Genomic DNA, 127,631 nt, shown 5'->3' with positions numbered 1-127,631 from the left:
CAGACTCTTCTGCACTAGTAGGACAGTCGTAGAGCCATCAGTGCTCAGTGTGACCTCCGTGGTCATTGGGAATCTTGATACTGACCGTGATGCCTTGAGAGAATTGGGTTTACAAAGGGGGAGATTGTACTGCTCTTTGCTGTCTAGCATCTTGTCCTAAGAAAAGGCAGAACGAATTTTAAAAATAGCTGGCAACGCCAAGAATTATAATAAGAACTTAGAATTCCTAAGCATGTCACCTAGATGAAAATATTTTCAGAAATAAAAATGAAATTAGGGTCAGTGAGTGTACCAAGTACCCCCCAGAATCAGTAGGTGGGGATTGAAGTAAGGAAGAACCTCACGGCCAGGGAGGGAACCCAGCACACAGATCCGCAGCTACACACCTCTGTCCTGCCTGAGTCCTTTTACCCAGAATCCTTAGCTAATCTGAGGGAGGGCAGAGATGATGTATGCAAGGTAGGATGGGGAGAATACTTGCACTGCTAAATCATTTGTACATCAGTTCAAAAATTGATATTAAATATGCCAGGCATTGCTGGGCACTGAAAGCCAAAGGGTCAAAGCGAAACCTGAAACCATCCCCGTCCTCCCTGAGGCTTAAAGTCTCCCGAATGGCTGTGGAGATGTCAAGGGCTGCTGGGAGAGGCGTGGTCACTGGGATGGCTTGGAACAAGGAGCTTGAACGAGAACTAGTTAGGGAAGACTGGGAAAGCGGTGAGGGAATTGAAGTCAGTACCGAAAGGCTAACCAGGCAGAGGGAAATGCCTTTCTGCGTCCTGCTTCCATTAGCGGTCACTTCACCCAACCTCCCCTGGAGACAAACTCAGCAGGCATGCATCCTCTGGGGTAAAGCTGAGTGAGGGCTGCATTTCAGAGATCAGAGTGGGCGGGCCACCTGGTGGATGTGTGTGTTTGTTATCCAAGACAGCCAAGGTGTTTATCCCTTGACAACATCCCAGAGGACAGAGGCGATAATCTGTGGCTCTCTTGTCTTACCTGTAACACCAGAGACAAAACTTACCTCATGACACTGTACCTTGTTGATGTTGATGCTTCACTGCTCACAGCTCAAGGGTGATTTCTGAAGCACTTTGCGACGCTGGGAACAATTCCTAAATCTTCAGATTTCTCTCTCTCTCTTTTTTTTTTTTTTTTCCCTCACCTCAGGAATCTCTGCAGATCACTCTTAACTTTGCCAGGTCTGTCAGCTGGTAGGACAGTAGAATTGAATTTGGACCCCACTGTACGGCAGGCTAATGAGCAAGCCATCCACCTCCTCCCACACAAACTATCTTAGTGTTTGTAAAGGAATTGCTACCATGAATACTGCTTCAAGGATAGGGCATTTGCCAGAACGTGGATGTCTGACAGAAATTTTCTTTTGCACAGAGCTTCATCTACAGTAGAGTTCTACAATTACCAAAACCCTTTTCCAACTGAAATACATGAAAAGCTTTTTATCCTTGGTTCTGAAACATGATTTGTTAAAAGACACATGGGGAAAATGATGTAATACAATAAGCTTCTCCACGGCAAAGCAATTCCCTGGATGTCTGAGGTAATTGGAAAATTCAAGGCTGGTCCCTAAAGTGTGTACAATTTATCCAGTAGGTTTGAGAGAAAGGCTGATATTTTTTTTCCCCAAGTGGTATTTGGTTAAATGACAAATCTGGCGTTTGGGGGAAGCAAAGTCTTGCATATAGAAACAGATACCAAGGACAGCCAAACTGAAACTTGTGCCAAATGAGATCTTTTTTTTTTATTCAACAAAATATTGATTAAGCCTCTACTATGTGCCAGGAACAATGTGGTCAATAAATGCCAAATCCTTGTCTTCATGGAGCTGACAGAGAACAAACATTGAACAAATAGAAATGTATGTGAGGTGGGGATGAAGCCGAGTGAGGGGGATATGGAGCCCTGAGGTGACGAGTTGCTATTTTATACAGGGTAGTTAGGGACCTCTCTGATAAGATGATGTTTGACAGATGATGTTTGATGTAGGAGTGGAAACCTGAGGAGAAAGAGAGACAATCATTAAATATCTGTGAGAAGAGCATTCCAGATGGTGAGGCAGTGATTGTAAAGGCTGCTACACAGAGCCGTGGAGGGTTTGTGGAGCCCAGGGAGGCAGGTTGGGCTGGAACAGAGTGACTAGGGGTGAGGGGGGAGGAAATGAGAGAACAGGGAGCCAGGGTGCAGCCTCTTACATGCTAATGCAAACGCTGGCTTCTTTCTGAGTACAATGGGAAGATGTTGGGTGTGGAGTGGGAGAGTGACGTGATCTGAGGTATTTCAGAAGGATCTCTCTAACTCCTGATTGAAGAAGAGGACACAGGAGGGGAAGGGTGGAAGCAGGGAGACCAGGTAGGAGGCGGGGGAGAGATCTGGGTGTCTTATACCAGAACAGTGGCCGTGAAGGTGGAGAGCAGTGTTCAGCAGATGTATTTCGAAGGGAAAGCCAAATGGACTCACCCGTGGATTGGATGTGTACGTGAGGGGGGGAGTCAAACATGTTTGCCAGGCCATTGACTCTACCTACCACCTTTAAGAATGGATTTGGACTTTCCTCTGAAAGAGGTGGAGCCAACTGCGGGAGAAGCAGTTTGCTAGTGTAGGCAGGTGGGAAGTGGGAATGGGAAACTGGGAGTTATGTTGTGGACGTCTGAAATTTGAGGCGCCTGGGATGACTCCAAGTGGAGGTGTTAAGCTATCGGATATAATCCTTTGGAATTTGGAGTGGGAGATAAACGTAAGAGTTTTCATGTCTAAATGGTAGTTAGCGTCGGGAGAGGAGGAGATCATCTAGGGAGGGGGAGGACATAGAAATGCAGGAATGGTTCCTTAGGGCAGCCCAACATGTTGGATCGGGAGAAAGGAAGAGGAACTAGCAAAGATGAAGAGTCAGGAAAAGTCAGAGACAGAATGAAGGAGAGTGATGCCATGCGAACCAAGCGAAGGGAATGTTTCAAGGAAGGGAAAGTGATCAGTTGTGTTAAATACAGTTGATGAAACATTGGGAACTGATCACTGGGTTCCATAATGTGGGCATTACTGGGGACCTTGACGAGAGGTGGAGGGGGGAGGAAGCGGTGGAGGGGTGAGGAAGAAAGCCTGATGGGGTTAGACCTAAGAGGATGCAAGGAGACGTAGAGCTAGTAAACGATTATTTTTGAAGTTTTTTTAAAGGGAAGCAGAAAATGGAGCATTGAAACAGGTTATGGATTGAATTTTGTTCCTCCCAAATTCATAGACTGAAGCCCTAATCCCCAGTGTGACAGTATTTGGAAACAGGGCCTATAAGGAGGTAACTGAAGTCAAATGAGGTCATGGGTGTGGGCCCTAACTCAGTAGGACTGGTGTCCTTATGAGAAGAGCTACCAGGGAAGTGTCTGCACGGAGGAAAGGCCACATGAGGGCACAGGAGGCAGCAGCTGCCTGTAAACTGAGAGAGAGGCCTCAAGAGAAACATTCATCTTGGGCTTCCAGCCTCTAGAACTGAGCGAAATCAATTTCTGTGGTGTTTGGTCATGGTAGCCCTAGCAGACTAGTACAAAAGTCAAGGGAAATCTGTTTTTTTAAGAGGGGGAAATATTGTAGCATGTTCCTGAGGGAATTCCTGGAGCAATGTTCCTGGGTTGTGGAGATGCAATGAGATCTAGCATACAAGTATAGAGGTTTGTTTTTCGTTTCATTGTTTTGTTTTTTGGGATTTTATTTATTTGAGAGAGAGAAAGAGAGAACATGTGTGCACAGGCAGTGGGAGGAATAGGCAGAGGGAGAAGCAGATACCCTGCTGAGCAGGGAGCTCGACGAGGGACTCAATCCCAGGACCCCAGGATCATGACCTGAGCCGAAGGTAGACCCTTAACCCACTGAGCCACCCAGGTGCCCCAGAGTTTTGCTTTTGATAAGGATATAGGCAGATCTGTAGATGTGGTGGGAAGGTAGGAGAATTCTCTTCTGAATCCTTTTATTTTCTAGGTGAAATAGGAGGCAAGGTCATAAGTGGGGAGGAGAAATGGGGTAGAAAGTGGAGTTTGTGAGGGGAGTATGAACTAATTGTCTAGCAGAGGGGGGAGCCAACTGACAAGGGAGACGTCAGACAACTAGGTGCCCACTGAAATCTGTGGTCGTAGATTTAAAGCAAGGCTAAGTCCTCGTGCTCGTGTTTTTCTCCAGGATCATCCAGTTGGGTTAGATAGAGTGTTGGATCTAACCGGGGGTTTTACCAAAAATGATAGGGAGACCACATGCAAGAGAGTGATTATAATGCTGGGTCTGTAGAATCTGAGAGAGAATGAAGGAAAGCACATGCAGGCGTGAGGGGAACCACGAGGTGGTTGTGTTCCAGAAGAGGGTTGGGTTATTCTTGTGGGTGAGCCGTAAAGATGGGGGAGCTTGTGGTCATGGGATGCTTGAAATGGAATCGATAAAGAGGGTGCAGTTGGAACGCAGCCAGGTGGAGGGGATGACTGACTGTATGGCTAAGGTAGGGGAAAAGGAACACGGAATTAAGAAGCCTATGTGAATAATGAATTAATCTGAGACTATGAGGCATGGTTCTGCTGTGGCAGCAAGCTCAGGCTAGAATCGTCAAGGGATGAGGGGGGACCATGGAGGGGCAGCAAGTTGTAGAAAGGCATGAGGCTCAAGGCTGGCCATATTTTGAAAAAAGAGAGGTAATGATCTGGAACAGAGCAGCTCAACAGAGGCACGGTGAACCTTTTGGACTGGTTCATTCCTTGCTGCAGAAGGCTGCCTTGAGCTGAGCAGTGTTCCAGACTTCTACACAACAGATGCTAGCGGCACCAGCCTCCAGCTAGACAAGGAAAAATGTCTCTAAGTCTTGACTAAATATCCCTTGTGGGGAAAGATACCTCCTGGCTAAGCAGCACTGATCCTAAAGCAGCAATGATCAGCTCACAGGCCACCCTCCTGATGTGGGGCCCAGCGGTTATAAGAAGCGAGGAAAAGCAAGTAGCTAACACTTTGAGAGGGTCACAGGGCTATCACGGTCTTGTGGGAAGATCAGATTTGGGTTAGAGAGCACCGAAAAGAATCTTCCTGGACAAGGGTGGGAATACCGTGACTATTTTAGGATGACGGCTGTGACGTAGCTATCTCGCAGCCCTAAGGAGGAAAGAAATGCATCCCGTGATGACTGACAGTCCGTGTGTTTCGTCTGCTTGCTTCACTTCCTTTGCCTGACCCAACTCACTGCTCAAATGAGTCACCTGCTTTTTAATGGCTCCTGAAATGCAGATTTCAGTACTTATACCTAATACATACTGAAATCCAGAGTCCCAGAAGGTCACACCAAGTATATACAGTGAAGCCGTTGGCAGGCCTGACGCACCAACACTGTGTGCTTCCTCTTCCCACAGTTCTCTGTGGCCTCTAACAGCTAAGCAGGCTCGCTCCAGGACTCGGGGTTTCAACCGAACTTCCTAGCTTTACAGACCAGAGTAAAGACTCCTCTGTAAATAACAGCAGGTGGGGAGATGTGAGGAGGATGAAAGTAGCTAGACTGCCTGACAAGAGTAGAACCGTAACCAATTTCTGAGGTGGTATTTCACACTGTTTCCCTTTATTTACTTTCTGCTTGTTTGCCCTTGATTAAATACTAACCTAGCCTGAAGAGTATGAGATGGACGTGGCCTGGGGTGAAGCCAGGAACCTCCACCCCAATGGCAAGATCCCATTATGAATCATTTAAAGTGTGCTAGGAAAAAGTAGATACAATGAAAGGCAGTCTTAATTCTTTGAGGGAAACAGGAAACATGTGGCTCTGGGAGAAATAAACGAGTTACATATCTAAAAGTTAGGAACTAGACGCCCTGCATGATCGCAAAATTCCAACAGGATAGAGTGCTCCATTCCTGCGCGAGAGAAGGGGCCTCGGTGTAGAATGAACACTGCCGACCATCACGAACAGAGAAGCGTGGTCTCTGGTGCTCAACCGTCCGTACATACCATCAGCGAGTGACTCACAAGAAAGGACTGGAACTCGAGAGTGTAAGATAAGGCACTTTGTTTTTAATTCTATCCGTTTCTTCAGAATTAATCAAGGTCTGGGGTCCTCTGGTAATTGTAAGTTGTGCTGACTGCAGCTAACGGGTCGACCATGTGCTCAGGAAGGCGTCAGAGTGCCACGGTCCTGAGTAGACTCCTCGGTGCGTTCTGCCCACCCATCCACGTGCATTCTGACTTCTCGGCAAACTTCCCACAGCATGACCAGTGCGGGCGCCCTGGGTGGCCTTTGTGTCCGTGGCCGCAGCCTAGGTACCCACCTGTGCCGTACCAAGAGGAGACAGAAGACAACCATTAAGAATAAAGTCCAGCAGTTTTCCGTGGAAACTTAACGTTTCTGGCAACACATGGACTCATGGGTGTGAAAACATGTAATAAAAACTCGGCAAGAGAAACAAGCTGTCTGGCGCCTTGTCTAGGAGGAGGCCTTCTGAGGACTGAAGATAGCGCATCAATTAAGGTTTGCTGAAGTTCTGAGAGCATAGTTTTAACATTCTGCTAACTCGAGATGAACCGGTTTAGCTGTAAAGTAATTGAAATGAAAGACATGGGAAGAGTGGCTGAAATAAAGAAGATAGTTCCTAAAGTGTTTATGCAAAAGGGTGCATGAGCCTATCTTAAGGCCCACAACAAAAGTAAGGACACAATAGGATACTATTTAAAAAATAATTAGGGGGGCGCCTCAGTGGCTCAGTCGGTTAAGCATCCAACTCTTGATCTTAGCTCAGGTCTTGATCTCAGGGTCCTGAGTTCAAGCCCTGTGTTGGGCTACACAAAAAATTAGAGGGGCGCCTGGGTGGCTCAGTCATTAAGGGTCTGCCTTCAGCTCAGGTCATGATCTCAGGGTCCTGGGATCGAGCCTCAAGTTGGGCTCCCTCTCAGCGGGAAGCTTGCTTCTCCCTCTCCCACTCCCCCTGCTTGTGTTCCCTCTCTCACTGTGTTTGTCAAATAAACAAATAAAATCATTAAAAAAAAAAAATTAAAAAAAAAAAAAAAGGTCTCTTGCCTGAGTTGACCCTCCTTCCCCTAAGAAAAGAGCCAGACCTGGTCAAATGATGTAATCACCCACTTTCCCATCCTTGACTTGCTTGGCATTTCTAAGCAGAGTGGGTTTAGATTTTTTTTTACACTGCCAGGCTGTTGGAAAGGGTATAGATGGAAATCGAACATCCCGGGGAGAAGCACAGGGCTCCTAAGACTGGTGAACTAGATCAGAACCGCAAGAACTCAGAACTTTAAAGCTTATTATTTCACTTTTCAGAACAGAGAAGCTTTAAGCGAACTTTTAGAACTGTGGTGTATTGATATGCATGGATTATATTCCTAGCAAGAGAGCCTAAGTTTGAGTCTCCTAAACCCAGTGGCTGTGTGGTAGTTGACCCCGCACCGCCGTGAGACTTTCGAGAGTGTTCCTCCTCACCTGGCATGGTGCCTCCACAGGCACAGCGAGCTGTCTTCTGGCCTCCGCTGGAGCAGAACGTGCAGCAATGAAACACACCCGGGTGTGGACGGTGCCTTTTCCTCACGGTCACGGTGAACGGTGAGCCCTTCAAAGTTGAGGCCAAGAGCAAAGAACAGCACGAGTCAACAGGGATGTGCTGAGCATCCATTTGCTTAAATGCAGGGTCAGTCACAGGGCCTGGCCCTGGAGAGTTGAGGACAGCAGGAGGGAAACCGATGAGGGACCAGTGACTGGCTGGGTGCTTAAGCTGTGTGACGCCATGTACAAAGGCATGAGAGCCAAGGGCTCTGTGCGGCCCCTCTAGCATGGAGCCCACCTGATACATGAATAAGCCCATACAAATAAATATAATTTATAAATTTTTAAAAAAGCTATGTTTTTTTTTTTTTTAAAGATTTTATTTATTTATTTGAGAGTGGAGTGAGAGAGAGCAGGAGAGAGGAGAAGGTCGGAGGGAGAAGCAGACTCTCCAAGGAGCTGGGAGCCCGATGCAGGACTTGCTCCTGGATGTCCGGGATCATGACCTGAGCCGAAGGCAGTCGCTCAACCACCTGAGCCACCCAGGTGCCCAAAAAGCTGTGTTTTGTGTCACTGGTGTCACCATCTTCTCCATTCTAGGGGAGTCTTGGGGCTCGTTAGTAGAATGCCACAACCACAAGGCTACGCCGTTCCCATGATCCTCTCTCCAATGCCTTGTCACACACCTGCTCCTCTCACACACTGAGCCTCACTCCCTTCCTCCCTCCCGTCCATCCTGGACATTTGTTCCCCATCCACCTAGTCTCATTCTGTGAGGACACAGGCAGAAAGGTGAAGAGCTCAATAATCCTCAAACTCAAAACTCTCCCACCTGCCCCTCTCCTTCCAGGACAACTTCCATTCTCCACTTTCTGTCCTGTGTTAGACAATCAGTAGCTAAGAAGGGAGCTCATAGGCCTTTCCCTGGCTGAAAAGCATGCTGTCTGCAGAAGCACAAAACTCAGAATCTGGTACCTCAGAAGCCTTTCAAGTGTTCCATCTCTCCTCCTTTCAAGAATTTACGATCCATTTTAAAAACACCTTGGAGTTCAAGGAAATGGGTTCAAGTTCTGGTTTTGCTCTATAGGGACTGTGTACCTCAGCACGTTTGTTCCTTAGTCCAACTGCATAATGATCCCTAGGCCTGAACAGCCTGGAACAAAGGCTTAAGAATGTAGGCAGAGGCAAGTAGCCCACTCCGGCCAATGTAGTTAGATGGGCGGCAATGGCTGCTGCACAGGAGTCTTCCCCGCCCTTCCTGCACACACCACAAGCCCAACACGTCATGACACTATGATATTTCATCGTCCCTGTCAGTGCTGCTTTCCGGTTGGGGAAAACCTATGAGTACTAGGGATTCTGTTGGACCTGCTGAGTATGGCCCAATTTTAAAAAATTCACAATCTCTAGACCAGAAAGTGTCATCCTTGTCTGAGGAGGTGGTAAGAGCCGAGCACATACGGAAATAGGCGAAAGAGTTACGAGGGTAGATGGTCATGCAGAGAGACGACTGGTCAGTTGAGGGAAGAGGGCACAAGTTTCCACAGTTGTGTTCCAGTACGTTCCAGTCTGTCTGGTTACAGTCTGAACAATCCTGAGCTAAAGGATATCACTTGAATGTGTATGCTTGTCCCCTGGCAGAATGCCCCCTGGGATGAAGGTATCTCCCAAATTAAGAATTTTCCAACCGGGGGGGCCTGGGTGGCTCAGTGGGTTAAGCCTCTGCCTTCGGCTCAGGTCATGATCTCAGGGTCCTGGGATCGAGTCCCACATCGGGCTCTCTGCTCAGCAGGGAGCCTGCTTCCCTTCCTCTCTCTCTGCCTGCCTCTCTGCCTACTTGTAATCTCTCTGTCAAATAAATAAATAAAATCTTAAAAAAAAAATTGTTAAAAAAAAAAAAAAGAATTTTCCAACGGGAAGAATGACAAAATACAAGCTCAACAGCCAGGAGGAGGAATAGGCACAGAGTTCTTACGGTCACCAGCAAAATCTGCGTCATTTCTCAAGTGAAGAGAAGGAAGAAAGAGGATCCCATGCAATCTCTCCACACAGCTGATCCCCCAAGTCATGTCTCCACAACCTGAGATGACAGAAGCCAGAGGAAGCAGGGAGAAAGGAGGCCAGGGCCAGGCATAGGTCCTACTCACCTGCACATGCTGCTCCTTGATGCAGACCACCACGGTATAGACACCGGGCTCCTTGGGGGTATAGGAGACGTAGTATGTCCCGTCCTTGTTATCTCGCACCAGCGCTCTGACCGGACTGAATGCAGATGGGGTTCAAAAAACCACTCACTCTCACAGGCCTGCTGCAGCCGCCTGCCACTTGAGGTGCGAGCCCTACACCATTCTGCCCCACATTCATCTGAAATGTCCCCCAAACAGGACGCCCCTTCCACTGGTCTCAAAAACTAGTTTCACAACAGGAAGGAAGCAATATAAATGCTGCTTTAATCTGATGTACAGAGGAATTCCATGAAAGCATCACTGTGTTCTCTTTAATGGACTTGCTGGACTCCCTCCTGCTTTCCTCCCTCCTCTGATTCCAGGAGACACACGCATATACTCCCAGCCCAATGGAGTAGCAGAGAGGGGCTGAACTTTGAGAAGGGGCCCGTTGGGTCCAACATAAGAGTATTTTTCAGGGAGCAGACTTTTGGGAGAGAGTGGAGCACTGGCATAAAACCCGCAGAAGAAAACACGTCTGCTCCACCTGATCATATCACATATTTTAATAGCATCTGGGGGGCACGGAAGGGGGAGTTGGATGTAACTACTGCAGGCACACCTCCCCAACTACAAAGGGGCCTTAAGTGTCCAGTTTCGTCACTGCTTATTACCCTTGACACCTGGCTGTGTAATACACACCTTTCTTTCTTATCTTTAGGGATGACCGCGACTTGCACGCTGTCTCCTCCCCGACCCATGCTCTCTCCAGCTGCATCCTTACACAGCAGAGTGAAAGAGGCTGTCTGTTTCTCCCGGGCTCGGTGGAGATCTGCGGAAGATCAAACACTCAGTCCTCACCTGAAAGGCCAGACGGGGTGCCTGCCTCTGCGGAGCAGACACCATCTTCCTTCTTCTCTTTAGAACAAAAGGTCCTGCTTCCTGTTTATCGTAATCACCCTGCTCCCTTTCTTTTCCCTTCCCGCTCCGGCCCCCAGAGCATACCTCTTGGGAGTCCCTCCTGGCAAGCCTGGTTGTCTCTCAGCCAGTTGCTGCTCTTGGATCACCCAGGATCCTGAACCTTAACTGCAGCCCTAAGGGAGCTTTGAAAAGACTTGGGATGGTCCTCTGTAGTCAGAGCAGAAAACCTCTAGACCCTGTGAGGGAAGCTTGTAAGCCCAAAGCTATCCCGTCCGAGCTGCAGATCATGCTTGAATTGGTCGGGGGGTACAGCTGATCGGCTTGGCCTCTTCAGCACTTGGGCCAAGCTGCTGGGAAAATAGTCACTAGGTGCAGCTTCCGGCCCAGCAGTTGCAACAGAGCTTCTTAACGAGGGGCTCATAAACTACCATGTGGTCTCTGCAGAGGCTTATAAGGGGTCAAAGAATCTCCTGAAGCGGGGTGCCCAAATTAGTGGATGATCTTAGAGAATGATCTCTCCCAGGGACCTAAGACCTCCAAAAGGTTAAGAATTCCCGTGCCAGAGTCAGGCTGCATCCATGGTCCAGTCTGCCCATCAGGACTGATCTCCGTCATATCTGTGTTTGAATAACTGCTTTTAGGAACAGAAGGGTTCTTTCGGGACAGGAGAGTCAAAGGAAATTATTTCTCCCTCTACCAAATGAAATGCCTACCATAATCTTTCAAATGTCAAGATGTGGCTTACATAAACCAAGAAGGGCACAGATGAAAGTATGCTCCAACCTTGTCTTCCTCATTCCTCTGAAACTCTTTGGAATGATCTAAGCCCCCTGCGGCCCTGCCATGCTCCTCTGTAGGCAGGCAGGACTTCACCCCGGCCTATCCTGTTACCGTCTTTGGGCACTGTCTCTGTTCTACCATCTGATAGAAACAGCATGCTCGGGGTGCCTGGGTGGCTCAGTGGGTTGAGCCTCTGCCTTCGGCTCAGGTCACGGTCTGGGGGTCCTGGGATCGAGCCCTGCATCAGGCGCTCTGCACTGCGGGGAGCCTGCTTCCCCCTCTCTGCCTGCCTCTCTGCCTACTTGTGATCCTTGTCTCTTGAATAAAGAAAAATCTTTAAAAAAAAAAAGAAAAGAAAGAAAGAAAGAAAGAAAAGAAACAGCATGCTCCTGGAGGTCCTTGCTAGTAACTGCTTCGCTCAACTGGAAAAGGGTCACGCCTCACTGCTGTATGGGATACTAACTGTACCCTGGCCCGAACGAAACAGAAAGAAAGGGCGAGGAAGGGGGGGGGGTCACTGTCCTTTCAATTACTATGGTCTCGCCCTCTGTAAACTGGCTGGTAGGAAACTCTTCCTAGCTGGATGAGGGCCCCAGCTGAAAAAGCCACACCTCCTTAAACACCATGTCCTCGCCCACCGCCCTCTCCAGGCCAGCGGGAAATGCCTTCCTACCTTCTCCTTGAAGGACACATTTGCTCGGATCGACCTCTTTGGTATTGATGGCCCCATAAACTTCGTAGCCACGGCACCGGCCTGCTTTCTGCTGAGGAGAGAAGCATATCTTATCGTTTACTCCAGGATGGACACTGTATTCGACTTTGTTCAGCTTTGTGAGCCGTTCGACTACCACCCCCTTGGTGATGAGGATCTCCAAGTCTGAGCCACTGGTCAGCAGGTGCTCCGTGAACTCCACGCCGGTTCGCATGTCTGCCAGCAGCTGCTCCAGCTGGGCTTTCTGCAGCTGCAGGGAGTTCTCCTTCTGGACCCGTATGTCTTCCAGCTGCTTCAGCAGCTTGTCCCGGTGCTCCTCGATGGCCTTGATGTAGCCTTCAGAGAACGTTCGCACGTCGGCAGCCACGGCCTCCACCCGCTCCTGGAGGGCAGTGTTCACCCCTTTGATCTGTAGGAGGGCTTCCTCCAGCGCCTCCACGTGGGGCTGGGTGCCTTTCAGGAGTTCCCGCACAGAGTCCCCATGCTTGTGGATAACATTGCTCGTGAAGTCATAGGGGTGCTCCCGGTGTTCCCCCACCACGCAGTCCCGACACACGGGCCGGTCGCAGAGCTCACAGAACAGCCTCAGCTCCTCTGCGGGGTGCGCAGGACACAAAATGGGCTTTCCGATCCTGCTGTAACCTTTCAAGTCTTTTAGGTCCACCATCGTATGGTAAGTTGTTTTCTTCTGCCGCCTAGGGACAGAGTCAGGGACAGAGTCAGGGACAGGCAATTAGGGGCCAGTTCTGCTGGGCAAGTCTGGCAGTTTTCAGAGCATGGCTTGGAAGTCAAACAGATTAGAGTTCAGTCCCTTGCTCTGACACCTTACTTAACCATGTAATCCTCTGATTCCAGTTCCTCCTCATCTGTGCGGGGAGGAAATAATAACACCTATTCAAAAAAGGCTATTATGTTGAATAAAATGATAGTAGACTATGGCTCTCTGACCTGGGACAGGACTTTGCCAAAGGTTGCAACACTAAAGCCTATGGCCTGGAACTTTCTCCGAAGCATTAATTTGGCAAGCTGAGACAAGAGCCATGGCCTACTCCTTCAGCAAGCTAGAGGTGAGAGCATGGTGGGAACCCAGCACCAAGAGACAGAAACTGTGCCACGTGGCACAGCAAGAAGACCCAGCAATTAAAGTGTCCAGCTGGCCCCGACAGAGTCTCCCTCCACTTTCACTTGAGATTTTGGTAAAGCATTTCCTTTGGCCAGTGCCTGCATCACCCAAAGCAGCTAGAATTTTCCCCAAGTCACTGGCATTATTAGAAAGACTGAAATCAATGGTCAGTCTTCACAGTCTTCACAGTTCTCTTTTAATTCCCCTTTCCGGTGACCCTCTAGAGATTCAGGAGAATCCCCAGGAAACCCGATGACTGTGGGAAGATGCCCCGGTAGCATGATAGCAACTCGAAGCTCGCATGACTATTCTGGCACCAGAAGAGTGGCTATGGAGAAAACAGGGTCAGCCATGTAGCTGGTAGCAAGGCAGTCATAATTACAAGTTAAAAATAGAAAGACTGAAGATTACTAACTTGTTCTGTTGGTGAGACCAGAAAACAAATGGAAGGCAGAATTCAAAAACTATTTTAAGATAATCCTAAAATCTTGGCTATTTTATAATCTGATGTCCTGGAATGGGGGTGGGGGTGGAGAAGGGACAGAGAGTGATTCATGTGACCAGCTGTTCACCAAATGCCATAAAAGACAAAAATCTGCACCCCGATGATAAGTCCACCTCCCAAGCTCCAGAGTCACTCTAGGGTCCAAGGCAAGGCTGTGATGGGGTACAGCCAAATAGCCCTTATACTGGGAAGGCAGCACGGATTACTAGAAAGAGCACAGAATATGGTCAGAAGACCTGGATTTAAAAACTGGATTCTGTTATATGCTACTTACTGGCTGTGGTGCCTTGGCAAATCACATTTTGCTGAGCTTCAGTTTCCCCAAATAATAAATGGGAGGGAAAACAGCGCCTGCTTTTCTATAAGAGTTGCAAGGCATCAAATGTGATCAAGGCCAGGGGCTGTGCATTCTTCTCTGTTTATCCAGCACCCACTACAATTATTCACCATACAAACGATTGATGATCCAAGGAAATTGCAACTGTGCTTTGCAAACTGAAAAGGACTATGCAAACCTTTGCTTCTATTATTCTGAGATGTATTATGTAAGACTGCAGGAGTTAACTACCATTCCAGAGTATTTATGACAGCATATACTGCTCTCTGACCTTACACGGCATTTGAGAGAGCTTTCCATCCCATCTGCTCACCAGGGGATTTCTGGCTTGATACCTTTGTATTCTGCTCTTAAGCCACACCTGGGGGGTGGGGGGGGGGTGGGGAGGGGTATCCCATCTTTACCTATGAGCCTGGCAGCAGAAGTGGCAGAGATTGGCTTTGCAGGTCTGACATCTCTTCTCCACCTCTCTGTCGCTGCACAGGTCACACACCAGGCCCTGGCCTTCCCCATGAAGACTCTCCAGCATCACATCATTCATGGCCAGGTGGTCTATGGTTAAAGCCTTCACTCCACCCATGGGCAGGTCCACCTGAGCATCACATACCGGACAGAGGATGCCGATCTGTGGCTGCAGACTGTGTGGCTTGAGTTCCTGGAATATTGACCCCTCAGAGCTTGTGTCAGAGTCTCCCCCTCTGAGGTCCACTACTGAGAAGGGTTCCAGCTGCTCCAGGCACGTGGTGCAAACTGTGTGCAAACAAGGCAAGAGCCTGGGGGCTTTGAAAAGCCCCATGCACAGAGGGCAGTGAGTCTTGCCTGAGTTCCCCAATGCGGTCCCCCTGGGGAGTTTGCCTAGGAAACCCAGCAGCGGCTTCCTCTTTTCTGACATAATCCCCACGTTTGTGCCCAGTATCAGAAAAGGCGGTGGAGAGCTCTATAATGAAGTAGTAGGTGGTTAAGCCCACCCAAAGAGAAAGTTCCCAGAATTTGAACAGAGACCATGGGGACTCTCTCTTCGGCAATTCACAGGGCAAAATGGTAGAAGAGGAGTCGTCAAAGGAACCACCCGCAGATCTACTTAGGAGGGCCCCCTCCTTTCCATGGCATCCCATACCAGACGCGCCCACGCCCTCCGGTGCCCCCCAAGTCCTCCTCCCCGAAAGCGCTTCCAGGTCTAGTCTTGAGCTGGTCTTGCCGCCGCCAATTCCCGGACCCCCGCGCCTCTCACTCCCTCCACTACCACCCCCCTCCCGCCGCCCGCCCTACTGGCCCCGCGCCCGACACGCGACAAGCGCCTCCCCCGCCTCTGCGTGATGAGGTGGGGGGGGGCGCTACTCCTCCTTCCCTCGACCGGCCCTGCGCGGACCGCACACGGCGGGCATGGGAGCTGCGAGTCCCGCCGGCTTCTCGGTGGCCGCCGCCTCCCCAACACCGCGGCCCAAGGTGCCCGGAGGCTCTGGCCTCTTCGCACCAATCCCAGTCCGGGTCTACATAGGGAAGTCCAATCACCGTCCGAGAAGGGCGGCCCTCGCCGCTGGGGGCCCAGCCCCCCACCAGAGTGACACCAGCAGCATCCAATAAGGCTTGGAAATTCCACATCTTCGCCTATCCACTACGACCGGGAGGGGAGGGACCAAACTGAGGTGGGATGTTGAGAGCTCGGGCGGAGGGGAGGAAAAGAGCAGGGCTGGGAGTGAGCGGCACAGTATAGCCAGCGTCACCCTTTTACGGGGACTCTCTCTATCGCTGTAGCTACCAGAGAGGCCAGAGGACCCCTTAAAAATCCGCTCTGATAAGCCCCCGGGACGACCTCCTTCGCGCCTTCGGATTGGGCCCACGAACCGGCCTGGGCTTTCCCATTGGTGGCTGGCGCCCCGAGCGCAGCGCACAGCTTGCCGGGAGTTGTAGGACCAGGCGTCGTCTTAGTGCCGAAGGCTTCCGACGTGACGACCGACGTTTCTGCTCAGCCGGCGTGAGCCCGGAGCTCCCCTCGGGGCCTGCCCAGTTTATTTTAGTTCAGGAATCCCTCAAGCCTAGAGTGCCGGCTACAAGAGCTTGGTTTCCCGGGGCAAGGGCCCTGAGGCCCTGGTTCTGTGGCCCCGTCTGGTTGACCGTTGAACCGAGGGGTGGCGGTTGGGGAGCTCGGGCTCCTCGGTGTCTGGGCCTGGAGAAGCCGTTGTTTCCCTTCGGGGCCAGGGCCGCGGAAGTTCTGAGGGCGTAAGGGTTTGTCCCCCAGGACGCTCCAGTTCTGTATACCAGAAACGGAGCACGTTTGTCCTGCCGTTTTGATCATGGCGGAGGGCCGGTGACTGGTCACCGTGGGAGGGTGGAGGATGTCGACGAGGGATGGACGCTTTGTGGGCTCACAGACTGATGGCGAAGATGAACGCGTCAGGCGGCCTTGACAGTTTCTCTGTCTCCTTCTCTCAGTGTCCGTACCAGGAGTCTCCTCGTTCGGCCCTGTGGGGGCTTGGCCACACCTGGGATCCGGAACCCGGAACTCCTCAATTTCCAGAAATGGTAACACTCTAGCTCCTTATCCTCCACTGTGCCTATGATTTCCGGTTGCTTCAGCCTGTCTCGTATGCCTGATTCTCTCCCTGCTGGTTTTGTCACCTTCCTTCCTTGGTTTGGACCCGAGGGGTCTCCCATTACTCATCTCCTGCCATAGGCCCACGGCCTGGAGCCTAAGCTTACAAATACAGGGAATTCCCAAATACAAAACAAAGTAGAACAGGACTCTCAAATATGAAAGCTATAAAAAGCTTTCAGGAATTGAAATGTTTGGCCATTTCCAAAATGCACATGTCGATGAAGTCAAATGCCACTTTAAAAAATATTTATTATTTTTAAATTTTTAAAAGACTTTATTTGTGACAGAGAGACAGAGAGGGAACTTAAGCGCCAGGGAGCTGGAGAGGGAGAAGCAGGCTCCTTGCTGAGCAGGGAGCCCATATGGGGCTGGATCCCGGGACCCTGAGTTGGAGGCAGATGCCTAACTAACTGAGCCACCGAGGTGCCCCTAAAATTTATTTTTAAGATTCATTTATTTATGAGAGAGAGAGCGCGCGTGCGCTCGTGTGTGCAGGCATGCACTGGCAAGCTTGAGGGGCAAGGGGCAGAGGGAGAGAGAGAGAGAATCCTTCGGTTGACTCTCCACCAAGCGGCGAGCCCAGTGTAGGGCTCTAATCTGGGACCCCAAGATCACAACCCTAGCGAAGTCATGGAGTTGGCCGCCCAACTGACTGAGCCCCCCAGGTGTCCCCAAATGCCACTTTTATATAAAAATTACATGTGATTCCCCAAAATAAATATGCCTACCAAGGTCTTAAAATACTCCTTACCTAGGTTTCTTCAGTTTCTCCTCCTCCTCCTTTTCCTCACCTACCCCGACTCAGAATCTGCTTTCTACACTCGGGTGTGCCAGAGTAAGTCACAAAAACTGTGCAGACTTTTGTTTGCTATATATTCTTCCTCTCAGCTTCACCTGATGCTGGGTGATGCTTGGCTTCATCTCTTATTCATGCACTGTCACATTTCCCATGGTAGGTGTTCCAAGCTTCTCTTGTTTATGAAGTGCTTTAGAATTTACATGTGCATTATTTCACTTAATCTTTTAACAACTCTGTGAGGAAATGGAGTGGCAGAGAGGTCTGGTGGGCAGCCCAAGGTAACACCTCTGAGACTTGAACTCCTATTTGGGATGCCATGTTTAAGATTTGACCCTGACCTCCCTTTCCTTTCTTCTTGAGCATCTAATCACTTATATACTCAGCAGATAACTGCCTTTAATGGAGTGAGAAAAGCAGGGATATCTGGAGAACTCCCTCACTTTCTACTTAAAAATCTATGGTTTATCAGGGGGCATGAGTGGCTCAGTGGATTAAGCATCTGACTCTTGATTTTGGCTCAGGTCATAATCTCAGGGTTGTGAGATCAAGTCTGGCTGTTGGGGCTCTCCCTCTGTCCCTCCTCTTCCCCCTTCCCCCCAAATCTGTGGTTTGTCACACCTTCTCTCATACCCATCCTGACTGCCTTTCTTCCATTCCTCAACTCTATTCCAGGCCTCTCCTGGCTCTTCAAAACCTTGCTGCTCTTACGTTTTCTTTTTTTCTTTCTTTCTTTTCTTTTTCTTTTTTTTTTAAGATTTTATTTATTTATTTGACAGAGAGAGATCACAAGTAGGCAGGGCAGCAGGCAGAGAGAGAGGGGAAGCAGGCTCCCAATGCGGGGCTCAATGCGGGGCTCAATCCCAGGACCCTGAGATCATGACCTGAGCCGAAGGCAGAGGCTTTAACCTACTGAGCCACCCAGGCGCCCCTGCTCCTACATTTTTAATCAGTCCTTTACTAGCATGTTCTTTATGCCAAGAGTTACGATCAAATCCTAAAGGAGGAAGCAGATCCTCCCTTGACTGAGCTGGCTTTCCAGTTACTGACTTTTGTGACTCTCACCCTTACATTTCTCAGAAGAGTAGTCCTGCTTTCTGTGGTCATCACCATCAATCACCCATTTTTTTCCTCCCTCAAATAAACTAACTTCCAACTCCTCTTTTCTATTGAAACTTTTCTCTTATAGATTACAAGTGACCGAGTCACGCGCCTTTCTCAATATACAGTCTCTAGTAGTCACCATTGTTACATACTTCCTCATCCTTCAGACTTGCTTCCTTCTTGACTTCTGAAATGCTCTACTCTCCTGGCCTTCTGATCTCTTGGGCTGCTTCTCATACTCTCCTTCCTCACTGGTTCCCTTTCATCCTCTTTATACCCTACCTTTTCTCTCTACATGCCCTCTACACAGATGATTCCCAGATCCACACTTTCTCCCCTGAGCTTTGGTCACAACTATCTATTTTAAATCTGCACCCAAGTCTGTCCCCATCATCTTCAGGCCCACCTGCCTTAAACTTCATTGAACTTTTTTGCTCACTAAACTGTGTGCTCTGAATTTTCCTATTTTATTCTCTCAAGGATATCATTTTCCCCACTTCGCTCCAACTTGAAACCTTACAGTGCTCCTGGCTTCCCTTCTCTTTTTCCCATATCCAGGCAGGTGCCAATTTCTTTCCATCCGTACTGCCAACATCTCACTGCATAGAATTTTCAGATGATACAGGACCCTTACCTGTAGTATTACACCCTCACCTCAGGTATTGTAGTAGTCTCCGAATTATCCCTGCCCTCCTTTTTTTTTTCTTTTTTTCCAATCAATCCTACAATTTTGCCCAAATTAATTGGAAAAACGTGCTTACAAGGCAGGCTTCATTCTAAAAGTTTCATTAGCTCCTTATCTCCACAGGATAAAATATTGATTCTAATATATCCCAAAACTGGCCTTTTAGTTGTCCCCTAAGTATTGCCAAACACACTTCTTTTGTTGCCAGTTTTGTCTGCAGAATCCTTCCACCTATATTATTTAAACCTACCCCTCCTTTGATGTCAGGCCTGATTTACACTACCTCTTTGAAACTCCCTGTTACTTCAGGGCTCCAGACTTGAGCTCCAGGAACTCTTTTGCTATATGTTTTTCTTTTCAGTTTGTGTGATAGTGTTAAGCATGTTTATTTAGTTTGTATATATGTATATGAACATATGGGTACATATATGTATGTACATACATGTATATGTATGTTTATGTGGGTGCATATATGTATGTATACACACATGCACAAACACATTGTCTCTGTATGAAGATGAGAAACGCTTAGCGATGAACCTAATGCCCGATCACTAGCCCTGTAATAAAGGCTTATTGTTGATGAGGCAGGGAATGATGATTGCAAATAAAGGAGAATAAACCAGAGTTTTATGGGCTGTGCAGACCATAGGTGAAACGGAGTGAAGTCACAGGAGAGCATTAGTTAAGGATTCTCCTGTCCCAGAATCAGTTCAGTGTTCCCGTGCTCACATACTGCTTCATCTTTCTGGGGACTGCAGGCGGCAAATAGTATAGGGAAGTACTGAAGTCGCAGGATCAGAGGAATGGGACTGATGAATGTGATCAGGTCCATCAGAGTGTCTAAAGAGTTTCAGCCCACCCTCGTAGCCCAAAATAGTGAAAAGCACCAAAGGCAGGAAGGATGGGAAGGCAGGAGGACCTGTGAAGAATGAAGAGTGATCGGGGCACCTGGGTGGCTCAGTGGGTTAAAGCCTCTGCCTTCGGCTCAGGTCATGATCTCAGGGTCCTGGGATTGAGCCCTGCATCGCGCCCTCTGCTCAGCAGGGAGCCTGCTTCCTCCTCTCGCTCTGCCTGCCTCTGCCTACTTGTGATCTGTCTGTCAAATAAATAAATAAAAATATTAAAAAAAAAAAAAGAATGAAGAGTGATCGACTAGCCCCACCAGAGACAGAGTGAGTACATAGAAAGTGAACCAGAGAGCTGTGTCTGACTTACTTTCACCATTGCACTTCTTTCTCACTTAACCATCCCTCTTGCTTCCTTACTTTAAAAATTTTCAGTTGTTATCAAACAGAATTGGCTGTGGTTTTATTTTGTTTTAAGTAAGTTCTGTGCCCAGCGGAGGCTGGAATTCACAACCTGGATATCAAGAGTCACACCAAATGGCCCTACCAACCAAACCAGCCAGTCACCCCTGCTTGTGACCTTGACAGATTTCTTAAAACTTTCTCTTCCCAGGGCGCCTGGAAGGCTCAGAGGATTAAGCCTCTGCCTTCAGCTCAGGTCATGATCTCAGGGTCCTGGGATTGAGTCTCACATCAGACTCTCTGCTCAGTGGGGAGTCTGCTCCACCCCCCACCCCCGCCTGCCTCTCTGCCTACTTGTGATCTCTCTCTCTCTGTCAAATAAATAAATAAAATCTTAAAAACAACAACAACAACCGAACTTTCTCTCCTTGGTTGCCATAACACTATTCTTGATTTTTCCTTCCACTTCCTGTCCCTCTGACGACTCCTTGTCTTTCTCGCTGCAGAGCATGACTTCTTCCACCCAGCTCTGAAATGTTGGTATTTCCCAGGCTCCTCAGCCCTATTTAATAAAAATCTTCATCCTCCCTTGATTGTTGTGAGATTTAAAGGTGGTGTTTCTAGAGCCCGTGTTTGATATAAAGGGCTCTTTTTACTGTTATTATCCACACCATATCTCTGAATTGACTCCTTCCCATCCATCCCCACTATTCCTGCTTTCAAGTCAAGTTTAAGTCCTTATCATATTTTGTTTAGATTACTAACTGGTGTCTCTGTTTCTAGTCCATTCTTGATAATCCTGTCAGAGATCTTTCTGAAACTCCCAATTTGATCATCATCTTCCGTGGCACTTCAGGACCTTCATTTGTTTATCACATATTCTTTAAGCACCTGGAATGTGTTTTCCCAGAATGCCTTCGTGGCTAGCTCCCCCCTAGAATAGTAGTGAGGGCAGGGACTTTTGATTGCCAGGATATATCATTGTGTAGAACAAGCAAAAATCCCTCCTTTTATGGAAGCTGTGTTCTAATAGCGACTTCCCTTAGCTCTACCTCTGCAGGCCTACTCAACCTCCTTTTTTCTACTGCTCCACCCACACTTTTTTTTTTTTTTTTTTTGAAAGAGCCTGATTCCTAAAAGATTCTTTAGTGCCATCTAGTGGAAGTAGCTGCAAAATAGAAGTGTGCACGGTCCAAGCTCTCTAAGTAGTATAGCAGCTACACTACTAAGAGAGCTTGGACCGTGCACACTTCTGTTTTGCTTGTGTTGAACTGAGATGGACAGGAGAAAACTTGGTTATGTTGCATTATGGCTGCTTTGCGTTTTATCTAGGAATTCACTGTACCTTGAGATGTTTCTAATTGTGAGATCTAACAAGTATAAGTAGTTCCTTAGAAGTGGTATTTTATGTTAAGTGGGCAACTCTTCAGCCTTGAGAAGGTGTAGGATGAAATGGCTAGACTGATCTGAGGTTTGGAACTCTCCTTGTGTAACTTCTTTCAGGTCAAACTGGAACTAAATAAGATATAAGTTCCATTATTACTTAACTCCTCACACTTTCAGAAAGAATTCTTTCTTTTAAGATCTTCTAGCTCTTCTCACTTGACTCCTTCTCTGACCAGAGGTTCTGTCCTGACCCCCAACATTCCAGAATTGATAGAGTCAAAAAGCTGCACCCAATATTAGCTAGTTTAGCCTAAATATAAGCTATTCTTAGGCCATACTTTATTACATACTTTATTTATCTTTTTCTGTGAATTCCCTTTTTATGTTTATCAAATAATAAAGCTCATTATTAACCTTTTTTGAAATAGATGTTTCATAAAGCGCCTGATATATTAACATATTTACTAAAAAATTAATGTGGATAAATGCTTTGTGATTACATTATCTTTTATATAAATTTATCTTCCACATAAAATATACATAAGCTGGGTAATATAAAGAAAATGGCACATTCAGAGATTGGATTTTGTATGGCATATGGTGATAATTCTTGTGATTAAAATTAGAGCAGCAGTTGTGGAGTGCTCATACTGGTGTATTAGAGAACAGATATTAAAAGGCATGTTTTAAATGAATAAACAAGCAAAAAGCAGAATCACACTTGTACACACACAGAACAAACTGGTGATTGCCAGTAAAGTGGGGGGTAGGAGATAGGCAAAATAGGGGAAGGGGAGTGGGAGCTACAGGCTTCCAGTCATGGTGGGAATAAGTCTCAGCAATAAAAGGCACAGCATAAGGAATGTAGTCAATGGTATTGTAATAGTGTTGTATGGTGACAGATGGTAGCTACACTTGTGGTGAGCACAGCTTAATAGTTAAATTTATCAAATGGCTATGTTGTACCCCAAACTAACATAACATGTGTCAATTACACTAAAAAAAATTAAAAAACAACAACAAAAACGGGGCTTCTGGGTGACTCAGCCAAGCGTCTGTCTTTAGCTCAGGTTGTAATCCCAGGGTCCTGGAGTAGAGCCCCACTTTGGGCTCCCTGCCCAGTGGGGAGTCTGCTTCTCCCTTTGTCCTTCCCCTCCCACTTGTGCTTGCTCTCTCACTAGCTCTCCTGCCCCCTCTCTCTTGTAAATAAATAAAATCTTAAAAAAAAATTTTTTTTAAAGGTTAATAAAAAGGAAGAAAAAAGACGTTTTGCACTCTTCATAATATTGCATTATAATTTAACTTATGCTATCTTTTTCTGATTTGTGTTTTCTTATTTCTTCTTATTTGTGCTTAATGAACATGTCAACTTGCAAGATTAATCAGGAAAATTTAATTTAGAGGAGACCCTTTGTCTGGAATACATTTGCCTCAGATATCTTAGCTTGTTCCATATGGTAAGTCTCTGAAGGCAAGGCCTATTGTCTCTTGTATACTCTATGTATTCATGGTATCTAGATGCATGCCTAGCCCATAGTTGGAGCCCAATAAATATTTATTACATGGATATATGAGAAAAGCTAGGTAGAGACATGGCCTGAGTTCACATGGAATTTCTGGAAGAACTGGGGCATGAACCCATGTGTTCTGACTGCTGTTCTGTTGAGTGGTTTGGTGTAACACCTGGTCTCTAATCAGTACAGGTTTTAGTCCTGGCCACTGCCCTGAGCTCTTTGTTTTAGAAGGACCTACTTAGGCCCCTCTTCAGTCACATCCTCACCCAGGGACAAGGAATACTAAGTACATTATCCCACTCCACCCCCTTCACTTTGGCCTCAGAAGTGGTCAAAGGGCAGCTGTTGGGGGTGGTGGAGCTTGATGGAGTTTGTTGGGTGGAAAAGAAAAGAAAAACAATATGGGCATATGACTTTTTTTCCTTTTGCTCATGACCCCTCAAACGTTAGGCGTGGCCATATCTCCATAGTAAATCTAGTTCTCCCTATGTGTTAAATGTTGTTTAAACACCTATATTGTACCTGACACTGTGATGGGTATTTTCAAATATATTTTTTTCATTTAAATTTGTTCTTAATAAGTCTCAGAAGTAACTTGCTTAAGGACCCACAACTAATCAGGTGCAAAGCTAAATGCGTAACCAGTTTCTTCAGGAAGTGTAGATTACTCTACACTTAACAAAACACTAATGTGTGTGCGAATATGTGTGTGTGCATATGAGTTTATATAGGTTTTTTAATTGAGAAAATAATGTTTGATAAAAAGGTGACTAATTTAAAAGAACATAAGTAAATAGTAAATCTCCTGTGCCATGCCCTGAGTCAGAAATAACCAGGTAACAATTTCTTTTGTTAAAGGTATCTACATATTTGGGACCCCTGGGTAGTTCAGTCATTAAGCATCTGCCTTCGGCTCAGGTCATGTCTCCAGGGTCCTGGGATCGAGCCCCTCTTTGGGCTCTCCCCACTCAGCAGGAAGCCTGCTTCTACCAGCCCCCATGCTTGTATTCCGCCTCTTGCTGTCTCTCTCTCTCTCTCAAATAAATAAATAAATTCTTTAAAAAAAAAAAAAAAGATATTTACATATTTTAAAACTTACCACCAATAATTTTGAACTTTTTTATTTGGAAAACTTTAGACATAAGCCACACACAGCGCAGAGAGTATAATGAATCTCCACTTATCTCTCATTCAGTATCATTTTTATTTCAGGTATTTCCCCCAACTTTTATTTACTTATTTAAAAGATTTTATTTATTTGTCAGAGAGAGAGCAGAAGCATGGAAAGCTGCAGGCAGAACAGGCAGAGCAGGCAGAGGGAGAAGCAGGCTCCCTGCTAAGCAAGGAGCCCGATGTGGGACTCGATCCCAGGACCCTGAGATCATGACCTGAGCCGAAGGCAGACGCTCAGCTGACTGAGCCACCCAGGCCTCCCTCCCCCAACTTTTATTATCATTTTTCTTTGTTCAAATATTTCCAATTGAATCCCAGATATCCTGTCCTTTTATTAAATTTTATTAAGATTATATTGATACCTATTTGAAAACATTTAGCTGTCACGATAGAAAATATTTTGACTTTTCATATAGAAGTCTTAATTTTAAGAATACCACACACAGGGGCACCTGGGTGGCTCAGTTGGTTAAAGCCTCTGCTTTCGACTTGGGTCATGGTCTTGGGGTCCTGGCATCAAGCCCCACATCCGGCTCTCTGCTCAGCAGAGAGCCTGCTTCTCCCCTCTCTCTCTGCCTGCTTCTCTGCCTACTTGTGATCTCTGTCTGTCAAATAAATAAACAAAATATTTTAAAAAAAGTATACTGTACACAGTGCAATACCGATTTTATTTGTTTTATTTTAAAATTTCCTCTTTCATTTCAAAGAGGACTGAGATGGGGGCTGGGCATTTAATAATGACTTCTGTGACTATAAATAAAACGTATACATATGCAGCTCGTGTTATAGCACTTGGTTTGCTTCTCAGGATTCTGTGGGACCACACGGGCCACTTTTTTTTTTTTTTCTTTTCCCCTCTTTTGGAAGAGCTGTTCAAAATGATAAGCAAATAAATACCTTTTTTTCTCCCTTCTCTGAGTGACAGAACCTGAAAATGATTAATATAAAAGGGCAGACTGTGATTTAATGTAGTGCCTTTTTAATTCAAATGACAGCTAACTTTTCTGAGCTGAAGTGCACCCACATCTTGGTAATAGCATTTAGAGCATGAGCAGTTTATAATATATCATGGCTTATAGAGAAGTCTATACATTAATGCTCCTAGTTGTATAGAAATATATATAATCCCCACCAGATGAGACAAAGCCAAGTTATTTATTTCTACATTGACAGCAACTCATTCTTAAGTACCTATTTTCTAGGTAGCACTTAAATCTGCACTGCATTTTAATAAATTCTTCTTCTTCTTTTTTTTTTTTGCACAGTGTGCAGAACCTGAAAGCTTTTTCTCCTTTTACTAATGAGAGGAGTACATGGTGTTTTCAGGAAACTCTGATGTGATAAATCCTTTATATTCTTCAGTGTTCAGTGCCTCTCTTTTAGACAGAGTCCCATCAGGAAGATCTCTAGAGTGATACTATCTGGAGGGCTGGCCTGGGGAAAGGGCTTGTAGGGAGGGTGCATGTAAATAGCTATAAGAGGGGAGCTGTGAGGGGGCAATCGGGGTGGAAAGAGGATTCAGAGGCTTCATTGGAAGCTGTACTTGCAGAGCAAATCTAAGTATCGTGTAAGTATCCAGTGGGGCTTGGTGCTGCCCCTGCTCTAGACTTGTACTGTTCCACTTGTGGCTTTTGAGCACTTGAGATGCGGTTAATCCAAAGTAGAAATGGTGAAATGTAAAATACATGTGGGTTGTAAAAGATTTGTAATGCGAAAAGGAAGGTAAATCATCTCATTAGTAATATTTTATATTGATTGCATGTTAAAATGATACATATTATAAATATATGTGTGTGTGTATATATATATGTGTGTGTGTGTGTGTATATATATATATATATATATTTTTTTTTTTTTTTTAAATACAGACTTTATTTTTTAGAGTAGTCTTAGGTTCACATCAAACCTGAGTGGAAAGTGCAGAGAGTTCCCATATATCCCGTCTCCACACACATGCATGGCCTCCCCACCATCAACATCCTGCACCAGGGAGTTAGATTTGGTATGCTCTAACCAGTACTGATACATCATTATCACCGAAGTCCACAGTTTTTATTAAGGGTCATTCTTGGTGTTGTTCATTCTGTAGGTTTTGACAAATATATAATGACATGTATCCACCATTTTAGGATAGTTTTACTCTCCTAAAATCCCCCATGCTTTATTTACTCACCTGTTCCTCTCCTCAAACTCCTGGCAATCCCTGATCTTTTTACTGTCTATCATCTTGTCCTTTCCAGAATGTCATATCATGGGAATCATACAGTATGTAGCCTTTTCAGATTGGCTTCTTTCACTTAGAAATAGACATTTAAGCTTCCTTCACATCTTTTCATGGCTTGATAGCCTATTTCTTTTTCACACTGGATGCTATTCCAAAGTGAATCTGCTACAGTTTATTTATCTAAAAGTGATAATATTTTAATAAAAATCTATAAAATAAAATCTACTATTAAAATTATTTTTACTTATTCCTTTTTACTTTTGTAATATGGTTTCTAAAATAAAGTTGTATACAATGTTTACATTAGATTTCTACTGGACAGAGCTGCTGTGACCTTGGTAAAATGATGCTGTTGGTAGTTTATCTTCAAAACAGTCTTCTTATTCCAACATCTGCCTGAGTTTTGCTGCCTCCTACAAAGAGCATTCTCCTTCTCTAGGACTTGTCTGCTTTGGGTTGGTTCCTCCACTGACCCCAAGCTACTTGGGATTGCCATGGTCCTCCCCCTACCTTTCCCAACAGAGACTTACGCTATTTAACTCATTTTGTCAGTAAGGTGACAATTGATGAATTGGGTCCTTTATCACTGCACTAGGTTCTTTGGAGCATATTAATTATGATGTCTGTGGTTTATAATAAAAAAGTTTTTGTAGAAGATCTGACACAAAGCCTTAGGAATTAACTTATTTTTTGTTAGATATCTTTGAATTTATCTTGCTTTACATGTATTTAAGTGACTAATACATTAATATTGTTTACAAAAACTAATTGGAATGGAAATTCATTCTATTATAATCTGATTTATGCCTCTCTATGTTGGATCTGTTTATATCATGCATTCTCAGTAGGAGTGTTAATGCCCACAAGTGGGCAAAAATTGGTTCTTGAGGTATGGAAATATCTTACTCCTTTTTTTTTTTTTTTAAAGACTTATTTTAGAGAGAGAGAGAGCAGGGGTGGGTGGGGCAGGAGAAGAGGGAGAGAGAGAGAATCTCAAGAAAACTCACCATTGAGCAGGGAGCCCAAAGCAGGGCTCGATTTCAAGACCCTGAGATCATGACCTGAGCTGAAACCATGACACTTGCCAGACACTTAACCAACTGAGCACCCAGGTGCCCCCCAAATCTTACTCTTTTAAGTATATAAGCATATATATTACTTAGACATAATATATGTAACGTGTATATAATAAACACACACACACACATTACAAAGCCAAATATACAGTATATCTGCATATATAGTTTCCTAAGAGGCAGTTAGAAAAGAAGTCTGAAAATGTTCCTTAGGGTTTGGTTATGAAACATGTTGAGAAATACTGGTTTATCTGGATAAGAAATTACTGCAGCTTTCACATTACAGCAGAATGTTTTTATGAACAGTTAGTTAACAGTTAAGTTAGTCTTCAAAGTTTCCCAAGTAGGGAAAGAAGGAAAAAAACTGCGGAAAGCTGTAGGAAGATTTACTGTAGGAAGATTAGAAAACTGAGGAAAGCTGTAGGAAGATTTACCTTTACAGATTGGGAGAGAGGGAGCATCTGAAGAGTGTTAGAAATCTCTACCACCAGTTGAACACCAATTATTAACATTTTGCCTCTTCATTTGTTCATTCATTCATTCATTCATTTAATCTCTCCTTCTCCCCACCAACCCTCAACACTCCCTGGATTATTTAGGTGAAAGTATATAGATATTCACTGCACTATTATTATTATTATTATTTTGGTTAAAGATTTTATTTATTTATTTGACAGATGGAGATCCCAAGTAGGCAGAGAGGCAGGCAGAGAGAGAGGGAAGCAGGCTCCCTGCTGAGCAGAGAGCCCGATGTGGGGCTCGATCCCAGGACCCTGGGATCATGACCTAAGCCGAAGGCAGAGGCTTTAACTCACTGAGCCACCCAGGCGCTCCAGGTGTGAAAAATTTTCAAAATAAAAGCCAGGGTAAAATGCCATCCTAATCTTTACCCCCTCCTATACCCTGATTCTACACAAGGGGCCCTGTTGAACCAAAATTTCTTGGTGACATGTTTGTGACCTTTGATCTTGTGCATATATTGCTCCCTCTGCCTGGAAATACTGTGTGGCCTCCGTTTCTTCCTTTACACCCAGCCTTTGCCTGGATAACTCCCAGAAGTCTTTTAAGGTTTTACTTCCTCCAGGAAGCCTTTCGTAACCGCCCAGCCCCACTTGTCTAGGTTGACCATCCTGCATTTCCCTTTATTGTGATTGTCTTTGTTATTGTGCTTGTTGTATAATATACTTGCACATTGAACTTGTCTGCCCTCACTGGATTGTGACGCCCATAAAGGCGAGGGTTCTTTTATTCGTCTTTTTTTCCTTGGCAGTTACCACAGGTCCTCACACAATATTTACTAAATAAAGCAACAATTAATTTTTCTATGAGATGCATATTTGTTTTATAAAATTCCATTTACAAGGGAAAACAAGAAAAATTAGGGAAGACACTGGTGTTTTATTTAGCTTGTAAAGCTTTACTGCTGATAACAGTATAATATCAGGTTAGACTTATATAAATACTAAAAATAACTCCCAGATCCCTATTATTACTCCTGTAAAACTCTTGGTGAGATGTCCCTGAGAATTCTGAGAAAAATTGTTTCTCTGAGCCCCAGTAGAGCTCAGTTTCTGCTACAATAGCATTCAGAGAGGTGGAGAGGGGAGATACACAAAGATAGGAAGTAAGGGTATCATTTCTTAAGGAATTTGGAGTTTAGTGAGAGATACAGACTTAGGAGTGATACTAATAGTTTTTCCTTATATTTGTATCATTTTTTAATAGCTTACAATGTAATTTCACATAATTTATTCTTCACAAAAGCCCTGGAAAATAGGTATTATTATTTTTTAAAAGATTTTATTTATTTGAGAGAGAAAGAGCATGAAGCGGGGGAGGGTCAGAGGGAAAAGTAGACTCCCTGCTTTAGCAGAGAGCCTGATGTGGGACTTGATCCTAGAACTCCAGGATCTTGACTTGAGCTGAAGGTGGTTGTTTAACCAACTGAGCCACCAAAATACCCAGAAAGTAGGTATTAACCCCATTTTAAAGATGCTGCCAGTAAGAGCCAGAATGTGCTATGAAGATAGGAGATTCTCTTGTTTATATCCTAGACATTAGGCATTTTCCCCCATATCTGGGGTCCAGTGATATTAAGTGGCTAGAACTTTACCAAATTCTGCACTATTCCTTTTGAGTAAAATTGTGTAGGTACAACCAGGCTCCAACGTCACCCTTCACAGTTAGGAGTTACTCTCTAATGAGCAATATACACCAAATTGAAAAGTCCTCAAGTGAAATGCATGAAATTAGGTAAGGTCAGGTTTATTTATTTTAGTTATCTCTAAACCCAATGTGGGGCTTGAGCTTACCACCCTGGGATCAAGGGTGGCATGCTCTTCTGACTGAGCCAGCCAGGTGTCCCAGGTCAATTGTTTTTTATAACTTACCACATCTTTAGATACATAATTCTATATATTTACCCAAGATAAAGACTGCGATTATAGCTAGATAAAATATGTATGCAGTGGGAAGAGACTAGAAGGGCATATACAGACATGGTAGTCATTACCAGGGGGTAGATTTAGAAGTAATTTTTTTCTTTAAAAATTAAAATTTGCCTATAATTTTTAGAGTGTGTACATAAACAAGTTCTTTTGCATATTACTTAAGGAAAGCTAAGGGTCTCCTGTCTTGAGTCCTAATAGATTCTTGGCTAATTTAACCCCTCAGTTGAGTAGCCATTTTTCCTCTGTCTTCCCATCTTTCATCAAGAACATCTTCCCGTCTCCTCTCAAGAAAATACCTAGAACTCTGCCAGAATCATTGGGTCAAACCCCAGCAGCATGCGACATTGATCGGGAAAGACTTGTTCCTTTGTTTCTCAGCTCTGTCACTCTTCTGCTTTGAGTTGGATCTAAAGAAGTCTTGCTTTTTCCTTCTTGTTCAGGAGAGGTTAAGCTTTTATTCCCATCTACCATGTCTCAAAGGGTTGGTTCTCAGATCAAAATTCAAAAATCAAAATGAAACTGTAGGCAGAAAGATTAGTTGAGAGGCTGAGCAATTGTTCACTTGAGAAAAGATACTGAACTGAGGAACAATATGGATAAAGAACAGTGGAACAGTAAGGATATAGAAGCATTTGAGCAGTATAATTGATAAAAAGTGAGGACCAATTAAGACTTAAGGGTCAAAGCTTTCAAAGACTGAAATCTCTAACTTGGATGACTTAAGTAGATAGTCTCTCACAAAAATGAGCTTGTTTTGGATATGTTTAGAATGAGGTAGCATCAGCTGGAGGTGGCTGGTCAGTAGTTGGGAACATGTCTGGATTGGGAGAGAGTGATGATAGCTGGAGATACAAATTTGAGAATCATCAGATTTTTGTTTGTTTGGTAACTACCAAAAATGTATGCAATCTTTTGGCTAAAGAGACCCTCTTCTTTTGGTGTGAATTACATCTGATCTACAATATATGTTTGAGACATTTTTACTATTTTCATAGTGTTAATGATAACATTTGGACCACCGTTTCTCCAGGGAGCAAATGAGCACATGAAGCAGAGAGGAAAGTCCAAGAAAAGACTTCATCCCTTGGTGAACTCAGAGGGCTATCTGAGTGTGCTCTGGGGATAAAAGATTTTGATGGCCTTCAAATGACACAAAGGAATTTAGAGATCCCATATTCATGATACTTTCTAGCAGTGTAACTCCAGAGGGTAATTCGTGTGGTTTGTTGTTTTAAAATCACCATTTGGGCCCTAATGCAAAAATAACCCAAGAGTCCTGCAGAGTCCTGGCTCTTAAAAGACCACATCTATGTGTGGCCACACCTACCTAGGAATTCTTAAAAGAAAATCAGTTCCACTTCATGCTGCTATTTCAATGGATCAGTGGTCTGATGACATATGTAGCGAGGATCACCCTCCCTACAATGGCTCATACATATTCCTTTCCCTTGACTGGGCAGATGTGCCTCTGGAGGGTTCTGAAAGCCCTTGGGTGGAGAATGACCGAATACTAGCTCCTGCAGAGGCACCTTGGGAGCGCAGTAGGTTAAACAGCTGACCCTTGTTTTTGGCTCAGGTCGTGATCTCAGGATTCTGCAATTGAGCCCCATGTCGGGCTCTGTACTCTGCTTGGAGTCTGCTTAACACTCTCTTTCCCTTTGCCCCTCCCCTCCATGCTCTCTCTTTCTTTCTCAAAACAAAACAAGTAAATCTTAAAAAGAAATATTAGCTCCTGAGCTTTGGGTGACCCCCTTTTTAACAAGGCCATTTCCTTAATTGGGGGCTCCCATGGCATTAGAGTTACCTACTGCTCTCTTGAGGAGGAGGGTCACTTTGTCACTTTGCACTGTCATGGCCTTGGGTAACGACTCTCAACTTGAACGCTTGGCCCTGCTGGGTCTCGGGCAGCTACGCCCTGCCTAAGCGGGCCACTCTTATAAGGGTGCAGAGGCTCGCTGTGCTCCTTCAAATCTGCTTGGAAGGTTTCTCCCCAAATAAGCCCTCCCCTCTTTTATGTTTACATTAAGTAGCACTAGGGGTAAGTGTATTTGTGTCCCTTTTGCAGGATTTTGGCTAGCACACAGCCCTTTTCCATCTTCAAGGATTGCAAAAAGGATTTTAGTGAAAAGGGAAGAAAAAGGGAAAAGGCTATTTTCTGTCCCGAGAGCCCCAGGACAGAAGAGATGGTGATCTCCCTCTAGCCCCCAGACAGCTTAGTACTCAGCAATTTAGTTTAGTGTCATGCAGCCAAACTGCCCCTATCACTCAGTTCTCCTCCTTTGAAGACTGGACCCACACTGGTTTTCTTTTTCATCTTTTCATGCTCTATGGTCTTTTGTAACATTTAAAATAGTAACCTATGGTTTTGGGGAGGCCATTAGCCAATTCAGTTCCCTTTGCTGCATCCCCCTGCTGAGCCATTGTGCTCTAGCCTTCAAGTATCCTCTGACCTGGTTGGAATCAGTAGCTCTTTGGACAAGGCTTTCTGTTGTTCCCGAGCTGCTCAAGCATTAGACATCTATTTTTGGTCAGAAAGCTCTTCACATGTTTCCTGTTATGGTTGCATCGATGTTTATTTGCCTTGCACAACACATGGACTTACGGATAGCTCGTTTTTATGAGTTCTTTCATACATGCCAGTGTCACTGTGTGAATTTATCCCCCCAAATTCACATATTGCAGTCCAAACCCCCAGTATTCCTTGGAATGTGACTCGTCAGAGATAGGGCCTTTGAAGTGGTAATTAAGGTTAAGTGAAGTCATATGAATAGGCCCTAACCCAATATGACTGGTCCTTATAAGAAGAGGGAGAGACACCGGGGATGCACATGTACTGAGAAAAGGCTTGTAAGGACACAGCGAGAAGGTGCCATCTGCAAGCGAAGAAGACAAACCTTGGGAGAAATGAAACCTGCTGATGCTTTGATCTGGGATTGCCAGCCCTCAGAACTGTGAGGAAACTAGTATCTGTTGTTTAAGCGCCCCCAGTCTATAGTATTTTGTTATGGCAGCAGAGTCCTACAGCCAGGCAATGTAGTAACTGCTTTTCATGAATTATCTCTTTAATAGTTGCACTTACCAAATGGAGTAGGTCCTGTTGAGACAGGGACTCCCAATATAATTTTTGCCCACAGCAGGATCTCTGTTCACAGCAGGCTTGGCCCTGACCCTGAAGGTAGCTAAGTAAGTAGAATACTTTGGCTCATAAATGGGTGAGGTGGGGAGAGCAATTAAATGGAGCCAAGCTTTTTTTCTGACAGGTGTATCTCTACCCTGAGTTTGTTTCCTCCTTGCTCACTCCATTAAGCGAGAGTGGCAACACCTTCCTTTACACCTGGACAGATTCTTACAAGGGTTTAGTTACCGAACTGATAAGTCCCTTCTGATCATTCACTATTCATTTCTAATTTTCCCCTCTGTTTTGGTCTCTTTCTTACCCCTCTCCAGGGAACAGCTGGGAAGACTGTATTTGCATGTAACTATCTATTTGTTCTTTTTTCCTGTATAGACTTATTAAAATGGTAGGTCTCAAAGGTTTTTAAAAGTTTAAGAACAAGGGCGCCTGGGTGGCTCAGTCGTTAAGCATCTGCCTTTGGCTCAGTTCATGATGCCAGGGTCTTGGGATTGGCCCTGCGTTGGACTCTCTGCTCGGCGGGGAGCCTGCTTCTCCCTCCCCAACTCCCCCTGCTTGTGTTCCCTCTCTCGCTGTCTCTTTCTCAAATAAATAAAATATTTTTAAAAAAAGAAAGAAATTTAAAAAAAAGTTCAAGAACAGACACAAATACGTATAGGAACGTAATCTTTTAAAAACTTGGAGGTAAGGATTAATTCATAAATAGTATTGGAGAATTTGAAAAAACAGTGGTTAACTCCCTTACTTCACAGATTATACCAAAAATTAAGTTAAGATGGAGTAAATTTTTTTTTTAAAGATTTTATTTATTTATTTGACAGGCAGAGAGCACAAGGAGGCAGAGAGGCAGGCAAAGAGAGAGAGGGAAGCAGGCTCTCTGCTGAGCAGAGAACCCGATGCGGGACTCGATCCCAGGACCCTGAGATCATGAACTGAGCCGAAGGCAGCGGCTTAACCCACTGAGCCACCCAGGAGCCCAAGATGGAGTAAAGTTTTAAATGTTAAAAATAAAAACCTAGAAGTATTATAAAGATGAATACCTTGACATAATCCAGGGTTGCAGAAGGTTATATTTAAAATATAGAAACAGAAGTACTAAAAGAAGAAATGGAAGTTGTGGTGCCTGGGTGGCTCAGTGGGTTAAAGCCTCTTCTTTTGGCTCAGGTCATGATCCCAGGGTCCTGGGATCGAGCCTTGAATCCGGCTCTCTGCTCAGCAGGGAGCCTGCTTTCCTTCCTCTCTGTCTGCCTGCCTCTCTGCCTACTTGTGATCTCTGTCTGCCAAATAAATTAAAAAATAAAAATAAAAATAAAAATAAAGAAGAAACAGAAGTGGAAAAACTGATAGATTTGATTATGTAAAAGCAGAGGAGAAGGGATCATGCGTGATCCAGTGCTCAACATTAGAGGATTTAAGGGAGAATTTACAGTAATTAAATGTGTTCTTTCCAGGTGTACTTGAGGCTGGACAAGAAAGAACATATAAACTGGTCTCAGAAGACATTTTGTATATGTGCTGCCGAAGCGAGCACTCAGAACACATTTTGGATCAACTGTGAAAGACTTTACCTCAGCAGATTACAGTCCTCTTCTGAAGTCTCAGACGTAGTCCCGGAAGGACTGTTGAGAACACACAAGGTGGTGTCGCCAGAACCGGTTAGGAGAGGCTTGAGATTCCATTGCTAGACCCTCCATGACCCAGGGAGGGGCTGCGGTGGGAAATGGCCCCAAGTGTAACTGAGGCAACATCCCAGTCTCCCTCAGGCAGAAGAGCCGTCGTCACACGTAGCAGCGAATCTGCAGGAGCAAAGAAGCTGAAAGCTTCCAATGCCTCCTCATATTTTAATACATATAATTACATGGTGGCAAATATTTATATAATATTTTAAGCCTCTGATAGCACTTTTACACATGACCAGACTCTTTCAGAAGTAGTATGGGTTGGGATGACAGATTTGAGCTTAAATTCTGGTTCAACTTGCTGGTTGTGTGGTCTTAAGTATGTTACTTAACCTCTCAGGACCTGTTTTCTCCTCTGTAAAATGGTGATGGTGATGGTGATGGGGCAAGGTGATACCCACCACATAGGATAAGGCTTGAATGAGAAAAATATCTAGTATGATGTCTGACACATAGGAGGCACTCAATTTCCTTTCCTTCTCTAAAGGTAGCTATTTGCATCAGTTGACCTCAAACTTCCAGAGTAATCAAATGTGTAGAAAGGTAACATAGTCTCTTCAGATCTGTCTCATGTCACACAGTGATTCTTCACTGCAGTGATGGGGGTGGGGGGAGTGATGTCTGTCTGGTTAAAAAGCCCCTGCATCCCCTGCCCCCAGACTTCCCTGCTGAGAATCACTGGGCTACACTTTGATATCCCAAGTATCTCTCAGTAATTTAATATTGTTGTTTGATATTTTCACTCATGGCTTTATTTCAATAAAGACTTGCCTTCATGGGAGGGTAAGACATGAAGCTAATGAAAAAGGTGGTCCATTATTTTTTTTAATTTTTAATTTTTTTTTAAAGATTTATTTATTTGACAGACAGAAATCACAAGTAGGCAGAGAGGCAGGCACAGAGAGAGGGGAGGCAGGCTCCCTGCCGAGCAGAGAACCTAATTCAGGGCTCGATCCCAGAACCCCGGGATCATGACCTGAGCCGAAAGCAGAGGCTTTAACCCACTGAGCCACCCAGGCGCCCCAAGGTTGTCCATTATTACCTTCTCATGTGTAGCTAGAGGCTGGGAAGCACTTTTTTTTTTCCTCCTTGGGCAGTGGAGGTGAGGCAGTTAATGGAAAGAATGGTGGAAACACAAAGAGTTGATTGGGCCATGTGGGGAAAATGGAAAAAGGGGAGGGAGAGGAAACTGAAGACAATTATTATTTTTCTCCTAGATCCTCATTTAGCAGGCTGTGACTTGGCTCCTTCTGGGGCACCACTCCCTCTCAATAGAAACTCTTACCTGTATGCGATAACACTATCATACTTCTAGTCTTACCTACCCTGGGTATGAGGCCTGGATCCACCACTGGAGTCCTGTATGGCTAACCTGAACCAATTAATTGAAGTCCTATTAAGTACCATAAAGTCCTGGAATTGCGTCCGTCAGAACCTAAATTGTTCTCGCTAGAATGACACATGAGTAGTCATAGTGTTTGGTAACTGCAAATATAGAGGGCAAAGAGAAGGGAAATGGCCTCCGTCTGCTATGAACTGCTCACAGATCATATTAACGGAGCATCACTTTTGGCTTGTTATGAAGAAGGGATATAGGACCAAGGTATTCATAAATTTCCTATTTGAAATGTTGTTTAGAGTTTGGGGTAAGGGACCTTCTAACTGAACCTGCTAAGGATACTCTTTAGGCCAGAAGGTTAGATTTGAACCGAAGCGGTAAGATAACACTGAAGGTCAAGTTATGACTTTTAGAAGACACAGACATACAATTTTCTGGGGGAGCCACATCTTTCAGTACACATAGGGGCTCCTGTAGCGATAAGTGCAGGGCCCCCTTCCAAGCTGCGATCTAACTGCTTTGTCTCAGGAAACAAGGCTTCCTGCGTGTATCTGTTTGACCCTCTTCTAAGAGCAGACTTCCAAGGGCTGCGTGCCTGGACCCCCGTCCTTATTTTGTCATCATCTTCAAGGGAGTCCAAGTACACAGCAGTGAAAACCAATAGACAAAACAGTGTGCGATTTTGTGCTAAATTGCGTGAATAGACCAAAAACCAAGAGTAAAATCATGTTGTATAAAACTGCTCAGAAACAGCTTCACGGGGAAAGAATTTTTGCTGGAGGGGAGGTAGAATGCAAAAAAAAAAAAAAAAAAGACAGTAGAGAGCATTGCTAAGGCTCTGTTTCTGTGACAGTTAATTTCTCACTCATGGCTTTCATACTGAAACTCCTGGAAATGACTGATGTGAAAGAGGAAACAAGACAAAGTCAGAAGAAGCAGGAGCTCAGGCACATTTTAAGACAGTCTGAATTAGAGCAGCTGATGGGATGTGTGGAGACTTCCCCAGCCGGAGGGAGATTGGGAATTCCGTTTCATCAATAGAACCGAAGCATACCACGTATGCTGTGAAGCAGAAGCTTTATTATGCAGTATTGAACTGTGCACACCCTTTCCCTATATTAATAGTGCACAGATTGAGGTCACTGTGCACTTAAAACAAATCTTCAAACAACCTGGGGATAGCTGGGAGCTGATACTTCACCTTGAAGTTTGACTTGTTTGGTCAAATGTGCCTCTGGCATCAGATTTGAGCTTCTCCAGATGTTTGTGGTGTGTCATATTCTGGTTCTTGCACTTTAGCTGATACAATACGGTTGTCTAATGCATCTGCCATGTGCTCGTGGACAAGGCCAAGGAATGAACCTGGGTTGGGAATGTTTATTCTCTCACAGTTTGCTTTTTCAGTTTGATTTAGCACTGGTCCCTTCTTGCAAAAGGCTGATTGGGACCAAGCTGGAAATACAGCAGGGAAGAATTGTTCTGAAAGTCCCCTGAGAATTGGCCCTTTGCCAATTAAATTTTCTATAGATTTTATCCCTCTGCCAACTGTCAGTGCAATTTTTGGCAAGTCACATAATCTGAGGACTGCAAGTTACACACACTTCACCCTGGGCCTCTGGATCATCTGAAAAGTGAAAGGACTAGGAAAGATGATTTTGAGGTCCTTCGCCTCTAAGATTTGAGAATTTCTTAATTCCTGAATAGCAAACATCAGGCTTTTTGACACCAGAGCAATGGGTTTGTTTACCTGTATGTGTTCTCCCAAATGTTACCTGCCTCAAGCCACTGAGATCTTTCTCAGATGGACACACGGCAGGCTGGCAAAGCCTGTGGAGTTTCCTTAAGAAAGTAGGCCCAGCCACTCCTATTTATTATCTTTTCATTCAACAAACATTTATTGAAGGTCTGTTACATGCTAGTTGCTAATCTTTAGAACTTGACCCATGGCTTTTTATCCATCTTATGCTTGCTTTCTTTGACAAACCAGGCAGACAACAGTATAGGAAATGTGCATTTAGTCATTCTCTTGAATGGTCAGAACTCAGAAATCTTAAGTTTTCTATAACAAAATGTAATACAGTCATGGTGGGTCCAAAGTGCCAGGGAGGCAGACCTCAACATGTGAAAAGTATGGAAAGGGGGAGGGGTGTGAGCAATACATTCTTTTTGATCAAAGCTTTATTCCCCGGTCCCATTTCAAAGGTCCACTGTCCCTGCTTTCAGAAGTCTCTGTGTGTTTCAAGGAGGGGACATGTTTTTATTTCCTTCATTGGAATTGTGACTGGGTCCTGAGATCAGAATTTGGAGCGAGAGACATTGAGATAGAACTCAGGCAGCTCTCACAGAACCTAATTTGTACCTTAGAATGAAGGGAAAGGAACCTGCTAGAGATGACTCCATCAGGAATTCCTGGCTTCCTGAGCTCTGGCTCTCTGTGCTGAGACAATAGCCAAAGAGGCAGAGGATAGTGCCTATCTGTAGGAAGCAAACCGGTTTTGTTAGTTCCCTCTTTTCTAGATCCTTTTGGAGGACTGACATTTGGGGCTGGGTAATTCTTTGTTGTGGGTGGATAATGCTGTGTACATTGTAGGATTTTGAGCAGCATCTCTGGGTTCTATCCATAACATTAGCACCCTCCCCTCTCCCCTGAGTTGTGCCAACTAAAATTGTCTCCAAACATTTTCAGATGTCCGCTGTGTGTGGGGAGGAGTGTGAAAAATCACACTGGGTGAGTCCCACCGCTCTAGATGTTGTTGAAAGCTGAGGTTATCGCTGTCCGTGCAAGATAGAAAGTCGGAGCCTGACACTTCGTGTTCACATAATGCCGTATACAGCGATGACGAGAGGTCCTTTCCCGGACCATTCAAGGATGCACGTCATCTGAGAAATCAAATGGCATTGGTTTGTTTAAAAAAGAAGATACTTGGATAATTTGGAAACCAGGGTGTCCCAACTACATGTTTTAAGTTACAATTATGACCGTGCCCACATTTCTTTAACATTTGTCAAGTGGGAGGAGATTCCAAGGCACTTTTGGCAGCATCCTAAGGAAAGGTGAGTTATTTGACCCATCACTACCTCTGAATTGTGACGTGGCAACTAATTAGCAGCTTCTTACTATATATACTGAGGTTTAATTTATGGATTATAAAATGTGGAGGTATTGCAAGTCAAAACTTTCTGGGAACTTAGAGCAATATTATAGCAATATAAAGATGCAGAGACAAGTCAGAGGCAATATCCCATCCTCTCACTCCCTGGATGTTGCTGGGGGGATTGCTGGTTAGTAAGGGGAGGTCCCTGAGGTACAGAGATCCACTTGTCTCCACTTGCAATTGACTTAGTCCTAACACATATCCAGTTCAGATGAGTTATGTTCCCAGCTTTTAATATATGTCTTTGAAGGGAGATTTATCTGGTTCATATTGGAGTCTTCTGTGGGTTGCTTTTGACTTTTTTTTTTTTTTTTGCTTCTTGATCTTATTTGTTCATTCCAAACCTCTAGACATGAATTCATTTCCCCCCAGAAATACAAAACTAGGTCAGATCTTACTGTGAAATAGTTCTGCAGATTCCTGGGATTCTGAAAATAACACAAATAGGATGTCCTTACAACCATTCAGTAAACATTTATGGAGAACCAGTTGTCTCTGTGCCTGTATGAGGGTATCTCTTGTTCAGAGATGGGCTCATTTTTCTGTTATTTTGATGATGTTCTATCAAGACCACTTGCTACCATGGGTTGCTGGGGGATGAGATGGCTTGAGTCTCTTCTTCAGGAAGGGGATCATGCTTAGAGCAAACAGGAACAGAGAGATGAGCCAGGAGCAGTCTCCTGGGTAGAAGTAGAAAGATGACTTCTGCTTGAGTATCCAACCAGAGAATGTATGTGACCTAAAATGTTGTGCTCAGCATCGGTTTGATGTGCAACCCTCCCAGGAGCTCCCTGGGAGTAGTCTGAAACCACACCCCCTTACTTGTAGGGCAGAGAGAGACAGAAGAAAGAGGCAGGCCACTCCAGGCCACTCCAGGTTGGTGGGTGGCAGTTTCAGTAAGCAAAGGTCATTTATACACGAGGCTTGTCCTGGGTACCAAGAAGACGAGTAGATCCTTGCAAGTTAATATAGAGGTCATTACTAGGTTCGGTCACATATACTGTGCAAGGTGTTCTCAACGCCACAATATTATCTCAAGGCTGTGTCCTTGGAGCAGCCTCTGGGAGCAAGACAGACAAGTGGGATCCTTGTCCCAAGGACAGGGGTGGAGGTGAAGAGCCCCTGATCACCTGGGTCTAGCTCATGAGTCAACTGACAGTCACATCTTTTCAATGACCTTCCCCCACAGTTCCTTATGGTTTTACAAGTAATGATAATGATCTACTTATTTATTTTTTAAAAATTGATTTAAGGTTATGCCTCTGTAGTTGTATGGAGAAAGACTTGGGGTTGTAGCTAATCTGATAATCGTATATAACCTATGTATGCTGTGAGTGAACATTCTTTACATGCACGTCATGGCTTTTAAAAAAGGCTGCCAATTACTGCTCGAAGGGAATACAAGATAGAGATGAATAAACCGTACTTTGTAGGTCAGATTATCTAGTTGCAGAATGTTAAAAATTCATTTATCGTGTCGTGGGGAATCAAGGAAAGAAGAACGTGTTCCTTTTCTGCTAGTGAGATCCTCAAGGGAGCGTTTCCTCAGGGAAATCTCTCCGCTGAAAACCGTGGAGGTGGGAACCGGTGGGTTTCCTTATAAAGAATCCATTTTCTGTGCTGCACTGTTGTGTTTGGAGAAGAGAAAGAAGGAAAAGTGGTCAACAGATCTTTGCCTGCCCTACTTAACAATCTGGGCAAGGATTATACGTGCCTTCGAGAGTGTAAGATATCATGAATTATTCATGCATGCCAAGGGGATATGGAAGAAACAGACCACTGGGAAAGTGGGCTATAAGCTGGGAAGCACTTAATGGAAATGGGTGAAGGAAGTGTGGCTTTGAACTGCCAGCAGTCTAGGAGACTTCCAGGAAGGGCAGTGAGAGAGGGAGCAAGGCCAGAGAGTGGAGCAGGCAGCTGACAGAAGCAGGAAGCGCAAGGAAAGAAACTCAAAGAGAGCTGTGACCACATGGCTGAGGACTTTGACACAAGAGTGCCCAGAGAGTCACCTTAGGTTCCAGAGCAAAGGAATGCTGTGATGAAAATAGCATTGGAATATATATATATATATATATATATATATATATATATATATATATATACATATATTTGGCATCTTATTTCCTATCAGTGGATGCAGGGAGAGGAAGAAGCAAGTATAGGGTTTTAGAACTAGGCTGGTGTATGAAATAATGGAGGCTGGAATAGGGTCGGTCTGAGGGACACCCCAGGAAAATGCCATGCGGCCTTGAATGTCAAGGATAGAGGGGGATGGAAATAGCTCTAAGCTTGCGAGCCCGGATGCCTGGTGGTGATGCCGCTGAGTCATGGGGCAGTGCTGGCTGGAGCTTCATGAACTCAGCCACACAGACTCCATACAAGACTGTTCGGGGAGCAATATCCTACCAATAATTGGAGCCAGAGGACTGAAGTGACAGGCAGAAGTCTCAACACGGGGAGCCAGCTGGGGAGTCATTTGTCAAACTTCTGGTCAGTAGGAGCTTTGTTGAGGGGCTAGGAGGAAGTCACTTGTGTGAGTGAGTGTATGCGTGTCCTGAGGCTTTATAAGATAACCGTGAAATCCAGAGGAACTCTCAGGGCCAAACATCTCTTTCTCTTTCTCTTTTTGCCTTGTGGCTAGATAACTTGGTAAAAGAAAAGATGTTTGAATTTGCACAAATATTTGACTTGCAGAGTTGTTTTTGCTGTAAGTGTATCGATGAGATCTACACTCTTTGTTCACACATATTTACCTTTCACAAGACCAGTAGGAACAGTGCCCACTGCCCTGGCATTGTCAAATGTTTCTTTCTGAGGCTGTTGCTGGAGGTTGCTTGACTCTTGTTAGGAACACAGCACACACAGATCCAATCCCCACACCATTCGTGATTCATCTCACCTGTCATACCAATGACTTTGCATGTTTCTGTGTGGCCAGAGGACATTATTTTAGCATCAGGTAAGGGGAGAGAGGCAGGAGTACCCAGCTGATGGCAAAGAAAGAAGAGACACCCAGGGACGCCTTTGAGTTCAGCAGCTGTAGGTGACTCCGCCTTTTAATCTCAGAGTCTGCAAAGGGAGAGAAAAAAGTTCAGGGTCACAGAGGAAAAGCTGGATGTCTTCTTCACGTGGCTGCTTGGCAAAGAAAAGTACCTGAAGAATAGAGTAAGTTGTTTCTAATACAACTTTTTACCCCCATTTGGGGGCAGTTTTGTACCCTATTCTCTACCTTTCTGTAACTGGCTTAAAATCAGAGCTTTCTCTTTCTTCAAAAGAAGTTCCATTCTGTTATCCACTCCCATGAACACTCAGCCAAATGAGAAACTAGACCAATAAAGAGATTGTTACTGCTTACCAAAAAAAGAATAGGATAAGGGGTCATGGCCAGTCCTTGGTTTCAGACACATTTTTTTTTCCTGTAGGCAGTGACCTTTACATTTCCTTCACACTACTACAAGGTGATGTGAAAGTATTGTTCCCATTTTGAAGCCAAGAAAGGGAGAAGTGAAGGAATGAGACTACTCTTCTTTTACTGTATTTGCTCCTTAGGCAATCCAATCTCATTTAATTCATTTCAGCTTTGACTTTTATTAGGCAGGTTATTCAACTTAAACATGCCTCATTTTCTTTACCTAGAAAATAAGGCTAAGATGGTAATGGGCTTCACAGAGTTGTTTTGAGGGTGTAAAGCCCTGAGATACAACAGGAACTCGCATATAAGAAGCACCCAACAGGTATCACCTGTAACACTAAGAGGGACCCCAATAAGCATGACTTCCATTAAGCTGACCATCTCCAAACCCACCTTCTTAGTCTGAGCTCTGTCCTGAGTTCCACATCTAGATTTATGGTTGCCACTGTATATGTCCATTAAAAATTTAATTATTCAGTAAATATTTTGGGGGCAACTGCTGTTGGGGTTCAAAAGAGTCCAGTAAGTAATACCCTTTTCCCCACCAGAATTGGTTCTCAACCAATTAAAGGGTAAGACAAAAAGAATGAGGCAATTGGAAGGCCAAAATATCACCTTTATCACTGGTTAAGTGTGATAATAAAAGATGAAGCTTTATGAAGCAGGTAGATGGGCTGCAGCCCAGACCTTCCCAGTGACGGGCAGCACCTGACTGGGGCAGGCTTCCTGCTGCAAGGACAGATTCTGCTTCTAGGAACTCATGGCTTGGGGGAGCAGACTTTCTGAGGGTTAGCTGGAGAGAAAAGGTAAAAGAAAGAGCCAAAATCTTTGTGTCTAACTTTTACTAAGGTCACGAATCAGATAAATTAACTCCTCCCGCTCTGGAGAGGAGGGGAAGAAGGGAGACGAGAAAGCCTAGAAGGGTTACATGGATGAGAATCCTTTCTCGTGGAGGGAAGTATGTAGAGGAGGGTTGAAGTTTATGCTGTCATATGCTGGGTAATGTGTTGTAAGCGTTGGACATCTCTGCCTACGTGCACGATGGACGCCGCCTCCAACTTCTCAGCAAATCCTCAACTTCATGTTGCTTCTCCTATTTTAATTTCGTTTGCTAGCATCACTAACCTCCTAAGCACCCGGGGTAGAAACATCAGACCCATTTTGACTTCCTCTTTCTCTTGTCCTTCATATTTGTGTCACGAAGATGATTTTTTTCATCAGCTTTTGATTCTTCCTCTTTCTTTTCTATTGCCGTTCAGTTAAAGCCCTCATAATTTCTCCCCTGGACCACTCACATAGGCTCCTGACTTCATACCTTCCTATTCTAACAAAACCATTCTCTTCTCCAAAGCCCACCTTGAACTCTGCCTCCTCTACTCAGCCAGTCATAATTAACTATTCTTTCCCCTAGACACCACATCTACACTGGAATCCGTTCCTCTTAGGACATTTATGCTATTATGCTATTCACCTCCGTATCATCGGACTTAAAAATTGCATTGCACGTATTTGGCACACAATAGATACTTGCTGAATGAATGACCTAAATTAGAAGTAGAGTCCAAGAACATAGGTTGTAAACTCTGCCATCTTATCCAATTGTTTAAAAAATACACTTACTTTGTATGTGGCAAAGCTAAATAAGTCGGAGTTGGACCCTAAGACTTTCAGTCTTTGGATTGAAAAGTCTTCTCAAAGCCAGGCTGGAACCAAATATTTTCTGAAATTTGAGCTATGTCTTGCTACCATATTGTATTTAGTCCTAGCACTGATACATGGGACACTTGTCCTGATGTATTCAATAAGCAGGTATGGAAAAAGAATCTGCTCACTGAATCAAAGATGTGCTCAATTTCTGTGGTTTGTTCAGTTATTGTCCTTTCCATTGGAAGGCATTAGTTATACAGTTTGGGGATACTTATTGAGATCTGAACTGAGACACTGCTGTTAACACCTATCCTTCTAAATGCCCAATGCTTCATTTCCCCCTTTTCTTCAGGGAAGGTCTTCCATCAGGTACTGCCTCATTGATCTATGTGTGGGCAACTGACCCAAGTGGAGCCTTTCTGAGAATGTGGAATAGGACTGTGGAATTAAGGCTCACTCTGGTTACTCTATTGAGTGAGAGAGACTATTAAAACTAGGAACTCTTCGGAATCACATTCTGCCCTATAGACTAAAACAGAAGAAATTAAATTAGTAACAAGAGAATAAAGTAGAGGGTTGAAAAGCCCAGTGGAATTTAAATTCCTGATTCCAGCAGGTCCTGAAACCAAATTGTGCTTCCTGTTCTTAGTTTCATGAAATGTACTAATTCTCTTTTATTGAATTCTCCATTTAGCTTAGGGTTATTTGAGTTGGTTTTTTGTTACAGTCAACTAAAAGCATTCTATTCACTAGTCAACAATTTGTTCCTTAGGATAGTGGAAGAGCTCTCTTTTTCTCATATGTATGATTTTTTTTAATAGATACTTTTTTATTGTGATAAAAACATAAAATTTACCATATTTACCATTTTAAGTGTACAGTTTAATAGTTTTAACCATATTCACATTATTATGAAACATTTTCAAAATTTTTTCATTTTAATCTGAAACTCTATACCCATTAAACAACTCCCTTTGCTTTTCCCTCCCCCACAAGCTGCTGGTAACCACCATTTTACTTTCTGTTCCTATGAATTTGACGGCTACTTTAGAGATCTCATGTAAGTAGAATCATACAGTATTTGTCTACCACTGGCTTATTTCACTTAGCATGATACCCTGAAAATTTATTTATGTTGTAGCATGTGAAAAAATTTCCTTCCTTTTTAAGGGTGAATAATATTCCATTGTATGTATATACCACCTTTTTTTTTTTTTTAAGAGAGAGTGTGCATCTGAGTTGGGGTGGGGCGGGGGAGGGAAAGAGGGGAGAGCACAGAGGGAATCTCAAGCAGGCTCCCCACCCAACGTGGAGCTTGACCTGGGGCTCTATCTCACAACCCTGAGATCATGACCTGAGCCGAAATGGAGCCACCAACTGAGCCACCCAGATGCCCCAATATATCACTTTTATTTTATTCATTAATCTGCTACAGACATTTTGGGTTGGTTCTATCTCTTGGCTATTGTGACTCATGCTGCTATGAACATGGGTGTATGATTATCTCTTTGAGAACGTGCTTTCCATTCTTTGGGTACTGTTAGATCATATGGTAGTTCTATTTTTAATTCTTTGAGAAATTTCCATACTATTTTCCATAGCAGTTGCAACATTTTACAGTCTCATCAACACATGCAAAATGTTCCAATTTCTTCATATCCTCACCAATACTTGTTATTTTCTGTTTTTTGTTGTTGTTGTTGTTTTTGTTTTTTAATAGTAGCTATCCTAACGCTTGTGAGGTGATACTGTGATTTGGATTTGCATTTCTCTGATGATTAGTGATATCAAACATCTTTTCATATGTTTGTTGGGCCATTTATCTTCTTGGAGAAATGTCTATTCAAGGCCTTTGTGCATTTTTTAATTGGGTTATTTGATTTTTTGTAGTTAAGTTGTAAGAATTTTTCATGTATTCTGGATATATGATATGATTTGCAAATACTTTCTCTCATTTCATAGGTTGCCTTTTCATATACATACTTTTAAATTAAAAAGTAAGCTGACAAAAATATGATTTATTCAGTTAAATTCAGCAAATATTTATAGGACACTTAAATGTTCAAGATATTCCACCTGGTTCTGGGCTTGATATAAAACAGCAGTTCTCCTGACATACTCCCTCCACTATAGACTGAATTTAATTCAGCTGCAGTAGAGATGGTCTTAAAAGTCATAATCCCATCTGTACATTTTTTTGACACTAGCTCAACCCTAGCTTTTTTATACACTGAAGCAGACAAACTAGTGTGCTGGGCCTCATGGAGCCCTTCTCTTTTAGTGGGAGGCCAGTTCAATCTGGAGCTTTCTTATTAATGCTGGGCCAATATTAATGGGATCGTGAGCCAGTCCTAGATGGGCTGAGTAAGTTGGAGTTGGAGCCTAAGATTTTTAGTCTTCAGATCGAAAGTCTTCTCAAAGGCAGGCTAGAACCAAATCAGTTTTGGGTGGGGGACTTGGGACATAGATCACCAACTGAATATATCAAAGATGTCAAATGATTGTCATTTCCCCCATTGCTTCACCAAAGCAGTCCTTTTGAGTTAGACAGGGCCACAGAATCCTAAGCACTGGTCTCTAGGCATCCATCCCCACCCAGTCAATGAGAAGGCTTACAAGATGAAGCCTCATTGTGATTTTTGACCTGTATTCCATAAATATTGTTTCGTGTTAGTCTTATGTAATTCAGTCCCAACTGCAATTGTGATCAAGTTCTCCATGAAGAGGACTTTCAAGCTTTCTATGACCCAATACATAATATATCTGTTAAACCAATTAGATTTTAATTTGTATTTGATTTTAGCCCAATAAACCATGCAAAAATTGTGGAGAAACCCACCTGTCACTTTGATATCACCTGTGGCTTTGGCAATGTTGTTCTCAATCATACAGGAGTATGTGTTGTTGATTGTGACATTGTAGAGTACAGACACAACCTTCATGGTCACATTCTCAGGGTTCAGCTCAAAGCTGGTATTGGAGACCTCTGAGAAGTTGGCTCCCTGGTCAACTTGGGATGCCCAGACCACTGTAGGCTGGGGGAACCATCGGGGAGCCTCACACCGTAAGCTCTCTGAGCTGGCATTATAGTCCACATTCACCTCTGGGATGCTGAAGGCTGCAGGGATGAAAGTCAAAAGGGACAGATGTCAAGGTCATACAGATAAAATAATATGGCCTTTGAAGAGCTAGGTCTTAAAAACAGTCATTTCTACCACTGAAGTGACTCAGTACTTCCCAAATGGGCTGCCTGTGTATGGCCCATTGTATTATAGATGCAAATAATGACTTACACAACCCTTTGACAAAAATCACAAACTCCAAGGACCTAAGTTCTAGGTATAATTATTATAACAAATTTCTCCAACTAAGAGGAGTTCCAATTCGTCCCTTAAAGATAAGGGATAAAGCTGATCACAGAATGTTTATTCCTTAAGGATTTGGGGCATTTTCTCAGGCACCTGAGAAGCTTCTTGGATGTTATGTATTTTTCTGCCTGGAGGATAAAGTTAGGGTGGGGAGGCAGAGGGAGAAGTTAAAAACAAACAGCATTCACTCGTCACCCACAGAAATTCCATACACGGGACTTGTCATCACGGGGGTTTGGATTTTGCTTGGGTGGAGACGCTCCAGTCCTGGTATCCAGGGTAGAGACAGTCATTTGTTTTCTTCTAAGATAATCCTCCTTACTGGGGAGGTACGTGAACTTTGAAATTGAGACTATTTTCCTCTGATATCCAGGCAATGAGACATTTGTGGAAAAATGTTAAGACCTGGACTTTTGACTTTAAATGCTTATTATGCCAAATGGCAAGATCCAAGTTATTAATTTATTTGGCACTTTTGTTTGCCTGGGACTGTGCTGGGACTGAGTGACTGGTGAAAGGAAAGCCTTGATTGCCCTTAGAGAATCTTCCATGTAGCAGGGGAGAGGAGACTCATCTGCTCACAGCAGGCAGGGAATGAACTCCTGGGAGATGATGTAAGTTGCTGAGAGTACATGATAATGAACCACCATTTATTGAGGGTGCATTCCTTGCCAGGTGCCAAATTCCAGACATTATTTCATTTGATCCTCACTACAGTTCTAGAGATCTGTCTTATTATCAGCATTTAAAAAAACAAGCTTTTAATTTTGGAATGATTTTAGATTTACAGAAACATTGCCAAGAGAGCACAGAGAGTTCTTATATATACCTCACTGTTTTCCCTAATGTTAACATCTTAACCATGGTATATTTGTCAAAACCTAGAAACCATCACTGATATATAACTACTAACTCATCTCCAGACTTCATCTATATTTTACCAGTTTTTCCACTCACGTCCTTTTTCTTCCCAGGATCCCATATTGCATTTAATTGGCATGTCCTCTTAGGTTCCTCTGGTCTGTGTCAGTTTCTCAGTCTTTCTGTGTTTTTCATGATCTTGACAGTCTGAGTGGTCCAGTTCAGGTATTTTGTTGTTACCCCAACCTCTATTAGAATTTGTCTGGGGTTTTTCTCATGAGGCTATGGGTTTTGGAGAGAAGGCCATAGAAGGAAAAGTGCCCTTCTCATCATATCACACAAGAATGCATACTGTTGACTTAATCATTGATGATGTTAACTTTGATCACCTGGCTGAGGCAGTATTTGCCAGGTTTCTCTGGAAGCTGGACCTCACTAAGAAAAACACACCCGAAGTGTGGTCAAGGGGGAGGGAGGTTGTACTAAGCTCCACCTCCTGGAGTGGGGAGATCTAAATACATTATTTGGAATTCATCTGTAAGGAAGATTTGGGTCATCTCCCTCATGTTTATGGAAGTTGATAAAGTTGATCACAAAATGTTCATGTGTATTTGTTGAATACTTGGAGTTCTCATTTACTACCATGCTGTTTGTTTTGTTGCTCAGATTGTTCCAGCTTTGCCATTGGAAGCCCTTTGAGTTGGCTCCAGTGTCCCTTTGACATGACCCTATTAATCCCCATTTTAAGATGAATAAACTGAAGGTCAGTGAATTTGCCTTGCCCAGGTCCCAGCACTTGCCCAGGTCTGGCTCTACATCTGTAGAAACACATGTCAGGAAGTGTCCAAGGAAGGCCTGTGTAGACTAGTGTAGGCCAGGAGGCCTCAGGTTACTTTCTGCCTATTTTGTAAGTCCTTTCTTAAATGCCAGATTCTCCATGGGGGCTCTCCAATCCCTACCCTCCCTATGCATCTGGATGTGATCCCTCTGCCCCTGCATCCCCAAATTACTCTGTATTTCTCTTAAAGCATTTGATAGACTTTACCAATTATAATAATTATTTACCTATTTTTCTTATCTCTGCCCCAGCCCTCAACTCTATAGGCTGTGGCTTAACCCACTGAGCCACCCAGGCGCCCCAACTGAGTTTCTTATACATAAATTCACCAAGCTGAGTTGATAAGGAAGGGTGAGTTTCACTGGGGGAGGATTAGTGATTTTATAGAACAATATTGGTTTTGGTTAGTTCCCTTTGAACTTCTCCTAAAATGGGTTCCATTGCCATGAGTCCCTGGAGGTACTGATTTCAGACTTGGGCTAGGGCCTGCTTAGCGTAGAACAGTCTCAGGCCAGATCATAGGTTTCTCTTACCAGCAACAACAAAGGTGGTATACCATAAAGGAGACCACATTTATTTTGGTAAAATATTTCAGAGAATATACCTGAAAATCCAGAGAAGACTAGAATCCAGAACAGAAGATTTTAAGCCTAATCTTATAAGGGGGCTATTTTGGGAGTGGGTGTGGGTCTTGGACAGCAAGGATGGCTGCTGGCAAGGAAGGTCTTTGTCTTCTTGGTCGCTCATGAGCATAACATATTTCAGCAGCAACCCATTGTCTTTAGCCCCAAATACCTTTGGACGCTCTCTTTCCCCCTTTCCAAAAGTAACTCACCTCCAGTTTTATACTCAAGATTAGCATTCCCCTTGCCTTTGGAGGTGATGATGTAACATTGGTAGGTGCCAGCATCTGTGAGTTGCACGTTCTTCAGCCTCAGAGAGGCATTGCCACCTATCACTTGATCAGCAAACACTGCTGTCCGGCCTCTGAACATTTCATCTTGGTCTGACAGGTCGTCTTTGCCTTCTTTGAACTCATGTACCAAGCCTATAACACCTTCCTTCAGCCACTGTATCACGATATCAGAAAGTTTGATGTCAGGTTCAAAAGTGCAACTCAGGATTCCATCCTCCCCGATGTTTCCTGCTGAGGTCAGAGTAGTGACTGTAATGGAGTGTCTCCCTGCAATTCAGGAAGCAAGAGTCAATGCCCAGGGAAGTTTTTGAATGTCTACAGCCAAACCCTTCATTACCAAAGGCCAAACAGAGACTTCTGTAATAAACTGGAAATATAGAAGAACAGGAGAGGCATAAAAAAAAGAAGACATAAGAACAGAAAGAACAGGAAGACAGTAATCTTGAGTCTACAGCAGATCTGCTCCTTGAGAACAAGCAACCCAACCCTTGAGAGGCACCAAGGAGAGAACATATTGAACTTGGAGTTTGAAGATGAGAATTCAAGTCCTGGCTTTGTCATCTGATAGCTGTGTGGCCTTGAAAAAGTCATGTAACCTATCTGGGTCTCAGAGAGATGGAGGCGGTATTATCTGTCTTACCTATCTTAAAGGGTTCTCGTGAGGATCAAATCAAATGGATGTGAACTTGATTTGCAAACTGTAATTACACACATAAGGTATTGTTATTCTTAGTTAACCAGAAGTGGCCCAGAAGTGAAACCCCATATTAACTAAATGTGGCTAGCAATTTGGAAGAATGCTAAATTCTAAAGGGCTGTTACTTATATCTCCATTTAAATGGTGAAGAAACCAACGACAAGATAAGTGTCTTGGTCAAGAGTATATTAAGAGTGCTGTGAAGTATGTAAACCTGGTGATTCACAGACCTGTACCCCTGGGGATAAAAATATATGTTTATAAAAAATAAAAAATTATATTTAAAATAAAAAAAAAAAAGAAAAAAAAAGAGTATATTAAGAGTGAGGTGCCTGGGTGGCTCAGTTGGTTGAGCTACTGTCTTCAGCTCAGGTTATGATCCTGGAGTTCTGGGAGAGAGCCCCCCATTGGGCCCCCTGCTCAGCAGGAGATCTGCTTCTCCCTCTGCCCTTCCCCCTCTCATGCTCTCTCTCATTCTCTCTCTCAAATAAATAAATAAAATCTTTAAAAAATAAAAGGGTATAAGAAAGAGTGATGGCATAATGCAGAATGGTACTTAATTAAATTGATTTTTGGCTTAAGATAGAAGTCACTTCCTCCTCTCCAAACATACCACCAGGGGAAATATTAATTACGATGCCAGCCATGTCCACGACCTCTCCCTCAATTGCCCAGTGGATGGCCTGGATAGTCTGAGAAGCATCAGCCAACTGTTCTCTCCTCACTGGACACTGCTGGCTGGGGATGCTTGTAGGAGGGTGATTCAATTAACTGAATCTTCTTGAGAGGCTCCTTCTATGATTGGATATGCAGTGAAGAGGAGGGGTATTGGATCCCAAGACGAGAGTGGAGCAGTTAGAAAGAAGTATGGGGGAGAGAACATGAGAGAGAAAGATGAAGAGAGTCTTCCATCCCTGGAGCTGTCTTAGATCCCGAGGATTTTCAAGTCTAGTTCCTGTCCCAATTTCTGAGTATCCTTTATGCAAACACTTTCTATTAAAACAGTCTGCACAAACTTCTCTTACAACCCCAAAAGTCCAAATTGATGGGTCCTGAGTACTTCTCAACTGCACTTCTTAGCTTCCTTATTGCTATTCCTGCCTCTGATCTTTGCCTCCATCCAATCTCTTTTGTAAAATTGCATTAATCTTACAGGTAGACCATAAAATACAATCTGGACGTGTCCGTTTTATAATCACTAATCTTCCACGGTTCCCAAGGGCTGGGGACTGAAGTTCAGACGCTAGCATGGCCCTCAAAGCTAAATGCGTCATGGCACAAATAGTGCAGGGCACATAGTGAATGCCCCATAGACATTAGTTCTTACTGTTACTTTTCCAGCCCCATTTCCTACCACATCCTTTCATAGTCTCTACTGCTTATAGATATCAAGTGATTTATTGATTTTCTGCTTTCACTGGAAAGAAACATAAGCAAAGCGTACCTGCTATTTTTCAGATTTCAGAGATAAACTTTATGAACATAACGATATTCTTGGGGTTTCACCCCAAGGGACTGGAATTAATTGGCTCCCAGGCTTTTGTAAAGTAGGTGAAGGTAATGGATGAGGGACAGAGCTGGAGAAGCTAAGCCGGATGGATTTATTTGAGAAAGAACAGAGAGTTGTTAATGGGAGAAAAATTATAGGTTAAAAAAGAGGCAGAGGATACAAAACCTGTGCATACGGTGGATTGGGAGAATGTTTTAGGGGCTTCAGAGCGTGGGGGAAGAGGGACTTTGGAGCAGCGGCCATGCACGGTGGCTATTCACGTGGGAGATTTGGGAGAGAAATTATGAAAGAGGATAGGATGAGGTTTTGCTGTGTAATATGAATGCAACACACCCCATCCTCTGCCTTGGCATTTTTCTGAACATGCTTTAAAGATTTAATTTGCTTTTCAATTATTTTTACTTGACAGGCTAATATCCACGACATTCCAGGCTAGTACTGGTTATACAATTATACTATGCTTCTTCACACCCCTGTTCATCCTGCACCTACAATTTATAGTTCCCTCCTCTCCTTTATCACCAGTTATCCAAATTCTACTTATATTCAAGGCTGTTCAGATGGCAGCCCTTGCATGAAACCCTCTTTTGATCTGCCAAGACAAAATTAATAGATTTTCTACTCTCCCGTAACACTTTCCCTTGCCTTTATTATAGCAGCTGTCTCCTTCTACCTTGTGTCTAGTCTGGCCCTGGCACAAATTTGTAAGCTTTTCAAGGACAGAAACTGTCTTAATGATTTTTGTAAGTCATCTAATGCTACGCTGGTTCACTGTATATGTCAACTTGACTGAGGCCCTGGGATGCCCAGACATTTGGTCAAACCTTCAGAGGTATCTGTGAGGATGTTTCTGGATAAGATTAACCCTTGAAGCCGTAGACTGAGTAAAGGAGATCATCCTCCTTAATATGGGAGGGGCTTATCCAATCAGTGGAAGACCTGAATAGAACAGAAAAGCCTGAGTGAGAGGGAACTCCTACTTCCTGACTGCTTTCAGCTGGGGTGTTAGTCTTTTTCTGCCTTTGGACTGGCACTGAATCTGTCTTCTTGGATCTTGAGCCTGCCAGTTTGGGGACTGGAGCTACACCCTTGGCTTTCCTGGTTCTCAAGCCTTTGGACTCAGATTGGAACTAGACCATCTGGGTCTCCAGCTTGCAGACAGCAGATCTTGGGATTGTCAGCCTCCATAATCATGTGAGCCAATTCTTTCTAAATCTGTATCTCTCTCATATCACTCACACACACACACACACACACACACACACACACACAATCCTATTGGTTCTGCTTCTTTGGATAAGCCTGACTAATATGAATTTCAGTACTGAGAAGTGGGGTGCTGGTCTAAGAGATACCTAAGCATGTTGAAGCTTTGCAGCTGGGTAATGGGTAGCAGCTGGAAAAGTCTTGCTAGAGCTAGGGATGTTAGGGGTGATTCTGGTGAGGTCTTAGGTGGAAATGAGGAACATGTTATTGGAAACTGGAGGGAAGGCCAATCTGTTATAAAGTGGCAAAGAACTTGGCTGAACTATGTTCTAGTTTTTGTGGAAGGTGGGATTTACAAGTGATGGAATTGGATATTTAGCTGAGGAGGGTCCTGCAAAGGTTGGAAGGAGTATCTTGGTTATCCCCGACTGCTTCTAGTAAAGTGTGGGAAAGGAGAGAGAGGAATTGAAGAAGGAATTGTTAAGTAAAAAAGAACCAGGGATGCCTGGGTGGCTCAGTTGGTTAAAGAGCTGCCTCTTGGCTTTGGCTCAGGTCGTTATCTTAGAGATTGAGCCCTGAGAAGAGCTCTGGGCTCAGTGTGGAGTCAGCTTAGGGATTACTCTCCCTCCTCTTTGCTTCTCCCCCATACTTCCTCACACAAGTGCTCTCTCTCTCCCTGTCTTAATAAGTAAATAAATAAGTCTTAAAAGAAAAGAACCATAACTTGAAGATTTGGAAAATTCTCAGCCTATCCATATTGCAAAAAAGAGAAAGAGAGAAATCTGTTCTGGAGAGAATACTTGGAATGTGGCTGTACAGCCATTTGTTAAGGAGAGCACAGGTGCTACTCCTGGGCTTAATCAGCTACCTCAGCGGAAGCCAGGAATAGAGGTGGGGATTATACCAGCACCAACGACCTGAGCCAAAGCCAAGAGGCAGCTCTTTAACCAACTGAGCCACCCAGGCATCCCTGGTTCTTTTTTACTTAACAATTCCTTCTTCAATTCCTCTCTCTCCTTTCCCACACTTTACTAATGGGGGTCAGAAAAACTAAAAGGGATAGAACAAATGAAACAAAATGAAGGAAGCCTGTCAGGTTTCTTAGATCCTGCAGGACAGAACAATAGAGCTATTCAGCCATAAGTGTGTGCTATTCTTCCAGAAAAGGGAAGAATAATCCTAAAGATGATTCAGAGATCATTAGGGCTCGGGGAAACCTCCTTGGTTTCAAAGGATGGGGGCCACCGCTTCTGTTCAACAGGCCAGACAGAGGGCCACTGATGGTAGCCTTAGAGATGGGGCTATCTGGAGGCTGGGAAGGACTTTCCAGCCTCCAGAACTGTGAGAAAATAAATTCCTGTGTTTTAAAAAATTTTTTAATTTTTTAATTTTAAAGGTTTTATTTATTTGACAGAGATCACAAGTAGGCAGAGAGGCAGGCAGAGAAAGGGGGTGGGAAGCAGGCTCCCAGGACACTGGGATCATGACCTGAGCTGAAGGCAGAGGCTTTAACCCACTGAGCCACCCAGGCGCCCCTTAATTTCTGTTTTTTAAGCCACCCAGTCTATGATATTTTGTTATGGCAGCCTGAGCAAAGTAAGACAAGTGCCTCGTGCTCCATTTCTTCAAGGAAAAACAGTATTTGTTGAGTGAATGAATAAATGAAAGAATGCATGGAAATCAGTAGAAATCAAAGCACTATTTGAGATAACAGTTCTATCCAAAATGATTGTAGGCATAAGGAACATTCAGCAGGATTACCACAGCTAAATTTTGGGGAAATGTGAGCCTGTGAAAAGAAAGGCAATGAAAATAACAGAGATTCTCAATAAAATCATGGAGCAAACGTAACTGTGTTAGAGCAAGAATAAATTTGATCGTAGTTTATAAGGTGCCATTAAAGTCGAATTGAAAAATTACTTTTCAGAAAAAAAATACGTGATTAAAGCAGTTTATGGGAGGAATGAAATGGTAATGACATCTCTTAGTTTGGTAATTTTGCTACCGAATTAATTTTAATGTGTTGGCCCTGAGCCCAAAGGTAGAGAATTTGCTGAAATATCTCTTCGAGAACTTAATGATTGAAAGTAGGCAAGTGTGGAGTGCCCCAGGGACATGCTGCAGGCTTGAGCCCATTTAAGGTTGTTGCATTGAAGATGTGGCAGATGGAAGGAGTACCAAGTTGATTAAATCCTCTCCTCCCTTATCAAATCAAAAGGAGGAATAAAAGCCAGTGAGAACTGAAAAAACCAGGAGGACCCAGCCATTGCTTTGCACCCAGAAAGCAATCAATAAATACTTGTTAGGTGAATAAATGATGATCAGGAGTGATTAAATGAAATGTAATTAGCAAACAGCAGCAAGTATAATTGCTTCTCAAAAAAAAAAAAAAAGAAAGAAAAAAGAAAGAAAGAAAGAAAAGAAAAAAAGAAATCTGTGTTCAAACTTGCAAACAAATAGGCTCAAAAAACTATGTTCTAGGAAACAGAATCTGGCCTGGTAGGATCCTTCAGGCCTCTTAACCACCAGTGGCTCTTGTTTTGATTTGGTGAGCCAAAGGGTTTTGGTTTTGAGCCAAAAGAACCCTTTTAAAGGCTCTAGGAAAGGGGCGCCTGGGTGGCTCAGTCAGAAGTAGACACTTCTTTGGCTCAGATCATGATCCTAGGGTCCTGGGATTGGGCTCTCTGCTCAGCGGGGAGCCTGCTTCTCCCTCTCCCTCTGCTGCTCCCCCTGCTTGTGTGCTCTCTGGCACGCGCTCGCTGTCTGTCAAATAAAATCTTTAAAAAAAAAGAAAGGCTCTAGGAGGTGAGTTCAAGGCAGTTACCTCATGACAGAATTCTGTTAATTGAAACAGGCACAGATTTGAACTTTCAAGTCGGAAGACCCACCTATTTACTGAAAATGTATTCTCTAGTCCTGGAGGGCTAATTAGTATGACAGCTCCAGTTTGCATGGGAAAAGAGGAGCAAGCTAAAATCCAGAGTGTTCTGTTTTCACAGGAGCTGAACGCTGGAGTTGCCCTGTGCTGTAGGAGCAGAAATCTCTTGGAAAGTGAGGTTACAGATAATACAAGGCAAGAATTCTAAAGAGATTATGAATCTGGGATGTCCCAGTAGCACGGGATAAAACCTGGGAAATGGGGGCGCCTGGGTGGCTCAGTGGGTTAAAGCCTCTGCTTTCCGCTACGGTCGTGATCCCAGTGTCCTGGGATCGAGCCCCGAATCAGGATCTCTGCTTAGCAGGGAGCCTGCTTCCCCCGCCCACCCCACCCACCTTTGCCTGCATCTCTGCCTACTTGTGATCTCTGTCTGTCAAACAAATAAATCAAATCTTTAAAAACAAACAAACAAACAAACCTGGGAAATGAACTCTTCTGAGAGACTGAAGTTGCATAAGACAAGTCCTGTCTCCCGCGGCCTACAGAACATACTTGGCATGCTCAACAGTGGGCACTCAGCACCTGCTGCTCTGTACGATGCTGGACTCATAGCACAAGGCTTAACGGGGGTCCCATGGAGGCTTAAGCTGGCACTAGTGTGAGTGCCGCACCTCCCCAAGAAGAGAGCAGGTTTGGGGGTAGTAGTTGCTTCCTTGAGAAGAAATGAGGAAGGATGCTGGGCCAGGCTCGAGGAGGGAACAATGTGGGAAGCAGCTGGTGTTTGAGAACAGGTGTCAGGCCCTCTGGGTTCAAGTTTCAGCTGTGCCACTCCCTGGATTTGTGACCTTGGGCACGTTTTCTAACTTCATTTTGTAGTAGAGGGAGCCTCTACTATCATTAACATCCTCATTTTACAGATGTTAATGATAGTAGAGGCTCCCTCAGTCGGTCCCTGAAAGGACTAAATGCTACAACACAGGTAAAGAGCTTAACATAGTACCTGACTTACCATATGTTAAATCTTAATGGTATTAAGGACTGTTGCTATCTAGAATTATTTGGAAAGATTGCAGATCAGAGCAGTAGGAGGGAAGGAACAACTTTAGTAAGTGCTTCGGTTAAAGTGACTCGTTTTCAGGCTGGTAAAAACCACGAGAGGTGAGAATTATCATTCTACCCATTTTATAAATGGTATAAAGAGGCTCCGTGGGAGTAATGGCCACCTACAGCCCCATATCTAGCAAGTACCAGATCCAGTATTGAACACGATCTTGTCTGGAACTAAGCTTGTCCTCTTTCTCCCACGTTTGGCTGATAACCATGACCAGACTAAAATATGTAGAGATTGGTATCCCCACCTATGTAAAAATGAAAACAACTGAAGACCATAAAATAAAACAGCTGTTTCTCAGATGACTACAATTTAAAAAAATCTCTCTCTCTCTCAAATACTTTTCGAACAATTTGTTCAGTTTCCTATTTTGTTCAGTCTCCTATTTTGGTGCCATAAACACATGCCTGCTTGACTTATCCAGTGTCCAAAGACACAGCATCTATTATGAGGAGTTTCCTGTGGCCTCCTACCCTGGCCTCTCTAACTTCAAAGGGAGTCGGCCCTGGTATGTCCAGGATATTGTGCAAGTTTTAGGAAGTGCTATATAAATGCGCTAATAATCACAAATTATCATTAATGGCACAGATGCTATTAATATAAAGAACAGTGGCAGCCATTTTCTCCGCTCATGCGGCAGGTACTTCACACATGCTTTTCTCATTTAATTCCCACAACGGCTCTATTTTACCAGTGAGGAAACTTTTCTGGAAAGTTGTGTCCCAAAGGACACATAATTAGTGTCAGACCTGAGATTAGAATGTCTCTGTCTGATTCTTAAACTCTTCCCTTACACAGAGCCGTTTGAAGTCATGGACTGGGCTAAGTAGGGTCGGGGGCCTCTCCACGTGTCTCCCACCCTTCTCGAAGGGTCATTCACAAATGCTGTCCTATGAGCAGGGTTTAACGGGAGCCTCTCAACCTCTCTTCCAAACAGTCACCTCAAATGTATTTTATGTTTTATAGGGTCTGTATTTAGTACTTCTAAGGGGTAGGATGGCTATGAGGAGGTGGTATATATGGCCTGAGGAGAGTTTCAAAGAAATTGAATGTTTTTTTCTGTATTTAGGAATATCTCTTTAAAAGCTGTGGTCTCAGGCATAATGCCTACAAAGCAAATCAGAAAACACCCTTTTCTGCCACAACCCTCTATGAATGTTACTATTGGCACAGGGTGGCGGGGAGGAGTGTGGGTTCTGGAAGCAAATTACCAGGGCTTGGTACTACTGTCCCACCTGCTAGCTGTGTGCAACCTTGTGTGAGTACTTACCAGGTTGTATTAATAATACGTATCTCCTATTTGTTGTGAACAGTAAATCAGATAACGTATGCTGAGTTATTTAGTACAATGAAGTGCACATTGGAAGGATTCAAAAGATATCATCATCATCACTTATGTAATATCATTTCCTTAATTTCACTGTCTTGTGTATTAAGCCAGCTAACATTTTATTGAATTTATCTGAATTGTGATAATATGATGCTCTTAGGTAAGGGTTATGGTCTTTTTAATAAAAGCAGTAGGGAAAAATCCAACTAAAGAGTGTTGAATTTAAATAAACAGCCCATTTTATCCCAAACAACTAGCTTTTACCCCATGAAATAGGAAGGAGGTGGAAAAACTTTATTGGTGGTAGGGTTTTCATATTATGGGGGGAATATTGCTGCACTGAATAGACTAGCTTTTAACTGTGTATTTACCTCTCCAAACATCCATCCACTAGTCCATTCAAAAGGCACTTAGGGAGTACCCTCTGAGCATTGTCTTCAGGAAACTGAGCTAAGTACCTGAGGTCACTATAGTTATTCAACAGGGAAAAGTGTGACTGGCAAAGTGTTGACTTTCACAGGGAAGCTGGGACAATGTGAAAATTCTTGCTAGGGTAGTCAACGCCCCTGACAAGCAAAACATAATTCCAGAGGGGCCCTGGTGCCAAGGCATTTAGCCCTAGGCCCCCAAAAAGTTAGTCACTAAGATTTAGAATAAAAGACAAACACTGGGGTTTTAATTCAAGGTGGTATAGAAGATCCAGAATAGGGTAAATTATAACTAAGGAAGAGTTAAGCATTAATGAGGAAGGCACTGAAATATATGCACTGATATCTTTAAAAGTTAGCCCCAAATATTTGCTTTATTAATATATTACTGCTAAAAATATATACACACATATTTTATATATTTGTAATATGTGTGTATATATGAGTGTATTAACGTATAACATACATAAAAAATGTACACATCGTAACTGTGTAGTTGGAAGAATTATCACAATTTCATCCCATATAACTACCACCCACACCAAGAACTAGAACTTTATCTTACCCCGTATGTCCCCTTGCACTCCCTTCTAACTGGCTACCCCTCAGGCTTTCCCTGCCTTTCTGAGAGCAGAGATTCTTTTGCCTGTTTTTGAACTATAAATACATGGAATTATACAGAATGGACTGTTTTGTGTCTGGCTCCATCACTCCACATTATGTTTTTCATATGAGCATGTACTCACTCTCCTCAGTCCCCAAGAAACAGAAATTAAGCCAAAACAAGATTCCACAATATCAAGTGTTGGTGAGGACACAGAGCACAGAGGGTGAGGACACAGAGCTCTCTCATATGCTTCTGGTGAAGAGTAAATTGGTAAATCATTTTGGAAAACTGAATGACGGTATCTACTAAAAGCTGTTTATTGCCTTCATTGACATACTCTTTTCCAAAGTGCTTGTTTTAAGATTTTAGAAAAAGAAAAGACAGCAAAACAAAGCAGAAAGTGGGACGTTAATAAAGATAAAAGGCAAAATTAATAGGAAAACAATCAGAGAAAGTAAAAATCAAACATAAACCCTGTTCTTTCAAAACTACTGTTCTGTTGACCTCAAACCTGCTTTATGATGAGACACACACACACACACACACACACACACACCCATGCCCAAGATTAGCAATAGGTAAAGAGATAACAAAAAGGAAAATGAACTATAAAGGAATATTAGAATCAAACAGGCTCGTACATTCAGAAACAGATCCATATACATTTGGATACTTGATTTCCGACAAAAATGGCACTTGGCGAGAAGTTGGGGGAAGGGCAGTGGTTTTAACAAATGGCGCTGGGTCAACTGGAGAGCCACGTGGAACATGTGCATTTTGACCACTATCTTGTACCATGCCCCAAATTAATTCTGGATGCTTAACAGATACAAACGTGAGAGGTAAAGCAATAAGGCTTCTACAAGATAATCTAGAAAAAAAATCTTCATGACCTTGGGATAGGCAAACACTTCTTAACCTAACAGGTTATAAAAAGTTCCCATATAATGGAAAAGATGGATAAAATGGACTAGATTGAAATTAAGATCTTCTGTCGATTGAAAGACATCAACATCACTAAGAGAGTGAAAAAGCCATAGATAAGAGATTTTACATTGTATATAACCAAACTGCTTCCAAAATATATAAAGAATTCCTACAAATCAAAAAGAAAAAGATAACCCAATTGAAAAATGAATGAAAGACAAAATAACTTTTTAAAAAAGATCTTATTTTTTTAAGAAACCTCCACAACCAATGTGAGGCTCAAACTTACCACCCTGAGATCAAGAGTCATATACTATACTGACCGAACCAGCCAGGTGCCCTGAAATACCTATTTTTGATAAAGTGAGGAAGGGGACTAATGCCTTTTCCAGGCAAGCACATCTACCATGTGTTTTCTTCATTCAGGCTTTGTGACCACGATTTGGTGGCGTCACATCCACGGCAGAGGAGAGGAACAGAGAGAAAAGGCAGATTATAAAAACTAAAGTTATAGAGTGACAGGGCCACAGACTAAGTTAAAATAGAAATGTTGGCTGGAATCAGGTAGTTTAAGGGAAATGGAGCAAACCGGTTGCCTCAGCGAAGACAGCTGCTGGCCTAACTCAATGTGTCTTACTGGAGGTGGCTTCCGTAACAGATGCTTCCAAGACAAGGTCCACACAGACAAGGAAAGATAAGACTCTTTCTGTCGCTGACATCAGCTGTGCTCAGAAACTCACCATCCACGCACGGCGGCACCTGTTCCCTCCACTGGTTACAGCCGGTATTCTCTTTCCCTGAGACCTCTGTGTGCAAAGACCTGATGCTTCACTGCATGGGAATCATCCCTCTGGGCCAACCGCAGGTAGGATGGCTCAGCCGCAGCCCTTTCTCTGGGTCACCAGAGTGACCTCCGCAGTGCTGACTGGTAGGCAGAACTCTCTTGATAAACAGCCCGTGGGGTTCTCTCAACTACCTGGTCACATGGACATTATTTCCCCGCCTTATCACTGAGGAAACGGAGTCCCAGGGGGTGAAATGTAATTCAAAGAGAGCAGAGCCAATGAGCAGAAGAACCAGTGTTCTGAGATTTTCTGCACTCTTTCCATTTGGGCCCATCAAGTGGTTGGGACGTAACGGCGAGGGGTGAGTGAGTGAGTCACAGGAACGCGAGAAATCACATACCTGAAATACCAAAACCGATGATAAGGGCAATGGCTCCAGCCAAAATAATGATGATGCTAATAACACTATGGAGAGACAGAGAAACAGGAAATTACTCTTCATTGTACTCGACATGCTGCTTTGCAACCGGGGTTTCTGTGTGTTATCTATTAGAGGTGCTCCTAAAAGCATCTTGACCTCTGTCTGCACCATGAGCCCTTTCCTAGAAAGCAGTGCCTTAGGCAGGATTCTCAACAATCCCCATCTCCCCGGGGTGCTGGGAGAGATGAAAGGAGTTCATGACATGACGTATGTCATCTTGACTATTTCCAGATCGGGAAAGACTCTGTACAAAGATCGTTGGGGCAAAACTGATGATACCTCTGCAGTGCCAGGCGTGACTTGAGGGGGATGGGTCCCGTACTCAGTCCGCACGGAGCATGAATGCCCATCATTGACCTACCTGTCTTGTCTCCTTCCGTAGACTTTACACTGAGGATGACGGTTATGTCTTTGTCCATACCCACTCATCCCTAGTTCTCCAAACCCTCTCGATTCTCAATGGAACTTTGCTTTCTCTTATTAAGAAAGTAATACAAGGGCGCCTGGGTGGCTCAGTTGGTTAGGCGTCTGCCTTCAGCTCAGGTCATGATCCTGGGGTCCGGGGATTGAGTCCCGCATCAGCCACTCTCCCTACCTGTGCTCTCTCTTTGTCAAATAAATAAAATCTTTAAAAAAAAGTAATACATATTTCTTACAGAGAGTTTAGAAAATACAAATAGGTTAAAAAAAAAAAAAGGACACTAAAATAACTTGCAATTCCATCACCCAGACACAACCACAGTTAGCTTCTTGAGATGTATCCTGCCCTTTCTCAATGAACAGATTAACAAATGGCATTTGGGATAAAAAAATAAGGAAGTAGTGTTTACATTTGCTGAGTTCTAGAATTACTTGGCAGACATGTTCTAGGCACCGTTTATGGATTATATCATTTATCTATTTAATAACCTTACGAGGCAAACACATTTATCATCCGCGTTTTGCAAATGAGGAGATGACACAGGAGGTTAAGCATCTTCCCTACATGCGTATTGTTGGTCAGTGGCCCAGCTGGGAATAGAATCTGTGTCTGGAACCTGCACTCATCTTCTCCCCGCACTGCCTCCCAAGAGTTGGGGGCTCGCACATGGGGCACAGGGGTCCTCTCCAGGGGGACCCATGCTCCTTGAAGGGCACCAGCTCTAGCTGCTGAGAGTGACTCAGAAACAGAAGGCCCACGTCGGTGCTGTGGGGTTGGCAGAGCGGTTCCTGGGAAGCCGGCCCACTGCTGCCCGCCCTTGCACGCAGGTCCTCAGGCAAGTGTCCTGGGCCACACTCTCTCCCTGCTGGCAATTCACACAGTCCCCACACCCACACTGATGTTACTCAATAGCAGGACAAAAGAGAGGCACAGGGAGGCAAAGAATGATACCACACAGAGAAAAGGGAAGCACAGGACATTTTCCTTTCTGCCCTGAATAGGCTCATTGTACCCAGCTCCCCTTGGCCCAGGGATGGGCCCACCGGAGAAAAAAACAACAGACGTCCAAGAAACCATTTGAGTCAACAGTTTCCCTGGGAGGTCAAGCCCTTGCGAGTGTAGCTGTAGGGGCAGCGAGTGAATTAGCCAAATGCTGCTTCTAATGATAATCGGGTACCTGCCACTGATTCTAAGAGGAGACTGTATCTGACCCTTTCCCCTCTCTCTATACCTCGGGGCACCCTCAGTTCTCACTGCTCCAAGTGTGTGAGAACAGCTACAGCATCTCAGCAAGAGGTACCGACCGCTGAGCCGGAGAGCGGACTTGACTTTGGGACCCCGGCTCTCGCTTATCTTCAATTACTTCATGTCTCTGAGACTCAGTTTCTTTATCTTTAAAATGGGAGTAAGAGGGGACGCCTGGGTGGCTCAGGTGGTTGAGCAGCTGCCTTTGGCTCAGGTCATGATCCCAGCGTCCTGGAATCGAGTCCCGAGTCGGGCTCCTTGCTCGGCAGGGAGCTTGCTTCTCCCTCTGCCTCTGCCTGCCATTCTGTCTGCCTGTGCTCGCTCTCTCTCCCTCTCTCTCTCTGACAAATAAATAAAATCTTAAAAAAAAAATGGGAGTAAGAGTAATTCCTGCTTTACGTGCTCTAGGGGTTAGGGGTTGAAGTGTGTCCCCCCCCACCACCACCAAATTTACATTTGGAAATCCAAACCCCGAGTCCTTCAGAATGTCACTTGATTTGGAAATAGGGTCTTTGCAGATGTAATTCATTCGATGGGATCATATTGGAGTAGTCCAATAGGACTGGTGTCCTCATAGCAAGGGGAAATTTAGCCACAGACATGCAAGCACACTCGGAAAACACTGCATGAAGATGATAGCCGAGATTCAAGCGAGGAACATCAAAGATGGCCCACAAACCACCAGGAGATGGCAGGGAGGCCTGGAGCGGACTCCCCTTCCCCCTCCAAAGGAAGTGACCCCACCGACCTAGGAGCAGACTGCTCACGTTGGAGCTGTGAGAGAGCACAGTTTCTGGTTAGGCCACCTGGTCAGTGGGTCTTTGTTATGGTAGCCAGAACAATGAATATGAAAGGGTTGTTTTCAGGTCAAAGTAGATAGCAGCTATGTCATGATCTGTAAGGGGCTATTTATATATTGCTTTTTACCATCAAAAAGTTTACCTGCAGCTGTTTGCAATACATTTGTTATTAAAAGCTGATTTGGGACACCTGGGTGGCTCCGTAGGTTGATCATCTGCTTTCAGTTCAGGTCGTGATCCCAGGGTCCTGGGATCGAGTCCACATCAGGCTCTCTGCCCAGCAGGGAGCCTGCTTCTGCCTCTGCCTGCTGCTCTCCCTGCGTGCGCACGCGAGCACGCTCTCTCTCTTTCTCTGAGAAATAAATAAGATCTTAAAAAAAATAACAAAAGCTATGACTTAATCCTGGGGACTGGTAATATTAGAAACGTTACAGTATTTTGACACATCAAAAATACCACCCACCGGGCTCGGGGCTGATGCCCAATGAGCACTTTCTCCTTTGAGTTACCAAGTCCTGCTGAGTAGCTCCTTCATGTCTCTCACACCTCTTCATTCCTGTCCTCACTGTCCCCCATCGCCACCATGTCACCCCAGCATTTTTTCAGTGCCCTCCTCACAGTTTTCCCTGTTCGCAGCCTGGACATCTCCCACCCAGTCCTCCCACTGCCAGCATTAGTGTGACTTTGGAGGGACCACCTAGTGGCAAGATGGGGAGAAGAGACAGGCTGAGGTCCCGAGCGTGGCTCCCAGAGTGAGCCCACAAGGGTTTGAGCCTCAGCGCCCCGGGGCTCCAGCTGTGTTTCAAGTTACTGTTCCTTCTTTTCAGATTAAATGAGCTTCCACAGCGTTACCCCAGGTTGGGTGATTTGTAAAATCACTTAGGAGAGTGCCTGGTGGGGCGCCTGGGTGGCTCAGTGGGTTAAGCCGCTGCCTTCGGCTCAGGTCATGATCTCAGGGTCCTGGATCGAGTCCCACATCGGGCTCTCTGCTCGGCAGGGGGCCTGCTTCCTCCTCTCTCTCTGCTGCCTCTCTGCCTACTTGTGATCTCTGTCTTATTAATAAATTGATTAATAATAATAATTATTAATTAATTAATTAATTAATTACTATTAATAAATAAAATATTTTTTTAAAAAAAGATCGCCTGGCACCTGGGAAGCTTCAGTAAGTACTAGCTATTCCCAGTCTTATTTTTCTGCTGTGGTGAGGTAACAAACATGTTTCTAAGTTAGAATATGTGTTTCCTTGCTGGTGCCCATGGTGTGGGGATGAGCCCCCCAGCCAGCTACTGAGCTCTTTGTGAGAAAGCCTACAAAACTGTAACAGAGTCAGCCCAGTCCTCTGCTTAAAACGGAGCGCCCTTCCATCTCCCCTGGGATAATGACTCACAGAGCCTCTCAAAGGGGCACCTTCCCTTCTCCCCAGTCTTTGCCTCTCCCCATGTTTCCCCTCAAAGCATTGTAGGTCCTCCCTGCCACAGGCCTTCACGTATGCCATCCTCCACCCTCTCTCAGAAAAAGCAAAGACACAGAACAGATACCTGGCCACACACCCAACAGGAGGGGGACAATGGAGCTTGTGTGGACCCATCGGAACGGCCTAGCCCAGCTCTGTCCCCACAGACCCACATGCTTCCCTAATTGTGGAAGCGGAACCCTCCTGGCTACCAGCCCTTTCTCTAAATGGGAATCACCTTGAGGTTTGTTCGGAGCTGCTGTTCCCTTGGGAAATAGCTCACCCTCTAGAGCCTTGGAAAGAGAAGCAGGAACTCTCGGAGCAGCCAAATTAAATCGTTCCTGTTTTGCTGCTTATTCATTTTTTAAAAAGCTGAATAAAATATTCACATAAGGTGTACTTACAATGGTTTTTGGTTTTTACTTTTCCAGAATAATTTCCGGTAATGATGCTGCAGGAAATTGTTAATGTGAAACTGTCTTTTAACCACTACACTGGAATTCACAGGGCACATTTATTAGACACTCCTTACAAAGGGGCCCAGATGCAAATCAGTGCTTTTGGAAGATTTGCTCATTTAGGAAACATTTATGAAGTATTTATCACGTGAAAGATATTGTTGGGAGGACATTATAGAGATTAATTGTCAGCCCTCAAGGAGCTTTTTTTTTTTTTAAATATTTTATTTATTAAAGAGAATGAACAGGGGGGAGAGCGAGAAGCAGACTCCCCCCTGAGCAGGGAGCCCAATGAGGGACTTGATCCCAGGACCCTGGGATCATGACCTGAGCCGCAGACGCTTAACTGACTGAGCCACCCAGCTGCCCACCTCTAGGAGCTTATAGTGCATCTGAGGTAAAACACACACACATGCATGTATAACATGCACAGACATGCAGACACACACACACGCACACACACACATAGTAATAACACAAGACACGTGGTCAGGGCTTCAGTAAAGAGAGGAATAACTTCTTACAGGAATTCTACGGAGAAGGAGGTATTTTAAAACTGAGAGAATTAGGGAGAATCAAAGTGTATTTCCATGGACAAATTTCAAATAAAGAGAAAGTCTTCACTGAGAAATATGTTTGGCTAATTCATGCTGCTACATGCTCTCTAAGGCAGAAACCCAAAGAAAAGTGGCATTTTCTGCCACATGGACAGGGTTAGGACCCAAGCATCCTGTCAGGGCTCTGGGCTCGGAGAAGGGGCCTTCAGGGGCTGCAAGACTCAGAGCCTTGCAGGAGATGGACTTGGATTCCACCTAACACATAGTATGGACTCCCTGAGGGTGGCCTTGTTCAGTTCCCTCCGTGTCTTCGCTTCTATTGCTGCTGCCTTGAAAGAAATCAGGCGTTTGTGAAGACATGTGAAGACATGTCTGTGAAGACACGTAGGTATGTTCCAGAAAAGACTCATGCTGTAGTAAATCACACAGTAAAGGAGCTGGGCTTATGGGGGAAAAACAGGGTTAAGGACAGACCACTCATGACCTAGGTGACTTTGTAATTGGTCTACTAACAAAACAATACTGGGTATGTGGGGAGGTAACTCGGACCTCCAAAGTGGGCATCTCAGTAGGGCCAGAAGCTGCTTCAGGGGATATTAAAAATGCACAGATACAACTGAGCAGACACTGACTGAGGGTACTGTGAGTCTGAGTTTTCTGGAAAGGTGGATGTATGGGAAGGTGAGCCTAGGATGGGCTTCTCTGGGGAGGGAGCTCCAAGGGCAGATGTTTATTTAAAATTTAAAAATAACAAAAACCTGAAAGCCACACCGAGCCACAAAATTCCCATGTGGCAGGAAGCCACAAGGTCAGAAGCCTCCCCTCATCCCCACCCCTGCATATCTCCTCTAGATCTGTTTCCAAAAACAAGGGCTTTCTGGATCTGCTATGCCATGCGTAGAGCACTATGTCTGGAAGACATAAAGCGCTCTTTGTTTTATCCAAACATTAATGGTTTCTATGTTCTCTAATTTCTGCCTCCTGCCCCAATGCTAGCAGAACCGAGAGATGCCACATTCCTTCAGATTATCAGCTTACCTTCACGTGAATAAACCATAAATGCTTAAGACTCTGAAAAGAAGATTGTTAGCACACGTATGATTAACCTGAATAAATTATACTTTTAAAGTAAATATACTTTTAAAAATGAAATATTTAAATTTATAATATAAATATAGAAATATAAACATTTTATATATTAAATAAACATATATACTATATACTATATATAATATATAAAAATAAATATAAAAATAAATTAAAAATTTAAATTAAATATACCAAGCTTACTTAAATACCAGAATATTTGAGTAAATCAAGTAAATATTTGAATAAATCAAACATATTACTTTGTTCATAAACTAACCAAGCCACTGAGTTTATAAAGAACGCTGACACTGGAGACGTTTACTTCAGCCTATCCAACACGTTTCTCTTTTTTCACCCCATCAAAGGTGAAAAGAAATTATTTTGAAATACTATGTGGAACAGAGCATTGGGCTTAAAGGCAAAATTATCTGTTTTCTGGATATTGATTAGTACAGGTTTTAAGTTTCTGAGAGGCTTAGATTATTGTCTCCTCAACACTTTTCCTCCATCTCTACAGTTCCCTGCTTTATCTCTTTATATTGGTAAAATCAAGGCCAGTATTGATCCGGGGAACTGCTAGCATGAGCGTTTGTGAGTGGTAAATGGAGGGTCAGGAAGCAATTGGCAAGGAGGAGACTGTTATATGGAGCTTATGTAAGTGTGTGTGTGCGCATGCATGCACACATGTGGGTGACCTTCCGGGCAGCCCTGCCCTGTCACGCTGCTCTCACAGTAGTGGACAGAATAACTTTCACTTTGGGGAAGACGTTTTAGAAAATTGCATGGGAGAGACTCAGGTGCTTTTGAGTATCATGTTGAGGCATCCTGTCTTCCTTCAAGCTGCCGCTAAGAAACATGACACGATATTCTGGGGGTCCTCCAAAACATAGGCCCCACGATTCCATCCTATCTGGGCCTCAATGCCACAAAAGGAGATATGGCCAGCAAATGGATTACCTCTCGCTTGCCAGCTGCTTCTGAGTGATCGATCGTAATGGCCTTGGGTATTGCGTGGGAGAAGATTGCAAGGCTGCCTCGGGGCTCAGCGGTGGAGAGTGCCCCCGTGATGAGAGACTTCTGAGTGAGGATGTGCGCCCCGTGAGTGCCTTCTCTGGGCCAACAGCAACACATGAAAGGCGGCTTGAACTGGCCACTTGCCACCAACTACCACAGTCCTAGGCTAAGTTTACGGAAAAGTAATGACGGTAAAATGGCAGTGTTAGCGGACTCTCGTCTGTGCACGTTTTTGGCCTGCACTTTAAGAACAGCGATGAATGTGCTTGCTTAGGACAGGGCTCCTCGGGCTCAGCACTATGACTATCTGGGCCACATAATTCTTTGCTGCTGCAGACTGTAGGATCCCTGGCCTCTGTCTTTTCGATGCCAGCAATAGTCCTGCCCCTCTTGGGGCAACCTAAAATGTCTCTAGACAGGTCGCTTCTGCTGAGAACCATTGATCTAAGAGAAGAGGGACTGGTGACGGTGATGTGATTAGAAGTCATTGCTTTTGAAGGGAAGTTGAAGGAACGGGGGTAGTTTAACTTAGAGGAGTCGAAATGTAGTAACGATCATTTCAGAAACTGAAAGGTGCCTTAGGGGCCTCTTCTCTATCACCCTAGAAGAAACGGAGGCAATAGGTCAAAGTTCTAGGAGGTTAGATTGAGATTCAGCATGCAGAGGAACCTTCCAGCAGAGCTCCCTGGTCCTGGCTGGAGGCTGCCGAGTTTCCACGGGACATGTGCGTACGGGCACATGAGTAACTACTTAGAGACAGAAGTGGGGAAGGAAGTTTGGGGGCACTAGTTAGGGAGTGGAAGAGTTTTGACAGCCCCTATCAAACAGTGGGATGATTCCGTAATTCGATGTTCCTCGGCCTTGCTCTTGCCACAGTTGCGTATTCTGTCTCTGCCTCCTAAAACCTTTATTAATAACATAGAAATGACAGCTGATACTTCATGAGTGCATGGCCTCATTGATCTCACTTAATTCCCACAACAACCCTATGAGACGGGTACTATTATCTTTCTTTTTAGTGTTAAGGAACTCATCCAAGGGCTCACCCCTAGATTATTAAATTAGAGCAAGATTAGACTTCAGTCTAATACTCCATGGCCTTAATTATCAAACTCTATGTTATATAAATCCAAACTTCTCTAAATCTCAGGGTTCAAATCCGTTTCCAGGCTCATGTTTTGTGCAGCTGTAACCTCTGGACGGACACCATGCCCGATCTTCCTTAGACTGAGGAAGCTCACCTCTCTACGTGGTATCTTTGCGTTGAGACTCTGGAAGGAAAGCCAAAAGGCAGAGTCATAACTCTGGAAAAGTTACTACTTTCCACTACAGGTGGAAAAATACCGAATGTGAACACATAGACACCTTTCCCTAAAGAATATTTGAATTTGCAGCAAATCATTCTATTTTATTCTTCGGCCCACTCTATTTATAACCGTTCCCTGACTGCCCATGAAGCACGCGCTAGCATTTCATCAGCCTTGCGCACGCTGCTTTCCAGTGGCGCAAGCAGAGCAAGACAAAAGTCAATATAAGGTTGATTGCTGGTCTTTTTTTAATCATACCTGTGTTTCCCATTCTTCCCTATTCTCACTGCAGAGAGGGGAGAAAAAAACCTTTCCAGAGGATGTCTCCAGCCTTATAACCGATCCCATTCTGTTTAATAACAAACACACTTGAGACTGTTGAGGAACCGCCCATGAATGTCTGTCTATATGGTCAGAAAAGCCGGGCAGCCCTTGAGCAGTCTGTGTGGTCTCAATGGAAACAGCCTAATTGGAATTCTTCCAAACCATAGCTTGGGAGAGATTTGCAGGGGTGCTCATAGCACCCACAGTGAGATTGGGCCGCTAATAAGGACATCCTTGCCGTGATGGGCGGTTGTTTTCAGGCTGCTGTGCTCCCACACACGGCCTCCGTCCCGCCTCGCCCCTCCTGCTCCAGCCGGATCCAGAGGAGAGCAGGAGCACTGCTCCGTGACAGCCTGGTCATTTCTGAAATGGATGGGACAAAGAGAAGGTGCTTCTGTGCCTCTCCCCTTATCAACTCCACGGAGAACCTGGTGTTCTGTTCCTAATGAAGCCTTCATGGGAGCAGGGGGCTCGACACTGCAATTCATCCTCCATGTCCACATTAAGCACGACTATGTCCACAGAATCACTGTTAGGGTCAAAGAAACAACTATGCTTTCTATAGATATTAATTATTGTTTTTAAATTATTAATGTTAATTCTTATTTTTAGCTCTTCTCTGTATCCTCCAATTTAAGTGCTTTCTCATTGCTTGTAGATCAAGTTCAGATTTTATCCTAAAAGGCCCCATATAATCTAAGCGACGCCTCTCTCCTTCTGGAGCCGTGAATTCTCAGCAAACGGATCTGTTGGTTGCCCCCTGTTGCCCTCTGCCTATAACATTTTTCTACCACTTCTCTAGCTGAGAAAGGCAGGCCCCATTCAAAGCCCGGGTCAGCTCTGCCTTGTCTCTGACCCCTTTCCTGAAGTCCCAACCCAGAGTGTGCTCTTCTTTCTCTTTCCTTAGTGGATTTCAGGGGGTAAGGCAAGGAGGGGAACCTCAGAGGGCAGGGACAGAGAGAGAGGAGGAGGGCCAGGCACTGGGGGTCAGGAGGCGAGGACGCAGGAGCTGGAACTGAGAAGCTGGATAGGGGAGGGCAGGGCAGTCTCTCTCTGGGGCAAGCACGTTTCCTGTAAGCCTCTCCCATAGTCATGGTGACCTGGGCTCTGACGGATGGAGCACGGACGGAATGATCTGGAGTCTAGCTTCCCTTTTCGATAGCTGAAAGCCACAACGACTGTGGTGACTTTTCATTCCTTGCTTGCCTTCAGGAAACCCGCACTGTCACGGAAGAGATTCAGAGAAGTACTTGGGCTGTCTTCTCTCAGCGATCCTAGTCCGGGGATCGGCTCATTGTCATTAGGAAAGCCGGAAACAAGTCTATCTGTTACCCTCAGAACTCTACTGGAACACGTACCTGTCAGGTGGTCTGACGTCTCTGTGTTCTGCAGTGGGATCTAATGTCATATTTGTAGCCCCCAAGGCGTCTCTCGTTCACTCTCTTTTAGTCATACCAGTAAAGTCCCCAGTGAAAAGCAGACCAGTGTATGCCGGAAATCAAAAGGGATACGTTGTTCTGTCTTCCCGAAGTCCGACCCTGAGTTCCCCCACAAATCCTCCCCCTAGGACCCACATCTCCTTGTGTAGGTGCGGGTGGTCCTGCAGGTGTGGCTGTAGGAAGCTCGGGAGGTGGGCGTGTGGCAGTTAGACAGCTTGACCCATTTCTTGAGGGCCTGGCCTGCCAGAGCCATGCCCCTCAGCCACTGACCCTGGGCTGTTCTCTCTTACACACGACAGGCTTTGGCTGCTCACTCCAAGGATGGGAGGGGAGACACACGCTGCCCCAGGTTCCACAGTCATCTTTGAGTTAAACTCCTCTGTGAGACAAAGACCATTATCACATGATCTCACTGATATGTGGAATTTAAGCAACAAAACAGAGGAACACAGGGGAAGAAAAGAAAAAAATGAAACGAGGAAACTAGAGAGGGAGATAAACCACAGGAGTCTCTTAATCTCAGGAAAGAAACTGAGTATTGCTGGAGGGGAGAAGGGTCGGAAGGGGTTAAATGGGGGGCAGGCATGAAGCACGGCACTGACAGAATGAGCACTGGGTGTTATATGCAACTGATGAATCACTGACTACCTCTGAAACTAATAATACATTCTATGCTAATTATCAAATTAAAAAAGATTATAAATCCCTCTGTGCACCTGTTCATCTGTAACAAACACAAAGTTTCCCCGGCCTTCCAGCCTAGAATCTGTACCCAGCCTGTGTCCTGGAGCTGGGCTTGAACTCCAGGCCTCCTCGTGATTGTGGACCAGGCTGCTTGGTCGTTTTCCCCTGCTCCAGCCTGACTTCCCGGGCATTAGTCTCAGCTTTCTCCTGTAGATTCACAGTTCCCGCATTCCCCCAGGTCAGGACTCCCAGCCAGATACTCTGTGCAAGAAGGTTCTGCTGTGTTCTCCCGTATCCACCCCTAACTCCCACCCCAGACCCTGTGGGCCACCCTAACCCATGGCTGGCCCAGGGCTTGGCACTAACCCAGGGATTAATTGGTTACAGAACTGCTAGGAGACACAAAATTTCTGTTTTATCTTCTGATGTAGACTTCTACATATTCAAATACCATATTTTAGTAAAAGCTTAAAATTTAAATCTAAATATAAAATATTGATTTGAACATAAAAAGTAAGGAATGTGTATGAATTCTGAAAGTTTAAACAGTTCCAACACAAATACAAGCTCGAGAAGAATTTACATAAATGTGTGGATACGTCTTTCCATTTCTTGCCCCATTTCTGGCCCCCTACTTCCATATTTCAACTCTTCTAAACTACTCTGGGCCTCTAAAGATGCCAGGCTGTTTCTTACCTCTGCGTTTTATTCCTGCTGTTCTTCCAGTTCTTAGAACATGGTAGGGACTTAATAAATGTTTGTTGAGTAAATGCTTCGCCTTGGAGAAGGCCTCCCTCAGAGTACCTAGCGCATAGTATTTAAAAGTTGTTAAATTAATGAATAAATCAAATATCCATGCTGTGTTACTAAGGGAAACTAATGCAGTTTTAGCTTTCGAGGAGCCTTTTATGGGAGAAATTATCATTTATATTCCTCTCTAAAGGAAGATAATCTTTTTAAAAATTAGGGTCTATGAAATCTTGCTGGTGCCATGAATTCTAACGCACTGCCTGGGAGGGCTGGGAATAGAAGACCTAGCTGGTGGGATGTGGGGAGAGGACAGGAAGCGAACCTGGAGGTGGAATTAATCGGTAACAGCTGTGCGTGATAACTTGTTGAACTTGGGTCCTTTCCGTCATCTCTTTCTGCGAGTGATTTACAAAATAGAAGTGTCCCTCTAATAAGAAAACAGAACTTGTTGGGAAAGGAAAATGTAAATTTCCAGCAACAGTGGCTAGAAATATCCTTTAAAAAATAACAATCTTACTTTAAAAATGCTCTGCATGCTGAATCAAACCAAAAAACGCACACGTGTTTTTTGAACACTGGTTTTGCTGGCAAGAGAGTAGAAGTTTGCAGAGTCAAAGGCTAAAAATGAAGGAAACTCCTGAATCCAGACAGGTAGGAGGCAGCACTGCACTGCGCACAGTGGTTGTCCATGACTTCCAGGGGCCAAAAGTTACCAACCTAAGGGTGTGCAGAAGACAGTGACAAAGCTAAGGGGCCACAGAAGCTGGGGACTCTGAATTGGAGATTCACATAATCCAGGACCCCTGTTCCTCCAAAGCATGACCACCTCATCTGGTCTCAGTTTTCGGGGGAAGAGAAAGCAACCCTACCCTGAGATGGTGTGTATACCAGCCAGTTGTCAAGCAGGTCTGCGTCCTGATTTCACAAGGCCTCCAGTTCCCAAGGAACCTAAACTAAAGAATCAAGTGGAAAGGGTTCCTCATGGCTAATGGACCAAGTCTTCATAGAAACAATGGCAAACCTTCTCTGAAGATATGTGCTCTCAGTCCAAGCCTCAACGGATTTCATCTACTGAAATTCCCCCAACTATATAAGCTTGTAATAAAAAATCACAAGGAAGAGGTGCCTGGGTGGCTCAGTCGTTAAGCATCTGCTTTCAGCTCAGGTCATGATCCTGGAGCCGTGGGATCGAGTCCCACATCAGGCTCCCTGCTCATGGGAAGGCTGCGTCTCCTCTCTCACTCCTTCTGCTTGTGTTCCCTCTCTTGCTGTGTCTCTCTCTGTCAAATAAACCAATAAATTTTTTAAAAAAAATCACAAGGAGAAAGTGACCATGAATAAGAACTGGTAGAAACAAGCAGCAGATTTGGAATGAAAAGATGTCAGATACTGAAAACACGGAGTACAGAATATAAAATAAGGCTTTTCAGTGTGTTCAAATGAAGGAAGGAGGGAATGAGATGCTTGAGGAAGGAGCAAGAGATGCAATCTGACCGGATAAAGGTTTGAAAGACAGCCATACAGAGTGTCTAGAAACGAAAAACAAATCACTGAAGCTTCTTAAGTTACGACTGCATACAACTGGAGGGGAGACGCGGTTAAGCATGAGTGAGAATTGAAGAATTGTCACATGAGGAGGTACAGGGAAACAACAAGATGAAAAATGTGCAAAAGAGGGTAAGACACTCCAAGGCCAAAATGAGAAATTTTAAGATATATCTGATCGGAGGCAAAGAAAGGGAGAGAGAGGCAATACCCGAGGAGAAGACTGAGTATTTTTTTAGTATTGATGTAAGATGCCAATTTGAGGATTCAGGAAGCTCAGTGAAGCTCAAGTAGGGCTAATAAAAGCTACCGGTGACTTCATAATGCCTCTGATGAGCAAAGACCAAAATGGTCCTAGAAGCGAGAAGAGAGAAAAGACATTTACCCGGAAAGGAATGACAAACTAATAGCTTGCTTTCTGAAGCCACAAGGGATGCCAGAAAAAAATGATGGAATGATATCTTCAGTGTGCTGAGAGAACAGGAAACGCAGGATGGGAAGAATAGCTCTAGTGCCCAGCGGATATTACAGACACGGATATGACTTGGAGGGAATATGGCACCCAACATGAAGGCTTCGTGCCCGATTGACAGATTAGTAGATGATGCCACGAAAATGGAAAAATAAGATTTATACCTCCGCGGCGGGGTAGAATCAGTCTTCATGGTCATCCAGAGAATTTGTGTCGGGCAACATTGAACTAGTTAGAGAAACAAGTGACAGGGGTCCAAGCTAGCAGAATGTCCAGAGATGGGCCAAAGCAATCTTTATTGGGCAGCGCCTAAAGCCCAGGCAGTCCTGGGTTCTTTGTGAGCATGACCTTATGGCATCAGCACAGCCGGAAGGGCAACCCGTCCCTCCCACCCCTAACCAACACTCACAATGGGACCAGAGATCAGTTAAGTTTCAGTGTGTCCTCCAACCAGGAACGCTGGAGGGAAGTGGTTTAATTTTAACTTGTATATACATTTGTGTGTGTGTTTTAAGGTTTTATACCTTTTGTACTTTGAATTACTTGCTGGTTGGTGGGGCATTAGTGGGTACCATTACCATCTTTTTAATGCTCTGAATTCAGGGGAGAAATAGTTGAAGGCCAGGGAGGGAATGACCTTCTTCCCTTGGTGACTTTCTTCGTAGTATATATAATACCTATAGGATAGAGTCTGGCCTGTAAGAGCAGAGGATCTAAAAATATTATAATCCTTTCCTCTCCCATGAGGCCAGGGCCCACGTGCAGAAGAGGGTGATGGTGGTTACAAACTGGGTTGTTCTCCAGGTCAAAGGGGTGGAGGGTGGAGTCAGGAGAGGAAGGTCTCCTGCGGGGACAGTTAGAAGCAGATTCTGTTGAAGACCAAGAATCCTACCAGGCCTGGGGGAAATGCCTCCCCGATTTATCCCTTGGTCTAGAAACTGATTAGCTTTGTTTCTCAGGAGGCTAGATGGAGATGAGAAAAGGAAGTGATGTCAGATTCCTTAAAGCTGCACCAGCCACATCGACCTTGACTTAGATTTCAGAAGTCGGGATAAGAAACTAGCCTTGTTAGTTTCATATTTATAATGGCTTCTTGGTTTCTTCCCCCTTTCTAGGCATCTCTGCCCCAAATCAAGGATGGAAGGTCACATTTCAGTTAAATAGGACCATTCCGGTGGCCACCAGAGCTGAGAAGAAACTCAGGATGGCCTTGGGGATGGGGCAGTGCAGACCGGGGTGGGAAGGGGCTGCAGAAGACAAGAGGCAGGGATGACTGGTGGAGATGTAGGAACTTCTCCATCCGGCCGGGTTTCCTACTACGCAGTGAAAGCCAGCACCATTCTCCCAGAGGAGGTTTCCAGAGGCTGCCAGAGGAGTCCGAGTCTAACGGGGTTGGGGATACCCTGGACATGACATTCTGCTTCACTTCTTCTAAATGGTCTCGGGTTGTGGGGGCGGTCCTTCCTACAATGGGAACAGTGGTTTGACATGTATGAGAGGTCTGAAAGGGGTAGTATGGATTCATAAGGACTTGAATTTCTGGGCTGTCAATGGCTCGGAGGGACAAGAGTTAAAATAACTAAAAACATAACTGGCCTGTGGGCGTGTGGCCATGGTAGGGTGTTCTCAGTGTGGGAAGTGGATTGGACCTGTTTGGACAGCTGGATGGGACATTTCCGGGGTTCTGGACTCAGAAGCATAAGCTTCAGTGGAGGCCCGAACTGCTCACAGCATCCTTTCCTCTTGCTTCAGCAGCCTTGGACAAGCAAGCTCATTCTTAGCTGTTCAGTATTTTCCTGAGAATTGTGTATCGCCAGGTTTGGGGTTGGGGTTGGGGGCTGAGAAAGTCCGATGAGCTATTTATTGCGAAGGAAAAGAAGGAATTGGAGGGGAGAGAATGTGCAGAGAACGAGAAGGTAGATTCAGAGGACAAGGGTGTTTATTGGCCTTCTCTACCGCTGGCAGCCGGGGCTGTGCGTGGGGAGACGTCTCCTTTGCGTTCACAGATGTCACGGAGCCGCCTTGGCCCCAGAACCTGCCCCGTGTCTCCACTATCTCAAGGCAGATTCCGAGAGGATTACTATTTTTACATTGGGCTGCCATGATTTCTGGGCCTCCTTTCAAACACTTAGAAAAGGATCCTCTTCCTAGCTACTTTAACCAATTACACGCTATTTCTGCAAACCTGTCATCTTTTTCATTTCGCCAGGCACTTGGGCAATGGGAGGACACCTCAGTAGCTTTTGTTGTGAAGCATGAGGTTCCCAGGCGAACACCACGTAAGCCACATGGACTCCTCATTATTTTGTGTATGGCTTTCCTCCAGATAATGTTTGAGGGAAAGTGGCGACCATTTGTATCAGAAGCTGTCTCCGTGTCCTTGCTGTCCCCAGTACACGTCTCTGTCCCGATGCTTGTCACATCACATTGAAATGATCTGTTTACACATTTGTGTCTCCTCTGGCCTCCACCAAACTTCTCAATAGCAGGCACTGTCCCTGGTCCTTTTTGCATCATAGGATGTTGAGTTGAAAGTTTCAGCTGGGGCTCCAAGATACAATAGAGACAGAATACCAAAGCAAGATCCCACGCCTCTCTGCAGATTTTTAAAAGGGGAGCATTGATAGCCAGTTCCATGATTCTGAGACACCTCAATCAGATGAAGGATATAAAAGGGGCTCAGGTTCGTGAGGTTGTTTCTGAGGACATAACTCCTGTGCATCATCAATGCACCAAGCGCACAGTTGACGTGTGCTGGAGACACCATGAGCTAGACCCTAAATCACACTTGAGAAATTTAATGTGGTCTAGAACAGGCCAGTGAGGGAGAAAGAGACAGAGACAGGGGTTCACATAGGGAACATAGGGGGCAGAAGGAACACAGGGCTGCATTTGGAGGTCATTTGCCCTTGTGTGAGGCAAGGCATAGGTAAGTTTGTCCATCAGGCCAGATACCCTGGAGTCATGACGAGCCCTCACCGGTAGAATACTTGGAGGAGGGCAGGGGAGGGGACCTGAGCATTGAGTCATGTGAGAAGTGCCCCTTCCCAGGACCGGGGGGCTGCGGGCACATCAGCCCACTGGGGGAGAGGCCAAGTTTTCATCGGAGCGCTCGGAAATTTCGTCATGTATTTCCCTACTGAGTGCACTTTAAAAGGTCAGAGAGAGAGAAAAATAAAATTTCGCTTTGATTAGAACCTACTGGTCATGCTGAATCAATATATCAGTCACATTTATTCCCCTAAGTGTCAGACACAGGGCCTGACTCATCGTAAGCATTTGATAAATACCAGACTGAGCTGTTCTGATTTTGGAATGTATTTTTCTTCTACCGAGCCAAAATATGTCCAGGAGGCAGCCCAACTGAATGGCAGTCCATATTTTATTTCAGGGTTATCTCTCCTTAAATAACTTTTTGGGAAAGATTTCATATGAATAATTAAAATGAGTAGCTAAATATAAATGCACATTCAGAAAGCAGCTTTTCATTATTACGCATAAATATTGTCTCATTCCAAAGACACGAAATTTTTTCATCTTTTTTTTAAAAGCAGGCTCCTCTTGGAGCCTCACATGGGGCTCGATCTCACAACCCTGAGATCAAGACCCCAGCTGAGATCAAGAGTCAGACACTTAACTGACTGAGCCACCCAGGTGCCCCCAAAGACATGATCTCATTATAACCTATGGAAAGCCCAAATATCCTGTGATCCAGTTTTTGGCAGTGTCACCATCAAAGAAATACCAACCCAATGGAAAACTTTCACTGAAACCATTGGACATCCAGGAAGACATCAAGGGCATTACATGGACAATGCATAGCAAAACTCCTTTTAAAAAATCCTCTTTTGCAACTTCTATCCTCCTTACGAGCTAACCCAAGCTCTTCCTTCTTGAAATTTCCCTGAAACTCTCTGAAGTCCACTCCCTGGTCTCTTGTCCCTCATTACTTTAAGTCTATTCTCACCAGCAAATCCTCCCTCCTCTCTCTTAGATCTTTCTCAGTGTTCTCTGCAGGGTTGACTCCACTGAATTCTTCATGAGCTGGAGGGTTGGGGGAGACTCAGCAGAAAACACCCAAGATTTTCCTGAGGGGTTGGGTCGGGAAGGGAGAGGCTGTGAGTATTTCATGGTTTCCTCTGTCACTCCACATGAGAGACTTGGCAAAGGGCAGCCCTGGGGGGTTAGGGGAACAGCTGACCCTCTGTTTTACCACCTCTAGGGCTCTCTCTACTCCACAGTCTGTGCCATCAGTAGCTTGATAATAAAGTGAAACCCTATAAGAAATGTAGCCCTTTGGTTTTGTGCCTGATTAAAATGTATAGTATAATATTTTATCTCATTAGTCGCTGAGACCTGGGTGTAAATGAGTATTAGATATTTTATTGACAGTAGGGTCGGCCAGTAAATTAAGAAGGCGGGTAAGGCATGAAAAAGAAAGCCTCAGAAATGGGAAAAAGTGGGAACCTTAGATACAAAATTTGACATTTTCTTTTTCAAAACATTGGCAAGTGTTAGTGCTGGTCCTAGAAAAGGCCTAGGCCGACATTATTATTTTGGGGAATCTAGATGGCTGGCAGGGGTGTGAGTTGATGCACACTTTAGGGTGAGGAGGGGGATAATTTGTTCACGTGTATCAAAAGCCTTACAATGTACCTAGCAAGCTTCCATCCAGTAATTCAACTTTTTTTTTTTTTTTTTTTTTAAAGATTTTCTTTATTTGACAGAGAAAGAGACAGTGGGAGAGGGAACACAAGCAGGGGAAGGGGAGGATTCCAGCCCCCACTTCCCCAGCAGAGAGCCCCATGTGGGGCTCAATCCCAGGACCCTGGGATCATGACCTGAGCCGAAGGCAGACACTTAGTGACTGTGCCACCCAGACGCCCCCAGTAATTCTAAGAACTCATTCTAAAGAACGAAAAAGATGCATTCTTAGAGATGGCAACTAAAAGGTTAGTTAAAATTAACACAGTAATTGCAGGCTAGTCATTGAAAACAGCCTACATGTCCGAGAACAGAGAACTGAGTGAGTGAATTAATTTTCATTATTAGAGGCGATATTATGTAGTTGTGAAGAATCACATCACCCAAGAATATTTATTTATATGAGACATATTCCCAAAGCCAGTAAATAGAAAGTAGTTTTCTTGGGGTGCCTGGGTGGCTCACTGGGTTGGGCCTCTGCCTTCAGCTCAGGTCATGATCTCAGGGTCCTGGGATAGAGCCCCACATCGGGCTCTCTGCTAAGCGGGGAGCATGCTCGTGCTTCCCCTTCTCTCTCTGTCTGCCTCTCTGCCTACTTGTGATCCCTCTCTGTCGAATAAATAAATACAATCTTTAAAAAAAGGAAAAAAAGAAAGTAATTTCTTTTTTAAGATTTCATGTTCTTTATGTAATCTCCACACCTGGCGTGGGGCTTCTACTCATGACCTTGAGGTCAAGGGTCGGAACTCCACCCATCGCACCAAGCAGGCATCCTGAAAGTTTCTAAGATAATATGCACTGTATGATATCATTTATTAAATACAAATAATGAGGAAAGAGACTGGAAGGACACAATAACATTGATTATCCCTCAGTTAGAGAGGATACGGATTTTGATATTTTTTTCTTCCATGCTTTTCTGTATTTCCCAAAGTTTCCACACTAATCCCACATTGCATAAGTAAAACAAATAAGGAAAACACGTTTTGCAAAGAAACCACTATTTTCTTCAGGTTTGACCTGTCTTTCCGACAGTGAGTGAACAGTCTTTCAATGTGATGCCATTAAAACAGAAACAGTTAAAACAGTTTCATGGGTCAGTGGTTTACACTGGCAGAGTCAGAGAGGGGACCCAGTGCATATGGGCTAGTTACCCACAACTGGTTTGCCTTCATTTTAAGTGAGCAGATGTGTTCCTAACATGATCGGCTGTTCACACCTGCCGGGCACGATGGCTTGAGAACAGCCTCAGTTCTAGGAAGCCCAGGTGGGCAGCAGCACCAGGAGCCCCCAGAATTTTCAGATAAATAAAAAACACTTCCTTCACAGTTTGGCCTCTTTGGGGAATGCCAGAGAAAACCCAGCATCTTGCAACCTACTACTTTACAATTGTACTTGCCTTAAGGGTAGGAAGCTAGCAAGATCCTCTATACACATATCAAACAGATTCTCTCATAGACCCCATATTTTTTGCCTTGGAAAATTAGCATTTGCATTCAGGTAACACCTTTATTAGAATAAATGGAATACGTTGGGGTCAGTATTAGGGCAACGATAATTACCTATTTGCTAAATCTATGAAAGTCGAGCATTTTGTTGATCTAGGAATTTGTCTATGAGAAAATGACAACCTGGAAACATGAGAAAACAGCCAGATTTATCTTTTCTTTTCTTTTTAATTAACACATAATATATTATTTGTTTCAGGGGTACAGGTCTGTGAATCATCCTGCTTACACACTTCACAGCACTCACCATAGCACATACCCTCCCCAATGTCCGTAATCCAATATCTTTTTCTTTTTTCTCCCAGTTTTGGTCATGGTCAAAAGCTTTTGAAGTTTTTTTTCAAGATTTTATTTTTAAGTATCTCTACACCCAGTGTGGGACTTGAACCCACAACCCTAGAATCAAGAGTCACACGTTCCACCAACGAAGACAACCAGGCACCCCAAAACTTTTAAAATTTTAATCTTCTCCTACAGTTTAAGCACAGAAGTTTGGGGGGACCTGTTTAAGGAAAAAAGTACAAAAGGACCAAGAACCTGATAGCTTTACAGTATCAAAACACCTCTTCTCATACCAATATCCCTCTTTGCTGACATAGTTTTATTTCGAAGGACTTTTAAAGAAAGACAGCGGAACATGGCTTTTGAGGTTTTGACATTGAGGCTCCTGGGGAGCTGGGCTCTGACACAGTATAGCCATCAAGTCTTTGGACCTAAAGGGACTGACCTCATCAGAGTCACCTTGCCACCAGCCCGGGGCACCCTGACTTCTCCAGTTGCTCCAACCACTTATTCTTAGCATTAACAATAAAATAAATTTCTTTCTAAATTAGGAAAGGGTATAGACTTCGGAGACAGATAGATCTAGAATCTGCTTTCAACTCCCTTTGTGTATATTATATTCAACAGTTGTGATAATGGTTAAGTAGTGAAATTCACGGTCCCTTGCAGAAAGGATCAGTAACGGGCCTCACACAGTCCTGCCGTTAACCAGGGGCTTCCTGACCTCCTCCTGTCTTCTCACTCATTTGAAAACCATTCTCATAGGTGATTTGATCTCCTCTGCTGGTTTTGCACATCTTCTAGCCTTTCCCCCAAACCTCTCCCTTTACTTTCTCACAGCACCCTAAGCCTGAATTTACTCAGCTGCAGAATGGGAGGATAAAAGCCAACCTCTTCATTTGTTGAGGTTAGATCTAGCCTGCGCTGATCTCTCCAGGGGCTGCTCTGGTCCCGGCTCTCCCTTCCCACTCGCCTTCCCACCTGCTTCACCCCGTAGACCTTGCACTTGGCCTGGATGTTCTTCCCACTTCTCCTTGCTTCACTAATACCCATTCAGAAGCCACCTTCGGATGCTCTCTAATAACCAACACTGGATTAGAAGTCGATTTCAAAGCGTTCTGAAACTGGTCTGCAATGGCATGTCGAGTACTGTATTTAATTATGTGCTTATCTATCTGTCTCTTCTCATCTGTACTCTGAGTGATGCTGGTACATGACTGTAACCCTAGGGGCTCTGGCACCAAGTACAAAAAAGATGATCAATAAATACTTGTTAAATTAATCAGTAATGTATGCAGAACTTGTAGAACTGTATTGACACAGGAAGAACCCAATACAGGAGGCCATGATTATAAGGTTGTGGGAGTGTAAGGTGATCCCACAAGAAGGCTGCCACCAGAATTGACATAGTTGTCTGAGAGAGCCACAGTGTGGGGCTACATCCCTAACATGGACAGACTCTTTGAAGGCTGGATCCAAAAGGAAATGAACGGTAAGTCCTGTATGACCGTTGCTTTTAATATTTCTGCCTATTTTAAAGTCCCCGGTATATGGGTCTTGGTGCTTTTTAACAGTTATCTTCTTGGGGCGCCTAGGTGGTTCAGTTGGTTAAGCATCTGCCTTCAACTCAGGTCATGATCCCAGGGTCCTGGGATCAGCCCCGCATCGGGCTCCCAGCTCAGCAGGGAGCCTGCTTCTCCCACTCCCTCTGCCTGCCCCTCTCTGCCTACGTATGCTTGCTCTGTCAAGTAAATTAAAAAAAAAAAAAAAAAAACTAATAAAAAATAAAAGTTATCTTCTTCAAATGGGTGAGGCAACTTCTAATGAAAGATGTAGACATGTAAGTAATACAAGAGAGCTATGTGTTGCGGTCAATGTCACTGTTATGATAATCTATTGTGCCTAATTACCTTTGATCCCCAAGGAGGTTTGGGGCTGTCCATTTGTTGTCCTTACTTAACAGGGGAAATTAAGTGACCGGCATATTACACAGTATAGATTTGGAAAGGGGAGTCGAGTCAGGTCCCTCTGGTTCTAATCCCACCCTCTTCCTTTCTATCATGCAGCCAAAGAGAAGTGGCAGCATCCGTGCCCCTTCCCATCCTGCCGCTCCCAGAGCTCCCCAAATATTACGAAGGTCATTTGACTTCTACGGGTAGAAGACAAATGAGATGTGAGGATCTGAGAGACCATGTGGCCTGTTCAAGCCTTACCCGTGTTTGCTCTTTCAGCATCCTTAAATCAAAGGCTTTTGTTTTGAGTTACATCATGAGAAATCCAAAAGGCTGGTTTTTACCCTTCCTGGTGACCAAATGTTTGTAGTGATGCCCCCGACAGGCTAAGCACTGCTTTTGTAAGCATGCCCACTGTGGGCCGTGTCTTCCATCACAGGACACAAAACCGTCAGGGCCCCATTTAAGGTCACTTAAGTCCCACCAGGCTACAATTAATAACTTTAATGAACTCTCTCCTCTCTTAGGGAAGCAACACCCTACTATCAACTCTCCTCCTCTTCCCCAGAATATTAGATAATACCTGCCTGCCCCTAACACCTGCTAGATGACCGCAGGGGCTGACAAATGTCCAGAAACCTCGTCACTCCACGGAGGGTTGGTCACCGTGATGGCCATTAGGTAGCATACAAATGACTCAGGGGAAGAACTCCAGACAGTGGGACAGGGGTTGGGGAGGATGGAAGCCCTGAGGATTTAGTCCTGGCCAAGCCCGTGTACCCTTTTCCACCCGAATCTGCCCTGTCTAGGGAGTTCATCCTCCGTCAGGGGCATTTGGCTCTGGCGCCCAGAGAGCAAAAAATGCAAACCTGGCTAAGTGCCCACTTTCTTTCTAGAGCGTATGTGAGATGCTCCCTGGGGCACCAGCTGCCGGGCTGAGACTCATTCCCGTGTCCAGATTAGCTGAACTCACCTCACTGTTGTCAGCAAATTAGATGAACACTCCTGAGCCAGGACGATGATATACCCGGAAAAGATGAACTAATTAATAATTATAGTAATGAGAGGGCAGTCAAAATAATACCCATGATTATTTAGTATCTGTCACTTGAGGAATATGGGGTGAGCCATTGATGTCACCTCATGAGTCCTCCCTCTACTTTAGGAGGAAGCAAAGGGCCGGTGTCAGTTACAAACAAGTCTATTTGGAAGAAGGTTCATCAGGGAAGAATTAATGTATAAGGGGAAGGTCTGAAAAATAGGACTTTGAATATCAAAGCTGGGCGGGCATTCCCGGGATGGAAAATACCAGCCTATTCTTTTCCTCTTGTGCATTTGCTCAGCCCTGATGCTGCTCCCTAGCTCCCACGTTAATGTGCTTTTTTCTATTCATGACTTCTGTTCTTTCCTAATTACTCTGGCCCCTAGACTCCCAAAGTGTGTCCTGATGTTTATTAATAAGTATGGTTTTCAGAAGGATTACAATTTCATAACATTGCATCAATCATAATCAAACAGATTTCTTTACCTTTAGGACTTTAATATGCTACTATGCCTAAATAAATGTCCCAGAAGAGTACATTTTAGGTTGAGCCTTTTGAAATTACCATTTCTGTAGATCGGAAACAATGGAACATTGACAATTTCATATGATCCAGCCTAATAAGATTCAGCACTTCCAAACTTGCTTGACTACAAAACACTTCGGGGGAAACTTTTGTTGCTGTATCAGTGTCTTTTGGCCTCACTTTGGGAATCACTGTATTAGGTACTTAAACACAGAGATTATGAGGTGTTTGAGTCGTGCATGTTGCTTGGATTCCATCTTGCTCTGATGCGACAGGATAATAGGTTGAGCAGAATGAGAAGCAGGCATATGGGGGAATCCTGCTAGGCACTGAGGCTATTTCCAGGAAGGGTGGCCCATTATGGCCATCTTCCTACAGAGCACTTGCTAGTACACGACTTACCTTAGCATCTTTATGGGACTCTACCCCAATCCCGAAGCTGATGCCAGCCCCTTTAAAGGATGATTGTCCCTATACCATTATATTTTGTTCCTGGACCCTGAGGCTTTTTAGCAGAGTAGAACCAATCATCAAGTATCAGAAATGACTGAAAGTCCTCATACCAGAGCAGGTTCCCGGAGGAAGATCCTGGTTGATTTCCAGTTGCATGGGGCAGCAGAGGAACTTGTAACCATCCCAAACCAGGACTAGGCATTGAAAAGCAGAGGTGAACCCCAAGAGACCACACCAGTATCACAGAGGAAGGAGGGTGTGAAATCAGGAAAGTGTAGTATCATGGAAACCAAGAAAAGAAATCCAAAAGTAGGTAGTGGGACATCTGCATTGAATGCTGTTGCGAAAATAGGTACAGAGAAGTCCACATTAGGTTTGGCACTAACAGAAGCAATACCTTGGTATAGAGGGGACAAAATCGTGGTTTACAGTAAGGGTCTGCTAAGTGCTCTATACGTATTAATTCACAAAGTTCTCAGATCGTTTTATGCAGATTCTAACATCACCCTCGTTTTACAGAGGAGGAACCCAGACACTGAGAGAATCAATAACCCGCCCAAGGCCACATTGCTAGAAAGTGGCAGCCGGGCTTTAAGTTGTGCTGGGAACCACATCGTATTCCTTTCGTGACACCGCAAATCTCAGATCAGTAACTCCAGACAGTGCTTCCGGCAAGATTGCTAAGAAGGGAAAACAGACCTGGGGTGGGAGCTGGAGAGGCTGTAAGGCTGAGAGAGGCTTTCCCCTCGAGAAAGTAGCAAACGCTGCCTGTGGGCTGCATGCTGACAGGGATAAAAGAAGGCGGGGGGGGGGGGGGGGGTTGGGGGTGGAGGACAGTGGATGCTGGCTGGCAGAGGCATTTTCGAGCAGCAGGTGAGATCCAGATGGATCCCATGGACCCAGGGCACAGAGGGGTTGCCCTTTGATAGGAGCTGGGCTCATCCTCCGTATCAGGAAGGGAGGCAGAGAAAAAGGGCACAAGTGAGTATAGCCTGTAGTTTTGGGAATGGAAAGATGAGCACTATCTGCTGACTCCTATTTTCTCTGAAGGATACAGCAAGATAATCATCTGAGACTGGGGCAGGAGGTGGCGGGGAGGAGGGGACCTGCAGGAGGACTGAAGAGAAGAGAGGTATGAAATGGCCATTCTGGGTTAGGGGTGGGAGACAGCACAATGAGGAGCCCTTAGGAAGCTAAAAGAGACAATTCAATACCCTTAAATTTTACGGATGCTTCTCTCTCCCTTTCTTAAATCTTTCATGGTTTTTATTCTATGGAATTTTTCATTCTAAATCTGCGGAAAAAGAAAGAGGGGAAACCGTCTGCCCTTTCTCCCATTACTGCTGTGCTGGGAGTAGTCGGAATACATTTGGAAGTGATGGGCTAGTAAATCCGAGATGGTCCAGGCAGATGGTTTGGGATTGCGGAAAGCTAATATAAAGAGAAATATGACCTGGGTTTCTTACCTGCAGAAACTTCATGTTTTTCCCTTTGTTTTCATCAAGGCCCATCTGTCCCTCTTTAGGACCTTTCTTAAGGAGGAATGTGGGATGATAAATGATTGCAGGTGAAATTTATCTCTGCCTGGGTTAAACCCTCGTGCTTTCCCCGAGGGATCAAGGAGCACAGACAGAACGCTATTACAGCTTCTAGCGCTTGAGAGCTGATCGACATCAGCTGGGTGGCTTGTTACTCCACATTGCTGGGGCCCCACCCCCAGGCTGTGAATCAATAGGTCTTGGGGGAGCGCTACCGAAAATAATTTGCATTTCTAACAGGCTCAGGTGGTGTTCCCACCACTGCTGTCTGGAGATTGATTTGGAGTGTTTTGTAGAGTGTGTGGTCACTGGGGTGGCCAGGGATGTTCCCATATTCTCACAAAACAAGGACTAGGAAAGAAGGTATCTCCAGTTGACTCAAACCCCAGAACAATTCAGATGCTGAGGTCCCTTAACCCCATCTGCTACTGCCGGACTTGTCCTTCCTTTCCCTCCCTCCAAATCACTTTGTTATTCTGTAAAAAGAGTAGCAGGGAATAATTGAGTAAGAGTAACTCCTACATAAAGCGCTAACCCTTCCAGGGGTTAGCACAACTGTGTGAGGTAGGTACTGTTATTAACCTCAGTTGAGTGGGGGAGGAAATGAAGACACAGAGGGGTTAAGTGACATAACTTGAGGTCACACAGCTAAGAAGTGGAGAGCTGATTATGAACACACATTAGCTTAATTCTAGTGCCAACATTATTTCTACTCCTTCCATATGTCAAAGGTAAATGTGGAGGAAGCTTTGGTCCCCCCAGTTCGGGGAGCCTTGCTGTTTGGGTAAATTGTGGTTGGCTGCCATCCAACCTAGGGACACTGAGCAATACAGGATTGTCAAAAGAGCTCTGTTGTACTCACTTTTCTAAAACTGCATAACCCTTGGGCAAGTCACGCAATTTGTTTTCATTGTCTCAACAATAAAATGAGGGGGTGTATTGTCTGAATTTTCAAGTTCTGAAAGCATGAAATTCTCCCTGAGTTTTAGTCACGTTTTCCTCCTCAGCTCACTCATCTAGAGCTCAGGTAGATGTGTGCTACTTGAAATAACACAAACCAGGGACGCATAATCCATGGGCGCCAGCCTGCTCTGAGGACAGCTCCTTCGTCCATGGTTAAGAACCCTGGCAGTCTCTTGTCCCAGAGGAAGTGAGCTTTGCAGTACGAGATGGGTTTTGCTTCAAGTGGCAGAAGAGTAAGTGCTAATTATAAAGCTACTCTTCTAAAAACAGTCAGTATGGAGGTCCAGTGGGAACCAGTTGGTTCCTGCCATTGGCTGGCTGGGAGACACTGAGCAAGTCGTCTTGCCTCAACATTTGGATCTGTGAAATGGAGATAATTAGGAGTGTGAGGTGGTTTAGCTAGTTAACCATTACCTAGTGCTTGGTCAGATCTCCATAGCCAGACATTCTCAGGTTGAAAGACGGATTATGTATCAGTCTTATAAACAATAGAAGGCGAGGTGGTCTTGATTTTTTTTTTTTTTTTTTCAAAACAAGAATCTAGAAAACTCTGACCATTCTCTAGAGTGTTGTTAGAGTTAACTGTCTTTGGAGGATCCCATTCATGATTTAGCCAAAGTATAATCTTACAAGAACATCTATTCAAGGGACAGGAGGGCCAGTGGGGTCATGGAGTTGAGGTTAATAAGGTCTTACAGAGAGCTAGTCATGTATTGAGCATTGTGGAATTGCAAGTAATGATTCTAGCAATAGCTAACATTTATAGAGCTCTTAGGATGTGCCAGACATACAATCATCACATGTCATTCACATAACCCTAGGAGTTAGGTACTACTGTCATCCCATCTTACAGATAGGGAAATTGAGATTTATAGAGGCTAGTTAGTCAGACTAATTCCAGTGGGATAAGCATTCAAGGTGATAGGATTTGAACCCAGATTCATGAGGGAGCAGGAGGCTGGCTGAAGACAAAGCAAAAGCTGGCGCCTTGCACCCCCTCTCCACCAGCTCCCCTCCATATGTGTAACATTCCTCAGGCACCCCTGACTGCCATAAAACGATAAATAGTTAACTTGCAGGGATCGCAATCCTGCAGAACAGGAATCTCCCTTGCTCTACAGATGTCCTAGAGACCTAAACAGGGAGGTTACCTTATCAATAGCACAAATTTCCAGAGGCAAATAACTCTCAGTTCCTGAAGCCCTAATGTCTCCCTCCCCACCATAAACTGGAGGAGGCTGAGATAGAAGGGAATGTAAATGATAGCAGGATCATAACACCCCACCAAGAATCTCCCATCCATTCACACCCCCGAACGGCAACCTGCCATCCCTCAAAACCCGGGGCAGCAGCTCTTCCTGCCCACGGGTCCTGTCCCTGTGCTTTAATAAACCACCATTTTGCACCAAAGATGTCTCAAGAATTCTTTCTTGGTCATCAGCTCCGGACCTCAGCCCACCGAACCTCACCTAGGTTCTAGAACTTCATCAAGATGGTCTGATCCCAGAGCCCAGATACGTAGCCATGGTGTTACATTGCCTTCATACAATGGTGAACAAGACAAAGGCCAGACCCTCAAGGGGCCAACCGTATGGAGCGAAACAGATGAGCACCAGGAATAGAAATCCATCAACATGGCCAACCACGAACATAAAAGGAGCAATTGACTGCAACCAGAAAGATCCAGAAAGACTTCGAAGTGGAAATACCACTTGAGCTGGACATTGAAGGAGAGGGGTGTTGAAGAGGTGGAGATAGGAAAAGAGGGCCGGCTCAAAAGCATGTACTTCTGATAGGGGCAGGAATACAGGTGCCTGTTTAAGTCTTTCTTCTAATGTGCAGTTTTATCTCATTTTGTAACTTCCTGTTCTGTTCATGGGGGTTGGGGCCTGAAGCCTTAGATTTTGTAGGCTCAGAGAGTCTGAAAGTTGGGCCCATCTCATCCCTCAGTGGGGTTTCAAGTATCATCATGCCCTGTGCTGAGATCTTCCCCAAGCCAGACCTTTCACGATTTTCTCATCAGGCAAACTTTTATTGTGCTGCCAAACGCTGTTTTCTCTGGCCATTAACGTCTGGTATGTTTGAGCCAACCACCAGCTTGAAAACTCAGGGACAATGGGAAACCAAGACTAGAGAGCAAAGCTGCTTGAGCTCTCTTATTCTAGCCTCCCTCATTTTGTGTTTCATGCACCTTTCTCAGGTAAAAAGATTCCTGCTCTTTCTCCACTAGTAACTTCCTTCCTTTGACAGGTCTTCATTAATCCAATTGTTGCTGGTGATTTCCCCCAGTCTTCTAACGGAAGAGTCAGAATAAGACTAGATGAAGAATCCAGGGAAAAGTAAAGAAGGCAAGGAGGGAGGAGAGGGGAGGATGGCGGGAGGGAAAGCAAAACAAAAATGTGAACTTTGTCCAGCTGAGCCGCATTGCTGCTATAGTTGTGTCTCTGATTTCAGGAAGGACAGCTATCACATGCTCCAGCTATCTGGTGTTCTCTGCTGACTGTGCACCCATGAGCCCTTCTTCAGGCTAGACTGAGAGCCGTTCCCGCCCCTTCTTGGCCTCGTTGGGGTGCAGGGTCTGCTTGGCAGTGTGTTTTCTTCATTGTCTGAGCATACCCATGTGCGTTTTGCCGAAATGTTGCATAGGCCGTATTTTTATCAGGATTGGATCTCTATCAGCACCAGACCTTACTGAGCCTAAAGGACACCCCTTCCAGCCCCGGGACCTCTATGAAACTTTTCTCCGTTGACATCCCTGAGACTTATCTATCCTGGTCTCTTCTCTACCTTTCCCACCATGGACTCCCAGTTCTTTCTTTGACTCCTCTTCCTCTGCCCACCCTTAAAATTTGGTTTTCTTTAGTTTCCCATCCCTGCCTCCTTACCCCTTTCTATGTGCTTTCCTTAGAAGACATGCCAGGTGATCGATCATGCCAGGTGATCGATCATTCCCTGCCTGGGAGTCCTTGACTCTCAATTGCTATCTCCAGGCCTGGCTTCTCTTGGTTTTAGCTGCATGCCTTCCACTGCCTGTTGAACACCTCCAGCTAGAGGTGCCAGGGGAACTTCAAATTCATCATATACCAGAGTTAGCTAACTCTCATCTCTCCTCACTCTTCTCTATTCACTCTGTGCAGTACAAAAACGGGGGCGGGGGGGCGTTCCAGACTCCGCCCTTTGCCTCACCTACTCCTACTCTGCACCACCCTACCTGTCCCTCCATTCATTTATCATATATCACTGATTTTAAGTTCTAAACCTTCCTGGAATTGATCTTCCCCTGTAGCTCCCCGCTATCATTCTCTACTTGAAGTCCTCATTATTTTTTATACTTTGGACCACAACTGTTTCTCCTGGCCTCCAGGCTCAAGGCCTTCATATCCATTCTCCTACCACAGAGGTATCTGGAGTAACCCACCTAAGAGGAAACCCACCAAGATTCTCCTGCTTGAGAGCCTTCATTGGCTCCTCATCACAACAACAAATTCCTAACTTTGGGCCTGGCAGATAAGGCCTAAACATGACCTGGATCTGCCTCTCCTGTTTCATCCCAGAGCTCCCTGCCTCATGCTTTATACACTAATGATGGTGCTAGGAGAGTAGCTTGTAGCTTTCCAACACCCCATGCTGGCTCATGAGTTCTATTCTATTCTATTCTTTCCTCTGCACAGTGTTCTTCCCACCCTTCTTCATCTGGATCACACTAACTCATCCTTTAAGACTTAATCCAGCCATCACCTGGCTTAGGAAACCTTCCCCCAAACCTCAGGTTAGTGAATTTCTGCTGTTGCCTCCTGCTCTTATTACCTCTTGACCTATGAAGAGCAGGTTGGAAAGATCTGTCTGGGAATCCTTCTCTTCATTAGGCTATAATCTCATCAAGGTCTTAGCTCCTTTTTCCCCAGTCCCTAGTCCAACACCCCACATATAGTAGGTACTCAGTTAATGTTGTTGATCAGAACATAACCTCAGTGAGCAGGGGTCATGAATTTTCCACCCTTGGACTCCTAGCAGGTACTCAACAACTGTCCCATTGGCAAATGCTGTTCCTGTTGACATATAATGGGAAGAGGGGAGGAAAATTCTGATCACATAGTGCTTAAATATACTAAGGAGGTCAGGCATAATAGAAACCGCACATCGGTATTTCATCCCAGAGTGGCATTCATCTTTGAGCACGAGATTTGAAGGTATTAGTCTCTCCGGTAATTATTTAAGAGAGTAATCTACCATCAAGCCCTCTCATAAGCTCTCCCACATCACCAACGGTCATGATTGCCTCAGCAAAAGGAATTATTATGAATTAAGAAAATTGTGGCAAAGAAAGAGGGTTTACGGGCCAAGAGTAGACCCTGGGTTCTCTCAAGTGGGCTCCCATGGTTCCCTGGGATGAATTCTACAGACCCTGCTTCCCACCAAGCCCACCCATTGACCCTCTTCCCAGTAGCCTCTTTGCACAAAAGCTCTGCTGCTCCATGGCTTGTCATTGCTCTTGCAATTGCAGAGCATAAATAGCTAATGAGGCATGCTGGGGCCAACAAGAGGAGCCTCTGTGGATTCCATTTGGTCTCTGAAGGGTGGGGGAATATGCATTTTGAACACCCACTTCCTGCTAATCCTCCCACCAAACCAGTCAGGCTGGTTGTAATGTATTATTAGAAAGCCCACACATCCATCTTTAGAACAACAGAGTCACTTGTTGCATGAGGAGTGTTTCACATCTATAGAACCAGAATGGAGGAATGGGGGTGGGGGAAGCTGGGACTGGCAGGTCAGGGACGGGGGTGGGGACAAGCATGGCCCAGAGGACAGAGCTTGGGTTTCAGAATTAGGTAGAGTGGATTTAAATGCTGCCCTGTCCCCTGCACGCTGTGTGGCCTCGAGCCCATGACTTAACTTCTCTGAGGCAATGATGAACTCTCATGGGCTCTGGTGAGGATTAAAGGAGGCTTCTGTATGGCACCTAGCCCAGGGCATGGAGAAAAAAGGTGCTGGCAAAATACCAGTTCCTCTGACGTCAGTGCTTCCTGGGGTGTTCTTGCAGGGCAGAAAAGCCCCAATGGATGCCCTCCACTACCTGCTGCTTCTTCTGGGAACAGAGTGTTCTTACCAGCCACAAGAAGGGAAGTACTGCCCAGCACCCTTACTGGCCACACAGAGCCCCCCAGCCCCAACCCCTGTTGCAGGACTAGCTATTCCAGATAGACACAAGGGATGGAGCTGCCATTCTGTTTGAAGGGAGAGAATTTTCCAGGCTGCACTGCAAAACAATATTCCTTCAACATCTCGACAAACTTTACTGTTCATCTGAGCTTTCCTTTCCTCCTTCCCTCTGTTCTTTTCCCTCTCACTAGAAAAAACACCACGAAATGAGAGGACTGGTCTCTCTAACAATGCCCAGAACCAACAGGTACCAGCCTTCCTGTCTTCCCAAACACCATCATGAGTTGTGACGAACAATGAATCACCAACCCTCTCAGGAAAACCCTTCCTTCACTTTCCATCTCTTTCTTTGCAGAAAAGGAAGTGATGTCCTGAGGGGAAAAGAAGCAGCTAGAGGTAGCTAAGTGAGAGGAGCAAAACATAAGGGACAGTCTTTCTCCTTTCTTCATGATGGGGGTCTAGGCTCGCCCCTGCTCTCAGCTTTGGATTCTCCAGTCCATCAGCTCTACTGCCTTCTACATTTGTGCCTCCAATGCTCTTTCTTCCTGTGTCCTGCCTTGCTCCGCCCCAGCCCCCAGGGTGAGCAGACTCTGGGGCCTTAACAAAGGCCTGCATTCTCAGCAGCAGCTGCAGGGGTCTCCTCCCCAAGGAGTCCCCGGAGAACTAGGGACCCCATCCTGGAGCTGGGGGTGGAGGGAGGGTGTTGGTGCAGGTTACGCAGCAGTACTGGGAAGTCACACCCCCAGAGGAGGTCAGAGAATGCTCACCTGCTTCATCCCAGGGACCGCATAGTGAGCTCCCCTACATCCCTCCCATCATTAGTCACTGGTGTCCTTCCCTCCCAGCACACAGCCCCATGCCACCCTGCTCAGTGCCCCCCACCCCCGCCAAGAGCCTTGATGTCTCAAGGAGCGCTTAGCCCGAGAGCTGCTCGGGTTCCCTGATCCAGAGCTGCCTGCGCAGGCGCCAGCTCTCCATGGCAGAAAACCAGCCTAACCCTGAATAAGTGCCCTGGGTGGTTGGGGTGTGATGCTCAATCAAGTCCGGTGAGGCTCAGGTCTGGCCAGGCTTTTTGCCAGCCCAATGCTGGGTCGGATAAGGGTACAGGTAGCCCAGGAGTCCTCAGCAACCCTGCTAAAGACCTCAGCCCTATTCCCTTCACCAGCTAAGCTAGAGAAGAGTACACTACCTCCAGAAGATGATCTGCCCCAGGGAAGCCATGGTGAGGGGAAGGGTCCCTTCCCTCGGTGTGCTGGCTGCTGGGGGACGTGGAGCTGCTGCTGCCCTCCCGGAGCTGTGACTCACAGCCAGCTCTCGTGTGCTGGCCTTAAATAGTGTGCTCAGGCCGGGAGTGGTGCGTGGCGGCAGACGGCTCAGGTATGAGGAAACAGGGCTGCCGGGCAGAAGTCCCCGCAGGCGCAGAGACTGCCTGCTCCCAGCCAGCCTGGGGAGGCTGAGCTTGCAGAGCTGCCTCTCTGGGCCCTGACCTGGCCGGAGGGGAAGAGGCAACAGCTGTCTGGACCCCCGGCTTCAGGGTCTTTATGCAGCACACGTCTTCTCCTCCTGACTCTGGAAGGGAGCAGTAGGGGTAATTTAATCTCCAAATAAGAACGGCCTGGAATAGCTCAAAGTGTCAGGCCGTGCCAGGAATCAGGGAGGATGGAGTCCCTCTCCTTGGGGGCAGTGGATGATCAGAAAGAGGCTGGTCACAACCGGTGTGGTATCTCCAGGAGGGAATTCATGCCAAGAGACCGCAGGAGGGCTGTGAGTGGGGATGACAAGAGGGCTGAGTTTGTTGTCGAGGATGGAGTTCTCCCTCGGCCCCTGAGACAGCCCAGCTGGGATGGCAGACGTCTTTAGGCTTCTTCTCAGCAAAAGGGGGAGAGGACCTGCCCTGTCCACCTCACCGTGACTTTCACACTCCCAAGAGACGCTGACTGACATTCCCCAGAACCTAGTGCTGTTGGGAGAGTGGGTGAGAAAAATTGATCTCCGACATTTAATCTAGCCCTCAGATTTGCAAGGAGGCAGGAAGTTCTTAAGGCATAAAGCCCTTTCTCTTCCTCTTGTCCTATTGTTTCATCCATACCCTGAGTACCCTGGAGGAGGGCCCTGGAGAGTAAACACCCACTGCCTACCTGACTGCTGATTTCAGGGTAAATCACCCCGGGATTTCAGCCGCGTGATTCCAGTGTTGATGCACTGGCTGCTGGAACAAGCATGGAGGATGGCGGGAAAGGAAGAATCAGAACCAGACAGGAGGTTGGGGGGAGACAACAAGGAAGGGGGTCGTTTAACAGTGGAGAGATTTTTTTTTTTTTAAAGATTTTATTTATTTGTTTAACAGAGAGAGATCACAAGTAGGCAGAGAGGCAGGCAGAGAGAGGAGGAAGCAGGCTCCCTGCTGAGCAGAGAGCCCGATGCGGGACTCGATCCCAGGACCCCGAGATCATGACCTGAGCCGAAGGCAGCGGCTTAACCCACTGAACCACCCAGGTGCCCCAACAGTGGAGAGATTTTAAGAGTCACCCAGAGCCAGGTCCAATTTACTTTTAGTAATCTCTACACCCAGTGTGGGGCTTGAACTCATGACCCCGAGATCAAGAGTTGTGTGCTCTTCCAACTAAACCAGCCCGGTGCCCCCGCCTCCCAAATTCTTCATTAATCATGCAACTCTGGGCAAATTACCTTTCTTCAAGGCATTTTGAAATCCATGAGAGGAGGTCCATGTGCCTTCCCTTTCCCCAGAGGAAGTAAAGGGAATGAATGCCTGGAACCAAGGAATTATCGGGGCTAATTGGATTTTCCCCAGTCTGGGCGGCTGAGGTAAGGGGGAGCGGTGATTTCCACAATTCCTAGACATCTGAGCCCACCCCGGAGGCATAAGGTTTCTGCCCAATTCCTCAAAAAGCCTTAAAAACAGCAGCGTCACCTCCAACACCCTGGAGAAGGGCCACTGAGTCTGTGTCCCCCAGTCACCCATCATCACTACGGGACTGACCATAAGAAGTCCCTGAAGGGAAAACCAAGAAGGCGCGCTGAGATGCCCCTGCAGGAGAGAGCGTGATGAAGAGGCAGCTTCCGTTTGGGGGCTGGCTGGAGGAGCATCCCTGCCACCAGGGCAAGCACTAGCAGGCAGGGGGCTGGAGCTAAAGGCGTTCTGCCGCCTCTGGAGAAGCAGACAGACATTGCTTTGACTCTGACTCGAAAACCTGGAAAGCAATGCACATAAAATAATGGAAAAATCACTGCAAAGCAACAGACCAATATTGCAAGACAGTAGAACAACATAAACGTGTGTGTGTGTGTGTGTGTGTGTGTGTGTGTTGTGCGTGTGCGTGCGGTATGAAGGAGTAAGAGACAGAGACTTTGAGACATTGATCTCTCCAGGATTCCAGAGCCTCTCTTGACATTTTCTTCTCCTGGAAATACAGAAGCCTCTCTCTCTGTCCTGTGCCCAGGCCATCTTTCTTCCGGTAAGGGGTGGGGTTCTCTGTGATTCTGGCCTCTGCCTTCTCTTCTCAGAGCTCACATGTTCCCTGGGGGACCTCAGCTGTCCTCTGCTTCCGCTGCCCCTGTGTCTGAAGATCCCATCGTCTGGACCCCCTCAACACCCCCACCCCCGCTCCTGTGTGAGCCCAGCCCCACACGTCCAGGCACTTAATGGGCATCTCCACTCATTGCTCTATAGGGACCACGAACACATCCCAGCCAGAACCGAACAAGTCCCAGCTGGAATGCTTCATTTTCCGTCCTCAACCCCACTGCTCCACCTCTGTTAGAGCTCTTGGAAAGTGGTGGCATCATCTGCCAGGTGGCCAAGGCAGAAACCTGAAAACCACCCTCTCCTCTCTTCACTGAAGCCCTACATCCATGTCCCTACTCCCCCACCCCCCACCAGGTCTCCCAAGGCTTCCTGCCTGTAATTGTTTGCTCGGGTTGCCATAGTGAAGTACTACAGATGGGGGTAGCTGAAACCATAGAAATTGATCATCTCATAATTCTGGAGGCTGGAAGTCTGAGCTACTGTAGCAGCAGTAGCTCTTCTTCTGAGACCTCTCCCCTTGGTCTGTAGAGAGCTGTCTTCTCCCTGTGTCTTCATGTGGTCTTCCTTCTGTGTGTCTCCACGTTCTAATCTCACAAGCACTACAATTGCGTAGGATTCAAGCTCACATTATGGCCATGACTTTAACTTTATCATGTCTTTGAAGACCTTCTCCCCAAACACAGTCACATTCTGAGGCACCAGAGGCTAGGACTTCCACACATGAATTTTTTTTCAGGGGAGAACCGAATTTAGCCCATCACCTGGCTTTATGGCTTCCAATCCACCCCCTTCTCTCTCTTCCCAGTAGTATTACCTAAATTCAATCCCTCATAATTTCTCATTTGAAGTGAATTTTAAATAGTTTCTTATGTCACTGTCTTGCCACCAGATTGCCCCTGTATGTGTTGATTTACGCACCTCTGCTGGAATGACCTTTCTTTCTTTCTAAATTTTATTTATTTATTTGAGAGAGAGAGAGTGCGTGAGAGAGAGCATGAGTGGGCAGAAGGAGCAGGAGAAGCAGACTCCCCACTGAGCAAAGAGTCTGATGTGGGGCTCAATCCCAGGACCCTGGGATTATGACCTAAGCCGAAGGCAGATGCTTAACTGACTGAGCCACCCAGGCAATCCTGGAATGATCTTCATAAAATGCAAATCCAACCAGACCACTTGCCAGGTTAAAATGATCAATGGTTCCCTAGTACCTGGGGTCTGGCCTCTGCCTACCTCTCCAGAATTTGCTACTTAACTCTTGCCTTCTCCCTGCTCGCTCTGGGTACCAGGCATGCTGAGCTGCTTTGGGTTTCCCCAAAATGCCACATTCTCCCAAGCCACCCTGCCTTTGTGTGTGCTGCTCTGTCTGCCTGGAATCCACACCGTGCTTTTCCTTGTTGGATATAAATACTCCGGGAAACTTTCCCCGACTGCTTCAATCTGGCAGGTGCCAGACCCTGGGCTCCCATGTGAACCTCGCGCTTGCTTCTGTGTTCCAGAATGGTGACTGTTGACTCATCTGACTCCTGAGCTAGACACCCCTTAAAAATAGAAAAGGCATTCTTATTCTTTTCTTTTCTTTTTTTTTTTTTTGCATTTCACCCCAGTATCAGGCATGCACCACAGGAAGGATCATTATGTGTTTGTTGAAAAATGCACATTTTTCTTCCACAGCACACAATGATAGTGCTATTTCCTGTTTATGCATCTATCTCATCGCTAGTCTGTGAGCAGCTAGGGGATAAAAACTATGCCTCATTCATCTTTGTGTCACCGGGTCCTAGCACCGTGCCAGACACATAAAAAGGACGTGGTAATGTTTGATGGATGGGTGAGCAGGGATCAACCTGAGGTGTGATCCGTCAAACACTTTCTGGAGATGTCTTATGAGCTGGATCGACACTATCCAAGCAGGAGAGAAACACGTTGCATTTGAGCTAGAGGAACAATTTAGAATTAGCACAAAAGGAAAGCAGATGTGTGAAACAAAAGACAGCCTCTGTTTTCTCCTTGTCTATCTTGGGGAGGGAGACACAGAGACCAAGGCCAACTTAATGTCTCTCGAAGATTCTCGTGAATTTTTAAAAAAATTCATTCAACAACCCAGTCTCCCAGAGCTCTCTTTTGTCATTGAGTATCTGCACATTTCCCTGGGTACCAGCTTCGAGTTTTTCCCTCATAGCCTCTCCTGGCTGACAGACTACCCACAGATGACTTTGTACTTTATGAGCTCGTGGGAGCCTTACCATAACACTATGGGGTGAGTTTTACAAATGGGAAGCTGAGGCCCAGGGATTTGACCAAAGTCCATAATTTGGGTTTCCCCAGGCCTACTCAGCTGTGTGTATAGGTGGGACCACAGCAATAAAAGTAATAAAGGGATCGTTACCTTCTACGACAGAAGCTCTGGATGTCTGCAAGGGTTATCTTGGAAAATTTCTGTACCTTTTACAAAGGTTCTCAGGAAAGCAAACTGTGGCAGATTCTTACACTGAAAGGTCCCCAAGGAACCAGGTGTTGGTGCATCTAAGCCCTTGTGCAAGCCCCTCCCACACAGGCTCTGGGCGTGGCCACCATGTGATGTAAGCAGAGGTCGGAGAAGGGCTAATGCAGCAGCGCTTGCCCTCTCTGGCTGCCAAAGACTCTTCTGCCACCTTGTGATAAAGTCTGTGGAACAGAGGAGAGCCAAACCAGCAGACATTCCCGAACATCAACCAGCCCCCACTGACCGACCAGCTGGCCACTGCCACGTGAATGACCTTGGGTGACTAGAAGAATCACTCAGCTGAGCCCAGCCCAAATTACTGACCCCCATAATCCTGAACAAATAACATGGTGGTTTCAAGCCACAGTTTAGGGGGTGGTTTGTTACATCAGCAATAGACAGGCTCTTCTTTCTTCTTATTCTGCTCCGGGTTTCTTTCTGGCGATGGCTGCCTTTGGAGTCCCTTCTGATGTCATCTCACCATTTACTACTGCCGGGACCTGTGGAGTCAACAGCAAAAGGGGCGTCTTGCTTCCAAATTGGAATGGTGTTTCATGGAGCACCCGGTATGCTGAGCCATGTCACACACGCGTGCACACACACACACACACACGCCTCAGATTTAACATACAAGAGTTTGCTGTTGAATGTACCATCAGGAAAGAAAGAAAGAGGGGCCCTCAGCTACTCCACCCACACCTCTGGGCCTATTCACACCTATTTCCCCGATACACTAGCACGGGCTAAGACCTGTTCTGAGAGATACTTTATGGCTAGTGGGGCTTTGGAATCTTACGATACTCAGCTGGAGGCAAAGAGATCTCATAATACTCCACAGAGCTGGGGAGAGCAGATATTGTCATCTTAATGCAGAACACTTCAAAAAGGATAATCGAAGGGGATGCTGCCATCTGGTAAAATATTAAGGAGTTATCATTTTGTTGGAGACCTGGACTTTCTCTTGCTAGTTGCTAGTGCTGTCTTAGTAGTAAAGAGTTGGTTGCTTTCCCACTGGGCAGGCTAGGGGCCAGTATTCCCGCAGATGCCATGCTCCCTCCTTTATCTCCATTAGCTCTACAGATAGTCAGTCAACCACCAGACCTGTGAATGAGGGCATCAACCATTGGGTGACTTCAGAGCATAGGTGAGTCCAGCTGACACCTGATCCAGCTACAGAGATCAGTGGTTTCAGTGGAGGCCAGACCTTAGCATTATGAGAAAATAACTGCTTGTTGTATTAAGTCAATATGTTTTGGGATGGTTTCTCTCTCTCTCTCTCTCTCTCTCTCTCTCTCTCTCTCTCACACACACACACACACACACACACACAACTGATGCTACAAGCAAGATCAAAAGGCAAATGACAAATTGAGAAAGTTATTTGCAACTCATACTACAAATGAAGGGCTTCTACTTCTAACATAAAATTTTCCTTACAGAAATGTCCTTATTATAAATATCAAAGTTCAACTACCCAATGGAAAAGGGGCAAAGGATACGAACATACAGTTTATAGTAAATAAAAGACAAATAGCCTTTTAAAATTAGAAATGCCTAAAAAAATAAAATAAAATTATGAATGCCTGCTTAAACTCATTTATACTAAGATAAGTTCAAAGCACAGCTACAGTGAGATGCTATTTTCATGTCAGCTTGGCAACAACCCACGGGTTTGACAACAATGGTTGTCGAGGGTTTGGGTGAACAGGCACCCCCAGGCATTGCAAGCAGGAGGATAACTCATCAGAGGGCAGTTCAGCAGGTTGCCCTTCAGGTTGATTCGCTTAGGCAAATGGAAATTGGTTAACTTGAGGGCAAACCCAAAGTCAAGTTGGAACCTCAAGCTGAAACCATGGTTTCAAGTGACTATTTGTCACTCTCTGAAATCACAACCTTAGAGCATTTTCTTTTGTCCATCACAGCTGAGGCTAATGACCTCTGCTGGAACCTTGTAAATTGTTTTCTTACTTCAACAATAATGCCCGTAGTTGGTTTCTCAGCCTGCCGTTCATGAGCTACAGGAAAACAGACTCCAAGCTGACTGGCATGATGTCATTCCTCCTCACAGTGGTAACAGTTAGGTAAGAGTGTCCGCTTGACCCAGCAGCTAGGTTGGCTAGTGACTCTCATCTCCTATTAATTAAAGAAGGGTGAAAGCAGGCATCACATAAAGGGCTCTGGCAATATTTACTCAGATGTTTAAGAGGCAAGGGGTTGTGTGTTTATCATTGGGTTTTACTTCTGACGCTGATCTGCTGCATGACTCGGAGGAAGTCCCTTCAACTTTCTGGGTCAGTTTCTTCATCTGTAAGGTTATCCTAGTGAAGATCTTTACATCCATCACCCTCCTCCTCTTTTCCCACTATGAGCACCAGTCTGTGCTACACATGGAAGTTAAAATACACTGCTTGGTGCCATGTATGTTTGTGCTTTTGTTTCTTTCCTTTTCTCAAGGGCAGGGATCACGTTGCTTTTAACATTATATCCCACAGAGCGTCAGCACAAGGTATTCCTCACTGTAGGCAAATGGAGGACTTTAGGCATTGGCCTGGTTTTCCTTTCTTTCCTTTTTTACATGTCATGAACTCTTACCCCATCTATTCTTTTCTTGGATCTCAATGACTTTATTTGTTCAGTTCACTGAGTCTTATAGTGGGTATTGCAATATGCCTCCCAGATCTTCCTTCAGAAGTGAAGGAATTATATCCTTAGATCCCGAGAGTGTTACTGGTACTAGACACTCAGCTGTCAGCCCGCAACTCAATTGCTTAGCTGAAGAGCCCTTCCTCCAAGGTCATGCCCCCTTCCTAGGGCAACCCCATGAATGACTGATCTATAGGGGCTTACACAGACCCAGGCTTGTAATTTTGTACAATTTAGTACAACTCTGAAAGACTGTCCCAGCTTGAGAGTTTCACACTGGGTTGACTAAAGAACCTTCTCCCTCTGACCAACTCTGTTTCATTCTTTTCCCTTTTATAGCTGTTCATCCCAAGAATACTCCCTAATAGAAGTCACGCACAGCAAACCCTATCTCAGAGTCTGCTTCCCAGGGACCCCAGCCTATAACAAGCACCAGATATTGTTCTAGGTAGTGGGTTTAGAGTGGTGAACATGACCAGGCCTCTGTCCCCATAGAGCATTCACTCTATGGGAACAAGACAGATGATAAACAAACATGCATATAAGAAGTTAGATGTCATGAATAGAATAAGGGAGTTGGAAAATGACTTGGGAAGTGGATGAGGAATACCATTCCTGATGAAAACTAAGGAGTAACTGGTGAGCAACAATCTGAATAAAATCAGAGAAAGGAACAAGATATTTTGGGAAAGAGTACTCTAGGCAGTTGGAAGAGCAACTTCCAAGACTTTAGGCCAAAGGAGCAGTGAGGAGGATGATAGCAGATGAGAACCAAGAGTCAGGTCAAATATGTCCTGATAATTCATTGTAAGGATTTTGGATTTTACCCTGCATGAGATGGGAAGACATTGGAAGTTATGAAGAGAGAATTTATGTGAGCTGACCAAGAAGAATCATCCCAGATGCAATGAAAATAATTGATTGGCTGGGATATGAAAGAAGAAGCCAGGAGATCAGTTAGAAGACTACTTTTTAAGTCCAGGAGACAGCTGATGGTGTATGGGACAATTATAGTGACGGAGATGGTAATGGGGGTTCAAGGGGAGTGCGGCGGTACAAGGATGGGATGGATGAAGACCACAGAGGATGATTTACATTATTGTCAACATTCTATTTTCTGTATTGGGCTGTGGGTTCAGAAGTAGTTATTATATTATTTAAAACAATTAATAAAAATTTTAATGAAGGCCAAGCATTGACAAAACATGAGTGTGTCATCAGCCCAAAGGTTATGATTAATTCATTTCTATGCACTTGACATTTAAAAGAAAAAAGAGGGCGCCTGGGTGGCTCAGTGGGTTAAGCCGCTGCCTTCGGCTCAGGTCATGATCTCAGAGTCCTGGGATCGAGTCCCGCATCGGGCTCTCTGCTGAGCAGAGAGCCTGCTTCCCTCTCTCTCTCTCTCTGCCTGCCTCTGCACAATCTACTTGTGATTTCTCTCTGTCAAATGAATAAATAAAATATTTAAAAAAAAAAAAAAGAAAAAAGAGAGAGAAAGAGAAATGTCCATTTGAAATCCAAGAGGAGATGTAGAATACATGAGTCTCAAATTGAGAGCCTGGATATAAATTTTAGTCATCAGCATATAGATGGGATGTAAAATGTGGGAGTCAGTATGACAGAAAAGAGATGTTTGAAAGCAGAAGTGGGAATATTCCGAAAATAATTGCTGATTAAGAACCAGCAAATGTGATTGAAAGGAGGGGATGAGAAGGTAAAGGGAAGGAGGCATGATTCCCTGGGTCAAATGACTGCTTGACAGGTCAAGTAAGATGAGGTCTAAGAATTGAATTTGGCAAATTGGAGGTCATGAGTGATCTCAAAATTGCAGTAAAGTGGTAGAGATGAAAGCATGATTGGAATGAGAGCAAGAGAGACAAAGAGGATAAGAAGTGGAGACAGTTAGTATAGAAACAATGCTTCTCTGGATTTGGCTATAAAAGGGTGATGAGGAATGGGGTGATAGCTGGAGGGATTATAGCCAAAAGAGGGACAATTTGAGTTGGGAGATATTATCCATTCCTCAATGAGTATTTATTAAATACCTGCTAAGTGTCAGATACAAAATTATGCATTAGAAAATTTGTACTCAGCTCCTTCAGCAGATGCTTTGGCCACCCAAAGGCCACCCAAAGGCTGTTCTGTTGGATGGCGCTGTGCAGGTTGCCAGCACCCAAGCACATGCCAAAGCATCTCTTTGCTTTCCTGCTCAGAGCTTTCTCCTAACCCAATCTGAATGCTGCTGGGAACCATCCAGTTGAGAGGAAAAACTGGTGATGCAGGAGAGGAGTCAACTGCAGGAGTAAAGTCTATGCTAGGGGCTGGGATACCATGTACATTTGGAAGAGTCAGCCTTGGATAGAAGCTGAGAGAAATTGTCCTTTGTGATCATGGAAAGGAACAAATATGGGTAAGTTTACAAGGGTGTGGCTGCCTTTGCTATAGGAGTAAGTGGATATTCTCTTCAGATTAATTGTATTTTCTCTTTTTTAAAATTTTATTTATTTATTTGAAAAAGAGCACAAGCAGGGGCAGAGGGAGAAGGAGAAACAGACTCCCCTGCTGAGCAGGGAGTCTGCCGTGGGGCTCAATCCCAGGACCTTGAGATCGTGACCTGAGCCGAAGGCAGATGCTTAACCTACTGAGCCACCCAGGTGTCCCAATTCTCGTTTCTCAGTGAACTAAAAAGTTGAGTGTGAATTACAGTGAGAGAGTCTGAGGACTTTGGTATGAGGAAAAAGTGTGAAATACTTGTCCATAACATTCACTGTACATGCTATGTACCAGACTCAGTTCTGGTCTCCTGGGAGAAACCAGTGAATAGAACAGAAATCCTTGCCTACTTAGAGCTCACACTCCAGTAAACTTACTAGAGAAATGTATTCAGACTGTCAGTTGGCACTTAGAATCCACCTGAGATTTGGCATCAGACTATAAATAAAAGAGGTCACATGATTGATTATTGGTTAGTTGTTCAAGGGCATTGTTGAATGGTCAGTGTAAGGGGCAAAATGACTTCCTTTACACTCTTAGGTTCTGTTCCCAGAACCTACAAATTAAAATGACAAAGACAGATTAACAGGAGAAAGGTTTATTTAGTCAGCACATGGGGTTTTCCAGAAAAGAAGTGAAAGCCCAAAGAAGGGGTTAGACCCAGGGGTTTATATACCACTTTAACAAAGGGTGATAAATCGTGGTAAAGTGACTAGACAAAGGAAAGAAGGGGGCAGTTTGGGCTTCTCGGGGCAGTAAATTGTGGGAAGTTAACTAGGAAATGTGTGGTAGATAAAGGCTGTTTACTCAATAATGTTTGTTATGAAGACTGAAGTTAGTGTTGTCTTCAGTGATAAGAGTCATCTCCAGTGATTAAAAGTATCCTCCTCTTCCTGGTGCTAACAGGGGAGACATCTTTACAAATGGAAATTTGTGCTTCCTTTACAAAGAAAAATTTATCCCCTCCTGTTAGCCAGTAAAGGGAAGGCAGAGAGTTCCTCCTGTGTCTGCAATTTTTTAATTGCCTTCAGCTCAAAATAATCCTGAAGCCAAAGTCGCATATTTTGGGGTGTCATATTCTGAACTCCACCATCAGCTAAGGAGGTCCTGATTTCCAACACAGTGGTGTGTGGAAACTATAAAGTAGGAATAGATAAATTAAACATAAAATGAATACTTTTTAATGTCTGTCTAAATGGAAGAAAACCCAGTTTTATTTATGACTCTACCTCCTACTCCCACCCTTCTTTATATCTCCGTTGCCACTGCTCTAGTTCAAATTCTCCATTATTGCCTGGACTATTTCAAGAGTTTCTTGACTTATTTCTCATTTCCATTATTTCTCCCTTCAAGCCAGTCTACAAAACCTCATTAGATTACTTTTCTGTAAATATAACCGTCAATGTGTCACTCTCCTGCTCGGAAGCCAAACTGCTTCTCTATCCCTACAGGATAAAGTCTACACTTATTTTTATTTTCAAGGCTCTTTTCAGTCTGACTCCCAATTTATCCATGCTATTCCTGCTTCCCCTATTCCCATATCCACATATCCTGCTCCATTAGACTAATTGGCTCAGGGGCTCTTAAACATTGCATGATCTTGACACATACCATGCTCTTTAGTTGGAAAACACAACCTCTCTGTCTACCTTAAGCACTTCTCCACACTTCATGGACTGCTCAAATAGCATTTTCTCTTACCCCTCCGTCCCGCCTCACCTAATATTGCCGAGTGTTTATATCACTCTTGCAGCTCCTACATGTTACCTAACTTGCTAATTATCTTTTATGCATCTATTTCTCACCTCTCCAGCTAGATTATAAATTCTTAGTAAGAAGAAGCCATGCCTCATACTTCTCTGTCTGACCCTGGGTACTTTTGCTCTTGGAAAGTCAACCCTTTTTCAGCATTTAATGTTGAATGCTGATCCAGAGATAAAAAAGCCTTCCATTAAGGAGCCCTCATGCGACACCTCTGATTGGTGGTTCCAATTACAGGAAGATCGCATGAGAAGCCACCCCCCATTTGTTTTCACTCCATTAGGAAATTCTTTGTGTTAATTCAACATTTTGTCCTATGACCCATTAAAAAAAGTTACTTTGAAAGCAATTTAATTAAAACCCTTGTGATTTTGCAAGATTGCCAAAAATGCTAGTAGCTCTAGGCAGACCTATGACTTATAAAATGCAGCATTTTAGTTGTCAGCATAGCGGTGGAGGAGCCTAGCAAATCAGACTTGTTCAAAGATGAAGTTCTGAGAAGTTCCTCCTACATCAGTTGAGGTCATTGGCTGGTAGAGAGCTTTTGCAAATGTAGCTAGCTCACTGTCAAAAAGTTGCAACATCGAAAATACAGCCTCTTCTTCCCCACACATATACACACATACGCCCTCTCTTTCTTTGCCTAAATAAATATAATAGCAACCCGGGTGTGCCATCACAGCCCAAGCAATTATAGTTAAAAACAGCAATTACCACTTTATAGCATCTAAAGTTCTTGGTTCTCCAAGTGAAAAGTCATGCCATTGGAAGCGAAGTTTTTTCTGCACCCAGAAAATAGTCATTTTCCCAGCAAAGATCAAAAGTTTATAATTCACCGAAGGTAAATGGAGTTGCGGTAAGCAATGCAAAGAAAAATAAGACCTGGGTTCTGCGCTCAGGAGTTTATAATCTACTAATGGAAGGCAGGAAATGTAAGATTGTTAAACTCAAATTCAGGTGCTGAACTTCAGGTATTACAGTGGTCATACACAGAAGGAAGGATAACTTGGGTGGAAGGGGCAAGACAGTTCCAGAGAGACTTCAGAGGGGATTTCTTAAAAATGCTCAACCCACTGTTAAACAAAAAATTACCACAGGGTTCAGAATTCCTCTCCTGGTTTCATAACCCCCAAAACTGATAACAGGTGCAAACAAAAACCTGTGCACAAATATTCATACTAGCACTATTCACGAGAGCCAAAATGTAGAAAAAACACAAATGTCCATCAACAGATGAGTGGGTAAATAAAAGATCGTCTGTTCATACAGTGAAATATGATTTACCCATAAAATGATGTGTTGATACACTCTATGACATGGATGAACCTTGAAAACATTATGCCAAGTAAATGAAGCCAGATACAAAGGTAACAGATGGCATGATTCCATCGATATGAAATATCTATAATAGGCAAATCTATAAAGACAGGAAGCTTAATGGATTCCAGGGGATGGGGCTGTTGGTGGAAATGGAGAGTAACTGCTTAATGGGCACCAGGTTTCCTCTTGGGGTGATGAAAATGTTCCGGAACTAGGTAGTGATAACAGTTGCATAATTAGTCAATAATAAACACACTCCTACAGTTGATGCAGGGATGGGGAAGGATGTTGCAGGAAGAGGGAGTAACACACAAATACATGCGGGTCTGAAACGGCCTGGTAGGAGCTTTCAGGAGACTGGATGTGACTAGTGCCAATAGCGTCTCCCAGTCATCATGACAACCAAAAGTATCTCTGTGAATTTCCACCCCCCCACCGCCACCCCAACGGACTGTGTCTGTAGTCAAGAACTGCTGATTTAAAGTTGGTAAGAACTTTCTAAATTAACTGCAAATACGCCCTTCTTGATTAACAGTGTATTTAAATTAGAACTGCTTTCCAAAGGAGGATTGTAGCTTGTTGGCTCAAGGTCATTAAAAACAGACAGGGCATTACTCTAGCGTGGTATTAGCTGTGCCATTGTAAGTCTGCATAGAACAGGCAGATTGACTGCTTAGGAATTATTACTCTATTAGGTATGGCATGTACTAAAATTCAGGAAATTGTATGAAAATATGGGTGGAAGGTAGTTTGTTATGTCAAGATAAAACATCTTTATGATATTTTATTTAAAGATAATCTTATGACAACACAAAATTGGAATGTGTCCCGTTTTATGAGATGCTTAAAACTAATTTCATGGGCCATTCTGAAAAAGATTAAGTGTTACACATATTGAACTACTTCTTCTTTTTAAAAATTTATTTATTTATTTATCTGACAGAGAGAGAGAGAGAGAGAGCGAGCACAAGTAGGCAGAGTAGCAGACAGAGGGAGAGGGAGAAGCAGGCTCCCTGCTGAGTAATGAGCCTGACACGGGACTCAATCCCAGGACCCTGGGATCATGACCTGAGCTGAAGGCCTTTGCTTAACCAACTGAGCCACCCAGGCACCCCATATTGAGCTACTTCTTTAAGGTTCTATCCATCAAGTGTTAATGGATCCTGTTGGTTGGAATGCGGCAAGCCTTTCACAACCACGTTTTTGGACCAAAATAGTTCAAAGAGGGCACAGATGGGTGGAAACATAAGGCTCACCTCCACCTAGAAACACACTTGTGAGAAGGGCAGTCCACCAACATATCAGTTAGGAAGTAACCTCAAGCTCTTTTGAAATACACTTTATATCACAGGAAAGCTAATGTCCACTTTCATTTGTTAAGGCATGACATGGGTCAGAATTCCTTTATTCCGTTCTTGATTACCAGGACATTTAAATTAGAATCATTTTTCAAGAAAGTATCTCAGCTCATCGATTCAAGGTCTTTAACAACCTGCCTCGAAGAACGGGAGAAAGCACGGAATGAGAGAAGGAAGAAGAGAACGACAGGAGGAGGGGAGAGAGGGAATAAGGGAGAACATTGTTTTAGCAACTGTGATTTGCTGGCATAATTATGTATCCCTGTAGATATGAACATGTTTTCTTCCTAACAGATGCTACTCTTGTGAATCCAAACCCCCACAACTGTGTAAGCACGAACACTCACCTACACATATTCACACACATCCCTAGAGGAGGTTGAAAAAGAATCATTTAGCATGTAATTATGACATTTCTTCCAGTTGTCAGTCCTTATTCAATTGTCTTGGAACCACTCAAGACATAAACTCCTCCCTTCTGTCATCTGTGTTGGCTCAGCCCTACCAAGTCCATTCTGCACAATTGACCTTCCCGGTTGCCTCCATCCACTGTTATTTCCTGGCCCCCAGACTGCAATTTCCTCTATGTCCATCACCTGGTTAGTAATCCACCATCCCACTGCCTTCCAGTAAACTCTTAACTCTACCATCTAGTGGCTTTTTCTAGTCCTCATCTTCTTAGCTTTTCTTCAGCAGTGAGTCTTTCAGTAATTCAAGAAATCTTTTAAAAAAGATTTTATTGATGGGTTGATTGATTGAGAGGGCGCAGGGGTAGAGGCAGAGGGAGAGAGAGAATCTCCAGCAGACTCTGCGCTAAGTGTGGAGCCTGATGCTGGGCTCTATCTCACAACCCTGAGATCACAACCTGAGCTGAAACCAGAGCCAGACACTTAACTGACTGAGTCACCCTGGTGCCCCTCATTCAAGAAACATTCGTTAAGCTCTTACAGCGTGTCGTGATGGTTCAAGGCATTAGGGATACCAAAACCAAAAAGACCTGGCAGCCCAGTTCCTTTTTATTTTCATACTATGTCATCTTCATCACTTAAATTTTAATCGTTTCTTCTACCAAAAACCAAGTAAAAACCCCCACACCTAGAAATTTCCCTCAGATCTCACAGCTAATCCATCAGCAAGTTATGTCATTTCTACCTTATGACATGTGTCAGGTTTGCCCTCCTCTCACCATATACGCTGCCACCATCCATGTCCCCACCACCATAACTGCCACCTGGACCCCTTCAGTAGCCTCCTTGCTGGGCTCTCGCTTCCACACCTGCTCTCTACACTTCACAGCAGGCAGAGTGAGACTTCCAGAAAGCCAGTCAGCTGCTGTCATTCTCTTATTCGAAGCTTCCAGGGATTTCCCCCCGACACACTCTGAACTCCCAAATCCTACCCCTGGTCTACAAGGGCATGACCCAGCTCCTGCTTGCTTCTCCATCCTCATCTGCTACTACTCCCCTACTCACTCACTCTGTGCCAGCCCCACTGTACCCTGGCCCCACAGCCATGCTCTGAACACACCGAGCTGCTCCCAGCTCCTAAACTTGACACATCTGCATTGCACATTGTAAGCTTCACACACGTGCCTATAATGCTCTCCTCCCAGAGCTTCTCAGGGCCACCTCTTCTCCTCAGCTTTCCACTTAGATGTCACTTTCTGAGAGCTTTTCCTTATTGAATCAGAGTTCTTCCCACACTATTCTTCCCGCCTCCCTTCACTCCCCCCAACCTCATCACTCTCTAGCTCTTATTCTGCTTCATTTTCTCTATGGCTCTACTTAAAACCATTTAATTTCTGTGTATGTATTCTTTTACTTTAGTAGCTCCAAGAAGGCCCACCTTTGATCCCAGGACATGGAGAAACAAGTGGCATGGGGTAGGAGCTCCAGTGGGCAGATTCTCCAGCTCATTTCCTTAAATAGCCATTCTCAGCCGCCTTTTATTCAGTGCACACTCTCCAGGAAGTCCCTAAGTCCACAGCACTGTTTCCTCAAGTGTGATCAGTACACCACACGCATCCAAATCGTCTAGGATGTGACTTGAAAACACAGATTGTTGAGTCCGAACTTAAATCTTCCTCAATTTCTATATCCACGGGGCAGAGCCAGAAATAAATAAGCTTTCCGAGTAATTCTTCTGCTTAGTAAGCTTGAGAACCACTATTCTATAATTTCAATAATTACCTGCACTGACTTCCAAATCTGTGTTTCCACTCTTGTCTCTAAAGGATCCCCTGGGCTTGTTGACTCGGCTTTCTTAGCATCTCTTGAATCTGTGTGCTCTGTTCACACCAGTCTCTTATGGTTCAGGCATGTAAAGTTCATTTGAATCACTGTCGTCATGGTTGAACTGCTGTTTGTCTGCTTTCTAGACCACTCAGCTAACCCGTGTCACTTCCCCTTTTCTAAAACCATCAGTGGTTTTCCATTCCCTCCTCCTTGGGACCCCTTCCCATCACTTTCTGGGTCTTCATTCTCCAACAAGGAACAACTCATGCACCAGTATCTCCAAGAAACTTCTCTTGTCTCAGATGAATATCTATCTTCTCCCCCTCCTTTGTTGCCCGAAGGACCCATCATCTCTCATATTACTCATTCATTCTACCTTTAGTAGGGTTGTTTATTTATCTATTCTATTTGCTGCATCTCATAAGGTCCATGAATGCAGGAAAGGTGGTTTATTCATCTTAGTATACTCCAGAGGATTCAGCCCAAAAGTCGGTACACAATAAATGTTTGTTGAATGAATGAGCTCGTGTGTGGTTCAGTGTATGTGCTGCCGAAGTGAGCGCTCGTGTTTGGTTCAAAATACACTTTATCCCTGTGTTTTTTTTTTTTTTCTCTCTCTCTTCAAGTAATTAAAAAGGAAACCCACAACATAGTAATTCAAAAAATTTGTATCAATCATTTCTGTTAAAAGAAAAACACTGACAGCCAAATACCGACATCCATTTGCGACAATGATCAGTTTAGGTATTACAATGAAATTCAAAAACAAATTTATTATAATCAAGGTACATAAAACCAGTTACTAATTATAACAAAGAGCAAAAAAACCTTGGAGTTCTCAATCATGGTCCCCAAACGGGATTCTGAAACAAAGCAATGGCAAGCAGTCTGTTGTGAATATTCAGTTTATAGAATAATTTAAAAAATAAGAATGGGGGGAGTTGACATTCACAACTCCACCCTTCTAGGTAGCTTTTCCTTGTTCCCTAGCTTGGAACAACTTTGCCTCCTCTTAGGCAGATGTCAAGACGAAATGAACTTGGGGTGGCTGGTACCACCTGTCCCCAACTGTCCCCACTGCAGCAGATCTGTGTCTCCTGCTGGTCCGAGGGATGTACGTCCATGGTGTCCTATCAAGGAACACAGGATGGATTTTTTTTTTCTCCTAAGAAAATGGTTCTATAAATGAGGATAAGCATATCAAAATAATGCTGTTATTTGTCTTTTTATATTATATTTTGGGTTAAATAGCTTTGAGGATCTAGCCTGAGAAACAACCATATAATGCTTTGGGCAAATGGATTTTGAATTCCAACCAACATATCCACTTTTGCAATACCCTCTTTCTTCACATTTTTAAGCAGATGAAAAGTCTTCTCCTCTCTTTAGTCCTATTGACCTTGCAAAATGTCTCTAGAGCTTGTGGCCTCTACCCTCGGGGTGTGGGAGATACCACAAATACACACATCATGTGCTGAATGACAGCTGACACTTCATACAAGTGGCATTGCTTAGAAAGTAAGAAAAGTAAGACAAAAATGAAACTGCACATATAATGAGGTGTTGAAGATAATTTTTGGAATGTTCTTTCTGAGATTTATTGCCATTGTATGCTATTTGTTTGTGCAATGAACAATTGATTTCTTACACAGTTCACTTGAAACCTATGTTGTTGTTCTCATCTGCCCAGAAGTCATAAACTCACAGGTTGGAGGAACCCTCAGAGATCATCAGGTCCAATGCCTTCACTTTGCCTACAAACAATGAAATTGCTTTGGTTTTATCTTTATCATAAATTCTATATGCCACAAATGTTCTGAATGCTTCCTCCAAGTTCCAAATGTAGTCTACTGGTTTTTGTACTGAATCAGCTTTGTTTATAAAACTGTGTGTGTGGCGGGGATCAAAACATGGTAACTCTTTGGGTACTAATAGACAAAAAATGGTATGAGAATCAACTCTATAAATTGAAATTCTGGAAATAAAAGACCAGAGACCCAAAATTTTAAATGAAGACTCTGCTTGCTGGAAGAATAAATGGGAGGTGACCCAACAGCAATGGCTTATTTCCCAGACTCCTTGGCACTTTGGAGATGCACTTACAATTTCATGTAACTTTTTGGAAACTAGCAAACAGCCAGAGGCCACTCTATAAGAATTGTCTTTGCGGTTAGGAAAGTAGGAAAGTATTCCACTTTGTATTTCCTCTCTTTCACCCCACTCTGCCTCTCCTCACCCTCCTTCTCTTGGCACTGACTGATTTAAGTTCTGTCACTCCAGATTAGTTTACATTTTTAAGAGTTTTGTGTAAACAGAATCCTATAGAATGTTCTGATTTTTGTCTAGCTTCTTTCACTCAAGTTGGTTCATGCTGTTGTGTACTCCTATAGTTCATTCCTTTTTATTGCTGAGTAGTATTCCATCATCTCTGCCCTTTTGCTCTGTGTAATTTTTACTCTTTTACTACTATCTTGTTATCTCCAGTAGAAAAAAGCCTGGCCTATGGAAGTCCCAGGATTTACCTTTAATGTCTATCTCCTCTAAGAACTGCCTGGTTCTTGTTCTGGTCCCAAGTTGAGATATGCCTAAGAAGGGCTTGGACTGACCAGTATTGGGTGAGATACTTAGCTCTGGGCCAAAGAACTGTGATTGGAAGGTCAGGGACACATGAAAAACATGGCAAGGCTATGAGAATCTTCTGGATGTTTTTGATTACAGCTTTCAGCCCACATGGGACCATCCTTCTGGCTTCCTTGTCCTTCAGGGTCACACTGAATTTGTAAAATAAATTATACTAGGATCCATACCAAATGAATCAAATATTGAATGTAAAAAAATAAATCCTAAAAGGAAAGTTCCTGTATAAACTTAGAGAAGACCTTTCTAACTATGTTACAAAATCTAGAAGGCATAAAGTAAAGTATTTAAAAATTAAATTTCATAAAAATAAAAATCTTTGCTTAGCAGAAAAATCCTTGAACAGAGTCAAAATACAGATAATAAATTGGGAGTGAATTATTTGCAACTCATTTCACAGACAAATTTTGATGTCCTTCATATTTTGAGACAAGTTCAAGTTCAAACTACAATGGAATACCATTTTTTACTACCAACTTAGTAAAAATCTATGTGTATTCATGCATGGTATTAGCAAGAAAAGGGGAAATGGGCATTCTCCCATGCTGTTCCTGCAAACAACAGTTGGTACCACCAATAGGTGGGCAATTTGGTAAGAACCATCAGAACTGGTTATTCATTGTAGTACTCTTTGCTATGGCAAGAAATTGGCAACAGCGTAAATGTCCACCAGTAGGGGATTGGTTATATCCACTATAGTGGGTCCTTGTAGTAGAATACTATGTAGTTGTAAAAAGAGAATGCGGGTAGTTCTTATGAATTAAATTCAAAGATTTCCAAAATGGATTCTGAAGTGAAAAAAAAAAAGTAAGCTACAAAATAACACATAGAGCACGCTTTCATTTGTGTAGAAAGAAAGAGAATGCATTGTCAATTTGTATTTGCTTGTGCATGTATTTAAAATCTCTGGAAGAATGCATAGGAAATACTGACATGATTACCAGTTTGGGAAGATGGGATGGAACTGGATACATTGAGGACAGAGATAGAAAACAGACCTTGATGTATATATATTTATTTAAATTTGAATTCTATAAATGTATTATCTACTTACAAGATTCAGTGGTTTTTGAAAAATTCTATTGCTTGTCTTAAACTGAACCAAGCTATTTTCTCCTAAGTTGCCTTCTAAGAAATATTTAACCTTCATATTTGCCTTAGTTGAGCAAGCCAACATGCTTCTTTTAGGGTTGGCTTCACAACTTCGGTGTAAGTCCCTGATAGCTATACTTCTAGAAAATACAGATAATTCATATTAACAAGACACTATTCATCGACATGTGTCGACACTATACGTCAACACATGCCGATACTCATCTAGGTCACATATACAGAACTCCAAAAATAGAGTTGAATGAGTGGACATCTCTATAGAGGAAGAATGTGGGTCTCAGGAAGTGTGCTTTGGGAGGCTACTGGAGGGGGAAGAGAAGGTAAAGAGGCCGAGGGAGGAAGGGGTACAATAGAAATGGGATTCTGTCCCTTCCCGTCTGTTGTCAAGATCGCTACAGGTGCCTGCAAGCGGACGGTCTTCTCTGACTCAGCAGATCTCAGAGCTGAGTCACCTGGTTCTGCATCATCGTGGGGCTCCTCCAGGAGTGCCCAGCCGGCTCCACCCTGATGAGTCCACATTCTGCATGCTCTTTAATTTCATGCACATCTTCAGAGCTCCGAGGACAGCCAAAAACCTTCTGGGCACATTAAGACCTATGAGGACCACTCCACCGCCTGCTCCTGATAACCAGAGCTAAGACCGGAAGAGAATGTCCACTTCAATGATCCCATTTCCGGGGCTGAAGGAATCACCGTGGCACTGGGTCAAATTCAAAAGGACTCCTCCCTTCAGATTTCCTTTGTTGGCTTTATGGCCTCGGGGGCTAGAATCTTCATTCCTGGCTCAGGCACAGGGTGTGTCTCTTTGAAGCTTCCGCCTCATTTTCTGAAACACCTCCCTTGTGTCACCACTGGAAAATGTTCTCAGCCAGGGGCTCTGCTCGCCCTGGAGTGGGATCTCAGTCCTGTTCTGGAATGCTTTCAGCTAAACAGGAGAGACTCTGACATACAGACTTTTAGGTTCCTGATACTAGAGCTGTTAGGAGGAGAAATAGGGTCCTAAGTACTCGCTAACACTGAGCACTTAGTGTGTGCTGAGCAACTTACCTCCATTATTTAACCTCCCCTCCACTACCCGCTTATACTCCTCACATACCGCTATTATCCCATTTTATAGATGAGGACACAGAGGCTCAGAGGTTAACTGAGTCCCCTGTGTTTGGAAAGTTGGTGAGGAGGAAACCAGTATTTGAACTCACATTCGTGTGAGCCCATGTATGAGCCCATTTTCAGCACCATGCTTCGCCCAGAACATACATGTGGAAATACTTGGCAAACGCAGGTTCTGCACCCTTGACTTCTTGTTTTTCCTATGGAACATGATAACGGCTAGTGATCATTGAGTTCTTGCCACATACCACATATTTCATGTATCTTATCTCATTTAATCTTAACAGTAGCCCTTTGACTTCCTTACTGCCCACGTAGGGTCTCCTTATCCAGGTTAACACACACAATGCACTTTCAGCCCTGGTAGCCTGACACCAACACCCGCTCTTCTTACCACTGCACTATGCCGTCACCTCCAAAACTCAAACATTCATGAAAAATATTCAAGGAGATGTTATTATTTCTGATTGGAAACAGATGGAGAATAGCAACCTCCCTGGCTTCTTGTAGTTCAGGACTTTGGCACCTGTGCAGATCTGCTTGGAGAAAGACAAGAGGGGTGTGTAGTCCAAATTCTGGCCAAGTACCTTTCTAATTCCACCGCAGTTATGACACCTAGTTATCATTGCTCTATACCCTTTCCATAAGACTGTTAAGAATCAGGTAACCAACACGATTGTTCATTTAAATACTCCTCTCTTTTCCTCTCCCCCAGATAGGTCATTTGTCCCATCAAACAGGTTGACATGTCTTTTTCTGGTGGGGTTTTCTTCTGACTTCCCATGGAAGAGATTTAAAGTAAGTGAAAGAATTGGGGCGCCTGGGTGGCTCAGTGGGTTAAAGCCTCTGCCTTCGGCTCAGGTCATGATCCCAGGGTCCTGGGATCAAGCCTCGCATCAGACTCTCTGCTCCGTGGGGAGCCTGCTTCCTCCTCTCTCTGCCTGCCTCTCTGCTTGTGATCTGTCTCTGTCAAATAAATAAATAAAATCTTAAAAAAAAAAAAAAAAAAGTAAGTGAAGGAATTGATTGCCGGCAAATTAAAAGGCTTCATCTGCCGTTTCTCTGCAAGTGGATCTTCTGCCTTCTGCCCAGAGCAATAACAAGGGCGTTGTTGAGTTCAAGTGTGGAGGGCTGGCGCTCCTTTTCCAAGCTGCCTGGTTTAGCAGTTTGTGCTTACACACCTGGGGACCTGGAAATGTGATAATGGATTCTACTCTCCAGAAGCACCTCGATTTCTTTCTTTTCTTTTTTTTTTTTTAAAGATTTTATTTATTTATTTGACAGAGAGATCACAAGTAGGCATAGAGGCAGGCAGAGAGAGAGAGAGGAGGAAGCGGGCTCCCTGCTGAGCAGAGAGCCCGATGCGGGACTCGATCCCAGGACCCTGAGATCATGACCTGAGCTGAAGGCAGCGGCTTAACCCACTGAGCCACACAGGTGCCCAGCACCTCGATTTCTTAAGGGACTCCCCCACTGGGGAAAAAGGCTACCGCATACACTATGGGGTCCTGGAATAGAGGAAGTAGATTTCCTCCTGTTTGTATCGTCAGCAGCTGGAATAGTGCCAGTTTATGTGCACACCTACCCTCAACTCAATTGTGCATCGATCAGCTTCCACCCTGCCAGGAAACCACATTCCATTGTCCTAGGGAAATGGTTCTATTTGTTCTCCTTCTGCCACAAACCCTTCAGTTTAGGCATCTATAGGCATAGCCCACACAATGACTCTGGTATAATAGCTAAGATTAGAGATGGATGGATGGGGGGGAAGGAGGGAAGAGCGAGAGATATGCTGTGTTTCCTTGACGTCAGATTTACAAAATTCTTCTCCTTAATTCTACAGTTACAGAGCTGACGTAGTGTATATATCCCTCAAGCTCTACTATAAGCTCCTTGAAGACTGGGATTATTTTGTATTCACTTGAATCTGCCACAGGGCTTTGCGAATAGTACACGCTTAGTTATCTATTTGCTGAATGAATGTAATTTGTAAATTCAGAAAACGCTATGTCAATTAAGGAGTGTTTATTATCTTTCTTAGAACTTCCTCTATACCATCAAAATTTCTATGGATCTGACAGTACTGATAGCCGGTTCTACGCAAAGCTCCTCCTATGTGCTGGGCACTCTCCCAGCTGCTGAGGGTACAAATGGGAGGAAATCTACCTCCTCTGTTCCAGGAACTCATTGTCTATACTTTAGCCTTTTTCTTGGGGGAGGAGTCTCAATCACCCCTCAAAGAATCGAGGTGCTTCTGGAGAGCAGAATTCATTATCACATTTCCAGGTCCCCAGGTGTGTAAGCACAAACTGCTAAACCAGTCAGCTTGGAAAAGGAGCGCCAGCCCTCCACACTTGAACTCAACAACGCCCTTGTTATTGTTCTGGGCGGAAGGCAGAAGACCAAGGAGCAGAGAAATGGCAGAAGAAGCCTTTTAATTTGCCGGCAATTAATTCTTTCACTTACTTTAAATTAAAATGTTCAGCCTTTCCCAGCCACTCATCAACAACGGTTAACATCAGTGTCTTTTCAGCATTGGAAGGCTCTGAGTATAAACAGCCCATTACCTTGCAATGAAAGATAAATTGTAGAACCTTGATTAAGCAGAATGCTCTGGGAATGAGTTTTACTGGTTCATTGATTCTTCTGCTTATCAAAGACTTAGCCAGAAAACTTTTTTTTTTTTTTTACTTTTAGCATGCATGCATGCATTCATTCATTCATTCCACTGATTAATCAATGTACAGTGGGGGTAAGAGCAGTCTCTAGGTCAAACTGCTTAGATGCAGCCCCAGCTCCATCACTTGGTTACTTTGGGCAGCTTGCTTACCCTCTCTGTGCATCTGCCTTCCCTTCTATAAAATGGAAATGGTAATGGTACTTATTTCATAGCATACTTATGAAAATTCGATAGACTTACATATGTAAAGTTCAAAGGACAGTGCCTAGCACACTGTTAATATTATTATTGTTAATTTTATTATTATTAATATTGTTGTTAATATTAATTATTAATATCATCACTATATTATTTATTGTTAATATTATTGTTGTTGATTGTTCCCTTATTTTATTCATCAAAGGGAAATCAGCAGGATAAGATGATCCCTGCCTCACAGTAGATTCCTATGATCACAAAAAAACTCAAACAGTATAGAATTCCATAGAATAAAATATGGAAACCTACCCCTACCTCCCTTAATTCTATTTGCCAGAGGCAATCATTGTCAATTATTTCATATGTATCCTTCCAGACTATTTTTCTAGGCAGTTTTTCACTTTTATAAAATACCAGTTTTTCACTTTTAAACTATTTTTTTTTTTAATTTTATTTATTTATTTGACAGAAATCACAAGTAGATGGAGAGGCAGGCAGAGAGAGAGAGAGAGAGGGAAGCAGGCTCCCTGCCAAGCAGAGAGCCCGATGCGGGACTCGATCCCAGGACCCCGAGATCATGACCTGAGCCGAAGGCAGCGGCCCAACCCACTGAGCCACCCAGGCGCCCAGTTTTTCACTTTTATAAAAAATACAATCTTGCTAACCATATATCATGTACATTTTTACAGGTTGATCCATACAGACCCATCTCCTTTGAAGTGGCTGCCTTTGCCTTCTACAGTATGAAAAGCTATATATTTTTTATTTCACTCTTTTCCTATTGCTGCATGTTAGGTGATTTCCAATTTTATTACTGATGCAAACAAAAAGAACATCCTTGTGCCCATAGCTTTGCACATCTATAGACTATTTATTTAGCAAAAGTTCCTTAAAATGGACATTTTAGTCCATTTGCCCTTAATATGAAAGCATCCACTTTGATGAAGTTGATCGGACGGCCTCAGACCCATTATGAACGACCCACTCCACCACACCTGGCTGTGGATGCCCTTGAGAGAGCAGCCAGTGGGCTGACACTGTCGGGGGCTTCGGAAATTGATTTTTTGAGTGAATCCATCATGACACCTTATTTGGTTGCAGTTTTCTTCTTTCTAAAGATGCGGTACATTCTCAGTAATAGAGCTGTGATTAGTCAAGCTGCAGGTAATTAAGGTCTTCCTCTTAAGCTCAGAATCTCATTCACATCCCTTCTCTCTCCTAGCCCACCCGCCCCCAGGCACTGTACCTGGCAAGGAAACCCATGACTCCATGACTTCCATTCTTCTCCAAATATTTAGAGCGCCTGCACCGTGAAAAAAGAAGCAAGTGAGCAGAGAAGGAGGGGTGGGAGAGTTAAGAGAAATGACAGCCAGAGAGGGATCATGATATCCTTAAACTGGAAAATCACTCAAGAGAAACTCATGTTGGAACTATGTATAGATTAGAACAAACAGGAAATGCCTCTGTGGTCCTGAGCTAAGCTAAAGACAGGCCAAGGCGTGAACCCTGGGCATGTGAGTTAGGTTATGGGTTTAAGTGTCCTGAAATAAAATCCAAAAACACGGGGACTTCACAAGACAGAAGTTGAACATTCCTGTTGGAAGTGTCTGCCGATAGACTGGTGATACAGAATAGACAACAGCCCTGTTCCCTAAGGTCATCCGAGGGGTAGGCGCTGGGACAGCTCTTCCATCCTCAGTGATGGTTCCCACCTTTGTTTTAAGGTGGCCGCTGTGATTGCTGTGATGTAATCCCATGTCCCTCCTAGCTGCAAGCAGCATTGGGAGATGTGATTGTTATCTGCGTGACCATTTGCCCAGATAAGTCTTGGCATTTTATTAGAGGAGGGAAAGGTGGGGGAGGAGGAATGAGAGGAGAAGGAGAAAAAGAAGGAGGAAAGGCTAAACATGGAGGTTGTTGTAGGATTTGGAGCTAGAAGGTAGACAAGAAAACATGGCATCAAGGAGGAGAACTAGCCAGCCAGTAACCACCATGATTCATCAAGGTCTAGCTCCAACCTACTTGTTCAAAGTGCTTTCACATAATAATTGTATTTGACCTTGCCAGAAATTCTATCAGACAGGCAGAGAAGATACAGGCATAGAAAGAGAAGATGAGTTGCTCCGGAGCGTTTAGCAAGGTTGGATGGAGCAAGGGGTTGGGGGTGGAAGCCAACATTCTCTAAGAAAGGGACAACAGATGGAAGAAAGCCACCAAAAGGTCAATTTTCATTCAATTCAAGGGGAAGGTTCCTGCTCAAGAGGCAGGAAGGAACTGCCCCCGAGATGTTAGTTATTGGTGGGCTGCAAGGCAAGAAAGCTCTAGAGGTCACTGAAGGACAAGAATGGGAGTTTTTATACACAATGACCTTAGGTTTCTTCCATCTCTCATGTTTCTGATTCTAGGAAGAAATTTTATCAACTTCTCCTAAAAGAATCTGAGGCTAAGAAACAACTGGCCCTTAGCTTATCCCCAAATCCCAAGGCAAGGAATGGGGCTGTGAATTTCTCCTTTGCTCTGCAGGTGTATGATAGCTGCCTAGCCTCCCCGATGTCCCCCCACCCTCACCCCATCCCCATTCTGCAGCCCAGTTCTCAGTAGAGCCTGATCTCACCTGAACGCTACTGGGTGCTGCTGGAAAACCACCCAGCACTCTCTCTCGAGAACTTGTGCCACTAGGAGCACCCTGGCCAGTTTGCCCTGGGTTCATGGGTGCTCCTCCACCCCAGATCTCCTGACTCAAACCTGCATTTAACACTGACAGGTTGGGCCACCTGGTGGCTCAGTCGGTTGGGTTGACTTCAGCTTAGGTCATGATCCCAGGGTCCTGGGATCGAGCCCCATGTCAGGCTCCTTGCTCAGCAGGGAGCCTGCTTCTCTCTCTGCCTGCTGCTCCCCCTGCTTTTGCGTTCTCTCTCCTTCTGTCTCTGACAAATAAAAGAATAACATCTTAGGGAAAGAAAACCAACCCAACACTGACGTGTACGCACAGTCAAGACTGAGATGCCTGCTCTAGGAGACCCACTGCTCTCACACAAGCCACACACTCAGCTAACCCCAGATACGGAGGCAACCTAGGCTCAGTCTGGGTTGACTTGGTTTCCTCAGAGGGGCTCAGAGAACCTCTGTTGGTATCCCGCTCTCTCCTATTGGTGCTCATACCCACCCTCAAACCTGCCCAGGCTCGCGGGATGCTAGGAAGTCATAGTTGAGATCAGATTTTCACACAAGCAACTAAACTTCAGAGTGTACATACTGCCTTTGCCAAAGAGCAAGTAAGGCTTACTCTAAGACCCCAGCGAATCCTACGCTCACAGAGAGGTGATGGGCCCGAGGGAATGGTGAAACCCACAGACCTACGAAAACGTATGTTTTTCTTGGACCCGTGTGTCATCTTTTGACTTACACGTTGATTTCCTTTAGGGCAGTCTTTTGGATATTTATTTTCATGGCTCCTCTAATTTGAGAAACAGGTTGGCTTTGTTCTGGTAAGGTCTGTGCTTGAGAGGGAGAGTAGAAAATAATGCAGTTCCTACAGGTTCCTCTGAATGCTCTGCAAGCTCAGCTGTTAAGCTTCTGCCTTCGGCTCTGGTCATGATCCCAGGGTGCTGGATCAGGCCCCACATGAGCTCCCTGCTTGGCGGGAAGCCTCCTTCTCCCTCTGCCCCTGCTTGTGTTCCCTCTCTCGCTGCCTCTCTCTATGTCAAATAAATACAATAAAATCTTTAAAAAAAAAAAAAAAGATTGTGAAATTCTCTCTAATAGAGTTCCTGGTGATTTTGTTGGGGTTGAGATGTTTGCCCTGGCAAGGACAGGGTTCAGTGGTTGTTATTATGGTTTGCTAAATAAAGAACCGAGCCTCCATGTGACTCCCGAATGAACTTAAAGGATTTTGGCCCCCAAAATGGACACAAGGACCCCAGCCACGGCCCTCCTCACAGCTGCTCTGAACCTTGGCCAGCCAGAGCTCTTTGCTCCTTACCTGTTCCTTTGTAGCTATTGAGGGCAATTGACAAAAGACTCGTCCATGTCCCAAAGTCAGTCCCTCTTAGGTGAAAATCTAACTTACAAGCAGGAGCTCAGAAGAGTTTTAGAGCTGACATCTGCCTTCCAACCAGCCCACTTCACTCTCGCCCTCTTATAGGTGCAGAGAAAGACTCAGCCTGCCTCACACAATTTGTTTGCAGCAGAACATGGAACTTGGAGTGAATTCCAGGTTCAAAGTCACTTCTCAGCATTTTCCAAACCGCCTCTTCATCCTGCCATTCCTCCCACTCCAGGGGGGGACCAACCCTCCAGGGGCTGGGAGCCTTTGGGAGGGCCCGATATTCTGGAACATATCTATTCATAAAGAGTTACTAGAATTTTTTATGTATTTCTAAGTGAAGTCACTTGCATGTTACATACTGGCTTACATTTTTAAATGTTTTTTAAAACACCGGCAGACTGACCACTGTCCAGTTCCCGGACAGCCTCTGCAGCTTAGCAGGGGATCAAAGGCAGACAGACCAGTGGGGATCCTGGCTCAGCCCCCGCCTGTGACCTTGGGGGAGGCACTTCTCCCACCTTCAGTCTCCTCATCCATAAAGCAAGGGTAACGTTGGGCCTATCGCCCAGCATTCTTGGAGAGATTAAGTGACATAATGTAGCTGAAGCACTTAGAATGCTGCCAGGCACATAATCAATAGTCGATAAAAGTTAGCACTGCCATTACGACATCACTAAATCAAGTAGACCTGAAGCCTTGGTAGGAGCTCCACCCAGAAGGGTCTAAGGCAGAGCCAGGACTCCTCATCCGTCATGGCCAGTGTCTGGAACAGCCCCCTCAATGGCTGAACTGTGCCTGCTCAGTGTTCTGTGTTAGGGTACCACAGCGCACCGACCTATCCCTGGGGAATGGACGGATGGAAAGAATGGAGGCAGCAGGCAGCTCAAACCACTCTGGAGAGTCTGGGAAGGGGCCAGGTCCTGGCGGGGGCTTTGAGCATACACAGAGGAAAGCACGGCCTCAGCTATGAGACCAGTGGTGTTTGGTCTGGGAGATAAACACTCTTCCAGAACCAGCTCTGGTTATCAGATACAAGAATGTGGGCTGTGACCTGAGGGAATTTTGTTCTGTTTCTTCTCAGCCAGTCAGGCGTACGTGAGTGATGTGGCTGAGATTGAGATCTGGCCGGCAGTGCCTGGTGGGGAACGTGAGGCATTCAAGGGGGTTGACAGCACTTTGGAAAGATGCTAACTGGTGTGTTGGCTGTTACATTCCCAGCAAGTTTGGGAAGGAATTGAGAACAAGAGATACTAATCTGACCACGGGCTTGGTTTAATGAGGGGTTGGTGCTCTTGTGGAAATCTGCTTCTGCTTACTGAAGAGTCGGAGATGGGTTCTTTGGTGGACACGACAGCTGTAAGAGCAGGTGGGCCTTCCCAGGGCATTGCCCATGGTGGAGGGATGCAGGCAAGGCTCAGGCAGGAGGAACTGAAACAACGAAAATGGCCTAGAGAGAATGACCTGTCTTCTGAAGAGGTTAAAAAAATTTCACTGTAAGTTATTTTGCTTAACACTGTCTGCATAAATCCCAGAGGTCATTGAAATTGCAGATAGCCCCCCATCTCTTGGACAGCAGATGAGGTCTCTTTTCAAGATGCATTGTTCTGTGGATACTCCTGTGCTGAAAAGCTGACTAATTCTGACGTATTTAAGTAGTGAGAAATGCATCTTAGTCTATTTCTAGTTCTTTTCATGGACATGGAAGAGAGACCCAGAGAAAAGATTTAATATTTATGCAGTGCATAGAGTTCCTTTTTTTCTAGAAAACAGAGTATGTCTCCTCCCCCACTCCAGCTCTTTTTGCAAACCCAATTCTCTTCTTGGTGCCAGAAAAGAATTTATTATTTACAGGAATTATAGGGAAACGTGCTGTAGCACAGTTTCAAGAAGTGGTATTGAGTGTTTGTGAATTAGCCTGTTTTTTGGACTCAGACAGAATTGAATTTGAAACCCACCGCTTCCTAGATGTGAACTTGGGCAAATTACTTAACCTTTCTAAGCCAAGCTCCCCACAACTCTAAAATGAAACTCACATTAGTATCTGCATCAGAAGATTGTTCTGAGAATCAAATGAGCTGATGGATAGAAAGCACTTCGCAGAATCTGACACGTAGTAAATGTAAATGAACGGTAGCTGTTGTGAAAATTGCCCTTCAATTGGACTTAAAAAAAAAAAAAAATTCGTGCCTACAAAAAAGGTTTTTTCTTACAGCCGGGTGTACCTACACTTGGGATCTATTTGTATTTCTGGAGAAAGAACGATGAAAAAAACCATTCCCTCCTACTCTGCGTGGCTCATGTTGGAGCTGGGCTCACCCTGAAAGGGGTCTAGCCATGCTGTCTCAGTGAAGGTCTCCAGAGATTCTTCCAGAAGCTCGGGGCTGAACCTCAGGGTTTCCTAGGTTGGAGCAAAATGGCATGAACTTTATACACTCTCCTGACCAGTCTTGGGCCGTGGGCCACCCTGAGACAGGGCGCTCCTGGGTGGGGAGGCTCCCTATAGAGGGAGAGTGGAGGGTCGCTGCCAACAGCATTCCCAGCAGTGGGGACAGCCAGCCCCTCACTGAAATGGAAGTGGCCTCTGGTGGCAGATCGCAGTTTGATAGTTGATAGTTCAGTAGTACTATTTTATCTTTTTTTTTTTTTTTTAACTGTAGTTTCCTTCCAGACAGCTCAGAACACGTTGCAAACTAGAACATTTTTCTCATCTATTTACAGAATGTTCTAGAGGAGGGAAGGGCTCCCTTTCTCTGCTCTGGCCCATTTTTCACGTAACAAAAAGTGCCCTATGTCGAGTGAGTGACAGGGACAGGGACTCACACACAGCTCTGCTGTCATTCAGCCTGGACTCAGCTACCCCATCATTGCCTACTTCTTATTTGGCCACCATAGCCAGCAGATGCACAGCCAAAGCTGAGCATCATTTTTGGTTTCATTTCCTGGAATGTGATGCCTTTGTGGGCTCTGCCTCCCCGCAAGGGCTTCCTGAATGTTCTCCAACATCTCTCACTCCCACATCTCAGTAGCAGAATGAGGTTTAGGTGGGAGTGAATGAGGATGTCTCAACCATGGACAACCAAACCGAGCAAGAAGTCTCAGGGAAATGGATAGCCGGGAACTTTGCACACTTGACACCTTCCATACCCTGCTCTCTGAGCTCTGTCTAGGAACCTGCCTGGCTGTTGCCAATTACAGTTGGCTCCAGGGTTATCTTCACAAAAGAGGCAAATACATAGTCCAGGGTGAATCCCAAGTGCAAAGCCTTTGGAGACCCTTTAAAAAAAAAAAAAAGTAAATAATTCCTTTTATTTCGTAAATCTTTCCATACTAAAATCATTGTTTTCAAAGAAGTGAATGTTATTGCTAACATTGACCAGTTTTCACATCCTTGTTGTAGGTTGGGTATCCCAGCTGTGCCGTCTTTAGAAGTAGTGTGAGGCTGCCTCTTTGCTAGGACAGCATGTTTTGGAGAGAACTCAAGGCAAACTGCCTGTGGGAGGTGGAAGGAGTAAAGTATTTCCTTGTTAATGGCATTAATAATATTTATTTTTTCTCCATTGCCCCAGGCAAAAAGGTGTCATCTCTGCTAAAGGTACAGACTTTGCAACTTTCCCCCAGATTCCCCTGGGAACGACGTGCTTTCTATAAAATGTGGTGGTCCATTCACCTTGTGCCAGCCTTCTGATCCTCTGTTAGG

General features: G+C 44.6%; 2 protein-coding genes and 1 long non-coding RNA gene across 3 annotated transcripts; 1 reads left to right on the top strand and 2 right to left on the bottom strand.

Annotated features, from left to right (window-relative positions):
- Positions 1-6,020: 6,020 nt before the first annotated feature.
- Positions 6,021-15,548, bottom strand: TRIM45 (tripartite motif containing 45). The gene is made up of 6 exons (XM_082688027.1): positions 14,464-15,548; positions 12,056-12,789; positions 10,384-10,513; positions 9,664-9,778; positions 7,457-7,583; positions 6,021-6,296 (listed from the first exon to the last, which is right to left on the bottom strand). Exons 1-6 carry the CDS (start codon positions 14,949-14,951, stop codon positions 6,148-6,150), a joined length of 1,743 nt encoding a protein of 580 aa, XP_082544153.1. The 5' UTR covers positions 14,952-15,548; the 3' UTR covers positions 6,021-6,147.
- Positions 15,549-15,634: 86 nt separating this feature from the next.
- On the top strand, positions 15,635-35,932 carry LOC309842982. The gene is made up of 2 exons (XR_014299893.1): positions 15,635-16,582; positions 34,898-35,932. It is a non-coding gene; the product is annotated as an uncharacterized lncRNA (long non-coding RNA).
- A 2,530-nt stretch (positions 35,933-38,462) lies between these two features.
- VTCN1 (V-set domain containing T cell activation inhibitor 1) lies at positions 38,463-95,647 on the bottom strand. The gene is made up of 6 exons (XM_082688031.1): positions 95,503-95,647; positions 62,541-62,605; positions 50,581-50,928; positions 47,518-47,796; positions 42,519-42,688; positions 38,463-39,344 (listed from the first exon to the last, which is right to left on the bottom strand). Exons 1-5 carry the CDS (start codon positions 95,532-95,534, stop codon positions 42,564-42,566), a joined length of 849 nt encoding a protein of 282 aa, XP_082544157.1. The 5' UTR covers positions 95,535-95,647; the 3' UTR covers positions 38,463-39,344; positions 42,519-42,563.
- Positions 95,648-127,631: the final 31,984 nt, after the last annotated feature.

The sequence above is a fragment of the Mustela nivalis genome (genome assembly GCF_964662115.1).
Source record: "Mustela nivalis genome assembly, chromosome: 10".
NCBI lineage: Eukaryota > Metazoa > Chordata > Mammalia > Carnivora > Mustelidae > Mustela > Mustela nivalis.
This window is presented reverse-complemented; position numbering and strand designations above follow the sequence as displayed.

Coding starts and splice junctions, on each gene's coding strand:
- TRIM45 (XM_082688027.1), bottom strand. CDS start 14,951: ATGTCAGAAAAGAGGAAGCCGCTGCTGGGTTTCCTAGGCAAACTCCCC. Junction 12,790..14,463: donor TTCTGCTGCCAGGCTCATAG/GTAAAGATGGGA, acceptor CTCTGTCCCTAG/GCGGCAGAAGAAAACAACTT. Junction 6,297..7,456: donor CTGTGGAGGCACCATGCCAG/GTGAGGAGGAAC, acceptor GGTACGGCACAG/GTGGGTACCTAGGCTGCGGC.
- VTCN1 (XM_082688031.1), bottom strand. CDS start 95,534: ATGGCTTCCCTGGGGCAGATCATCTTCTGGAG. Junction 50,929..62,540: donor CATCGGTTTTGGTATTTCAG/GTATGTGATTTC, acceptor CCTGAATTGCAG/GGAGACACTCCATTACAGTC. Junction 42,689..47,517: donor AGGTGATATCAAAGTGACAG/GTGGGTTTCTCC, acceptor CTCCCTTTGCAG/ACTCTGAGATTAAAAGGCGG.